This window comes from Vulpes lagopus, chromosome 11, assembly GCF_018345385.1.
Source record: "Vulpes lagopus strain Blue_001 chromosome 11, ASM1834538v1, whole genome shotgun sequence".
NCBI classification, from domain to species: Eukaryota; Metazoa; Chordata; class Mammalia; order Carnivora; family Canidae; genus Vulpes; species Vulpes lagopus.
In genome coordinates this window covers 27,466,514-27,610,100 of record NC_054834.1, presented here as the reverse complement: position 1 = coordinate 27,610,100, position 143,587 = coordinate 27,466,514, and the positions used below count along the sequence as shown (strand labels likewise).

General features: G+C 44.8%; 3 protein-coding genes across 13 annotated transcripts; all 3 read left to right on the top strand.

Annotated features, from left to right (window-relative positions):
- Positions 1 to 23,669: 23,669 nt before the first annotated feature.
- Positions 23,670 to 56,592, top strand: SLAMF1 (signaling lymphocytic activation molecule family member 1). The gene is made up of 7 exons (XM_041722609.1): positions 23,670 to 23,999; positions 31,494 to 31,832; positions 33,843 to 34,127; positions 41,853 to 41,951; positions 46,394 to 46,467; positions 53,713 to 53,817; positions 55,189 to 56,592. Exons 1-7 carry the CDS (start codon positions 23,924 to 23,926, stop codon positions 55,237 to 55,239), a joined length of 1,029 nt encoding a protein of 342 aa, XP_041578543.1. The 5' UTR covers positions 23,670 to 23,923; the 3' UTR covers positions 55,240 to 56,592.
- A 1,968-nt stretch (positions 56,593 to 58,560) lies between these two features.
- Positions 58,561 to 97,696, top strand: CD84 (CD84 molecule). 3 transcript variants are annotated; one of them, XM_041723648.1, is made up of 8 exons: positions 58,561 to 59,193; positions 83,839 to 84,186; positions 89,218 to 89,469; positions 90,030 to 90,149; positions 90,808 to 90,840; positions 92,187 to 92,284; positions 93,325 to 93,384; positions 95,052 to 97,696. In XM_041723648.1, exons 1-8 carry the CDS (start codon positions 59,151 to 59,153, stop codon positions 95,115 to 95,117), a joined length of 1,020 nt encoding a protein of 339 aa, XP_041579582.1. In that variant the 5' UTR covers positions 58,561 to 59,150; the 3' UTR covers positions 95,118 to 97,696. The 3 variants fall into 3 exon arrangements, 2 of the variants coding, with proteins under 2 accessions (XP_041579582.1, XP_041579581.1); XR_005982856.1 differs by lacking the exon at positions 58,561 to 59,193 and adding an exon at positions 73,186 to 73,303 and having other exon boundaries at positions 93,325 to 93,976; XM_041723647.1 differs by lacking the exon at positions 58,561 to 59,193 and adding an exon at positions 73,186 to 73,303.
- Positions 97,697 to 111,371: 13,675 nt separating this feature from the next.
- On the top strand, positions 111,372 to 140,472 carry SLAMF6 (SLAM family member 6). Of its 9 annotated transcripts, XR_005990599.1 has the most exons (9): positions 111,372 to 111,469; positions 129,442 to 129,765; positions 133,876 to 134,136; positions 134,584 to 134,709; positions 134,954 to 134,992; positions 136,079 to 136,158; positions 137,673 to 137,747; positions 138,101 to 138,825; positions 139,077 to 140,472. XR_005990599.1 is itself a non-coding variant. In XM_041773434.1 (8 exons), exons 1-8 carry the CDS (start codon positions 111,421 to 111,423, stop codon positions 138,146 to 138,148), a joined length of 984 nt encoding a protein of 327 aa, XP_041629368.1. In that variant the 5' UTR covers positions 111,372 to 111,420; the 3' UTR covers positions 138,149 to 140,472. The 9 variants fall into 9 exon arrangements, 8 of the variants coding, with proteins under 8 accessions (XP_041629368.1, XP_041629369.1, XP_041629366.1 ...); XM_041773434.1 differs by having other exon boundaries at positions 134,584 to 134,691; positions 138,101 to 140,472; XM_041773435.1 differs by having other exon boundaries at positions 136,121 to 136,158; positions 138,101 to 140,472.
- The last annotated feature ends 3,115 nt before the right edge of the window (positions 140,473 to 143,587 follow it).

Genomic DNA, 143,587 nt, shown 5'->3' with positions numbered 1-143,587 from the left:
TGGCAAAAGAGGAAAATTTCTTGAGGGGACATGCTCGCGCGCGCGCGCGCGCGCGCGCGCGCGCGCGCGCGCGCGCACACACACACACACACACACAAATGGACTCAAAGAGCATTTTTAGGGGAAAGCAGTAAGAGGAAAGAAATGCCACTTTATATCACAAATAAGCACAGGCCTTGGCTGCTAAGGAACAGGGACACATCTCCAGGCATCATGTTTCCATTGGATCTAGTTACTTGAAGACCAGAGGCAAATACCACCTTGGAGAGCTCAGGCCACTGGCACCAACTGTTCCCTGCCTCCTCCCCTCAGGGCAATGCCAAATGCATAAATTGTCGGGCTTAGTGCAGATGAAAATATGGGCCCCTTGTTCAAAAAGCAAGAAAATAGTGCCATTAAATGTACTAAAATATAAAGCTTTTTTCCTTTATTCCCTCAGCTTTTCTGTACTTGGTATGATTTTTAAAATCACGATGTAATGTTCTAAGTAAAGAAAATTTATTTATTTATTTATTTATTTATTTATTTATTTTTTATGATAGTCACAGAGAGAGAGAGAGAGGCAGAGACACAGGCAGAGGGAGAAGCAGGCTCCATGCACCGGGAGCCCGATGTGGGATTCGATCCCGGGTCTCCAGGATCGCGCCCTGGGCCAAAGGCAGGCGCCGAACCGCTGCGCCACCCAGGGATCCCAGTAAAGAAAATTTAAAATTTAAATTATTATGAATTTTATTGTTTATGTAGTGCAATGTTAGCTTTGAATGAAATACAAGAATATTTCATTTCTATGTGAAGTAGTTGAAACTACTCAATTCATATTTTGTAGCTTGTACATGCATATGCATTTGGTTTTGCCAGAACAGTATAAATCAGGCAAAAAACTAACTTACCTATTTTTGTTTTACTTCTTGAAGCACACACTTTTTCCCAACACTCCGTGGAAGCCAGTGGCTTTCCTTTGAAGTCATTTTGAGTCTCTGTGAACTCCTACAGATTCTGTAGTCTTGGGGCACCATGAATGCTGCCTGCAGATGTGGCAGCCAGAACAGGATGGGCGTACATATTGCATGCATCTCCTCTGCTCATGTGCATGCTCCTTGTCCCAAAGGACATCACTTAAAAAACACAAGTTGAAAGATGAAATTATTAAGAATTTCAAGAAGGTGACAGCAGAGCACCGAAGCAAGTGAAGGGTCCTCTGAACATGGGGTCCTGTTTGACTGATGGGGTCATATGCCGTGCAGCTGGGTTTGACTCAGGGATACTTTACACCAAGACAATACCTTCTCTGGGAGTTACAGTATAAGGACCAAGCCCTATTCTCATGGATTCCCCAGTCCCTCATATGTTTGTATAAACACTTAGTGGGGTGATTATCAGTGAACTCAGTATTAAAAAAGAAAGAGATAGAAAAAAAAAAAAAGAAAGAGATAGAGCCCCTGAGTGGCTCAGTTGGTTAAGCATCTGCCTTCAGCTCAAGTCATGATCCCAGGGTCCTGGGATCGAGGCCCACGTGGGGCTCCCTGCTCAGCAGGGAGTCTGCTTGTGCCCCCTCTCTCACTCTCTCTCTCTCAAATAAATAAATAAAATCTTAAAAAAAAGACAATAAGCTCCCAAATGGAGTCACTTGTGCTAAGTCCATGTTGCCAAACCAAGAATTAATACCTAACTTAATTACAGTTTTAATTTCTTCTAGGTTGAACCAATCAATCTGGAATTATTGATGAGGTAATCTGTCTGACAAGTCCCGGTTGTCCCCTAAAGGAAGGTGACCTTGCCTGACACTAGTAACTCTGTCCTGCTCCCTTCTGCCTATGAAAGTAACTCTGTCCTGCTCCTACAAAATGTATGGATCCTCAGGGCTCCTTTCTTTTGAAAAAAAAAAAAAGATTTTATTTATTCATTCATGAGAGACACAGAGAGAGAGAGGCAGAGACAGGCAGAGGGAGAAGCAGGCTCCCTGTAGGGAGTCTGATGTGGGACTCGATCTTGGGACTCCAGGATCACACCCTGGGCTGAAGGTGGTGCTAAACCGCTGAGCCACCTGGGGTTGCCCTCAGAGCTCCTTTCTATCTGCAAATGGGATGCTGCCTATTAATGAATAAAGCCAGCAAGATCTTCAAAATGTACTCAGTTGAATTTTTTTTTAAGATTTTATTTATTTATTTAGAGCCTGCACAAGCGGGAAAGGGGCAGAGGGAGAGAGAGAGAGAGAGAAAGAATCTCCAGCAAACTCCTTGCTGAGCTGGAGGGGCCCCCTGGAGGGGCTAAATCCCCTGACCCAGAGATCATGACTGGAGCCAAAATCAAGAAGAGTTGGACGCCCAACTGACTGAGCCACCCAGGTGCCTCGGATTTTGTTTTCTTTATCACAAGCCATTTGTCATTGTGCAAAGAAGATATTCCAGCATTTGCCCAAAGTTCTTACTGGGAATAGCCTCAAGTGAAGGAAGTTGGGGATGGAATCTTTGCTGTCCTCCCTCAGCGCCCCACCCACCCCCCCGCCCTTGTTTGAAACGCAGGATCTCAGTCCTCACCCCAGACCTACTGACTCGGTCTGTATTTTAACAAGATGCCCAGGTTTGCTGCAGTTAAAGTGAAAGTTTTTGCAGCATTGACTTCGTCCCAGCTTCATGGTTTACTTAAAGTGGCTGCAGTGAGGCCAGCAGAGGGCGGTGCTGCGGAGCTGACGGGGTGGGGTGGGGTGGGGTGGGGTGGGGTGGGGGGTGAGGACTGATATCCTGGGTTTCAAACAAGATTATAGGAGATTCTAATGCCACAGACCATCTTTTGAGGAGTAAGGCACAAGATGGCCCTGGGCTCCCTTGTTCTGCCTTTAGCTCTTGGGCTCTAGGCTTGTCCAAGAGACTTGGTTTTCTCTGACTCCCTGCCTTTACTCGGCTCCTGGACACCACACTCCTTCCCTTCTCAAGTTAAAATGTCTAGTGGTTGCTCCCGGTGCACCACTATGCCACCAGGGACCAGCTTGTCCCAAAAGGCAGCACAGGGTGACACTCAGAAGGTTTGCAAGGCCAAGAGCTCCTGAGAATTGAGAGTGCAGCTTTCCCATTTGGCTGTGCACAAATAAATAGCTTGGACCAGGGCCTGGTGGGGGCACCTGGACCACTAAATTAGACCGGAACCCTTGGACCAAGGAGCTCATTCATTCATCACCCAGATTTCCTGACCACTGGGCTTTGCTGGGTACTGGGAGTTAACACTGACTGCGTATGTGCTAAGCAATTTGCCTGAATGTGCTCCTTTAAGGAATGGGGATGCATATTGGGAGAAGAAATCTTTCCAAATTCTTCATTAGGGATTTGGATTTAAGATTTTATTTCTATGTGAGAGAGCGTGAAAGTGAGCACACCAGGGGGGTGAGGGGCAGAGGGAGAGGGAGAAGCAGACTCTCTGCTGAGCAGGGAACCAGACCCAGGGCTTGGGGCTCAGTCCCAGGACCATGAGATCATGACCTGAGCCAAAAGCTCTACTGAGCCAACCAGGTGCCCCAGGCTTCCTTGACCCTTTCAATTCTACACAATTCTTGCTGAGAACAAAGCAATCTTGGAAAGGTCTTCTCCTCCATCCTTGCTGCTTATCCAGGAGTCAAGGGGCTAAGCTCCTCCAGTGCGGGCGGGCTATGTTCAAGTGGTTCAAGTGCACTTGTTAAAGTGGTGGCCCCTCCTCCCAGAGAGGCGGCTGTGTCCCTCCCCAGGGCTGTTGTGTCCCCACCCCTCAGAAGGCTGCGTGGTGGGAGAGGGGACAGATGCAGCCCGGAGCCACGTGCACCATCTGCAAAGTGGAACCACAGGCCCTCACTCTCCTCCACCAGCTGTACTGCGTCTCCCTCTCCGCTCCAGCTGCGCCAGCTGTGGCCCAATCTCTTTCCTTGTGCAATCTCCTCCCCTGACCCAGCCTCTAGTCTCCCCTCCTCTCCTCTACCATCTTCTCTTTTTCCAAAATTTTGTCACCTCATTTTCGGTTCCCATCATCTTCCCATCTCTTATTCTTTCACTCCTCTGGGCCGTCGCATCCTGTGGGGCGTTTCTTTCCTTACTTCTGCTCTTCACCCAGCCATTCCGGCCTCTGACCTCCCATCTGCCCCCGAGGGTCTGCACAGCCCCTGATAGGTGACGCCTTGGTCGGTTTCTTTCCTCCTTTTGTGAAATAGGAAGTGTGATCCCCTCAGCAAAGGAGGCCCTGGTCCTTCCAGCGCCGTGGCCTCCGGGCCTGGGGGTCTAGGCGGAGCTCCGTTGGTAGCAGACAGCACAGCAGACACACTGGCTCATTCTCTCAACAGATATTTTAATAGGAGTCCAACGGGACTTTTCTGAATGCCTCAAATTTTAGAGGCCTTTAGGACAAAAAGACTTCACTTTCCAGAGAGAGCTACAAATATGTCTGGAATATTACCGCCTCCGGGTGACAACTGATTTTGCCACCCAGGCAATCACCCAGCACGTCTCATTGCCACTCCACCTAAATAGAAGGCTGGAAAAGGAACCATCAAGATCAAAATTGTTGCAGTTGGGAGACACTTGTGGCTTTTCTACCCCCACCCCCATGAATGAGGCGCCCTTCCCATAATGGCCACTGACCAGGACCTCCACAAGCACCACTTGAGCCACCCAAGGTATGCAAAAGAAGTGGATGCTAATGTGTCACTTCCTGGTCAGGCAACGGATCTGTTGATCTTCCCGAGGGTAGAAGCACGACATTGAGCAGCCTGTGGTTTCCCCAGACGATGCTGTAGACAGTCACCAGGCTTCACAAGGTAGGCAGATCCTCGTGGCAAGAGGTTGCTGCATCATCAGTGGGAGCTGAGGGGGAGGAGAGAAGGCCAGAAGAGGCCAAGTCAGAGAACCTCTCCCACATCAGCAGTCTTCAGTGGAGGGCTCCCCACCCCCATAAACCTTGCCTGGGCCCCTAAAGCACTTGCACTGTGCTTCACCAAAAAGTCAACGTTCAGGTGTCTGTTAGAGAGGCACCGCAGTGGGTGGGTATCAGCCAGAGAAACAGAGATGATCAACAGCAACCAGGTGAGGAAGAAACAGTTTGGCTCTCTCCTCCCAACCCTGAGCCACTTGAGAAGCTGGAACTAAATGAGGTAAAACTGGAGTGTGGGGACTTTAGACCATACCTTCCCCCCAATTACAGAGTTTCTGGACCATGAGATAAGCCGGTGCTGGAGTGACAGGAAGAGGTTAAAAGGGAGTTTTACATCGAACTGTACTATTAAATTACTAGAAGTGATAAAAATGAAACTGAGGGATTTCCCAAAACATCCTTAAGTGACAGAAGGCAGATTTGACATAGGCCCGATGTGAGGGAGGGAAAGATCATTCTTTGAGGTTAGCTCCCAACGGAGTTCAGAATATCAAAAAAAAGTGATTATATGTATTCATGAAACAGCGGCTACCAATCAAACACCATCCTACGTTTAGCACTCAGACACAGACACTATTCTTGCCTTCGTGCTGATGATGTTCTAGTCCGGGAGACAGCCCTAAGGAAAATTAGTAATTTAATTTTGGTTATGACAGCGCTACAGGTATCAGACATGACAACTTCTAGACAGAAGAGCTGGTGAGAACTGAGATGAAAATGCAAAGCAGGATGGCCTCTAGTTTTGAGGGTCAGAGAGAAATTCCCTTTGGAATCAGAGACTGCAAAAATGAGCAGGAGTTTGGTTGGTCAGGGGAGTGGGTATGGAGGAGGAGACACGAGATGGGAGAAGGGAGCACGAGGTAGGGGTGCTCTGGAGGAAGAAAACACCTGGATGCTGGAGAGATTTGAATAAAAAATCATCTAAGAAACACTACTGTCATATTTCTAGATGGCAAATAGCCATCGTGGGTGGTGGGCCTTGAAAAATAAACCTGTTCTCGGGACACCTGGGTGGCTCAGTGGTTAAGCATCTGCCTTTCACTCAGGTCATGATCCCAGAATCCCAGGATCGAGTCCCACGTGGGGTTCCCTGCATGGAGCCTGCTTCCCCCCCTGCCTCTCTCTCCCCATGTGTCTCTCATGAATAAATAAATAAGATCTTAAAAAAAAATAAACCCATTCTCGAAGAATTGGATGTTCCTTTGAATAATAATTCTGGGGCTTTAACTTCACGAGTCAGGGTCATATCAAAGAAACATTTCATTTTCCTGATAGGACTGAGTCTGTTTATTTTCTAAGAAGACTAGTGAGAAAATTAGCTGCATAATTTCACTGGTGTGGAGGCTTGAAATGGAGAGGATCTATTCTCTTCCTCATCCTTTAGACTACAATTTACCTTTCCCCACTCCAAAACCAACTCTGATTGAGCAAAAAGGGGGATTTCAATCGCATCAGGCCAAAGCCAGAACATTTGTACTCACAAAAGACAACGAAGGGTTGCAAAGGCAGAAACTGCGCCTCCTCTATCAGCTGGTTGTATGCCAGATACTCAAACAAAAGAGGTGGGGGAGTTTTCCTGAAGGGTTTGGGGGTAAGTAGGAGAACCAAGGGAAAGCTAAACTCTGATGTCGAGGTAGCAAGATTGAATGGGCAAGTTTTTAGGGTTCCCCATCAAGATGAATCAGTCCTAATTATTTTCCAGACTTGTGACACTGCTTTGCGGGCAAATTCCTGTAAGTAGCCACTGTTTCTTAAAAAGTTCCCTGGGCTTTTGAGATCCATTGGGCAATTCAATACAGAACTTTATTTTCATCCATGGTACGGTGGGGTGTTATTTTTCTGAGAAAAACAGGAAATATAGGAGTCACTCTGGAAAAGGCCAGTAATCCCTTTCCGTTTCTTGTGAGGGAACTTGGGGAGGTAAGTTTGGAGGAGAATCAGCTCCGCCCTCTTGTGACTCTCCAAGTAGTCAACAAAGATTGTTATTGGTAGCATCAGGCAGATCCATGAACCTACAGAGATGCCCTAATTCTCTCCTCCAGCCTCTCCTGCTTCGCGCCAGCACCAAAGATATAAAACTGAATTCAGGAAAGCCTAACTCAGGAAAAGGAGGAAAACTTTGCCATTCCCGAGATACAGGCTGAGATCAGTGGGTCTGGGAAGGCTGGAGAAAGCAAGGCAGGAGATGAGACTGCTGGGGTACAGGGCCCATTTCCTTTTTTTTTTTTTTTAGGGCCCATTTCCTATAGGGTCTTGGGAATTTTGTCCTAAGAACATTGGCCAATGATGGGCTTTCAGCAGGGAGGGTGCATGTTCCAGATTTGTGTTTTGAAGATGGCTTTCACTGATGCAGGGAATCTTTCAAGAATGTTACAGATTCTATTGATTCTTTAACCAATTCTAAGTGATTCTTTTTTTTTTTTTTTCTAAGTGATTCTATATGAACTTTCTGCAGGATGAGGAGGTAAATTAGCAAATTTGAAATATCTCATTGAAAAACTCCAGATATCACTTTGGTTTTATGTGCTTATGTATTTATTTGTTTGTTTGTTTGTTTATTTATTTATTTATTTATTTTAGAGAGAGCACGCATGGGGTGGGGAGGGGCAGAGGAAGAGGGAGGGGGGAATCTGAAGCAGGCTCCATGCTGAGTGTGGACCCTCTTACATGATCAAACCATTCTCTGGGTGGCAGAGACTCCCAATTGCTCATTAAACAAACATTTATCTTCTCTTTTTTCTCAAATCAACAAACCTGATATCTAGTTGGACATGTTGCCATTCATCTAAAGATCCCATTTCTCAATTCTTTTACATGTAGATACATTTTAGCCATTGCTACATAAGCAAAAATTTTGTGGGATTTCTGGGAATGGATAGGTAGATATTTTCCATTTCTTCTTTCATCTTACTATCCGGGACAAAAATGCACGGACAGAGTTTCAATAGCCATTTTGAACCATGAGGATAAAGCCATGATAGAACCACCTGGAGATCTCCCAGATATCCTAGAAATATCCAAAAAATCATTATGCCAAACTAAACTGCCGACCTCTTTTTTTTTAGTTGAGAGAATAATAAACATGTACCTTGTTTAAAGCACTCTTTTTTTCAGTTCTCTTAAACTCATCTCATCTTAATCCTAACTGATTTTTGTGTGTAGCTTCGAATAGATTTATCTAGTCCCCAATAGGAAACAACTAAAAGTTATAGCTAACTCTTGCACATAGAAGTCATGCCATAGATACAGTCTTCTCTGAGTTCAGTCAACTAAATAATGGCTATTTTTCCTTTAGTTCTCTTTATTATAGGCCGCTCTTACTTGTGAATAGAAATTCTAAATAAAATATTACCAAATTGAATTCATCAACATAATAAGATATGCTGTAGGACTTATCCCAGGAAAGCTAAGATGGTTTAACTTCCAAAAACCTATTTATGTAATTAGGCACCTTGACTAAGTGAAGGGAGGAAAGCATAAATCACTTCAAAAAAATGAAGAAAAATGTAAAATATTTCTGACAATTAAAAAAATCAACATAGTAGCTGAAAATTATCTTAATCTGATAGATTTTTCAGACATGCACACTTACACACACATGCACACAAAGTACACGTTAGCAAAAATGGCAGAGTAAGGGCCTCCAAAAACTCTCTCATCTATAAAAGCAATGAGAAAATGGGAGGAAAAATCAGAATCAACTTCTTCATAATTCTAGAAATGAACCAAAGGCAAGTGAGGGGGTGTTTATTCAAGAAGAATGGCTGAATCCCAGTAAGAGTAGTGAGTTTCGTGGTATTTTTAACTTGCCCTAAACGCATCCTCCTCTGTCTAGCTTCTCTCTTGCCTTTAAAACCAACAGTCCACAATCATGGTGAAAGCCAACAATCTGGCAGCCACGGGCAGGACAGAAAAATATTGGAACTCCTTTGAAAAACTTCACTCTCAAGAGGATTCTCATTATTTGATCTATTGGTGGTTCCTTCCCACTTGCAAGGCTGTCTTTATTGGACCTGACTGGGAAATCACAGTGTGAAAGCCTTTATCCTGGGGGTATTTGTCAAAAACAATTAAAGCCAATTGATTAACTTTGCAGCTCTCTGGGGTGTTAGGTAACAGTTCTCTTATTCTTACTTTCCTGTTGAATCCAAAAGAAGAGAAGAAAACTTCCATGAATGACAGATAGGTAGGGGTCATAGATTGGTGGTAGTTCAGCAGGGCTCTGCTTCACAAATGTCTTCATTTCATTTCCCAGGCAACGAGAGCAGCTACTTTCTCTGTTGGGCTGCTCACCGGCAGAGAGTATGAATACAGAGTAGAAGGGTTTTTTTTTTTAAACACAAGTTTGTGATTATTTCCATCCTTAAAATCTTCAATGATATGTGCTTTAGAGGGCCCAAAGGTGACTACTAATCCCTACATGACTTGGCTTCTGTGGATTTCTTCTGTCTAATTTCTAGCCTGGCCCCTCCCTTGCATCAATGCCGCAACCTTCCTGAACTACTTGTAGTTCCCCAAATTCACCCAGCCTTTGCTCAAGCTTTTGTATTTCCTGGAATCTCTCCTTCCCTCGCCTTGCTTGCTCAAACACCCCTACTCATTTTTTCAAGATTCAAACCAATTGTTACTTCTCCAAAGCCTCAAAACCACTTCTTAAGGATGAGACTCTCTCCCTTCCTTATACATTACTTGTTTATATTCCCTGTAAGATGGAGATGACAATTACAAAGAATTTTCTTCAGTCTTGGAAGACCAAGAGAGAGAGAAGTGGCATGCCCAAGGCCATGTAACAATTTACCAGCAGAGTTGAAGCTGGAAGCCAAGGATGCTTTCTCTTTCCTTTGGGATTTGCTGATGCCCCTGGGAGCTCTTTGGAACTTGATCTATTTTTCTCTCCTATGTTCATAAAGATCTCCTGGATTCTTTCAAACCCCAGACCACTGAATTTTGCAAGGCTTGCTAAGATGGCAGCATTGGAAGACTTGTTGGTACTTCAAGAAAGCCCTGGAATGAGTTCCACTTCTAGGCTTATACCTAACATCTAGAACCCACAATAGAAGCCTCAGGAAGGCTGTACGGTGTAAGCGAAAGAGGATAAACTCTGGAGTCAGACATCTTAGGTTTGAATTCCAACCCCCACCAATTCACAGTTTTAGAACCCCAGGAAAAGTAAACTTTCTAGTCTCACTCTCTTCATGTGAAAAATTGGATGTTCTTTTCATCATGATTAAACAAGTTAACCTTAGTAGATCGTTCGGCACAAGGTCTGGCTTACAGTAAGTACTCAGTAAGTATTATTTGCCTTCTTTGCCTCATACCGCTCTTTCCTCTTTCCCAGGTTCAAGACTTTAATTTGGCTGAATCAAGACAAGATCTCTTGGCCTAAGTTTTTCTAAGTATAAAATAAGAAGGAATTGATTATGTTATCTCTGTAGTCAAAATTATACCTTCTTTTTATTTATTTATTTATTTTTTAACTTTTATTTATCTTCCATTCAGGTCTGTGGACCCAGCATAAAGCCTGCACATGGGTGTGACTTGCACAACAGAGGTTTTGCTCACAGAGGAAGTAGAGGGGATTTGGGAGGTACCTGGGGAAATGCAAATTTGTGGCTAAGTAGGACTTCCCTGGGTCTGATGATTTCCAAGATGCTGCTGAGATATAATTCCAGTGATGACGTGGAAAGGAGAGGCCAGTCCCACCTCAAAGAATGGTTGTAATTAACATGTCTATTCCACAAACATTTTTAACACCTACTGTATGTCAGGTATTGTTAGATTGGGGGAAATATGAATATAAATAGAGTAAGATGAAACTCAATGAGGGGGTGGGTACATTGATCTAGACTTAAGAGATCTGGTTTCTGGTCATTGCTTTATAAAAAAACTGGCCATGATGCCTCTGGCAATTCCCTCAGAAGTAAGTGTTAATCTCTAAATCTTAGCTTTCTGTTGGTGAGATGAGGGACATAGAAAAGTAGCTTCTAAGGTTTCGTGTGTGTGTGTGTGTGTGTGTGTGTGTGTGTGTGTGTGTTTTCTCCCCGGATTTTTCTTTCCTCTGATACTGAGCTCTGTATATTCAAGTACTCTCTAGAAATCTCTCTGGATGAGCTATAAACACTTGAACTGAACATATCCCAAGCCAACAAATTAATTTTATACCTCTGCTCCCAATTTTGATCCAAAGTTGTCTTCACCTCCTATTTTTCATATCTCAGAGACTGGCATGCTATATGCCTGAAGACTACACCATAAATCTAAAGGCCATTGTATACAGGTTCTTCTCTATCACACCTCACATCCTGGGAATGAGTCACCAAAATCTACCAAATCCACCTATGATATGAATTTCCGATGGACCCCCTTCTCTCCTACCTCATTGCCATTTCCTTAGCGGAGACCATTATTTCTTTTAATCATCTCCTGGTCTCTAAATCTCTCCCATATTGTGCCTAAAGTCATCTTTCTGAAGCAGAAATACGGTCACTTACCTGCTTAAAATTTTGGTGGTTCCTATCAAGAGGATGACCAACTTTTCAAAAATGTGTTTAATTATTTATGTGTAAAAAGGTTTTGATCAGGTGAAATGAGGGATTGCCTCTTGTTGGAAGGCCTCAGTTCACTAAGTAGAGTATCCTTAGGAATGAATGAAAGAGGAAGGAGGGGTACCTGGGTGGCTCAATGGTTGAGCATCTGCCTTTGGCTCAGGGTGTGACCCCAGGGTCCTGGGATTGAGTCCTGCATCGGCTCCCCAGAGGGAGCCTGCTTCTCCTTCTGCCTATGCCTCTGCCTCTTTCTGTGTGTCTCTCATGAGTAAATAAATAAAAAAAATCTTAAAAAAAGTAACCATGAATGCACTGGAAACACAAAAAGTGAAAACACTAGAAAGTGTTGGCAAAAGAATAGAAGATATAAAGAACCAAAGGGAAGTTTAGAAATGAATAATGCAATAACTGAAATTTAAAACTCACTTGATGGGCTTAATAGCAAAACAGAGATGATAAAAGAATCAGTGTACATGAAGATAGAAAATAAAGGCCTGTCCCTCCCGCATCCTGATTTTCTGTAGACTTAGCTTCTAACATCCTTATGTTCGATGCCTGACAGAAGTTGTGTGAGAGGCAAGTGAAAGTTGCAGGCCCAGATGTCTTGTGTCTCCACGTTCAATACAGCGATTTTCTAGGAACATCCTCACTTGCCTTCACTCATTAGCTTCACTAGAATGGAGCTAGACACTAACTTGAACTAATGCCCGAACTATAATAGAGAGAAAATAGACTGGAAAAAAAAAAAAAGAACAAAGGCTCAGAGCTCTATGGTGCAATAACAAAAAATCTAACACTCCCAGAAGGAGAGGAGAAAAAATAAGAATGTGGAGCTAAAAAATAGTATTTAGAGAAGTATTGAAATTTCCCCAAACTTGGCAAAAGGCATTAACCTACACATTCAGAAACTGGATGAGTTCCAAACAAGAGCAATTCAAAGAAATACATACCAAGACACATTGCAATCAATCAGCTGAAGACTAACCAAAAAATCTTGAAAACAGCTAGAGAAAAACAGTGCACTACCTACAGGGGAAAACAATTTGAATTACTGCAGATTTCTCTTCAAAAACCATTGAGGACAGGAAGAGAGGTATAACATTTTTCAAGTGTTAGAGAAAAGAACTGCTAACCTAGAATTCAGCCAGGAAAGGAAGGTGAAATCAAGACATTCTCAGGTGAAGGAGAACTAACAGTATTTGTCACTGGCAGACCCATCCTAAAAGAATGATTAAAGAAGTATCCTGTAATAGAAAGAGATAATAAAAGATGGAAACTTGGAACATTAGAAATGAAGAAAGAAAATGTAAAGAGTAAAAATATGGATAAATATAATGGACTATCCTTCTCCTCTTGAGTTTTCTAAATTATATTTGACAATTGAAGCATAAACTATAACATTACCTCACATGGGTCTCAATGTATATAGAAGATATAATTAAGATAAATTATTAAGAAAGGATAGTAAAGGAATCCAGTACAGGTAAGGTTTTATATTTCACTTGAACTGGTTAAATGTCAACACCAGTAGACCATAATTCATGTATACATAATATAATGCATAAAGCAACCATTCAAAAATCTGTTCAAAGAGGGGCACCTGGGTAGCTCAATTGATTAAGCGTCCAACTCTTGATTTCAGCTCAGGTCATGATCCCAGGGTTGTGGGATCGAGCCCGATGTTGGGCTCCATACTGAGAGTGGAGCCTGCTTGGGATTCTCTCTCCCTCTCTCTTTGCTCTACTCCTGCCCACTCTCCCTTTCTTTCTCAAACAAACAAACAAAAAACAACAACACATCTGTTCAAACAGATAGACTCCAGATACACTATAGATAAATCAAAATGGAATCATAAAAAATATTCAAGCAACCCACAGAGTGGCCAGAAAAATAAAACAGAAGAACAACACAACAATAACAAAGAAGAAGAAACAAAGAAATAATGAAAGGGCAGACTTAAGCCCAAATATATGAGTAATTACATTATGTAAATGAATGGAACAGAATAGATAACTCCAGAATATGCCCAGGCAAGTATAGCCAAATAATTTTGGGGGAAATTGCAAAATCAGTTAAATACAGGAAGGATAATCTTTTCAACAAATGGTGTTGGAGCAACTGGAAATCTGCAGGCAAAAAAATGAACCTCAACCTAAACTTCACACATCATAGAAAAATTAACTCAAAATGGATCAGAGATTTATGTATTTATTTATTTATTTATTTATTTGGATCAGAGATTTAAACATAGAATATAAAACCATTAGGGGCACCTGGGTGGCTCAGTGGTGCCTTTGGGTCCAGTCATGATCCCAGGTTCCTGGGATCGAGTCCCACATTGGGCTCCCTGTAAGGAGCCTGCTTCTCCCTCTGCCTATGTCTCTGCCTCTCTCTTTGTCTCTCATGAATAAAGAAAAATCTTTAAAAAAAAAAAAAGCAGAAAGAAGAAAAAGTGTTCATCATTACCTTTTAGGAAAATGCAAATTAAAACCACAATAAGATATTACTACACATCTATTAAACCTGCTAAAATAAAATATAGTAATGGAGTACCTGGGTGGCTCAGTGCTTGAACATCTCCCTTTGGCTCAGGTTGTGATCCCAGGGTCCTGGGATCGAATCTCCTATCAGGGCTCCCCACAGGGAGCCTGCTTCTCCCTCTGCCTGTGTCTCTGCCTCTCTGTCTCTCATGAATAAATAAGTAAAATATTAAAAAAAAAAAAAAGAAAAGAAAGAGGAAGACAATGAGGAAGAGAAGGGAACTAGCACACATCAAGCATCCATACTATATCAAATACCATATTTTATACACACTATGCTGTTTTACCACTTGGAAAATATGTGAGACATTTAAGTCAAGATCCCCCCAGGGCAGACTCTGAGATGGAGGTACGTGAGCAGCAAGTGCACTGAGGAATAGTGTGAAGTCAACACCTGTGGGAAGTGAAGGACAAAGGACAGAGCAGAGGGAGAAGTTAAACTCTGGAAGCAGTTAGAACAAAGGCCTCAGCTGACTATCCGAGGAGCCTGGGAGCTGGGATGCCCTTAAGGGCTGCTCCAAACTGAGGCAAGGAGACTAGATCTTTATTCCCTTTCAGTGACCAGCTGAGCAGTTGTTGGATGTGGGTGGTTCTCGGGGAAGCAACTGGCTGAAGGCGGCTCCCAAGGCGAGATTGGACAGCAAGCTGTCAGGCACTGACGCTTCTAGCAACTGGGGAATGGTTGCTTTGGTCCGCAGGCCCGAGCAGTACATCATAGCACCCATTTCATGAGGAAACTTGCAGTGTGCTATTTTATAGATGAAGAAGCTGAGTTTCCCCAACAGTGTGATTTATCCTGGGCCCTGCTAATAGTGAATGAAATCCCTGTAGTTAAATTCGTATTTTTCTGACTCCATGCTCCTTTGACTACAAATACTTCTGCAATTAGAAAAACATCCATTGGCGTCAGGTCAAACCTGAACCCTCAGGGACTTTGGGTGGCCCCACAAGCTATCACACTCATTAATCATTAGAGAAAAAATTATACCTAATCCATAGTGGGGCCAAGTAGGTCTTAGAGGTTTTTGAGAACAGATAGTATTAAGTTTGGAGATCTGTGGGGCCTCCAGGTGAAAGCCAGGACAAGCAAAGCAGGACCATGCTTACGGCAGGCCCAGCGTAAGTCTTTGTAGAAGACTGGTAGCTGTACAAGCCAGCAAGGCGGCAATCACAGACCTGGGGGCCAGTGGCCAGAAGTGGCTGGCGAGCTAGAGAGCTCTGAGGGCTGATGGGAGTGGGACTGAGGGAGCCTTAGGGGCAAACGGAGGCAGTTCCTAAGAAGAGGACAGGAAATACAAAGAAGTCAAGGGTCATGGGTACTTACTGATAAAGACATTAGGATATGGTGTGCAGAACCCAGGATATGGTGTGCAGAACCCAGAAAGAATGATGAAGGCTTGGCCAGACAGCATGTCTTCCAGGCCTGGGTAGCAGGAAGTGGTGGAGCTTATGTTCAAGTGCTGTCCCTGTTACTTGTTTACCGTGTGACCTAAAAGTTATCAGCTCTGTAAGACTTTGTTTCCTCATCTGTGGATTGGGGGTGGTAGTAGGAAGGTCTAGACCCGGTGCAGAGCCCGTGGGAAGCGGAGCTGTTTCTGCTGTGGGATTCTTTTATATGTTTCCGTGCCCGTGCCGGTGCCCTAGCATGCCTGTGTGAGCACATTTAGAACCCAGGTGGGTCCTTGTACCTTGAGCAGTCCAGTAAGCGACATAGGAAGCACCACGATTGCCCCTCTTTCTCAGCCTTCCAGCTCAGCGGGGAATGGTGGACACTGCGACGCGGGGACACATCTCCAGAAGGCCCCGTGGAAGGTGCCAGCTGGGGAGAAAGCTGAGGAGGACAGCAGGGTCTCAGGGTGGCTTCTGAGCAAGCAGGGTTTACTAGCTCAGCCACTTGGGGTCCAGGTAAGACCAGAGTGTAGCGGTTTAGTAGCCTTTACCTCGGTTCTAGCCTGAGAACAGGGAGCTGGGAGGCATCTTCCCCAAAGGCCGCACGGCCCAGAGAGGAGCCTGCCCTTCCCTGACGCGGGCCCACCCAGAGAAACCCCCCAGGATGGAGCCGCCGCTCGTTGTGCTAACCCTGTTATCTTGCTTAATGAAGCAAACAGTTAAAATAAGGAAGGAATCTTCTGTGTCTGAGTATGGGCTATACCTTGACCCCACGGAATATCTTCTGCAGCTTAGCATTTTAAACAATCTCGTGATCTTCTTTTGGTTTTATTGGTTTTATGGCAAGATAACTAATAATTAATACAACATTCTTTAAGAAATCCCGTTCATAAAGCTAAGCAGCAGCATAAAATAATACATCTTTATACATGACATTAAATAAAAAAAGAACACAAAAGTGTGTGCAGAGCCATCATTTTAGTCACAAATGTGCTCATGGAAGGAGTAGCCCTACTGAGGCAAGAAGAAACTTCCGTGCTGTCTTGACTGCATTTGTCATTTAGAATTAGCCCAACTATCAAGTGTTAGTGATGATGACACCCACAGGCATTTTTTTTCACTTGAAATGTCATAATAATACAGTAAAAGAATAAATTGAGGTGACCAGACTCATCTTATGGAGCGGAGACTCTACAAGTATTTTTACAGTCAGTTAAATTAATTAAAGAATAACTAATTACTATGCTGTGTGATCTTGATCTCAATTTCAAATCCCTCCACAGGTGGATTTTGCGAAACTGAATCAAGTGAGCCTAAGGGCTCATTTCACATTTTCATTCTGTTTCACATTTTCTGTTCTGATTTATATCTAATTGTATGGCTCTTCCTATGTTTTATACGCTGATGGTTTTCTTTATGAAATGTGATTTTCTACCCTGAGATGTTCGATTACCTTATAACAGAGCTTTTAAATACTTGTTGCAGGAAATTCGCCTCGCTGTCTTAAATTGCTGAAAGTTCTTAATGGCCCATAACATGCTTCATCTCTAATTTATGCTGCAGAGTTCCTGTTGCCTGTCATGGGGAAACCCAGGAACGACATTCATTGCCAGAGCGCCAACAGCGTTCTAGGCCAGATCCCTGACGGTCGTCCCTGATCTTGACCACAAGGTAGTACTTTCTGAGCATCAACCGCTGCATGTGGTTCATCATCTAATCACTCATGCCCACGTTCAGGAAACAGTGAAACCAAGAGATAGCAAGTGCAACATGGTTGCCACATGCCAGGCTCTGCGCCGAGCACCTTACGTGAATTGACGTCGTTTAGTCCCCTACAACCCCGTGAGATGTTTCCTTATCTCTGCGTTACTGATGAGGAAAGAAGGGTTCAGAGAGATGATGCAACTTGCCCGAAGCCACATGATTTATAACTAACAGACTGGGGACTTAAACCCAAGCCCCTCTGGGCCACAGAGCCAGAGCTCTGAGCCAGTCTACTCTAGTGCCAGAGACTCTAGTGCCTCCTAAACAAAGAGCTGGAGATCTGCAAACCTGAGAGCAGTTGTGACAACGTTAGAAGACTATGGAAGATTTTATGGTTCTTCTTCTTCTTCTTCTTCTTCTTCTTCTTCTTCTTCTTCTTCTTCTCTCTTCTTTCTTCTCCTTCTTCTCCTCCTCCTCCTCCTTCTTCTTCTTCCTCTTAAGATTTATTTATTTGTTTTAGATAAGTAGAGAGAGAGAGAGAGAGAGAGAGAGGAGGGGGCAGAGAGAGAGAGAGAGAGAGAGAGAGAATCTCCAGCAGACTCTTCATTGAGGACAGAGCCCAACCTGAGGCTGCATCCCAGGACCCTGAGATCGTGACCTGAGCTGAAATCAAGAGTCAGACTCTTAGCTGACTGAGCCACCCAGGTGTACCTCTTTCTTCACTTAAAATGTTCTTCAATACTGTATGACATTTGACATTTGAAAAAGAGGAGAACAGAACCCTAATATTTTAAAATCCCGTGTCCTACATATCCTGCTCTTAACTAGAAATGTTATTTGATAAAGTCATTCAAGTGGTTGATAATTAAATATGCAAGTCCTTGCATGATTATATCGTTAAGGGATGTTGAGAGTCATTATATTTAAATCTGATAGAATGTTTTCCTCATGGTGAGCGTGGGGGCAGGCAAGTGCGTGGAGAAGAGGAAGCTACTGGACCTCCCTGCTGTGCTCCATGTGAAGGTATCCCCACGCTTTGTCACTCTCTCCAGTGATCCCAGCTAGAGTTCTTCACTGAAGTCCCCTAGTCCATAGCTCCATTTTTAAGCTGCTCAAGTGTCCTAGATTTTCCTTCTTTCCTGGACTCATGTCAGGTCAGTCTACATCACTGGCATGTCAGTGCAGGAATCCCACCACATACGTGGCCTGTGAGCACTTCAGTGGCCTCACGGAGCATGCAGTTCCCTCCTCCCCAGCTGTCTCTGTCTCTCAGGAAAGTGATCACTGCTTAGGGACTGGGACTATTCAGAAAGGAATAAATCCTGCTTCTTGCCAAGCTTTGCAGGAAGAGTGCTTGGTGGACTTGCCAAAGAGCCTTCTAGAACTGCTGAAGAGGAGGCCTTAGTTTGAGCTTTGTATGTAGAGAAGAACAAGGCTGACCACGGTCATCCAGGGTTTGTAGCGTACTTTGCAAATACCGTTATGTTTATCACTCTATCTAAGAAGGTAGATTGGAGCTCTGGGAGCAGCTTTTGTGCACAGAAAAAGTCTGAGGTTGGTGACTCAACAGCAGTGTCCCTGGTTCCTAAACTCGGTTCCTTCCTAGAAGGAGTGGAATGGCGTGGGCATTTCCCTCTTTCTAGCAGTTTATTCCAGTAGAAAGCAAGCCGGCAAACTACATGGCTGCCACGTAGGGTAATTTGGGGGATGCTAGGAAGCACCCTCAGCCCTACCAAGAATACTTCTCAAAGAGCTGCAGAGACCACAGGGTGAAGAGAAATTTAGAGTCAGTCCAAGGAAGGCCCAGAAGGGACAGATCCCCACATACTGGCTCTGGGGTCTGGAAAGAGGGCAGGAGCGTCAGTGTAAGGGACAAGAGTTTGGGGAGATAATGCTCAGATTACAGATGCCCATGGATATCTCTCCTCAACCTCAGGATTTTAGTGTTCTGACCCAGACCTGAGCCCTGGAGAAGACGCTGATGTGGGGAAACCTGCAGAAGACCTTGGCGTGAGCAATCTCAGCATCACAGGCCAGGTAAAGGCCAGAAGTCACTGCCAGGGGCATCTTCACAGGCCACACTGGGCCACGTCCTCAGCTCCCCTTTCTGAGCCTGGGTCACTCAGCACATCTATTTGCTCAGGAGGTGGCTACCGGTGTGAACCCCGAAGCTAAAGATGGTGGGTAACACCTGGGCCTCGGTCTGGGTCTCGGTCTGGGACAGAGCCACCTCATGGCCTGGTTTCTTCCCCCTTGCCCTGCAGCCCCTACAACCCCAACCCACTGAAGGGCTGTCTGCTCGACTGGTCTGCTCAGTCTCTGTATCAGACACCTGTCCTGTGGGTTCCTCATCTCACCCAGCACGGCTGAGCCAGGGTGTTTTTTCCAGTGATTTCCCCGGGCTGATTTTAGACTCTGCAATGAGGTCTCCTAGGAGATGTTTCAGACTTTGGGGAAATTTTGTATTTTCATTCTGTTTTTGTGGGGTTTTTGTTTTTTGTTTTTTTTTGTTGTTGTTGTTGCTGTTGTCTTGTTTTGTTATTTTACTTATTCCCATGGATGTGCTTATCGGGTTTCAAGCAGCCATGTCATCTGGTCTGTCCCTAAGTGATCCTTCCCTGTGGTGCTGGCTCATCTTATACGGACCTCTCTTGTTCGAGGCCGTGATGAGCACAGTCTTCAGCTGGGAAGCCAGGATGCTCAGGGCACCCAGCCGCAGGCACCTTCAGGCAGATCATTTTGCCACGGTAGCCATAAAGTGTCAGGAGAGAGAGTAGGGGGATGTTACAACCCCTGTTTAGGAGTAGGAGACAACCTCACTGTGCAGCCCATCTGAGACTGTTTGGGGAGGGCTCCTTTCCATAGACATACGGTCCTCCCCAATCTCAGAGTGGGTTCCATGCAGCCAAAGGGAAGGAAGTGCTGCTATGTCACAAGTGAGGGAAGTAAGGGGCAGGAAATGCTGCTCCCTCAGGATTCTCCTGTTGCCCATACCTTCACCTGTGCCGGAGAGAATGTCCCATGGATGACAGGCAATTGACCAATGATTGGTTAAGGTTCTCGCCCAGGGTAATGGAAGTGGTATGGTGAGTGGATAGAGCCCAGACCCTGGAGTTGGGTATTACAGGACTTGAATCCAATTCTTCCATTTTGGAGACTCTGAGCCATTAGACAAGTTATTTAGCAGCTCTGTACCCCAAGCTGTAAAATAGTGATAATTGTACTTGCTTTCTCCTGTTACAAAAAATTAATGAAATGACCCATGTGGAAGCCCCAGGTATCCAGGGAGTTCAATCAGCAGGATTTCCTTCATCCTTACCTTCTTGCGTATTCATGGGAATAATGAGTACACTCCAGGGAAAGAGAAAGAGGTTTTGACCTGGAGTCAGCTCTGCCTCCTTCATAACGCGTGTGTTTGGTTTTTTCTTTTTCTTTCTTTCTTTCTTTCTTTCTTTCTTTCTTTCTTTCTTTCTTTCTTTCTTCTTTCTTTCTTTCTTTTTTTTTTTTTTTTTACAAGTGTATTGTTTAATTTCCACATGTTTTGGGATTTTCTTGTTGGTTTTTTTTGTCGTTGTTGTTATGGATTTATAATTTAAGCCCTCTGTGGTCTGAGAGCAGACAACGTATGATTTCTATTCTTCTAAATTTGTTAAGGTGTGTGTTATGGCCCAGAAGGTGGGTTATCTTGGTGAACATTCCATGTGAGCTTGAGAAGAAAGTGTATTCCGCTGTTACTGGGTGAAGTAGTCTGTAGGTGTCAGTTATATCCGATTATTTGGTGGTGGTGTTGAATTCAATGGTGTTCTTACTGATTTTTTGCCTAATGGGTCTATTTCTGATGGAGGGGTTTTAAAGTCTCCAGTTATGATAGTGGATTCATCTATTTGTCCTGCTGTCCACCAGAAGCCAATCTGGTCTCACTTTTTTTGAGCCACTCTGACAATCTCTTTTAATGGGCTCATTGAGACCATTGACATTCAAAATGATTCTTGATATTGTTAGAATAATATTTGCCATATTTGTTACTGTTTTCTATTTGTTGCCCTTGTTCTTTGTTGCTATTATTGCCTTTCACTGATTTTCTGCCTTTTGTGGTTAATTGAGCGTTTTATTTTCTTTCTTATTGTGTATATTATATATTTTTAGTGGTTGCTCTAGATTTTGCAATATACATTTATAACTAATCCAAGCACATTTTCAAATAACACTATACTGCTTCGTGGGTAGTGTGAGTACCTTGTATAACAAAATAATCCTAAGTCCTCTCTCTTATCCCTTGTATCATTGTCTATTCATTTCACTTCTATGTAAGCATTCAGAAACATGTATATACATATATACATATAAGAAGCATCTATATATACATGAACTATACATAAGCATACATAATTGAATACGTTGTTGCTATTATTATTTTGAACAATGCGTTATTTGTTAAATCAATTAAGAATTTAAAAAAGGTAAGTTTTCATTTTATCTTTGCTTATTCCTTTTCTGATTCTTTTCCTTTCCTTACGTAGATCCGAGTTTCTGACCTATATTATTATTTTTTTTCACTAAAGACCTTTTTGAACATTTCTTGGAAGCCAGAACTACTGGCAACACATTCCCTCAACTTTTGTTTGTCCAAGAAAGTTTTTATATCCCTTTCACTTTTGAAAGATAATTTCCCAATTTCTCAGGATTCAGAATTCTAGGTTAGTTTCCTTTTTCCTTTCTCTCAACTCCTCACATATTTCACTCTATTCTTATTTATAGCCAGTGTTTTTTTTTAAGTTAAAGAAGTGTACAATGTCAAAGAATCATATTGCAACCTCATTTGCTCATCAGTGACAATGACTTTTCACTGAATACTGGAATACTACTTCCTCATATTTTGTATGCTATTCATATCAAGGTTACAGTCATGACTGTAACTTTGTACACTTTTAAGTTTAATCATTCCCTTTTCTTTATCACTTTGTTACATCCAGAAAATCCACAGGACATTAAGCCAAAGCTCTGATTCCATCACTTACCAATTTCCAAGGTATATATGCTCCCACCCTGGCTGATTTCAAGCTACCAACGTGGTGTCATTTAATGCAGGGTTGGAAGAGCAGTGCCACAGCCCATATGATATCTAGTATTTCATTTCCACCACAGAGATACAATAGATGGAAATGTCCTCAAGAGCATAGATAATAGTAAAATGTTGTGAACTAATTGGGAAGTAATGAATTTCGAGTTTTTATTCCCTTAGTTTTAATATAATTTAATTGTAAGTTCATATAATTTGAATTTTTAATAAAGGTAATGTTTATCAACCGTCAAGCTTGCAAGATTCCTGAAAACTTTTAACACTTGGTTCTCACAAGTTGGTACACGCTGGCTCCCGCACACTTACCAGATAGTATTGTAGGGAAGATACTTGGGTGTCACATGAGGGAGGGAGAAAAACAGTGAGGATAAAGAGCAAGTTCACACATATCACGAGCTCTTGTTATGCTAATTTTATCAGGGAGGCCCATTGGAGAATGCCTCTGATCTGTTAAAATGGCACTGAGGGGGGCACTCGACACGGGATGAGCACTGGGTGTTATGCTATATGTTGGCAAATTGAACTCCAATAAAAAATTAAATTAAAAAAATAAAATAAAATGGACTTTAAAAACAAGAGATGAGGGATGCCTGGGTGGCTCAGTGGCTGAACGTCTGCCTTCAGCTCAGGGCGGCTCAGTGGCTGAACGTCTGCCTTCAGCTCAGGGCATGATCCTGGGTCCTGGGATCGAGTCTCGAATTGGGCTCCCTGATTAGGATCTTTGAAAAATCTTTTTTTTTTTTTAATTTTTATTTATTTATGATAGTCACAGAGAGATAGAGAGAGAGGCAGAGACACAAGCAGAGGGAGAAGCAGGCTCCATGCACCGGGAGCCCGACGTGGGATTCGATCCCGGGTCTCCAGGATCGCGCCCTGGGCCAAAGGCAGGCGCCAAACCGCTGCGCCACCCAGGGATCCCCGGATCTTTGAAAAATCTTAAAAAATAAAAGTAAAAACAAGAGACTGGCCTTTCAAAGTCTCTTCCTGAACACAGGTAAGAGCATCTTTCCAGTGTTTTGTGTTCTGTTTAGTTTTTAAATTTTATTTATTTGCCATGAGAGCACAGGGAGAGAGGCAGAGACACAGGCAGAGGGAGAAGCAGGCTCCCTGCAGGGAGCCCGATGCGGGACTCAATCCTGGGACCGCGGGGTCTCGCCCTGGGCCCAAGGCAGACGCTCCATCACTGAGCCCCCCCTGGGCACCCCTCCGGTGTTTCATTTTGTCAGCTTAACTCATGGAAAAGTGCAGGTCTTTCTTCCCAGTTCTAGCCCCTTCCCCCCACAAATAGAGGCTCCCTCTTGGCGCACAGCTCAGAGCTCACGGAATCCTAGGGTGAGGGGCCCAGCTGGGAAACTGGGCTTCTGTGCCACCCGCCCCCGCTTGTTTCTGTGGCTTGGGCATCAGGGCCCAACCGCATGTGGAGGTGTCTCCCTAGTTACGGGACAGATCAGACACGGGACAGAAGAAGTCTTTAGAGCTCAGTCATCCAAGTCGGCCCAAGTAGGGGGAGTGGGGGGAGCGGGGCCCCCCGGCCTTCTAGGAGGCGCCTGCTGCTCACTCCTTTCCCGGCCTTAGCAGGCTGAACATTTGACTCGGACTTCTCGGGAACAGCCAAGTGATTTAAAGGCTGAGAGCTGATGAGCAATCCGTAAGACTCAGGCAGAAAAAGTCCCAGCAACACAGGAAGCCATCTGGTTCCTCCTGCACAGCAGGCGACAGGCGCCCTTGCGCGACCCGGGTCTCGCCCTCCGCCGGCCCCTTCCCTGTCTCCCTGGCCGATGGATTCCAGGGGCTTCCTCTCCCTGCGCTGCCTGCTGGTTCTCGCCCTGGCGTCCAAGCTGAGCTGTGGGACAGGTAGGTGCTCATCTGCTTGAGGAGGTGGGCGCTGCCGTCCGGCCAGGAGCCAGGGGTGCTCACGGGTGCAGACAAGCTGCAGGGCTGGGGTGCGCTGCCTTGCCTCGGGGCTTGGCGCTGCCTTCCTCCTGGCTCTTTCAGAGACGAGGGATCAGAGCCGGGTCCTGGGCTCCAGGGCTCAGCCCCACCAGCCCTGGTTTCCGAGGAACCCGGGCACCTCAAGTCACAGGGACCGTCATATCCCAGACCAGCCTCCAGGCAGGAGGTCCTGGCCAAGGCTCGGGTGAGCGGTGGGGTTTGCATCTGCAAAGACCCGGCTAAGGCGATGGAGCCTGGGCCGGAGCCTGGGGAGAAGGTGATTCCCCCATCCCTGCCCTTGACGGGGATGCTCTCACGCGCGGACAAAGCAGAGCCACCGTCCAACGCAAGGAAGGGCTGTATTGGGAAGAGAGCGTAGAAGTGAAAACCTTAGGCATCAGCTGAGAACAGCCGGCGGCCACTATGTGGTCAACTGGTGGCTGCTTTCCTGGAAGAGAACCTCTCAAGGCAGCAAGAGGGGGAGGGCCGGGGTTTCGGGTGTCCAGGGCTGGTTACAGTAAGTGGGAAATGCAAATTGGGAACTGTCAGTGGTCAAGGCAGCTCCAGTGGGGCACCAGACCGGCCACACAGCATTTGGGGCTGCGCTCGGCTCTCGTCCTTCTGGCTTGTGCTCCTCCAAAGATGAGCTGCAGTTCTCCGTGAGTAGTATCAGGGCTGTGGGAAAAGGTGTTCGAGACAGAAAAAGCCATCCAAGAGGTGGATGGCTTCTCCATCCACTCAAGTGGGCTCGCTGAGGAGTGTTGCAGTGCCCGGAGGCTGCGTAGACTAGGGGAGGCAGCCTGGGGTGGAAGCGGCCTTAGGGAAGGGGGGAAATCCTGAGGCTCTGGGTGTTTTGCACTTGGGGTTTTCAAGACTGCAGATCCATTAAAGACTTTTCCAGCAAAAGCCCAGAGACGCACTAGGGATGCTGGAGGGGCTGCACACGGGATCTGTCTTTTGCTAGACTCCCAGATAAAGACACCCTTTCATGACCGGCGTTTCCCTCGGAACCAGGCAGACCCATAGCTCTTGCTTTCTGAGGTCTCCTGGAAGTGATGATTGAGCTCGGGGCTCAGAAAGCCAAATGGGGGCAGCTCTGGGGGCCCAGCGGTTTAGCGCCGCCTGCAGCCCAGGGCGTGACCCTGGAGACTCTGGATCGAGTCCCGCGTGGGGCTCCCTGCATGGAGCCTGCTTCTCCCTCTGCCTGTGTCTCCGCCTCAATCTCTCTCTCTCTGTGTGTCTCTCATAAATAAATAAAATCTTAAAAAAAAAAAAAAAAAAAAAGAAAGCCGAATAGAACCTCTTGAAGCCACCCCAGAGAGAGCCAAGCCTTGCCAGGTGCACCCCACTTGTGACTTTACCATTCAGGCATAGTTCTTAGTGACTATCGGGAGTGATGGGGTTGGACAGTGGGCTGGACGTTTTAAATCTGTGTGCTTGCCTGCCCGCTGGGCAGCCTGGCTCAGGGTGTCGCCATGGCCCCGGTGGGGGCAACCGCTCCATGTAGGCTTGGGGTCCCCAATTAGTGAAAAGCAGCCCAGCCCCGTGGGTGTGTCTACCCAACCAGCAGTGGCCGGCTTCCTTGCCTTCTGTTTTCTCTGAAACATGTGCAAAATTTTTAGTGTTTTTATTTCTAAATATACACGCATTTGTGAAATTCCGATTAAACACAGAGGGAAATGCTTTGCTAGGGGGACAGGTCAACCATGACAGTTACTCAGCCAAGAAGCTCGATTCATGTCAGATCAGGATCCACTCTCCTTCCCATTTGTATCAGCTTGCCTTCCAATTAATTCCGTCAGAATTGTAAGATCAAAAGTCCACATGTCCCTCTCCCCAATAAGGCAAATTTTTCATTCCCTCAATGGTATTTATTTTTAAAAATAATCTTTATTTTGGGGGCAATTTTGGGTTCACAAGAGTGAGCAGAAGGTACCAAGATTTCCCCCTACTCCCACACTTGCATAGCATCCTCCACGAGGGGGGACGCATCTCTTAAAACTGGTGATTTGCCCCAAGGGGATTTTGTTTTCCTCCTGCTGGTCCGCCTCACCTCCTTGACACACATGAAGGACAAGTGTGTGGGTTCCAGACTTGGCCCCTTTGTTCATTGGCCCATTCTACCTCAAGACATAGGTCTAAGCATTTCTATTGCTCAAAAGCTTTAAGACAGGGTTGTAATGCCATCACCATCACATCTCCAGTGCCAGACTGGAAATCAGAACATCAGGGCTGGTTGATTTTATCCATAGATTGACTTTGGACAACCCCACTGAGCAACTCTCTATTAAAGACACGTGATGTGACAAGCATTGTGCAAGGTGTGGGGAAAGCAAAATTAACTACAGCCCCTGCCCAGCACCTGGCACAGTACCTGGTACCTGAGAGCCCCTCCACAAATGATTGTTGAATGAATAATAACAGTATGTACAGCCTGCTTGCTATGCAGCAGGCGCTGCTCTAAGTGCTGTGTGTATTATTCATTTAATTCTCACACCAACTCTACGAGCTACGTATTATTATTATTACCATGTGATAAGAGGAGGAATGAGAAGCACAGAGTAGTTTCTCTCTGTAGTCACACAGCCTGACTTCAGAGGCCTCAATAAATGAAACTGGATAAACTTATGTTTGGTGGGGGTGGAGGTATGTTAAAATTTGTATCCAGGTCCAGGTAAAAATTAGACTATGCTATCTGTAATTGGAGCATGTAAGTTTATTTTAATCGAATTGAAATAAAGTATAGGGATATCCAAAAGGGGAAATAAGTTGATAAAATTATAGAAGGAAGCAGAGGGTATATGGAAGTATTCGATCTGGAATTTGGAAAGTGGGTAGGAAGTTTCATCCCATGAGTTTTCATTTAATTTTTTTGTTAACTATTTTTTCAAAGAATATCATACATATGTCTATAAAACTCCAACAGTACAAAAGGATATACGCAATGGAGACAAATCCCCCTACCATCGTCCCTCCTGCTGGAGGCAACTGCTACCATCAGTTCCTTGTGTGTCTTCCCAAATATATACATTAGATTTTTATAGGGCCTGAGGGGAATATTCCAGATGAAGGCATCAACGCAGAGGTGAGCTGTTGCGAGTGTTCAGGGGGTTGGCAAGTGGCCTGGTGAAGCTTGAAGCCTAGGGTCCATAGCCAACCCTTTTCCATCTCCTCACCTGGCAAGTGGGGAGCAGGTTCCCCATCATTTTCCCCCACACTGTACTTCTTAGGGAAGTTATAAAGATGAAACAGAGTACATTCTGATTTTGGAGAGAGGGGATCTTAGATTCTGTGCTGTCCATTGCTCACTCATTCTATTTTTCATTCTCTTAAGCAGCAAGGGTCTACTGAGTTTCTACTATGTCCCAGGTAGGTGTTAGGACTATACGTGGGCAAAAGAGAGCCACTACTCTCAGAAGCTTATTCTTGAGTGAGGATGACAGGCATAGAATCAGAGGTAAAAGCGTGATGAGTGATATGAAGGGGACATATAAAGGCGCTAGAGGCACTGGCAGGGAGGCCCAGACAAAGCTAGGAGTCAGAGGCAGAGACCCAACGGAGAGGAGTCAGGGAAACAGGGTGGTAACAGGCGTTCAGAACGTGGAAATGCAAGTATTCTGAGTCAGAAAGACCCAAGAGCATCAAGGAATGGGAGGAAAGAGGATGGTTTATGGGACTGCAGGTTAAACAGCAAATTTTCTTCCTGGGCCTAGATATTCTGAAAGCAGTGTGAGGCCTATTGAGTCTTGTCCCCCCCCCCCCCCCCCCCCACTGCCTGAAAGCAATGCTGTGACAAGATGCCGTGAGCACAACAAAGGGGGGTGGAGGTTATTGTTATGTAGAATCCCATCTTGTGAAGGGTTGGCCAAATGCGGTCAAGTTCAGGAAAATATCCATGGGTCCATGTGAATCACTCTACTTTCTAAGTAGAATTACCCTTGAAGAAAGTGAGTTGGTGTGAATGGCTGCAAATGTTTCCTCCAGACTTTTGAGTAAACAGGGGGGACTGAATCACAGGCTCACTGGAAAACTCGCATCAGGCAGTAGGATGTTTCAGGAGTGGGGATTCCACTTGAAGGCTTCTGTGAACCACTTTAAAGTCCCCACTTGTTTTTCCATTTGCGCTTAGGTGGTGCTGGTTTCTAGTACCCCCGCCCCAGACCCAGCCACTCACACACACTCAGTTGAGATCACCATTCTTCACGTGGGTTGCAGGGCGTGAGGGTCTCTTCCTGACCGAGTTTTGATTCCACTCCCTGTGTGGCCACACCACTCAGCCTGCCCTCTCATCTGCTCCTTCTTTTTCTAGTTTCTTTCCCTTCCTATTTTCTTTCTTTGATTTCTTTGGTTTGGGGGTAGGGGAGGGCTTCTCCCTATCCCATCTTATATCTTTCCTTCCCCTCACTTTTCCTTTATCGTTTTGAGTCTCCACCAATCTCACCCTAATTTCAGCCCAGGTGGACTGCCTATTGTTTTCTCCCAATCTCTGGATGTCTAGCCTGATACTACCTGGCCACTTTAAGGGACAGTGTTGGGATTTCAGGGCATTTTGTTACCAAGAACATCTGGACCAGTTTGTCCAATTCTCTAACAACCCGTCTGAGCCACACGTCAATTGTGTCCTAATTAGATGGCTGCTTTACCTAAGCAGGCAGTTTTGTTTTACTTCTCTGGCTTCCTTATCAACTAAACCAATCTATGCTCTCTGAGTCATGGGCTCCTTCTTTTATGAGAACTAGCTTAAGGTTACGTTCAGTTACATATTGGGCAAAGCTGAATAAAAGAGGTTTTAGTCAGGTGATGTAGCTTTCAGCACTCATATTTTGAAGAGATATTTATTAAAAGCCTACCGTATACCAACTATTGTCGTAGGACTTAGAGACAAAACAATGAACAAAATGAAATTCTTCCTCTTGAAGAGTTTGCATGCCAGCCAGGGACACATAAATAAAATAAAAACATGTATCACAGACAGTGGTAAGTGTTCAATCAGAAGGGACGCTATTCTATATAGGATGGTCAGGGTAGGTTTCTCAGAAGAGATGATGTTTTTGAGCAGAAACCTAAAATAAAGTGAGGGAGTAAGCTATCCAGATATACAAGGAAAGATATATCCAGAGAACAGCAAAAGCAAAATCTCTGAGGTGGGAATGTTCTTGACGAGGTGTGTGAGCCAGTACCACCACCATAGTGCAGTGAGTGGAGAGAGGGCAGGAGAGGGGTCAGAATCTTCGAAGCCATAACAAAGCCTATGGATATTTTTTCTATGGGTGCTAGAAAGCCCTGGAAGTTTCAAACAGGAGACAGACAAAATCTGACATGGGTTTAAAACATGACTCTGTCTACTGTATGGATGCTGGGAGATTAGTTGGAAGCCAATGGCCATGCCAGGCTGTGATGATGGTGGCAGAAATGAGGGAGGTTGAAATGTTAGGATTGCAGACATATTATTCTGAAGGTAGAGCCAACAGGATTTGCTGACAGATTCCTTATGGAGGATGAGAGAAGGAAAGGAGTCAAGGATAATTCCAAATGTTTTGGTCTTAGAATCTGGGGGAGTTGTGATGCTTGTTGGTGGAAGATGTCATGGAACCAAGAGTTCATTTGCCAAGTTTGCAATGCCCCTTAGACCTCCAAATGCTGATCCACGTAGGCAGTTTGGGTGGGAGACGTATCTCTGCAAGCAGTCCAGAAGTATGGCAACCCATGCAACTGGATGAGCGTGGCTGGGAGAGAGATCTGAGCGCTGAGTCCTGGGATGCTCCAAAATTTAGAGGTCTTTAAGAACATCAGGTTCCAGTCAAGGAGACTGAGAAGGAGCAGCCAAAGAAATAGGAAGGAAATAAGGAGAGTGTGGTATTCCAGGGGTTGAATGAAGGCAGCGTTTCAAAGAGGGACTGATAAACCATGCCAAGTGCTCCTGAGAAAGCAAGACGAGGATGGAGAATGGCCTCGGCAACATGGCGTATACAGTGACCTTGATAAGAGTGGCTCCAGGGCATAGTAAGGAAGAGTGTCTGCTAAGAGTGAGTACAGGAAAACGAGTCATAAAATGTAAACAGAAAATATAAACACGCATTAAAGGACTTTGCAATAAAGGAAAAGAGAGAAATGAGGCAGCGTCTGGGGTGAAGGGGGTCAGGGAAGGGGTTTGTAAGATAAAGGAAGTCACAAGTTGGTATGTTGTATGTTGATGGAAATAACCCACAACAGTCTATACCAGTAATAAAGCTGCTGGTGCAAGGGATGGTGGCAACTGCAAGAGCGAAGGCTTGAGGTGGGTGAGTTTTCCATGATGGAAGATGTTCACCTTAACGCAAGCATAGATCATCCATCCAGGTAGATAGGTTTCTCGGAGGTAGTTTCAAATGGAAGTTCTCTCTTCTCGTTTCTTCTACTTTTTCAGTGTGATGAGAAGCAGAGTCACCAGCAGAGGTCACGGGTTTGAAAAAAGAGGTGTTAAACAGTCAGCAGTAGGATCCTCTACAGTGATACAGTGATTTGAAAAGTTTAGTTTTGGGTTTCTTTTTTTTTTTTTTTTTGGTTGTTGTTGTTGGCTCAGCTCTTTTGAAAAAGAGACATAAAATAATTTCTCATCCTCAATACTAGGAACTATCTTATGGTATTTTTTTAAAAAATGTATTTTTTTTGTTTATTAGACAGAGAGAGATCATGCACAAGCTGAGGGAGCAGCAGGCAGAGGGAGAGGGAGAAGCAGGCTCTGAGCAGGAAGCCTGATGCAGGGCTCAATCCCAGGACCCTGAGATCATGACTTGAGCTGAGGGCAGATGCTGAACCGATGGAGCCGCCCAGGTGCCCCTCTTATGGTCCTCTTGAGAGCAAGAATTCCACAGTTTGAGCACTGGGCTCCCGACCTCCCTAGCTCCACATCCCTCAGACTTTTCTCTTTCTTCATTATCTGAAATGATGCTCTATGGCCTTGGTTTCCTGGGCTCACGAGCTCAGAGTCAGCTTCAGTTGCTCTCTGCCCCTCATACTGCGTACCCGGTGGTGGTGAGAAGTCTGGCAAAGGAATGAGCAGACCTGGCTTCTAGTCTGGTTACTAGTTACATGACTTTCGGGATGTCACTTAACTTCTCCATGTCTTAACTGCTCTGTGCCTTAACTATAAATCTGAGTTGATGCAATTCTCTCCCAGATCAAAGAAACTCGGTGTCCTAATTAGTCTGTACATCTCTGTTGTAAGCAATTTTAAGATTTCCATTGGGATTTTTAAAATTTTGAGAATATGGTGGGACAGTCATGACCGTTCTTATAGGCTGCTAAGGATCTGGCAACTCCAGGGATAGCCCAAGAGGAGGAGGGAGCACCTCAATCTGTCATTCCTGATACACAGACAGGATGTGATTCTCCAAGGACTCTACAGTAAGGGGCTTCTTCTGCTTCCTCCCACAGGTGAGAGCTTGATGAATTGCCCAGAAGTCCCTGGGAAGTTGGGAAGCAGTTTGCAGCTGTCCCTGGCATCCGAAGGGATAAGCAAGAGGATGAACAAGAGCATCCACATCCTTGTCACAAGGGCGGAATCACCGGGAAACAGTATCAAGAAGAAAATAGTGTCTCTGGATCTGCCAGAAGGGGGGTCTCCACGCTACCTGGAAAATGGCTATAAATTTCATCTGGAAAACCTGACCCTGAGGATCCTGGAAAGCAGGAAGGAAAATGAAGGCTGGTACTTCATGACCCTGGAGGAGAACTTTTCAGTTCAACACTTTTGTCTGCAGCTAAAGCTCTATGGTAATAATGGGGCTTCCCCAGTCTGCACTGGGGGGCTGAGATCGTCCCTTACCTAAGGATTTAGCCAAGTCTCAGAAGCAAGGGTATTTAGGATTGGGAGTGGCTCGAAAGAGCATCTAGTCCAGGGTGTTTAAATTGTGCTTCGGGAAGAAGTTTTAGAGAGTCACAAATCTTTTGTGTCCAAATTGCTCTTCGACGGTAGCTGACTAACACTAGTTACCCTTACCCCCATTTCCCAAAAAGAAGGAGCCCAGCTGCCTATGGACTACAGGGCCTGGCGCCCCAAGAGTCTCAATTTGCAAATAAGTTTGGTTTGAAAAAAGGGCTTTCCTCTCTATTTTTAAAATGTTTGAGTACCATCGATGGAGCTCAACCTCTTTTCCATAGACCAGGATACTGAAATCCAGGGCATGGTTGGCTGTGCTTACACACATCCTCATGGGTGGTTCCCTGAGCTCGGGGCCCAGGGGAAGGAGAGCTGAAGCTCGGCCTGTCCACCACTTGCATGCCCTGTGCTCTGGCGTAGGACCTCATCTACCAGGTGGAAGAGCGCTTGTTTCTCATTGAAACAGAGTGATAAAGTCGCTTAGCTGCAGAACCTAATCTAGGACCTTGGTCCATCTGAATCCAAGGCCAGTGCTTTCTTGAGCGTCTTTGGCCAGCCCCTCTTGAACGCACCCAGAGTTTGTGTCTCTTAGGCCTAGACGCTCCTTTGAATTTCCAGGAATCCTGACAACAGCTATGTGGGTTGTCCTGCTTTCTCATAGAGAGACTTCCTTATCTCTGAGATGGGACAGACAGCTCCGCCTCCCCAGCATTTCTTTGAAATCCTCAGGTGTCTACAGGAAGATGGCAACACCTTCCCCGCCCTTCCCGTAGCCCCAGCATCCCCCCTTCTTCCACATAGTGTATGCAGGCTCCTCTCAGCCCTCTGCCGGTACCCGAGAGCTCTGACTGCTCCAATAGTGGCCCTATGGCACATCATGCATTTTCTAGAACAGTCCACTGCCTTTGTCACATCTTGTCACATAAACTCTTGAAAAATACAGTCTCTGCAACTATGATACTCTCTCAAGTCCAAGAAAGAGGCTAGATTTCAGAGTCAGACAGACTTAGGTTCTGATCTCAACTTGAGTAATAATGTATGAGACACTCCACCCCCCTGGGTTTCAGTTTCCTCATCTGTAAAATGGGAATACTTATACTTAAGGTTATAATTGTTGGGAAAGTTGTTGAGAAGATTAAAGAATATGATAAATGTAAAATTCCAAAATTGTGCCCATCCTACAGTAGTCGCTAAATAAATACAACTTACCCCCTTTCCTTAGCTATTTCATAGCATTAGAGTGAGATTCCCCCCTCACAAACACACACAAATACAGACATAGAGACACACTCTACCACTGTGTCCCACCACTATGTCATTCTTTAAGATCCAAAGATAATACTTTAGCCAATGACAATTAAACCATGTAGGATTAAGTTGGCAGAAAATGTCACAGGTAGAAAACAGAAGAGCAACTCAGATTGGGACCATTAGCAAGGGCAAGTGGATTCTTTCTTTTTTTTTAAGATTTTATTTATTTATTCATAGGAGACAGAGAGAGAGAGAGGCAGAGACACAGGCAGAGGGAGAAGCAGGCTCCCCAGAGGGAGCCTGATGCAGGACTCGATCCCAGTACCCTGGGATCACAGCCTGAGCCAAAGGCAGACACTTAACCCCTGGGCCACCCAGGTGCCTAAGCAAGCCGATTCTTAACAGTAGTGGTAGGAGGAGACTAAAAGACAAACACTTTTCCCTTCTTTTGTCCTGAAATCATACTGGAAAGGAATATATTGGAGAGAGAGGGATTTGGGGAACTAGTAGGTCCCCACCAGCAATAAAACACACTGCAGACCCACAGGGAGGGAAAAATACTATGAGGCTCCATTTTCTTTTAACAAAAACATCAAGTTAGAATACCAGGGGGTTCACTTGAGTGATGGCTTCCTTCCTCCCCCTCCTGACAGAGCAGGTCTCTACTCCAGAAATTAAGGTGTTGAACTGGACCCAGGAGAATGGGAACTGCAGCGTGATGCTGGCCTGCAAAGTGGAAAAGGGGGACAATGTGGTTTACAGCTGGAGTGAGAAACTGGGGATTGACCCACTGATCCCAGTCAACAGTTCTCACCTCTTGCACCTCAGCCTTGGCCCTCAGCATGTCAACAACGTCTACGTCTGCACCGTGAGCAACCCCGTCAGCAACCGCTCATGGTCCTTCAACCCATGGTCCAAGTGCAGGCCAGAGTCTTCGGGTGAGTGCCCTGATGGGGGCTGGTGTGATACATTGATGATATGGGCTCAGTCCCCACTGGACTAAATGCTTTGTTTCCATAGCCATGGCCTCCACCCTGGTCATAACACTTTTCATTTTCCCTATAGTTGAGAAAAGCCTCCTCGTGTGTGTTCAGTGAATGCTCTCTGCTCATAATCACCAGGTTGGCATATGCTCAGTTCACACTTGTCAATGATAAGAAATGATGGAGCCAGACTCAGAGTGCAGGCCTCCCAGTGGTGATTCTTCCTCTCCCCTCCTGTCTTGGCTCCAAGCTGTAAGGTAGCTGGGTGAGAGAGTGTAGGTGGCAGGCCCTGACTCCCCAGTCCCTACTCCACTAATGGTGGGACTGGTCTGTACCATCAATAGTACTTGTTGACTACCTATGCACAGAAAATTGGGCATGGATATGAAACACGATCTCTGCTATATGCGTAGTCTCTGCAACTATGATACTCTCTCAAGTCCAAGAAAGAGGCTAGATTTCAGAGTCAGACAGACTTAGGTTATAAAGCAACATGTTATAAAGATAGAGTCATGGAACGTTTGCTCAATAATGAGCTGCAGGATATAATGGAGGGCCATATTGTATGGAATGGACTGTAAATCTCATAGCAAGTCAGAAGGCCAGGGAAGTCAGCAATCTGACTGAGACCTAGAATGTGAGGTTTAGGAATAATAATAAATCATATAGTACTTTGTTATTGGAAGGGTACTTTCAATGATGTAATCTCTCTTGAGCCTCACAGCAACCTTACCAGACCCGTGTTAGTATCATCCTCATTGTACAGATGAGGAACTTGGAGGTCATAGCATTTAAGTACCCTCCTGAAGTTTCTTCAAATTATAAACAGTAGAATTAGTACCTGAACCTAGACCTTCTGACTGCTCATTCTCCAGGAACAAAAGCATCATTATTCTGGTAAAAAAGGAAGGGAGGGCTGATTAAGTAACTATCTGAGGTTGAAATATTGTGCTTAGTTTGACGAAACCTTTTTTGAGGTTCTACTAGGTTCCAGCATTGTGGTGGCTGTTAAATACACAAAGACAAAATAAGACATGATCCTTGCTCTCAAGGAAGGAAGGAAGGAGAATGTTCTGTAAATAACTGATCCTACATTGTGTAGTGTGATGGGCAGAACAGAAATAACAGAGAGGGAGCAATGATTAACAGTATCTGAGGGAATCAGAGAGAGCATCACAGAGGGTGTGACATAAACTGGATTTTGAAGAACAAACAAATTATCTAAGCAGATAAAAGAAAGACATTCCAGGCAGGGGGAAATGTAGAGGCATCTAGGTCTTGTCCTAGATCATCCTATAGGGGATGGGAAGAAATAAAGCACTTTGGGTAGAGGAGTAACATGATCAGTTCTGCATTTCGAGGAGAAAATTCAGTGGTATGGAGAATAGGTGGGAACAGGGAAGAGGCAGCAGAAAGAGAAACCAGCTGTGGGGAAGAGCCCGTTGCAGTGATCCATCAAGAGATGACAGGCCTGGGCCAAAGCAGCGACCGTTAGTTTAATGAAGACTTCGTACAAGGGACATTTCAGCCTTAGGACGAAGTGGTGGGGTCTGAGGGTTTATTAGGGATCTCTTCATCATGCCATTTTTCTAATGACATTTGTCCAGGATCTCAGTCATATATTCATCCTTCTTCCGATGGCCACTTCATTATTTTCCAGTAAGAAACATCTAAATGTCTCTTGCTATGAAGCATCTTTATCGCAAAGACCAAGTCTTAGGGTGCTACAGAGTACTCTGGGGAGGTCATGCAGAGCATGTTGATGGGTCAGCAGTGTGTGACTTGCTGCTGTCCTTCACGAACACCTTCTGAAATAGTTGTATCTACGCTAGAATGAATATTAGAAAATCTTAAGTAATTCAACTAAAAGGGAATGCCCCTGGAAGCTCATCTTGAAAAGAGGACCCTTTCAGTAGATTAGCAGAAAGTTGGCTCAGCAAGTCTGGGTTTGCTCAGAGGAAGAGACAAGTGACACTACCAGTGAGCCCTGGGGGCTCCCCCTTTCTAACAAGACCATTTCTTCAAACGGGAGCACCCATTGCTACAGAGTCATCTAGATGTTCCACGCACAGAGGCAGGTCCCTCTTTCACATACTCCCAGTCCAGTCAGCCTGACAATAGTGGTAGGAGGATGGAACCTGGTACGTCTCATGGGCCTTGTCAAATGGCCACAAGGGCAGGGGAAGCCGAGGTGTGTAGTGCTTAGCTGGACAGCCATGTGACTGGGCAAGATGCGTGCTGCCACGGAAGAATGGGGACAACCGTGGGCGCAACCAGTAGCCTCTGCCTCGCATTGCTGTGACCTCTGTAGAAATGTTTACTTGGACGGTCTTGGATCTTAAATTAGTGCTTGGTTTGTGAACATCCTTCCCCCACCCCCAATTCTGAGTGGAAGCCACCAAACACCGAGATATTTTTTGAAGATGGCTGGCTGCTTCAAATAGCTGTGTGCCTTGCAGACTGCCTTGCTGAGAGAACCACATGAAAGGCAGGAAAGAGATCTGGCATGCTCAGACCGTTATGGCAGAAGCATCTCAGATCTCCTGGGGGCAAGCTAAATTTGTGTCTCAGAGTCTTTTTTGTTTTCTTCTGTGTCTCCTTAAAGAATAAGTTTTGGGGACTTGAGGAGAGAGAGAAGCTTTGTGTTTCTGTGGCAGCAGACTTTTAGAGATAAGAAAAAGAAACAAAAGGCCTCTAGCATTGTCCTTGGAGGCAGGGCTACTTGCCAAGGTTTTATATTTAAACCACAGCCAATAGGGTAGAGGACCAAAGGGTGGGGACTCTTCATAAATGGTGTCGGAGTTCTCAGTCAGTCTTCTTGGCTGCTTCTCAGAGGCTCCAGGGGGGAAAGGGCCCCAACCTCCTCTTTAGGAATTTTCATATTGGATTTCCTCATGAATGAACAGTAGGGCCTATGGGCCCCAGAACAACATTGCTCTCCCTGACTGCTGGGTGCCATTCTGAGAGGCCTCACTACATGACCGAGGAAGAAGAGGGAGAGCTGGAGTTTTCTGTCACAGGAAACAGTGGTTTGAAAATGGGAACACAGGTGGTGCTGTGGGTGCAGAACACCCTCTCTTCCTGGTTCCATTTCATTTTATGAAGCATACACTAAGTAGGTCATTGCTCATTCCCTTCGAATCCTGCTTTGAGTCACTCAAAAGTGACCCTGCATTCCTCCTGAAACCTTCTTATATTCAGCACCCTGATCATTCTTAACCAAAGGATACATGACAGTCCTCCTCCCAGTTTTGTTCTATGGCTTCCGATTTAATTTATCTCCCTTCATCATGTACCTATCAGTGCCCCTAACCCTACATTGTATCAGGTAGGGCGTGATGCAAATAAAGCATAAGGAACAGGGTCTACCTTCAAGAATTTATGATCTAGGTGGGATTTCTATACCTTACTAGGTAGAAAAATATTATCATCTTAAGAAACCTCTACTAGAATTCTTCTTTGGAAAGGAACAGGATATACACTTAATTTAAATGTTAGAGAGCAGAAGGGGAGACCCTCCCCCAAGGAATCCAGCTGTGGTTTAGATGTTTCTGTATGAGAAAGAGGACAGATCTGGCTTGGATAGATATAGGGAGGGAAAAAGAGGGTCTGAGCCTATCAGATAGTGGAAAGCCACCAGGTTCACATGGAATCTGTTCCCTGCAACGTTTCAACCGCTCAGTCGCAGATTCACACCCACAGAGTTCTTGGTGTAGGTTTTTACCTTTTTGTGTGTGGAAAACTGATCAAGGCACTGCACCTTGCACCAAGGATAGCCCAGACTACAGCAAGCAGAGCCACACGAGCAAAGACTTGGAGGACCATGAGGAAGTCATTACCAGAAATTGCAGGAATCATGGGCAGTCTGATCCCAACAAGCCATTAAAGTAGCATTTTGTCCATATTTACCCAAATTGTCAAGGGCACAGAGTTCCTGACATTTAGTTTCCATATAAACATCTATATCATTAGATAATAGTACCAAATAGATGAGCACCGAGTGCAAGACCTCTTGGACCTGCTAGATAGGGAAACTGAGTCATAAGCAAACAAGACAGGGCCGGAGTGTTTCTGAACGCCAGCGAAAGGTCTTCTCTGGATGTGAGATCAAATCTATCTTCTCTCCTTCCAGTCAATCAACAGGAATTTACCAAGGATTTATTGTATACCAAGTCCCAAGATAGCCACAGAAGAGGTAAAGAAGTGGCCTCTGGCCTCTGAGAGGCTAGCAGCTATGTGGGGCAGTTGAGGCTAGTGGAAAGAGATGGCATTTATGTACCACATTTATGCCCCAGGCATCTCTCTGGACACTTTCCATAATTATTTCCTTGACTCTTGAGAAAGACTCTGTGAACTGAATATTGTTGTGCTCAATTTTCAGTCAAGGAGACCAAGGCCCCAGAAGTTATGAGCAGTCTATCTGAGGTTGCAGATCTATCAAGTAGTAAGTCCAGAATCTGAATCCACCTATCTGATTCCAAATGACCTCCCTGAAAATGGTCTTTACAGCAACAGTAATACCGCAGCTCAGGTTCTAAGATGCATGACATAAACCAAGGTGTGGCAGAGTCCCAGGGAGAAGGAAAAAGAATGGGAGCTGGAATGGTCAGGGAAACTGATACAGAAGTAGTAGGATTGGTCAAGGGTCAACACTGGGGAGGCCTGGTGGGCAGCTGAAGGTGAAGCAGGAGGAAAGGGGCGCACAACAAGAATGGGCAGGTGTGGGAGGGAGGGCACTGGGGGCACGGGCACCTCTCAGGGCTTTTCCTGTGGGAATCCCATCATCATAGGCCAAAACACAAAATGTGTCTATAGTTCCCATCCCGCCCAGCTCTGCCATCCACTTCTCTGTGACTCTGGGTACACCTCCGAATAAAATTAGCGGGTTGGATAAGACAGCGCCATAGCTCCTTTAGCAATTAAAAACCTCCCTCTATGGACCTATCACTTAAATCCTCCAAGAGATCCATATTGCTTTGTATACAAAGAGTAGGAGAAAAATTAGGGATTTTGAAATATCTCTCAGGACAAAGGCCAGCTTGACTCTCAGATCTGACCAGAGTAGCAGAAGCTGGACATTTATGTTATAGGACAAGGGTAGCAGACGGCTTTCATCCTCCTGACAACCTGGAAAAGAAGGAGACGGCTGGGACGTTGGTCTGAGCTCTGGCTCAGTCACCCTCAGTTCATGTGAGTAGGTGGGCAGCAGAGCTGTTGGCAGCAGGAGCCAGGAAATGGGACAAAGGCTCACTTTGGGGTTGAGACCAGTCCAGTTTTGTCATCTCCTACTCTGTAGTTTAGAGGCATCCCCTTGTGTGTTGGTTTTTTACTTTATTTGTATCTCCAGTGACATTTGAGAGAACTATTACCTTTTAAAATGGTTTAAATGGTTGGTGTATTTGTTCTTAAATTAACTGTTGTTTTTGAAGATCCCAATGTAGGTTAGGGAAGAAGAAAGAGGAAATAATCTCAAAATAGTCAGAGCGACTATAACAATTTGCTGGGTCAGTTCCATGAGCTGATGGAACATGGTGGTGTTTGGCTACCGTCTCTGCTTCTTATCTTCAGATTTGGGAGTTTTCTCCATGGATCCCTGGCGTTGGCAGCATAAGCCCTGAGTGAGGCTCTAAACACAGATCTTACTCTTGTGCTGTCCCAGACACACGTGCATGCACACACACATGCCCCAGCTGTGAGGAGGATTCTCAGGGGCTGCGAGCTGCTCAGAGGAGGACGGCATGGAGGACAGCTCCAGAGCAGTGGTGTCTCCATGCTGGAAATCTTAGACTTGATATAAATTCAGGAGTCTTATTAAAACTCTCTGCTGGCCCCTTGGCTTTTTGATCGGGTCATATGGCATGACACTCTGCAGACGTTGGTCTCTGGCAGGGTTAAAGCATGTTTATTTGGGGTAGGAAGTCTATAATCAAGATGTTCACAGGCTGGTTCACTGAGATTCCCTGGGATGACTTGATGTGTAAAGAGGCCGAAAAAGAAAAAGGAAGAAGCTTTTCAAATCCTAGAGGCAAGCTCTGGTTAGCTATGAGGGCTGAAGGTCCACTTGGAATTTGGTGGGATGCCTTTGATCAATTCACTGACTTTAGTCTATAGTTTTGTTCAGCTATGTGAACATCTGAATTGTGTCTGCAAGGACTCTGTTCCTCTGAAGCCCACCTATTCCTTTCAGCTTCTCCCAAAAAAATCCACCCCAGGTTCATCAACAAGCAGACTAATTCCACAATCATCCTAATAAACTATCTTAACACATTAATGTTAACACCTGCTGTTATACTACAGCTGACCCTTGAACACATGGGTTTGATCTGGGCAGGTCCATTTATATGTAGGTTTTTTTCTTTTTTCTTTTTACAAACACAGTACAGTAATGGAAATGTATTTTCTCTTTCTGTGGCTTTCTTAACATTTTCTTTTCTCTAGCTTACTTTATTGTCAGAATACTGTACGTAAAACATATAACATGCAAATATGTGTTAACTGTTTAAAGGTTTCAGCTAACAGTAGGTTATTAGAAGCTAAGTTCTGGGAGAATCAAAAATTATACATGGATTTTCAACTGTGTTGGGGGGGTCAGTACTTCCAACTCCCACGTTGTTCAAGGGTCAACTGTATTTAAAGCCTTAATGTTATTATTTTACTTAGAATCCTGGTGCTTCAGGTTGATCCCACTGTTCATTACCCTGGGGTAACTCACCCCAAGCCCATAAGCCTCTCTGACTCTCTAAGAAGTCCGTCTTTAGAAATCAGCCACTTTTCTACCCCAAGACCAAGCTCTAGTATTTGAAGGTCTCCATGCCTGCTTCCTTATGCACAAAAATGGGATTAATGAGAATAACTACCTTGTAGGATTAATTCCATTCACACATACAATGCACTAAAAATGGCCCATCCGCGATCCTCCTTAATTGTCTGTTAGTATCTTAGTAAGCCAAACGTCTTGTTTGCTGGGTCATTAGGTCTCACTGACTGTTTTCCAAGGTACTACTCCCAGCTTAGAAGGATTTGGCGAAATGGGTAAAGGAGAGAAAGAAAGAAAAAAAAAAGGTGGCTCCGTGACTTTGCTACTTCTCTAGCACTCGTATTAAGCATTGGAATCCCTGAGAGGAAAACGTACATGCTTTTCTTTCAGTTCAGGTCCAGTGGGTTCCATATAGTTATTTGCATGGAGGACAATAATAGCACTATTATGTTTATTTTTAAAAAACAAAAGTCGGACATTCTTCCTCCCAGTGTCACATGAGACTGGTGTGGGAGTGTGGGGACAGCAGGTGGAACCAGAACATTCTTTGTACCAAAATGGATACAGGACTCATCGGCGATTTAAAACTAGGGAAACGGGCAAGAGACATTGACTTGGAACAAATAAAGATGAGTCTGATTTTAGATATGTGATCATTGAGGTACAAATTAAGCATTTGGATAGAAAAATCTTTATGGAACTTGGGAAATTTCCATAGGAAATGAGGAAAGTCAAGTATGGTGAGAGAAATTAGGATAAGAGAACAGGTAGGAAATCTTCAGTTGTCTGAAGCTACTGTCTGAAACCATCAGAATGGATGTGTCCCCTGAGAGAGAACACGAGACTTGGTCTCCCCACTTCCGTGAAGGATGTTTTTAAACTCACAGTACTGTTGAGATCGCCCTTTGACTTTTTTTTTTCAGTGCCAAGACAATGGAGACTGTATGCTGGGCTCTTCTTAGGGGGTATCGTTGGTGTCATCTTGATTTTCGAAGTGGTATTACTGCTGTTGAGAAGAAGAGGTAGGTGTCTGACAATAAAGAGATTCATATCAGACTCTGTGGTAAGTAGGGAACCTCTCCGCACAAGCAAAGACTTGCTTGCACAGCTTTGGCTTTCTGCATGAAGCACTTTTGCAATAACACTAAGTACACATACCCTGGGACCTTCCTCAATTCAGTCTGATTCAATATGTCTTGATCCCTACTAGGCCATGGGGGTGGAAAGAGGGCTGAGCCATAGGTGTTGAACGTGGGAGACACTACACAGATCATTCACGCTCGATATAACTAGCCCTATGGGAGGGGTGGGTGGGGGATGCTGCAGGGGGCCAGACAAGAGGCTTGACTATGCTCCTAGGTACCCAATCCAGGGGACTCTTGGATCTCATTCAAGAAAAGTTACAATTACAGACGAATGAAAGGGCGTTATAATAAGATATTGTCATCCAAGGGTTGAAACCTTTCTACAATTTCTTTTTATTCTTGCGATATCCCTCTGAGAACAGTGAGTGAGTTGTTTCTTCGTGACTTAGCAGCGGGGTAATGGAGGCATAGAGAAGCCATGTGACTCGTGCAAGGTCACCCAGCCAGCTAATGAGAGAACCAGAACTGTAATTATGTCTCCCAACAACCAGGCCACGTGCCACTGGGAAGGCCCGCATGTCGTTGGGAAGACCCACAGGGAATGCTCTTTACTAAGATTTTTGTACAAATTCTGACTTATCTTAGGAAACTGTGCAATTTGTGAGGTTGCTTAAGGCCAAACTAAACAGTGTGGAAGATCACCCAGGGTACCTGGTAAGGCCCAGTTACCCCTTTGCAGTTTAAGTGCCTAGAGGATGTGTCTCCTGACCACCCCTCCAAGGGGTCTCCTGATTCCATATCACAGGGCAGGGCGCCTGGCCACACTTTTGTCACCTACCCACATCAAAGTCAGAAGGTCCTGCCCCCAGACCAGGACAGGTCCCTGGGCTGGCCTTCCCACGGTGGGGACAGGATTTGATCCTCACACACCAAGGTGATAACTGATCTTATTCTCAAGTAGATCAGCATTCTCACGTGTAACCTTCTTGAAAAAGCCCTTACCACAGCACTCTGTGCTGGCTTTGCTGGTATCAGAAAGTCTAGATCACAGCACAGCCACCTACTTTTATCTCATTTCCTCCAACTGAGTGTTAGCTGGGGAGGGTGGGGGTAGGGTGATTCAGACAGAAACTGTGATGAGAGCCTAAGGGGATGGGGTAAAGCACCCACATTTGGCTTAGATAATAGGGAAAGAGTGAGATACCAGGGTTAAGAAAATGGAGATTAATGCAGCCATGCTAACCTAGCCAGAGGGGGTGCCAGGATCCTAACTCACATGCTTTCCTCAACTACATTCTGCTCATTGCGTGGTTGTGCTCTGAAGGGAATAATGCCCCTCATCTCCCTCCGAAGGGAACAAGTCCCTGTCACCCTCCCCAGCCGATATCCATCCTCGTCTCCAGCCACCCTGTATTACTTGTAAGCCAGGAACTTGAAAGCCTTGCCTCAAATCTGTGGGAAAACCTATATTAATTGTTACACCCTCTGCAAGACTTTGCTTAAGAGATTCTTTTGGCACCTTGTGATGCTGTCACCTCCAAGAAGCTGCCTGGCTCTGAAGGTTTTCAAATGGTTTCTCTGGCAATTTCATATTCAGAATACACTGGTTAAAAATATGGGATTTGGCCTCAGACACCCTTACATTCAAATGCAGACTTTGCCACTGACAAGCTCTGTGACTAAGTGAGCTCTCCTCTGTAAAACCGGATGATATTATGTACTGCACGGTATTGTTGTGGGGATCCGTGAGTCATACACAGCGACTACCAAGTCCAGTGGCGTCCATGGATAGACGATGGATCACAGACCAATGCATGATGGATGGATGGATGGATAGATGGATGGATGGATACATATGTACACACATAGACAAATCTTTAAAAAAAATTTTTTTTTATTTACTCATGAGAGACAGAGAGAGGCAGAGACACAGGCAGAGGGAGGAGGCTCCATGCAGGGAGCCCGATGTGGGACTCAATCCTGAGACCCCAGGATTACTCCCTGGGCTGAAGGCAGGCGCTAAACCACTGAGCCACCCAGGGATTCTCATAGACAAATCTTTTAATGGAGTGAATTAAAACCTCAGTGTTTAAGTCCTATGGCCAACAGGGGAAGGCACTAGAAGCATCTGGGAATAGTCCTCAGAGCAGATTTAAGTACATGAAGTCCTGATAACAAAGGACAACTTTGTGCTTCAGGAAACAGTTGGAAAGGACGTTACACAGTCCACAGCTTCATTTTACAGCTACGGTAAAAGAGGCCCATTTGGATGACAGGTTTTGTCCAAGGCCGCTGAGGGCCAGGATACAGACCCCCTACTGTGAAGGCCACGACATTTCTCACTCAGCCCTAGGTCCTCACGACTTTGAGCCGATTTGAGCTAACTCCTGAAACCTGCTCTGGCACCGGGAAGGAAAATACATGACTGGACAACCTTGATCCAGTGGCTTGGACAACCTTGATCCAGTGGCTTCCTAGGCAGCAACATTCAGCCTCACTCCTCCTGTCTGAGCATTTACGACTGTCCAGCCTGAGCTGACCTGAAAGTCGCAGTCCCTGAGGACTGCTCTGTTCTCCACTCATTTCCTTACAGCCTGAGGACAGTGCAGGGCGGGCATGACTAACTTTGCAAACACCCTTGGATTTGAACTGAGAGGCTATATTTTGCAGACCTAAGCTGCACCCTCCCTATTTCCCCCGTCACCCTGACCTCTATCCTCTGTTCTACACGTGCACATATACGCACACACGCACACATGCGCACTTTGTAGCCAGTGTCAATCCTGGCCAAAAAAAAAAAAAAGAAAAAAAGTAAATCCTGGGCCCACCAGGCCCTCCATGCCCCCCGCCCCCAGGAACATCATACATGGACATTCTTTAATTCTTTGAGTTTCCCCAATGGCTGCCCATCATCCCCCCACCCCCCCGAAGGATCATACCCTCATGTAGAAGATCCTAGCATCTTCACCACACATATACATACTTGGTCTTTCTCTTCCAAATAAAAACATATTTCTCCTAGGTGCTTTTCCCTCAGAAACATGCTCCTAGTTTTTTTTTTTTTTAAAGAGGATAAATTTATTGGTGTTAAAATAAGTCCACCCTGAAGACTTATGTGTGGTTTCCTCTGGGCCAAGCATCCACTGCCCCTACCTGGACTTTGCAGTAGTCCCCAAACTAGCTCTATGTTTGTCAGGCACTCTCACTCCATCCTTCTCACTGTTGCGTGATGCATGTAAAGAAGATCAGGAAACATTAGAAAGAGTGAGATAGGTCTACTGCACCAGCATGGAATATGTGCTCAACACACATAAGTGAAAAGATGAAGTTACGCAGAAAGGTGTACAGAATGGCCCTATTGCATTAAAAAAAAAATCTGTATAGCAAATGTCCCGAACTGCACTGTCTAATGTGATAGTCACTCATCATGTGTGGCTGCTTCAGCTTACATTAGTTGGAATTAAATACAATTTAAAATTCAGTTCCTCAGTTGCATTAGCCATAGTTCAAGTAAGTGCTCAAGAGCCACCCGTGGCTTTTGGCTAACACATCAGACTGCAGAGATAACTGCACAGAGCTTGTCTGGATGGATATTCATCAAACTTAAAAGTGATTGCTTCTGGGAATGAAATTGCGTTGGTTAAGGGGGGAGGAGGGACACACTTTTTTTTTCTACCTTATATAATTTTAATTTTTGTAACGACAATGGATTAGTTCTATAATTTAAAAAGAAAAAGATTAAAAACTGGTTACACGTTAAAAAGTTCTGCAACATGTTAAATTCCAGAGACCCTGGGCTCTGAGCAAAGTTTCCGGATGGTGGGTGTCAGAATGACACTGTTACTTTATTTTCCAATCAGTCCCGGGGGGCCTTCCATCTTACATCTCTTCCCCTATGCACACGTAAAGTGCCCCAGAAACAGAGTGAAGCACCGTGCAACAAGCGGGAGAGTACAAAAGGGTAATGAGCCCTGTCCTCGGAGAACTGACAATCCTATTAGGAGACCAGATATGCACATTAAACAATAGAGATTAAAATAATTGAACGGCATTCCAGTTACATGTAACACATCCTGGGCCTAAATCAGGCTGCCAGGCATTGTTCTAAACACTTTACAAATAGTATCTCATATGATCATCACAATGGCCCTGTGAGGCAGATACGTCAGTCCCATTTCACAGATGGAGAAATAGAGAGATCAAGTAACCAACCTAAGGCCATGTGACACATGTGCGGGGTGGGGGTTGGGACTTGGTGTTTGTTCCTTTGGGACCCCTGGGGAAGATGGCTATGCGGTGGGGGGTAAAGACCCGACAAATCCTAGCAGAGTTTGTGCGTGGGCGGGAGAGAGATAACCACTGTGATTTCTTTTCCCCAGGTAAAACAAATCATTACAAGCCAACAAAAGAAGAAAAAAGCCTTACCATCTATGCCCAAGTCCAGAAATCAGGTGTAAGTTCTATACTTTCTTTGTCTAGGGTGGACCTGTCATGTTTCCTGAGGGATTCCTGGCCAGTCCACCTTGTGTGTCTGACACTCATGGTTCTGCATGGGTTCTGGAGCAGAGGAAATTAGGGAGGCGGAAGTCAAGAACAACTTCAGTGACAGATGGGACTATTTATTATTTGAAATAATGGAAAACATGGGACGCCTGGGAGGCTCAGCGGTTGAGCATATGCCTTTGGCTCAGGTCATGATCCCCGGGTCCTGGGATCGAGTCCCACATCGGGCTCCCTGCATGGAGCCTGCTTCTCCCTCTGCCTGTGTCTTTGCCTTCTTTCTGTGTCTCTCATGAATAGATAAATGAAATCGTTTAAAAAGTCTTTAAAAAAAAGAAATAATGGAAAACAATGGATGATCTTCTGGTCATCTGTGTCTTCATAAGGGAAAAATGAGGAAGTGAGAAACACAAGACACATGACTCCTCCAGCCCTGGCATTCCAGGTGTCTATGGTTCCATTACCAAACTCTCCCCTCTCTAGGGACAAGGGCACAGGCTTGCAGACAGAGCGAGGGTTCAGAAAGGCTGTTGTATGGCGTGTTGAGCTGATCCAAGCGTAGGAGTGTGCAAAATGCCATGGAGACAGGGAAGGGGGATCTTGAGGATTTTGGTTGGAGAGATGGGAGGTGATATGGAGGCTGGAGATGAAAGAAAGTGAAACTTGATGGAGGGAGGGTGGTTGGACTGAGCCAGAAGAGAGGAATGAAGAACTAGTCATGACGAAGTCGAGGAGCAGATATGTTAGGAGTAAGAGGGAGGCTAAAGGAATACGGTTAGGTAGGAAGATAGTTTAGTTCTGCGGACGTGAAGGCAGTTCTAGGTGATGCACAGGCCAGAATCTGGCCGGTCAGAGGAAGCAAACTCTAGAGTAAAGGATATGAGGGTAAAGGTAGCTTTGATTAGCACCTTGGAAAATCGTATCAGATGGCAATAAAGGCATTTCTGGTCACCAGAGATGAACTCTAGGACAAAGCTCTTCTTTCTGCTGCCGCCTACTGGCCTGGGCCTTTAATACACAGACCATCACCACGGCTGAGGACCACCCTTCATTTATTTAAATATAGGAGAGTCCCAAGACTAACGTCCACCCCTGCATTTACACATTTAGTAACCAGTTTCAACTTTAGCAGAGTGCCTTCCCTATCTGGTGCTGCTAGCATCCCTCTTTTTACTGTAAAGTATGACATATATACCAGAAGGGCACAGAGTATAAATGTCAGCTCAGTGAGTTACCCCATGGTGTTCTCTAGTAAAGCAAATCTTCCCGCCTTGTTTTTCTCTAACGGGTTTCCCTATTCTTGTCCCTTTGTACTTTTGTATACATTTCAGAATCAGTTTCTCAAGTACCAGAAAAGGGGAAAAGTCCTATTAGGATTGCATTGAATCTACAGACCTGTTTGAGGAGAAATTACATCTTTCAGTATGGAATGCTCTAATACAGCATAACCACCACCCAGATCAAGGAACAGAATATTGCCAGCAACCCCCACAAGCCCGCCTTGTGCCCACCCCTTCATCTCTATTCTCTCTCTCCTCACCAAAGATATCACCACCCTAACATCTAAAAATATACTTTAGCTCTCTCTTTCTTTATCTTTATAAAACTGGAATTCTACAGTATTTTCCCCCTTGGGTCTGTTTTTTCCCTCAATATTACTTTCATGAGATTCATATGTCTTTGTGCTTGATATAAAGAATTCGCTTTCATTGCTTTATAGAATATCAGTGTATGAATGTACTAGAGTTTTTAAAAATATTTTATTTATTTATTCAGGAGAGATATATAGAGAGAGGCAGAGGCATAGGCAGAGAGAGAAGCAGGCCCCATGCCGAGAGCCTGATGCAGGACTCAATCCCAGGACCCCGGGATCAAGCCCTGGGCTGAAGGCAGACGCTCAACTGCTGAGCCACCCAGGCGTCCCTGAATATACTGGAGTTTATCTGGTTGACTATTGAGGGACATTTGGGTTATTTCCAGTTTGAGACTCTTATAAAAATTCCAACTGTGAACATTCACATGTGTGTCTCTTGGTAGATACATGCACACATTTTTTTGGGTATGTACCTAGAAGTAGAATTGCTGAATCATACGGTATGCATATCCTCAAATTGGCTAGATGAAGCAAACTGCTTTTCGAAGTAAGCGCACCAATTGACTTTTAGGCCAGCTACACATTCTAATCCACACTAGGTGTTATCAGCCTTTTTAATTTTAGTTATTCTATTGGATGTTTCTTTTTATAGTTTTATTTTGTATTCCCCTAATTATTAAGGAGGTTGGACAATGCTAATATTTATTGGTGATAGTAATACCCTTTCTTAAAGTGCCTGTTCAATCTCTTGCCCATTTTCCTTTGAATTTCAGGATTTTAAAAATGATTAGTACAAGTTCTTTAAATATTTTGAGCTTTTTTTTACAGTTACATTTTATTTTATTGTTTAATTAAAACTTTTAAAAATTATTATTTGGCAGTTACATTTTAGCAAACACGCTCACCCATTCTGTGGTTTGCCTTCGCAATTTCTCGGTGACACCTTCTGCTAAAGAAAGGTCCTTAACTGCAGTGTAGAGCAATTCAACAATCTCTTCCTTTATAGATAATGCTTTTTGTGTCCTGTTTGAGAAATCTTTCTCTACTCCCGGGCAATGATGATATTCTATCATTTTCTAAAAGCTGTGTGGTTCATCTTTCACATTTATATCTGTTACGTATCTGAAAATGATTTTTGGAGCATGGTGTGAGACGGAACAGGTCTCGTTTTTCTCCAGAGTGGGTTCTATCGACCACATACTGGAAAGATGGCCCTTGTTCCTGGCAGTTCCACCTTCACAAGCCAAGGGTCCATGTGCATCAGGACCCATTTTTTGGTTCTCTATTCTGCTCCCTTTGCCTGTTTGTTTATGCTTGTGCCAGCACCATACAGTCTTTACGAATTCATTATAGATTACAGATTCATAATAAATTTGATATCTGGTGAAATGTCTTCTCACTTGTTCTCATTCTTCAAGAGGTCTTGGCCATTTTAGTCATTTGCATTTTCATATATATTTTAGATTCAGTTTGTCAAGTTCTACCTAAAAATCCTGCTGGGATTTTAATCAGAACTGCACAGACCACTTTGAGAAGACCATACGTACTAATAGTATTGGGTCTTTCTATTCACAAAATAATACATCCTTTCCTTCATGTGGGTCTTCTTTGGTTTTTCTAAATGATGTTTTACAGTTTTTTGCATAAAAGGACTTGCCCGTCATAATTTATGACTTGGCATTTGAGCATTTGAGGTTTTGGAATACTATCATCAACATTATCTTTTAAAATTTTTTTTTGGTTTCTAATATACTATTGATACATAGAAATATAATTACTTTTTGTATTTTAACCTTATATTTGCAACATTGCTAAACTCAGGTATAAATTTTAGTCATTTGTCTATATATGACTTGGAATTTCTCTGCCCATAATTGTATTATCTGTAAAAAATTGCAGTACATTTCTTCATTTTCAAATCACATCACTTCTCTTCCCTGTTTTACTGGCTGAGACACCCTTCCCAGTGTTGAATGGAAGTGTTGGAAGAGGCATCCTTGGATGGTTCCAAACTCAAAAGGGAAACTGTCAACATCTGACCATTAAATATGATTTTTGTTGAAGGTTTTTGGAGCTACCTTTTCATCTGATTGAGAACATTCTCTTCTATTCCTGATTTGCTACGGAATTGACATTGAATTTTTTCAACATTTTTATCTGCATCTATTGATATGATCTTACAGATTTTTTATATTATTTTTAAAATTATTATTTATCTGCTGAACCACACTGATCTGCAAAAACTACATTGCATTTGCATTCCTGGAATAGAAGCAATGAAGTCTGGTCCTTTTTAAATATTGCCTGGTTTTATTTTATTAATATTTTATTGAGAGGACGCTGTTCTGTTTAGGTTTTCGAGTGGAATTAGCCTACAATTTTCCTTTCTTGTAATGCTTGGGTGAGGTTTTGATACCAAGATTATGCTAACCTCACAAAATCAGTAGGAGTGCAAATTTGTTTCCTGGGGCCACCATAACAAATGTCTGCCGACCTGGAGATTTAAAACTTCAAAGCTATTCTCTAGCTTGGACTTCTGGAAGCCAGAAGTCCAAGATGAAGGTACAGGCAGGGCCATGATCCCTTTGAAAATATTGCTTTACCTCTTCCAGCTTCTGGTGGCTCTGGACACTCTTTGGCATTAATTGGCTTGTAGCTACAGAAGTCCAATTTCTGCCTCCACCTCCATGTACATTTCTTCTCTCTGCGTCTCTGGGCCTCCTTTCCCATCTCTTAAAAGGACACTCATCACTGGATTTAATCCAGCTTGACCCGAGTTTGAAATCCTTACCTTAATGACATCTGCAAAGACCCTCTTCCAAAGAAGGTCACGTTTAGAGATTCTGGATGGATCTATCTTTTGGGGATCACAGTTCAATCCACTACAGGGTATATTTCCTTTGGGCAGGATTAATGTTATTTCTCCCTTAAATATTTGGTAGGATTCATGGGTGAAGCTACCTGAGTCAGGGGTTCCTCTGAGGGAGGAGTCTTTTAAATTATATATTTATTATTCCATTCTCCTCCCTTTTCATAATTAAGCAAACTTTACCCCCTTTTTTTAGTTGCTAACCTAGAAATTATAAAATGCCTCCTTGACTCACCAAAGTCTAATATTTATTCTCTTCCTACACAATACTTCATTTTCCCTTTGACTTCACCTTCTGATTTACGTGTCTTTTTTGGCCTTTATTGTAATTTCATGTATGTTTAAACATAGGAGACATGGTTATTTTTGTTTTACACATCAATACGCATTTACACTTACATTTTTATAATTTTCTTTGTTCATATTTGCAATGCTATATGAGATCATATAAAGGCTAATAATGTGGACAATGATTAAATGTTAACATTTCCTTTGTTCTTATTTGTAACAGTCATATGATAGTGTTATAAAGATTAGAGTAACAGGGAAAATTATGCAACACACACTGGCTATCTGCGAGGGAATCCTTGTAGGTCTTATCAGGAGTGCTCCCTTGTATAACTCTGGGGAACACCACTCCCAAAGAATATGTGAGAATAATACCCCTGAAGTTTCTTGTAAATCATGTTCCCTGGACTCATGCCCTAACTGAAGACACCAAGATACAAAAATGCACCAAGTTATTACAACTATATTTAGAAGAATTCTCTAAATCCAGGTTAAAGCCCTGATGGGAAATCTAACAACACGCTAACCATGTTGTGCTGAAGTGGTAAGACTATAGGTGGTTTCCTTTATACTCTTCTTCTCCTTTCCAAAACTTAACTAAACATTAAAAGCACGAGTTACTGACTTCTCTCCTGTACTTCTAAGTCAGGGCCTATCAAAGTCCTCTCAGATGGGAAGACAGGCAGGGGTGGATAAAGGTCTCTTAATTAAATTATTTCACAATCTCTTCATCTATCTCATTACTGCAAGTAATCCTTCCTTAAAGTCATTTTTTCTCCAACATATAGTATCTATAAGTTGTATGGGATCTTGAAAGTCATTTCTTTGAATCACCCAATTACTGCTTGAGTCATCTTCCCACTATTACTTCCGTAGTGTTGGCTGGCTCCTTTTTACTAAAATATAGTCTGTGAACAAGCAACATTAGCATCACCTGGGATCTTATTAGAAATGCAGAACCTCAGGTCCTACCCCAGATTTTCTGAAACAGAACTGGCCTTCTAACAAGATGCCCAGGTAATGCGTATGCACATTCAAGTATGAGAAGCCTAGATCTAACCCAGCCACTTCTGGAAATGAGGAATTCCTTGCCTCCTAAAGCAATCCACTCCAAATTTGAGCATCTCTTAGTGTTAGTAAGATGTTCACTATATTGAACCAAAATGTTTTCCTCAAATTCCAATCTTGGTTTAAACCTGAAGGACTCTACAGAACAAGTCTAATTCCTTTTCTACATGACAATCCATCAAGTATATAAAGAGAAAGATCATGTCCCACCTGGAGTCTTCTTTCCTCCACTAAGCTTTTTCAACTCCTTACCTTCTCCATCAGAGGACAGGATTCAGAGTTTCCTCACATGAAAACATGTTTCAAGTCTTGCTCTACATCCAGGAGAAATGGAGAGTAGCAATATCCTACCCCAGTACCCCCAAAGTGTGTTGAAAGGATGACTTCCCTGGCATAAGTCTTGTTACCTCCATTTCACAGGGATGTGGTTTCAATTCACCCCTACACTGACTTTGTCCTAGTCTTGTAGATTGTAGGCCATTTAAAGTAACATCAGCTGAATTAAAAAAAATGCCCAGGGCTATATTTATGGGGAATGCAAAGAAATATAGGAAAAATTAGTCTGTTTGAAAAAAAAACATGTAAATATATCAGAGGGTTTTAAATATCATACAGTTAAGTGCAATCACTTATGAATTAGACTAATCTGGGGAATTTAAGTAGAGGAGAGGTCATTATAAGTTGGGGTAAGCAAAGAAAAATAGCATGATGGGAAGAGCATGCACTTTAAGCCAAGAGACCTCCGTGGGACTCCTGGCTTTGATACTTCTTGGGTGTACATAGGAATATTAAGTCCTTCTGAGCTTCTCCATCTGTGAAATGTAACAATGGGATTTAGTGTGCAGTCGATGTGAGACAAATGTGGCACCTGTGGAAGCATTGTAAACTGGTACACCTAGATACATATGCTTATTAGTAAGTTCAGCACTCCGGCAGGGAAGAGAAGTTGCAGGAAACCATGTCCAAGAAGGAAATAGCAGGAACAGCTGTGTAGGGTGGGATGAACTCAGTGTGTTGGAGGTGACAGGACTGAGACAAATAGTATGAAGATCCAGTTCCCTTCAGCTGCCCTGGTGACAGCCACACCAGTCCTGATGCACCACGAGGAAGACTCAAAACATCTGGAAATGCTCACGGTGAAGTGGGCAGCCTCACAAGGCTGTGAACTCCGTGATGCCACTTGGGGAGTCCAAGCAGAGTTGTGAAAATTGCACTCGGGGGAATTTGCAGGAGCATTTCCACCTGGGAAGGAGGCTGGACCAGCTGACTCTGAAGGGCTTTCTAGCTCAAAGCCTCTGGATCTTGTGGTTCTCCGTGGGGGGAATCGGATGGAAACAACTCTGCTCGGCTGATTTCCGCTTTCTTTGCTTTCCTTGTAGTCTACTCAGAAGAAACCTGATCCCTTGCCAGCTGAGGACCCCTGCACCACTATTTATGTTGCTGCCACAGAACCTGTCCCAGAACCTGCCCCAGAACCTGTCCAGGTGAGGCATCTCTCTGAGCCTCCTCCCTGAAGGGAGGGTAGAGGTGGAAGAGGGGAACCGTGAGACATGACTAGAGCCAAAATAAAGCAGTCCTGAAGTGGGGGAGGCAGGCCTTAGCAAGTGGGTCACCAGGATCCTCCACGGCCTTGGCTGTGGGACTTCTGGGAGACCCTTCCTGGCTGCTCACATGGAGACACAGCTCTTTCTCTCTCACTAGTGTTTCTCGGAGAGCTGTCCAAAAACCACATCAGAATCAGCTGGCATATTTGCTAAAAATAAAGATTCCTGGAGCTTTCTACTAGGATTCTGTTCAATCAGAACATCCATGGTGAGCAACCAGGCATCTATACATTAAAAAACAACCTCCCCAAGGGATCCTAGACCAAATGTATATTTGGGATTTGCATCTTGAGTCCAAGGTGTATAACAGAATCACAGGGAAGCTTTGTGAGAAGGCTCATGCCTGTGCTCCATCCAGCCCGATTTCATCAGAATGTCTAGGCAGGGAGTGTGCCTGGCATAAGCGGGGAAGGGACTATGGTGTGCAGCCCAGATCGAGCCTCGCCAGCTACCCCCACTGCAAGATCAGCATGGATTAAGTTTACTTGACAGGAATTATTCCTTTTCCTAAATGGGCAGAAATAAATTCTGGGCTGAAATCTTAGATCCAGTGGGGTTCTATTACATGAGATAATTGAGGATCAAAAGGTCTCAGAAATGCCTGCATTTATCCCTCTGCCGCAAAGTTCCTACCAGACAGACAGACCCCTGGAGGACGCCCTGTCTGCACCTGGAGCTCTAGTCTCAGAACAGTGTCCCAGCCAATGGGGGAATTAAACACATGAATCTGGCTTTAAAAAGCTTTAAGCAATAATGCAGATTTTTAGGGATGTTTTCTTCATCAAAAATAGTCTATATTTCACATTTTACAGCCAAACTTCCTGAATTCCTCCATTCCTGTCTTTCTCTGCCTCTTGAATCCCTCTACCTCGAAGATGTCTTTGCCCACAGCCCCATCGTACCCCCACCCCACCCCCGCAATCCATCCTTCTTTCTTTGGGTCTCACCATCCCTTTCTAAAGCTCATACGTTAGCATTCTCTTGGCTTCCCCACTCCATGCTCAGCACCAAAGCAAATGGCAAGGGGAGGCCGGGAGCCAGGAGACACAGCTCCCGGTCTCCCCGATGGTGGGGCGTGCGTGAGCTGGGGCCTTGGAGTCCGGGGGGGGCGGTGCTGGCAGTGTGGGGACCTGAGTGCGGGCCCTGCCCAGGCCACCAGGCCTCCTGGAGACTCCTCTTCCTAAGCAGTGCGGTGTCCATTTGTAGCCTGTGCTGCTGCCTCTCCTTAGACATCCTGTCTCTTGCCCCCAGGAACCACATTCTATCACAGTCTACGCCAGCGTGACGTTCCCAGAGAGCTGACACCACAGGCTCAGTGAAGGGACTTTCTGAAGAAATATGGAGGGGGCACCGTGGACCCCGAACTTAGCTCCAGGTCCCAAGCCCCCCGTGACACTCTGCACATCTGTACTCCTCTCGGATCAACTCCCTGGTGACGCTCCCTGCACAGCCACCTGTGGGACGGACAAAAACTGGGGACTTCGAGCCACGCAGCCTGCTCCTGGGGCCCAGCCTGGGGACAGGACCATTGGTGTAGCTTTCCAGCTCTGTGGTGTAGCTGGAAACGAGTGATGTGAGTCCCGGGAGCCCAGGCCTCCAGGTGGTGCTCCTTGCTGGGCCTGGACCTTGAGAGCCGAAGGACAAAGCTGGGACACCTAGTGCCTCGCTCCCACGCTGGCCGCCAGCCCCAGGATCTGGGACCTCTTACCTCGTGCCTCCTGTGAGCTGCCTCGGCCCTGTGAGCTGACCCCGCACCACGCGGACCTGATCCGCACAGACCAATCAAGGCTGTGCGCCTCACTTTCTCTCTCTGGACCGACGCTGAAGGGTGATGAACTCCTTACTCTATGTAGAACACTCTGAGATTACTCTATGAAAGAAGCTAATAGAGTCAGTATATTTGCAAAACCCAGAAGCTGAAAGGTCAATAAACTGACAAGACTGTGAGGTCTCTGAGCTTTGAATCGTGGAAAGAAAATCACCTAGGATGCTTAAAAAACTTACAGAATAGTTAAGTTTAATATTATATAACATACATGTACTTATATGTATAATATTTAAGTATTTAAGGATACTTAAAACTGCAGTGCAGATGGCATTAGGTTTAAAGGAAGGTGACAAGTGTTTGATGATGCTGTTACAGAGGAACTCGGATAATCAGAACTTGTCCCAGGCCGATTGTTCACTTCTCAAAACGGTCTTTGTTTTTTATTTATTTTGTTTTAAGATTTTATGTATTTATTCCTGAGAGACACACAGAGAGAGGCAGAGACACAGGCGGAGGGAGAAGCAGGCTCCCTGCAGGGATCCCGATTCGGGACTCGATCCCGGGACCCCGGGGTCATGACCTGAGCCGAAGGCGATGCTCCACCGCCGAGCCCCCCTAGCATGCCTCAAAATGATCTTTAAATCCCTACTTCTCTGGTTCTTCTGTTGAACAGCACCGGGGAGTCTCAGCTGAGACCGTGTCACCGTGTTCTGAGCCTGTTTACACCAAGGCCTCACGTCCTCTGGGTCTTTACCTGGCACCAGGCACTCCCCTTCTCGCACTAAATTTATCCTCAAGTAAAAAATGAACCTACTGTAACCCAACCGCTCCAAATAATTGAATGCTTAATAACTTAAATTGCAGACTGCAGACAGAATGACTTTTTTTTTTTTTAATAAGTAAAGCCCTATATTCTTATTTTCTGCTCTCAAGCCCACTCGCTTCTGTTTAAGCACTTTGATTGGTTGAATAGGGTCCGGTGCGACTTTAGTGGCTGCGGCTTCAGAAGCCACCGGCAGGCTCCCAGTCTTGCGACCAGGGCACCCATCTCGCGCCCCAGGATGTGGGCGCCAGTGGCCCTCCTGGGCCCCCCGGGCCTCCCCGCCTCCGCGGGCCTGGGGGCCTCGAGGCTGCTGCTGCACCGCCGGCACCCGAGTGACCTCTCCAGCGTCCCCTCTGCCTGCCTTTGTGGTTTCCAATTCAGAGTCTGGGGCTGAGGGGCCGGGTGCGGGTCAAGTGACCCTGTTCTGCTCCGGAGGGGGCTGGGAGCTGGGAGCTGACCCGTCCCACTCGCACGGTGGGGGCTGCGCCCCGCGGCCTAGGACCTGGGGAACTCCGCAAACACAAGCAGGTGGGATTCGAGGCTCAATTCTGAGCAGATTAAAGTTTTAAAAGAGGTTGACCCTGCCACCCCCGTAGGACCGCAGGCTCATTAGCAGTCTGTTCTCAAAATCTGAGGCAGCTGCCACGAAGGATTTGTGAGCCTGCGGTTAGGAGCACTCGTCCCCTACGTCCCCGAGGCCACCCGGATTGTTCCAGTAGGTTGGTTCCGGCCCCTGGGGTTCTCCTGCGGCCCAGTTCTCCCCAGCGAAGCGATGGAGACAACAAGGGAAAGAAGATGCCCCCGCTGAGCGCTCCCTGGCCTAGGCTCCAGACCCCACTGAGGAGGGTGGCTGCAACTGGAGGACTCTCGGGCGACCCTCGAGTAACACCTGACGTCGTGTTCGCCCGGCAGGCTGGGGGCCCTGGGCTCCTTCCCTTCCCCGAGGGCGCGGCCCGTGGTCTGCAGCTTTCCCCTCCTCGGGCCTAGAAAGGGAAATCTAGACTTTAGAGCCCCGTTTCCCCGTGTTTCTTTTCTAATATTTTCTTCTGACTGAGATGTGTGAATTCAGGAGAACCCAAGAGGAACAGGCTATTCTTGGATTTAAGGGGCTGGTGCTCAGGGAGCGCAGCGCAGTGTCGTCCCAGGCTTCTTTAGGACGCTTGGCGCTGGCCGGGCAGACAGGCGGGCTGAGGAACCGCTCATCGCAGTAATTTACGTCTCTTCCTGAATTTTTGCTTCTACCTCCTGGAAATGAATAAACTTTGGAGAATCCATCAAGGAATCTGGCCTTTGGCTTGTGTTACCTGGAGGGTTCCTAACATAGCAGCCGGCAGGACACGTTGGACAGCCTCGGGGCTCCGCAGCCGTCGAACACTGAGGTGGCCGACTGGGCTGGGTGAGCTGTGACGCGGTCCCTTTCCTAGGGTGTGGGCCAGGTTCGCTCTGCGGCCTCCAGTCACCAAAGTGGGGAGCCAGCCTCCCCCAGGGAAGAAAGCAGCGCCGGCCTGCACCTGCCAATATTCCCAAGGTGACATAAATATTAGAGTTGCCTGGGGAGCCCTGAAAACCATACTGATGCAAGGCCCCTGGGGGCTCAGTGGTCGAGCGGCTGCCTTCAGCTCAGGGCGTGACCCCGGGGTCCCGGGATAGAGTCCGGCATCGGGCTCCCTGCATGGAGCCTACTTCTCCCTCTGCCTGTGCCTCTGTCTCTCTTTGTGTCTCTCATGAATAAATAAATAAAATATTTTTTTAAAAATTAAAAAGTTCTGATGTCCAAAGCCTACCTCTGACCCAAACAAAATCTGGGTTGACATGTTCAGAACCACCAACCTACAGCCTGTGTAACCAGAAAGGCTTTGGGGACGCGTTCCAAGCAGCAGCCACAAGAGGGAGATGTAGCCATACGGTCCACCCCACACCAGCATCACCAGCACCTCTCCTTGGTCCAACGGAGGACTTAGTCACAGGCTGACTGAAGCTGCGGCGGTTGACAAGGTTGACAACCCCGACGGGCTGGCGGAGAGTTGGCCCCTTCCCTGGAGACAAGGAAGCCCGTTGAGGGTTGATGGCCAGTTCTAGTCCAGGTTCCCTGCAGGAAGGAAGACTCCTGATCTTACTCTACACTTCATTCACTCAACGAAGTCATGAACTTCCTGCTAAGTGTCAGAGCTCTTCCTCCAGTGGGAGGTACGACTAGCACAGGCGGTTGCAGCACGACCCCACGTAGACAGCGTGTGACCCAGGGGCCCAGGTGGAAAGCGGGTGATGCCATCAGTGATTCCGGTGGGCCTGGGCTGGGCAAGCCCGCACGGGCAGTCACCTCAACGGGGCAGAAGGGGGTGCGCGGTGAGCACAGAGGACATGCACCAAACTCAGACTTCAGGGGTGGGGAGGGTAAGCTTATTTTAGCTACGGAAGTTGAAGTAATAATGGGAATGAAGTAGAACGTTTCCAGCCCAAGACAAGACACTGCAGCTTAGGATTAGAAAGAGAGAAAGACAAGAACCCAGAGAGGGCCTACCCCACTGCCATCCTGGGCCCTCTGCCCGATCCCAGGGGCTCGGTCGGTAACCTCGAAATCATTCCGGACACCTGCCAGCTCAACTGGAGATCCATGGAAGAATGGCTACAACTCTGCACACAGAAAACCACCACTTTCTGCAAGGTAGGAGGCGTGTGAAGTGAACCCCAGAAAGGCCATGGGGGGGAGCCCCGGCTGCGGCCCAGGGCTTGGGGAGCCCCGGAGAGCCACGTCCCAGCTTTCAGAAGCGCTCATTGAGGGACCTCCCCGCCTGAAAGGGGCTCAGGTGGCCAAGCGGGGGCAGAGTCCTGGGGGGACAGGTGGTGTCAGGGTCCTCGGGGTCACAGGAGACGGGTGCCCGAGTGCGGCAGGGTTCCTGGCCTCGGAGCGGGGAGGCTGGCGCCGTGAGCGGGCCCAGGCCTGGGCTCTCGATCGGGGTCTCCATGAACCACCGACGGGCACAGTCGGCGTCGCTGTGGGCCCAGCAAGCCGCAGGACCTCAGCCCCCATCCTGTCCCGGGAGCAACCCGGGGGCGGGTACCGCAGGAGTCTGCAGGGCTTGGGGACCTAAGGCACGGTGGCGAGCCTGAGATAGAAATGCTGGGTCACAGGCTGGGGGTACCAGGGAGACGGGAAAGATGGACTGCTTTCCCCTGAGGGCATTGAGGAGGGGGATCCGAGCTTCGGGACGAAAGCCACATGGAGCAGTGGGAGCAGACAGGTTAGCCTGGCCCCCTGGGGGGGCAGCGATGCCGGCTGGGCAAAGACACCTGAGAATCCAGGCAGCTGGGCCCTCCCCGGCTTAGCAGGGCCATGCAGCCAAGACCACATTGGCCTATCACGGAAACTGCAAAACTCCAGTGCTAGGGGGATACAGCATGTGGAATTCGTGGAGTTTTTCACCACAATTCTTTAATCTTTCATTTTTAATTTTTGTCTCTTTCTTATTTCAACCAATTTATTTGATCAACTTTTTAAAAAATCTTTGTAAATTTTCATTTTTACAATTACATTTACCTTTTCATCGTATTTAATTTTATCTTGTATATGTATAAGTTTTTCTGTCTTGGTAACTCTGGGAGGCAGTTTCTTCTAAGGGACCAAAACATACACAGGATCTAATGTATGGCTCTATTCTCTTCACCCGTCTGATCATATTTGCTTCTTTGTTTGTTTGTTTCTTCTCTTTTTTTTTTTGTTTTTGTTTTTGTCTTGTTAAAATCTTTTTAAATTTTTGTCTTTACAATTACATTCTATCTTTCCAATGTATTTAATTTTATTCTCATAAATATATGTTTTTCTTTCCTTACAATTTTGAGATGTAGTTTCTTCTGACAAACTGATCCAACTACACTCAGGATATAATGTATTGCTCTGTTCTGGTTACCTGTCTGTTTATGTTCCTTCTCTCTGTCTCTTTGTTTTGTCTTTTAATTTTCATTTTTACAGTTACATTCTATCCTTTCACTGTATGTAATTTTTGTTTGTACATATAATTTTTTCTTTTGTTACAATTTTGGGATCTAGTTTTCAAACAAATGGACCAAAATACACATAGGATCTAGTGTATTGTCTATTTTGTTCACCTGTCTGATTATAGTCTCTCTCTCTCTCTCTCTTTCAGTTTCAGGTTTCTTCTGATTTGTTTAGTGTATATTTCTCTTTGGTTGTTATTGCCATTTTAGCATTTTGTTCTCTCGTTCATCTATTCTTCTCTGTGTAGAATGACAAGATGGAAAAACTCATCTCAAAAAAGAGAACAAGAGGCAGTACTGACTGCCAGGGACCTAATCAGTATGGACATAAGTAAGATGTTGGAACTAGAGCTCAGAATAAGAATTATAAAGCTACTAGTTGACCATGAAAAAAAGTATAGAAGACACTAGACAATCTCTTTCTGGAGAAATAAAAGAACTAAAATCTAATTAAGTTGAAATAAAAAAGGCTATCAATGAGATGCAATAAAAGATGGAAGCTTTAGCTGCTAGCACAAATGAGAAGAGAGAATTAGTGATCTAGGAGACAAGATGATGGAGAATAAAGAAGCTGAGGAAAAGGGATAAATAACTACTGGATCACCAGGGGAGAAGTAGAGAGATAGGTGATACCATAAAGCAAAATAATATCGGAATAATTGGGATCCCAGAAGAAGAGGAAAGAAAGAGGGGCAGAAGGCATATTGAAGCAAATTACAGCAGAGAACTTCCATAATCTGGGTAAGGAAACAGGCATCCATGTCCAGGAGGTAGAGAACCCCCTCAAAATCAACAAAAATAGGTCAACCTTCCAACATACAATAGTGAAAGTTACACATCTCAGAGACAAAGAAAAACCTGAAAACAGCCCAGGATAAGAGGTCTGTGACCTACAGGGTAGAAACATTAGAGTGGCAGTAAACTGCCATGATATATTCTTGGTGCTAAGTGAGAAAAACATGCAACCAAGAATATTCCATCCAGCTAGGATCTTGTTCAAAACAGAAGGAGACAGGACACTGGCAAGCTGGCGGAGGAGTAGGGTCCTCAACTCATCTGGTCCCACCAACTTACCTAGATAACTTTCAAAACATCCTGAACACCTACGAATTCGACCTGAGATGTAAAGAGAGAACAGCTGGGACGCTACAGAGAGAAAAGTTTTCGCTTCTAACAAGGTGGGAAGGTGAAAAAAATTAAAAAGAAATAACGCGGGAGAGAGGAACCAAGACTAGCAGGGTAAAGCAGGGCGGTGAAAGCCCAGCCCTGGACAAAAGGGAACTTTAAAAATCTGTGTCCGAAATTTCCCAGACGGAAAAGTGTTTAGCAGGGAAATTGGGCAGAATCACAGGAGAAGCAGGGAAGCCTCAGGATTCCCGGAGTCACAGGGCCCAGGGGGTGGCTCAGTCCTCGAGCATCTGCCTTCCGCTCCAGGCGTGACCCTGGGGTCATGATCCCTGGGTCCCGAGATCGAGTCCAGCATCAGGCTCCCTGCATGGAGCCTGCTTCTCCCTCTGCCTGTGTCTGCCTCTCTGTGTGTGTCTCTAATGAATAAATAAATAAAATCTTAAAAAAAAAAAAAGATTCTTGGAGTCACTATAAGAGGAGGGGTGCCTGGGAGCAAGCTCACCACAACCACTGTCCAATCTTGGTAAAGTCTGGAGCACTGCAGCCCTCCAGGCATTTCGGAGAAGCCGGTGGCTTAGGCCTAGAGCCTGGCAATAGCCGGAAGGCGGGTGCGGGGGGGGCTGTCCTCTTCCCTTTGGGGAGGTGTCCCCGGGAGCATGGGGCCAGAGGCGCAGGGCCCCAGGTCTAGGGCACCAAAGTGGACAGAGCCGGCGATCCTGAGTTCCCCTGGGAAAGGCAGAAACAGGAAGGCACAGGACAGCAAGAACTCTCCTGCGGGGCGGGGGTGGCCAGCTGTGCGGATCAGCACCCTGCGCCCCCCTGGGTGTCTAGGCCAGTGCTGCCAGGAGACTGCGGTTGGTTACTCGTGGGGAGCTCGACTCCAGGGCTGGAGGCCTGGCTGCTGCCAAGTTTTTCTCTTCATTTCACCTTGCACCTGGGATAGGTAGGGCCTCTGGGGAACAAAGGCCTCACAGGGTGAACAGCCCACACTGAACCCAGCACCTGGCAGGGGGGTGGGGGTGGGAGAATCTCTGCCCAGGCACACACACCTGACAGTCCACACAGCAGGCCCCTCCCCCAGAAGAACTGCTGAAAGAACAAGGGAAAAGCAAGTTTACTGAACAAGCAGCACCGGAAAGCTCCAGGAAGGACTGAGGGAAAGTAGTACATAGAACTAGAAGGTCTCTTCCCCCGCTCCACCCCCCTTATGACTCATTTTGATATCAGACTACAGATTTCCAATATTTTTTCTTTTTCACACCTCAACTACAATATTTTACCAACTCTTCATTTTTAAGTTTTTTTCATTTTTATTTATTTATTCATAGACAGAGACAGAGAGAGAGGCAGAGGGAGAAGCAGGCTCCACGCAGGGAGCCTGATGTGGGACTCGATCCTGGGTCCCCACGATCACACCCCGGGCTGCAGGTGGTGCCAAACTGTTGCGCCACCAGGGCTGCCCAAGTTTCTTCCTTTTTGACCTTCGTATTTCTACAATTACATGTCTTAAGATTTTTCACTTCTGGATTCCCTTCAATGTATTCAATTTAATTTTGGTAGATGTATGAGATAAGGGTATTTGTTTTTTATTTTTTCTTTCTCGTTTGTTTTACAATAGTGGAAGTTAGTACCTTCTAACACATGACAGAAATACATGCAGAACCAAGTGGAACACCATGGTGGTTCATTCTGTGAGATTATATTCTCTCTTCCTTCCCATTCTGCCCCCTTCTTTTATCTAGTTTATGTTTTTGTGGTCAATTTTGGTCTTTTATATAAGTATTGCTGGTTTATATAAATTTGGGACTGAGCATCTTCTAACATACAGAACAAAATACACACAGAACCAAGAGGATCACCTTCCAGGTCCCCTCAGGGAGACTACATTCTCTCTCCACTACCACTTCCTCACCACCACCATCACCCCTCTCCTTCTTTTCTTTTCTCTCTTTCTTTTTCTTCTTCTTCTTCTTCTTTGTTTTTGGTTTTTTATCTTTACTACTTTTAAAATTTGTTTTTCACATTAGTGATCCCTTTGTTTTATTTTGTTCTGTTCTTCTTTTGCTTTTATTTTCTGGTCTCTGACCTCTTTGGAATCATCTAGGTGCACTCTACTTAGGTCATGGTTGATATTTTTGACTCAGCTCACTCATATAGCCACTCTGCACTGGATAAAATGACTAGAAGGAAGAATTCACCACAAAAGAAAGAACTGGAAGCAATATTCTCTGCTACAGAGTTACAGAATGTGGATTTAAATATGATATCAGAAATTCAATTCAGAAGCACAATTATAAAGTTATTGGTGGCTCTGGAAAAAAAAGCATAAAGGACTCCATAGACTTTGTTACTGCAGAATTGAAATCTAATCAAACTGAAATTAAAAATAGGTTAACTGAGATGCAATTCAAATTGGACTGAACCACTGGGACTTCATCAAGATAAAAACCTTTGCACACCAAAGGAAACAGTCACAAAACCAACAGGCAACCTACAGAATGGGAGAAGATATTTCTAAATGACACATCAGATAAAGGGCTAGTATCCAAAATCTATAAAGGACTTATAAAACTCGAAACCCAAAGAGCAAATAATCCAAATGAGAAATGGTCAGAAGACATGAACAGACATTTCTCCAAAGAAGACATACAAATGGCCAACAGACACATGAAAAAATGCTCAAAATCACTCAGCATCAGGGAAGTACAAATCAAAACCACGAGATACCACCTCACACCAGTCAGAATGGCTAAAATTAACAAATCAGGAAATGACAGATGTTGATGAGGATGCAGAGAAAGGGGAGCCCTCTTACACTGTTGGTAGGAATGCAAAAGCTGGTGCAGCCACTCTGGGAAACAGTTTGGAGACTCCTCAAAAAGTAAAAATAGAGCTGCCCTACAACTCAGCAGTTGTATTACTGGGTATTTACCCCCTAGACATAAATGTAATGATCCAAAGAGGCACCTGCACCCCAGTGTTTATGCAGCAATGACCACAACAGCCAAACTGTGGAAAGAGCCCAGATGTCCACTGACAGATGAATGGATAAAGAGGTTGTGGTGTATTTACAATGAACTACTACTTAGCCATCGAAAAAAATGAAATCTTCCCAATTGCAATGATGTGGATGGGACTAGAGGGTAATATGCTAATCAAAATAAGTCAATCAGGGATCCCTGGGTGGCACCACGGTTTGGCGCCTGCCTTTGGCCCAGGGCGCGATCCTGGAGACCCGGGATCGAATCCCACGTCGGGCTCCCGGTGCATGGAGCCTGCTTCTCCTTCTGCCTGTGTCTCTGCCTCTCTCTCTCTCTGTGTGACTATCATAAATAAATAAAAATTAAAAAAAAAATTAAAAAAAAAAACAAAATAAGTCAATCAGAGAAAAACAATTATCATATGATCTCACTCATATGTGGGATTTAAGAAACAAAACAGTATCATAGGGGAAGAGAGGAAAAAATAAAACAAGATGAAATCTGAGAGAGAGACAAACCATAAGAGACTCTTAATCATAGGAAAGAAACTGAGGGTTGCTGGAGGGGATGGGGGTGGGAGGATGGGGTAACTAGGTGATGGACATTAAAGAGGACACATGATGGATTGAGCACTGGGTGTTATATAAGACTGATGCATCACTGACCTCTACTTCTGAAACCAATAATACATTATATGTGAATTAATTGAATTTAAATACAAATTTTAAAAAATTTTGTCAAATACCTATTTTTAAATGATGCAAGTGTAAAACATTTTGCTACATAAATATCAGGTGGCAAAATATACAATGATATATTTCTAAAAAGTTCTGAGCTCTGTTTTGAATAGTCCTCTGGTTGGAATTTATGCTGTTAATCTGTTGTTATTTTTTTTTTTGTTTATTTATGTCATAGGGTATTTAAAAAGTAATTCTCATGCTCCAACAAACTTTAAGATAAATTTAGGAAAGGTAATAAATGTTTATTAAGAGATTCCACAAAGCTTGACAAGGAAAATTAAGGGGAAAACACCAAACATATATACTACTCGTCAAAACAAGTTTTGAATACAATTTATTGGTTGTTAAGGAAAAACAAATCTTTCAAATCAAAACAAAATCAGTAAAATTTGTTATTTTTTTTGTCTACTTAAAAAGCAAAGTGGGGAAACAAGCAAGCCAAAAAATTGTCTCAATGTGTGTACACAAAAAATGTCAAAATTAAATTTCAGGTCTGCACCTCTAAAAAAAATAATAAATAAAAGACAACATGAAGAAAACAATCCTACATTGTGTCTGTGTGCTGAGATGACATCACATGCCATGCAGGGCATGCATGTTGTGTATAATGTAATGTCATATGCACTGTTTTGTTATCTGCTTTTTTCACTCAAAAATACCATGTAGAGTTTTTCCTATCATGAAATACTCATTACAAATAAATTTTAAATGGCTAAAAATTAAAAATAACATAAATAAAAAGAAATACAAAGTAAGCTTCCAGGTTGTTCAAACAATAGCATAACAATATATCTTGAATTCCAAAAGAAAAAAAAGGAACCAAGATATCAGATTTACTTTTACTGTAGTCACACTTTGGACCTGCGAATAGGAAGGGGAGGAGGCATAATTTATGCAAGTATCTATGCAAATATTTATGCAAATATTCAACTGTAGATGTAATTAGTTGTTATGCAAAATTTATACTCTCTGCTGACAGTACATTAGAGCTCTTCCTTTCCCCATTCCTCAGTAGCACTTGATATTAGCTGATTTTCTTGGCCAATCAAGTATGTGATATAGCACAGTTGTTTCAATTTTCATTAAAATTGTGTCTAATTTTTTGAAAATATTTTTATGAAACTATTTTTCCAGTTCACCATTATAATAAAAATCAATCCATCCTCCAACATATTAATATTTCAAAAAAAATCAAATAGTATTAATTAACTAAGTGCATTTTTAAATCTCAAACATCCTTTGGTTTGAATGATAAATTATGGTATTATTCTAGAGAGAGGGCAACAAGGAATTGACCAATAGAGTTCACAATGTGGAGATCATTCCACATTCCTTACTGAGAGAAATAAATGCTAATATTTCACTTTGTTAGGAGGTAGGAATATCAATACTAATTAATTGTTATTACTGATAGAAAAATATAGATTTGTATGTTTCTTAAATGTAATGTGTAATCATTAATAGAACTGATTGGTTTCCACATGTAGGCAAGTCTATTAAGCTTTATGACATATTGGTGAGAGAGGAACTAGGCACTAGAAAGTGACTTCTGACTGACCTGTTTGTGGATATAAGGCTCCACTAAGAAGAAATTAGAAGGAAACACTACAGTGAGCTGGTCCAGGGACCCCATCATGAAAATGTATGGCCAGGTCAATTCGAATAAAATGAAACATGGCCATTCTTCTGACAAATTCCAATTGTATTTCAAGCAAATTTTGTTTCATGAATGTAAATGCTATGTTGTTAGGTGCCTGAAAGTTTTATGATTACTACATCTTTAAAGCAGATTGCATGTCCCTTTTATCATTATAGATGCTCTCACTCAAACCACACACCACAATGTACTTATTGCACAGAGCTCATGTAAAAAGGAAATTTAGGAATTATGTTGGAGGCTTGATGACATCAGGTGTATTGACTACTTGATAAAAGTTCAAGGACTTGGGGGGACGCCTGGGTGGCTCAGTGGTTGAACATCTGCCTTTGGCTCAGGGTGTGATCCCGGGGTTCTGGGATCGAGTCCCACAATCGGGTTCCCCAGAGGGAGCCTGCTTTTCCTTCTGCCTATGTCTCTGTCTCTCTCTCTGTGTCTCTCATGAATAAATAAATAAAATCTTAAAAAAAAAAAAAGAAAAGTTAAAAAAAATAGTTCAGGGACTTTGGAATCACTAGATGATACATCATCCACGATTTTCTAAGAAAAAGCGCCACCAATTCTATAAAATGTCTAACAGTAATATTAAGAGTATGACATTTGGGGATATTTAGTCAATCAGCATACTTGCAACAAAAATTGAACACAATGCAAATTAAGTTTTAGGTTCCCAAAGTGCTTGCTACTCAAGAAAATAGGTGTAGGAGACTCCGAAATATGCTTAAATAGTTTAATGTGTGTGTATACATATATATATTTACATATATATATACACCACAAAACAATTACTGTACTCAGCACATCCATCACTGTTAAAAGTTATTTTGTGCCTTTTGTGGTCCTACCCATCTGTCCCACCCATCCCCCAAACAAGTCACCAATGATGGGCTTTCTGTCCCTATAGATAAGTTTGTATTTTCTAAAATATTTTTGTAACTAGAACTTAGAGTATACTTTGAATCTGGCTTCTTTCACTTAGCATGATTACACTGTGATTCACCCATGTTGGCATGTTGGCATATGCTCACCTATATTAATAGGCCACTGTTTTTTACTAGTGAGTAGTATTCTCTTGTATTAATATAACACAATTTGTCCATTTGGGTTGTTTCCAGTTTTGGGATATTACAGATAAAGTTGCAACGAACATTCATGTACAAGTCTTTGTACAGACATATCCTGTCATTTCTTTTTAGTAAATGCCTCGAAATAGAAGAACTGAATTATGTGGTAGGTGAAGTTAAACTTGTTAAGAAATTGCCATTGTTTTCTAAAGTGCTTGTAATCTTATCTTAGTCCATTCAGGCTGCTGGGTCAAAATACTGTAAACCAAGTGGCTTACAAACAACAGAAGTTTATTTCTCATTGTTCTGGAGGTTAGAAAGTGCAAGGTCATGGTGCCCACAGATTCGGTGTCAGGAGGACCCTGTTCCTGGTTTGTAGATGGCTGTCTTTGCGCTGTCCTCACATGGTGGAAGGAGGAGGATACTCTCTGCAGCCTTTTTTTTTTTTTTTATAAGGGCACTAATCCCACTCATGAAGGCTCCATTCTCAAGATCAAATCACTTTCTAAAACCCCCACAACCTGATACCATACCATTGAGGGTTAGGTTACAACATACAAATTTTAGGAGGACATACATGTTCAGTTTACAGCAACCATTTTAGGTACATATATACCAGCAGTGTGTAAGAGTTCCAGTTCTTTCACATCCTTGCCAACACTTGGGACCATGAGTCAGGTTTCTCCAGAGAAACAGAACCAACTGGATATATACATGGATAGCTAGAATGAACTTTATTATATAGAACTGGCTCATGGGACATCGGAAGGCTGAAAAGTCCTACAGACTGCTGTCTGCAAGCTGGAGAACCCAGAAGGCTGGTGATGTGACTTCCAGTCTGAGTCCGAAGGCCTGAGAATCCAGAGCACTGACGGTGTGATCCCCAGGTGAGGGGCAGTGAGGCACAGAGAGCCAATTTAACCTTCCTCTGCTCTACTCAGTGCACCAGTTCAAATGCTAACCTCTTCTAGAAACACTCTCTACCACACACTCAGAAGTAATATTTTATCAGCTGCCTGAGTATCCTATGGCCCAATCAAGTTGATGCATAAAATTCATCAGCCCAGTGAGTCTTCTTAATTTTACCCATTTTAAAGGATGTGTAGAAATACTTCACTGTGGTTCTAATTTGATTTCCCTAATGACTACAGATGTTGACCTACCATCTGTAGGTCTTCCTTAGGAAAACATCTATTCAGATCTTCCGCCAATTTTTAAATTGGATTTATTCTTTATTTTGCTATGGAGTTGTAGGAGTTCTTTGCATATTTTGGATAGAAGCATCTTATCAGATGTACAATTTGCAAATATTTTTTCCTATTTGGGGGGGTTGCTTTTGCATTTTGGTTTCCTTTGCTGCACAGAAGTTTTTTAGTTTAATGTAGGCTCATTTGTTTTTGCTTTGATTGCTTTTGATTTTGGTGCCAGATTAAAAAAATCATCACCAAGACTTGTGTCAGGAAGCTTCCTGCCCATGTTTTCTTCTGGGGTCTTGTGGTTTCAGGTCTTATATTCAAGTCTTTAATCTATTTTGAGGTAATGTTTGTCTATGATGTAAGATCATGATCTGTTTCACTTTTTGCATGTAAATATCCGGTTTCCTCAGCACCATTATTGAGGAGGCTGTCCTTTTCACATTATTGATTCTTGGCTCCTTTGTTATAAATTATGTGACCAAATATGTGTAGGTTTATTTCTGATTTTGTTTATTTGACCTCTCTCTCTTTCTTTTCTTTTTCTATTGGTGAGAGTCTTTTCAAATCCATTCATCTTTTCAAAGAACCAACTCTTAGTTTTATTGATCTTCTTCTCTATTTTCTATTCATCCCTCTAGCATTTATTTCTGCTCTAACCTTTATTATTTCCTTCCTTCCACTAACTTTAGGCATCACTTGTTCTCTTTTTCTAGTTCCCTTAGGTGGAAAGTTATTTATTTGCTTTTTTAAGATAGGCATTTATTGCTATGAACTTCCCTCTTCGAACTGCTTTTGCTGCTTCCCACAAACTTTGATGTTATGTTTTCATTTTATCTCAAGGTATTTAAAAGATTTTTATTTCTTCTTTGACCCATTAATTATTTAGCACATGTTGTTTAATTTCCACATATTTGAGAATTTTCCAGTTTTCTTTGCATAATTTCTAGTTTTGTATCCTTGTGGTCAGAAAAGATGCTTGATATGAATTCATTTCTCTTTATTAAGACTTGCATTGTCTAACATATGATCTATTCTGGAAAATGTTCCATGTGTACTGGGAAGAATGTATATTCTATTGTTTTGGGTTGGAATGTTCTATGTATATATTTGTTCAGTCCATTTGGTCTAATGGGTCATTTTTTTAAAAGATTTTATTTATTCATGGGAGACACAGAGAGAAAGAGAGAGGCAGAGACACAGGCAGAAGGAGAAGCAGGCTCCATGCAGGGAGCCTGACATGGGACTCGATCCCGGGTCTCCAGGATCAGGCCCTGGGCTGAAGGCAGCACTAAACTACTGAGCCACCCAGGCTGCCCTAATGGGTCATTTAAGGCTGATGTCCCCTTATCATTTTTGTCTAGATGATCTATGCATTGATGTAAATGGGATATTAGAGTCCCCTACTATTATTGCCTTGCTGTCAGTTTCTCCCTTTAGGTCTATTCATATTTGTTTTATATGCTCCTATGTTGGGTGCATTAATATTTACAAATGTTACATCCTCTTGTCAGATTGACCCCTTTATCATTATGTGATTGGATGTATATAACTTTAGCTGTTATATACACACACAGATTGTGTGTATAAGGACACACAGATTGAAGGTGAAGGGACAGAAAAAGATATTCCATACAAGTGGAAACCAAAAGAAAGCTGAAGTAGCTATAGTTATATCAGACAAAGTAGAATTTGAAACAGAGGATAGTATATGTTCAAGTATAATATTTTTCATTCTGCTTCGCTTTGTTTATTTTCTTGGGACTGTAACCCCTTTCCTCCTCATGGCCATGTGAGAAGCTGATCATTAATATTTCCCTTAGAATCAAATTGAGCTGGAAAGGGGCCATAGCTTTAGATTGAATTCATCTGCAATTAACTTAACCCTTCACCACGAGTGCCTTTTAGATCTTGCTAATATTTGAGGTGGGACAGGGTTGGGCTGTAGTTTCAGTATTTTTTATCTACTTTTATATTAAAACTCTAGAATCTAGCTATTACAAAATATGTGGCATCTTACAATGTATCTCTGACTTCCAGGCCCTCCTCAGTACCACTTTCTCAGCAAAATTCTGGAGAGGATGGGAATTGTTGGGCAAAATAATTTGGTTTTGCATTGGAGGCTTCCAAATTCTATCCTGTCTTGCCAGCGCACACTGTCACCTAAGTTTCATCTAAATTTGTCCTTCTTCTCAAAGTCTCTGTTATTTCAGGCTCTCTCTTCTTGTCTGGACCCCAGACCAGCCTCCTGCCCCAAGTTTTGAGCTATTTGGGCTCTGTGCTCAACTACAAAGAGCACATTTTCCACTGGAATTCAGTCCATCAAAGGTTTTTTGCACACACCATTCATCGTGTGTCCCATAGAAAAGTATGATTTTTATTTTGTCTTTGTTGTTGTCATTATGGAATGGGAGGACTTTTGTATCTTTCTGCATCATATCAAGAGAAGTCCCCAAAGTTAGGATCTTCTTGATAAAAATATACTAGTATTGTTTGGTAATCTAAGGCTGAAAGATAAGAGATACGACACTGGTCCAGGCTCAACAGGAGATACATTCTTGAATAAGACACTAATGTAGAATTTCTAAAGACATAGACATGTGACCAAGCAAGATTTGTAAATGGCAAGGGAGGACTGAACATTTCTACAGAGAAAGAGAAAGGGAGAAAGACAATACAAAGTTCATCCAAAGGCAACTTCAACTCTTTCTTCTTTCTTCCTCCTCTGTACAATGAATAGATGATAGATTTGCACCCATAGCAATTACATACTTCAGGAAGACATCTTGCAAAAATATGAAAGGAATATGGTTCAATCTTGTGAAATGAATAAATTGAGAAATTGCATTTTTATTTTCAATGTTCCTTTGGTCCCAAACAGCTGCTTAGTTCACCATATCCTACCTTTTTTGTAGATAAAGGTATTCAACTACTCAATTTCTATAAGGAGAATGATGAGTAGGAATGAATATGAGCAGTTTAATGAATGACTCTGGAGGCCCAGGAGTTGGCCAAAGACACCTTTCAGTGAGAAAGCCTTTACATAGTCTTACTGCCAATTTAGTTCTCAGGGGCCATGTCCTCAGCTTCCCCCAAGTACTCCCCAAAACAGCTGCGTTCAAATTTAAACTGCCTAGCTCATGGACCCAAATATTTATTCCCATCACCTCTCCCTGATACTCCACACGCATACAAGGCCCCTAATACTCTTCTAACAGGGACTGGGAGGCCTCTACTAGAGAACAGTCCTGTATTACATGTAGTTTAATCATAATATAATTATATTCATTATGTTATACAGTAAACACATATACATAAAATATAATTTATATAATCAATATAATTATATAATACAATTACGTATAGTAGAATTACATGCAATATAATTCTATAACTGTAATTACATAATATGAGTTGCTACCATTTATTAGGCTCAACACATTCTTCCAATTCCCTCTCTCCCTATGACCTTTCACCTAGTAATGCTAACTTGCTCCTCAAGTCCACCTCAGGAGGACTGCCAGTTCCTTTGAAAACCCTTCCCCACACTCTCCTTGCCCAAGTTAGAGATCTCAGCTGCTCTCCCAGTTCCCTGTATTTTCTCTATCATAAGACTTATCATACTATATGGGAACTGCCTATGTAGTTGTTGATCTCCCCAACAAGAACATGAGCTCCATGAAAGGAGAGGGATCAGTCGCTTTTTTGCTCTTTATGTTGCCAGTTTCCAGAAGAGTGCCTGACACCCAGTAAGCATTCCATAAATATTAGCTGAATAAGTAATTAATTAATGCCAGGCATCTTGTATTATATAATAGGAAAAAATTATCACCGTAAGCAGAAGCCAATGTTCCCCCAGTCGGCTAGCTCATACTTCCTTTCTTATATACTGTGCAAGGAAACTTACTCGCGACTAGCTTTTTGTTGGAGGAACGCCTTCTTGTTCACCAAGATTACAGCCTAGAGGAACATGGCTCAGCGCGGCCTGTGGATCTTGCTCCTTTGCCTGCAAACCTGTGAGTTCTGACCCTTGTTGATGCCCTCCTGGTTTTCTATTAAGTTTTAGAAATTGCCCTTAAGGAAGACATTGAAATGCCCCCTCCATCCATCTACTTTAACAGGTACCCCCTGGGTCTGAAAAAGTATCTAATTGACTGGGGAGAGACTTAGGATCCAAACCTGGTTTTTTGGCTTTAGAATCTATGTTTCTGAATTTTATCTGTGCCCAGTCTTCAAAGGTTTGAAAACAAACCCTTCTGCTCAGGAGAGGCAGCACTTGGTAGGCGTACTCAGAAAGCCCAACAAAAGAATATATTATCTAAAACCCTGAATAACTTAAAAGCGTTTCTTTTTGGCTTTAGATTCTGGTGTATAATTTTTGACAGAGATATGTCCTTCCAAATTATATTTCATTACTCTATCAGGTTAGAGTAATTATATATCTATAATTACCATTGTAAGAACTTCATCTCCATAAGCCCCCTTTATTTTCAAAGCACATTCAGAGTTATTACTCTGCTTCTATCCTCCAAAAACTCTCCAAAATAAATGAGGAAGAGATTGTTATTTCCATTTGACGAAAAAAAGTTAGGCCTCAAAAAAGAAATGGAGAACTTGAAACTTTGTTTCTTACTTACAGCTTAGAGATAAATTATAAGGACACTTGAATATTGGTGGTTGTTATTATAAAGAAAACTATGTTACATAAACACAGCTCTGGGAGTGTTTTGTCTTTGCAGTCTCTCATTAAATCCAGTTACCTTCTGCATATAAACTGACTATGATTGGCATTTATTTTTTTGAGATTTTATTCATTTGTGCGAGAGAGAGAGAGAGAGAGAGAGAGAGAGAGAGAGAGAGAGAGAAAGGCGGTGGGGAGGGGAGAAGCAGGCTCCCCACTGAGCAAGGAGCCCCAACCGGGGGCTCAGTCCCAGGACCGCAGGATCATGACTGAGCCAAAGGCAGATGCTTAACCAACTGAGCCCTTATGCTTGACGTTTCTAAATCTACTTATAGCCTCTCCTACCCCCTCTGAAAAAAACACACTAGCAAATTCCTGGTATATGTTAGAACACAGAGAATCTAGTGGGTTGGGATTTCCTAAAAAAGTAGAATCACTACACCTTGGTCTCTCTGGCTCCCTTGGTCATTTAAACTGTGGCTCCTTTAATTTGAACTTCATGGAGATTGCATGACTAGGCAGGGCAACTTTTGGGATCCTGTACTAACCACCCTGACATGGCAGACAGAAAATGCAAGTAGATAGGGAAGAAAGTTGGATAGAAGCTAAGTGGAAATCTAAGGATGTCCCCAGTCTTCCAGAGAAGAGCGTTCTGCAAATTTGCAAAGCATTCTGCAATGTTTGTGCTTATATTCTTACATGATTCACTCTAAAACCATTGAGGTAAGCAAAAATAGATATCATTAATCCCATTACACACAGAAAAAAGTATAAACTAAGATTCAAGTTAAATGATTCACCTGAAGTTTCACAAGCTGATATTTGTAAGGCTGGAAAGGGACATTGGTTCCCCTAATCCCAAGGCTAGAGCTCTTTCTGCTCCACTCTTCCTGGCCTCCTCTCATTAAGTTTTCAATTTCTTGATGCTCTTTAAAGTGCTAGCACACGCAGATTTAATGTGATCCCTGTTAAAATACCAACAGCATTTTTCACAGAACTAGTACAAACAATCTTAAGATTTGCATGGAACCACAAAAGACCCCAAATAGACATAGCAATCTTGAAAAAGAAAAATAAAACTGGAAGTATCACAATCCCAGATTTCAAGATATATCACAAAGCTGTAGTAATCAAAACAGTATGATACTGGCACAAAAATAGACACATAGATCAGTGGCACAGGATACAGAGCCCACAAATAAACACATGATTATATGGTTAATTAATCTTCAACAAAGGAGGCAAGAATATGCAATGGAAAAGGGACAATTTCCTCAACAAATGGTGTTGGGAAAACTGGACAGCTACATGCAAAAGAATGAAACTGGACCACTTTCTTACACCATACACAAAAATAAACTCAAAATAGATTAAAGACCTAAATGTAATACATGAAACCATAAAAATCTGGGCCCCTGAGTGGCTCAGTGATTGAGTGTCTACCTTTGGCTCAGGTCAGGATCCCGGGGTCCTGGGATCGAGTCCCACATCAGGCTCCACGCAGGGAGCCTGCTTCTCCCTCTGCCTATGTCTCTGCCTCTTCTGTGTTTCTCATGAATAAATAAAAAAAATATTTTTTAAAAAACAACAAAAATCCTAGAAGAGAGCACAGGCAATAATTTGTCTATAACATTGGCCCTAGCAACATTTTTTAGATCTGTCTCCCTAGGCAACAAAAATAAACTATTGGGACTACATCACAACAAAAGGCTTCAGCAGAGTGAAGGAAACAGTCCATAAAACTAAAAGACTACCTACTAAATGGGAGAAGATACTTGCAAGTGACATATCCAATAGAATTCCTCTGAAATCACTGAAATGAGAGAAGTCTGAATATGCAAACTCATGACTCTTCCACATTGGAAAAGTTTTCTCAAAGAGCTAAGGCTCACAGTCACATGCTCCAAATTCCACTTTCTCATCGTAACTTGTGACCATGATTCTGACTGCCTCTGCAAGGAACTAGCCACTCACCCTCTAGGGTGGAAGACAGAAGAGTCCACCACTTTTGTTCCATGCCCGTTGTCTGCTCTATATTCTTTCTTATACTCTTTAATTCTTCCTTTTCTCTACACTTTTTTGCTACAGTTTCTTCAATCTTCACCTGGTTCCTCTTACCCATCCCCCACCAATAATAGGAATAATTAACCATTTATGGAACAATCACTGCATGTCAGGCATTACTCTAAGTAGTCACACTTATTATTTACCTTAATCCTTACAATATTGTTTGGGATGAGCACTATCAATACCCCAGTTTTAGAGAAGGAAACACAGAAAACTAGAGGCCATTTAGCCAAAAAGTGGAGGAAAAGGGATTTGAACTCCAATGTCCTTAGGCTTAACCACTGAACAAGGCTGCCTTTGCCTCTGATGCCTTTGATGCTGACATGGAATAAAATACTGACTTTGCTATTGATCATGATCACATTTTGGGATTTTTCAGTGGAAAGTGGTGATTTATTCCCATAAAGACAGGAATATTCAGGCAGAGAATGGGGCTGGTGGACAGGTCTTCACCAATAATAGAAGTTTAAGCAGGCCACCAAAGCAGACTGTATCCAGACATGGTTCAAGTACCAGCCATTTCAATATGATGTGAGGTGACTTGGATTATCTTCTTCAAAATAAACAAAGTTCCAATATCAATAAGGTTTTGAAATCCTGTTGAATGTATAGCACAGTAGAAGCATTCCAGAAGTCAATATTTAGAAGTCCAAGAGGTGAGTGAACCCAACTGGTTATCTGTCTATGGATAAGTAGGTCCTGACCTTCACCCTGGAGATTAGACACAGGATTTCATGGCTGGAAGAGTCCTGGTGAGATCCAATTTGTAGGCTATTCAAGTGTTTCCTGAGTCAAATCTTTCTTGTCTTGAACCTTAGAGAGGAATGAACCTGAGTTTGGGTTTACTAGGTTCACCTGTGTGGAAGCTGGAAAAGAAAGAGGTATGAGCAACTGGTTGGGGCTGGTGTTGGTGGTGCTATGTACCCATGTTTTCTTCATTACACTCAACTTTTTATTATATACCAATAGAGGGAAGTAGTGATAGAACAATGATTGGCCAGGATCCCATCTTGGTTTTGAGAATTTGTGTGTGTGTTTGTTTTTGTTTGTTTGTTTTGAAGAAATGGGTTCAAGTCAACCCAGATCACAAAAGAGATGATAGAAAGCTGGGGCACCTGGGTGGCTGAGTCAGTTAAATGGCCAACTCTTGATTTTGGCTCAGATCCCAATCTCGGGGTCCTAGGATGGATCCCTGCATTGAGCTCTGCACTCAATGGGGAGTCTGTTCAGATTCTCTCTCCCCCTGCCCCTCCCCAACAAAGTAAATAAATAAATCTTTAGGGAAAAAAAAGAAAGTAAAAAAAAAAATCCAATAGGCAATAGTATACTGTCGTGTGGGGGTGATAGGTTCCTTTTCTTAAAACCCCATAACCAAAGGACTTACCACCCTCATGGAGATTGACACAAAGCTGGCTGCTCAAACCTTTGCTTCCTTTCTGCCCTCTACTGCCCTTAACTCAATGTAACGTGCTACAACCCACTCTCTCCTGAGGGGGCAAGGTACAGCCACCCCCAGCTTCCCTTCTGGGCTTGCCGTATTCAGGGAGGTTCTCCCCCTATTATTGATTTAGGAGACAGTGGGTAGGAGGAGAGGAGGCTATGGTTAACTAATGCCCCAAATGCATAAGAAATGGTTGCTTGAAGGATCCTAAAGAAGCCGGGGGGGGCAAAGGTGTTCAGGTGGCTGTTGTCAACAACACTCTTCTTCATCTCTGCTCTCAGTAGGAGCTCTCTGCTCCAGACCCAGTGTTTTGACTCTATTTTTTCCCTTCACAGTTGACTGGGGTATTATTTTCATCTCTGTAACCACGGGGCTTTGTTTTTATATAGTACACATGTAGGGGTGCCTAGTAGATGCCAAGCATCATTCTAAGGAATTTACAAATATTAACTCATCTAACTCTCATGACACTTCCATGAGCTTAGTGAGCCATTCACTATGAGCTTCATTTTTAAACTGATAAAACAGCCCAGAGAATTTAACTTTCCTAAGACCTCAAGCTCATGCAGTCTGGCTCTTCTTCACTAAGTGAACGTCCAAGCTCACACCCCAGGAGCCCAGCCTTTTCTTGCCTTTCTTCTCCTCTAGTATGTCCTTCTCACCCCTCCCTTCTGTGGTCTGGTATATGGAAATAAGGAAATCACAGTCACTGGGAGATAGATGTTGTGCATGTGGGTCACCTCTTCTTCACTGGCCTCCCAAGGCTGCTCCTCAACACTTCATCCCACTAATCAATGTCTTGTTGACTCTTTAGGATGTTCCTTAGAGTATCATTTCCTCAAATTTGTACATTCATCAAAATAATAATGGCAACTACCATTTATATGTGCCAGGAGTTCTGCTAAATGCACATCTTCATAACTGCATTTAGTAAATATTCACACTTTAGAGGTGAACAACCTGAGGATCAAAGAATTTCAATAGTTTTCTCAAAATAGCACAGCTAGGTTCAAATATACCTGGATTCAACACCTGTGTTCCTAATCTTTACACTTCCTGCCTAGCCCCAACCTCCCCTCTTCACTCTTAGCAGATAGCCTCACCTTCTATACTACTGGAGAATTGCAGGCCATCAAGCATGACTATCTTCTATTTTATCCTCTCTACTCCAAAATGTCCACTATGTATTAAGCACCTCTAGGTGCCCTCAAACAATTCTATGGGGTGGGTATTATTACATCCCATCTTGTAGTAAAGTAAGATAAGGGCTTCAGTAAATGTCAAGGATTGAACTTGAACACAGGCCACCTGGCTCAAACCAGTGTTCCCTCGCCTCACCAAGCAGCCTTTCTTCTCTCTTCCTCCCCAACAGCACCTCAAGATACCCTGTCCTTTCACTCATCATCTCCTTTCCCCCTTCCACCTCAGACAAGGCATGACCCTCTTCTGATTCCAAACCTATGCCTTCCACTGACTGCCCTCATCTTTTGTTCCATGACAAGCATTAGTGGTTTGTGTCTCTGCACCATCCTGGGTCTGGGGATTTGAAGGTATAGTCCCCTGGACTCAAGTAATTCACAGTGTCCAGAAACAGACATTTGGGTTCATGACTACTATACAACATAGCAAGTACTATGAAGGAAAAACACAGAGCTCTGGAGAGCCCATGAGTGAGAGCACCTAACCTAGCAGGGCTAGTCAGGGAAATTTCCATGTGTCTTCTTCCCTACCACCTACCCCCATGAATCTCTTCTCTCTCACTCTCTCTCTCTCTCTCTTTCAGGTAAAATTGGTATATGACATTATATAAGTTTCAGGTGCACAACACTATAATTTGACATCTGTATATACTACAAAGTGATCACCGCCAAGAGTCTAGTTACTGTCCATCACCTATGGTTGACCTTTACCCATTTTGCCCAATCTCCAACCCCATCTGATAACCATCAATATGTTCTCTGTATCTATGAGTTTATTTTTGTAGCATTTGTTTATTTTGTTTTTTTTATTCTGCATAAGAGTGAAATTATATGGTATTTGCCTTTCTCTGACTTATTTCATTTAGCGTAATACCCTCGAGGTTCATCTGTTGCAAATGGCAAGATTTCATTCTTCTTTATAGCTGAGTAGTATTCCATTGTGTATGATATATTATATATATTCCTATTTATATTCCATTGTGTGTGTGTGTGTGTGTGTGTGTGTGTTTGTACATCAGATCCTCCTTATCCATTCATCCATTGATGGATAATAAGATTATTTCCCTATCTCAGTTATTGTAAATAATACTGCAATGAACATAGGGGTGCATATATCTTTTTGAATTAGTGTTTTCATATTCTTCAGCTAAGTACCCACAGGTGGAATAGCTGGATCATATGTTAGCTCTATTCCTAATTTTTTCAGGATTTTCCATACTGTTTTCCATAGTCACTGCACCAATTTGCACTCCCACCATCAATGTACGAGGGTTCCCTTTTCTCCACTTCCTCTCCAACATGATATTTCTTGTCTTTTTGATAATAGCCTTTCTAACAGGTGCAAGATGATATCTTGTTGTGGTTTTGATTTCCTTTTCCCTGATGATTAATGATGTTGAACATCTTTTCACGTACTTGTGGCCATCTATTTATCTTCTCTGGAAAAGTGTCTATTCAGATTCTCTGACCATTTTTTAGTCAGGTCATTTATTTTTTTCACTGTTGAGTTGCATGAGCTCTTTATATATACTGGATATTAACTCCTTATCAGGTATATGATTTGTAACTATCTTATCCCATTCAGGACATTTTTGTGCCACAAGTTCTTTCTGAAGTTGGGTTTCCCTTAGATCCTCTCCAATGCTAATATAATGTTTGAGTCCTTACAGCACCTAGAAAAATAAATATTGTGGTAGCTTGAGATGGAGATTCTTTTTTAAAACTTAAAGTCTTAAGCATAAATTCCATTAAGTGAGTGGTACCTAAAATAATCTCTCTGGGCTTTACTTGAATTAGCCCTTAATAATGGCCCTTTGTACATTCTTCAGTATGGTCCTGGTTCCCCCAGGCCATCATAGGGGTGGCCTAGGAAGCCCTAAATGGTATGTAGTGATTATGAGGATGATAATGAAGAGGATGAGAATTATCCTCATTATCAACCTCAGAAACAACTAACATTTATTTTGCCTTAATGGTTACAAGACATTCCACTTATATGATTTGCAATGGGATAGAACAAATTTTATGGTTTCCATTCTATGGATGAAGCAATTGAGACTCAGAAAGCTTTTGTGACTTTGTGTAGCTTGCCCAGCTTATAAGCGGAAGTGTTAGTACTTACACCTTCAGCCTTCTGGTCTTTCAACTATATGTAGTGGTAGCACTGCCACCTGTCTCAGACCACAGTCAGAGTGTCTAAAGGTGACTGCATCTTGTGCATGTGTGAGCGCTAGGCTTTTTCTCAGCAAGCCCAGGATTGACACTGACAACACAAGCAGCAAGAGTAGCAGCAAGACTTCCTCCAGTTTGACCTACCTGCCATTACTACTGTCTCATTACCCTTCAATATACCATCAGTTTCTCAATGACTTGCTATGGGGGCTAAGTCAAAAACAATATTACGTTCTTTGTGGCAAGACAACTGCCATAAACCCCAGAGAGTTCTGTTTTCACAAGCCACCCACACACTTCCTGGGGCTTGAGGAGAAAACCTACATCCTCTTCTCACATTTGAGTTGAATAAACAGAGCCGAATGGCAGTTAGATGTAAGGGTCTGACTTTTAAAAAGCCCTGCAAGACTATCCGGCATCAGAGGCATCTGTCTAATTTGCAGGAGCCAGTACAAAATGAAAATATAGGGAGTCCTTATTCAAATAATATTAAGAATTTCAAGGTGACACAGCAGCATTAAAAACAAATTCGGAGTCCTTTTGGGCTCAAGGCTCTATGCACCCGTACTGGTTGCTTGCCCATGTCTGAGAGGGATTCAGGCTGGCACACACCAAGTACCCCTCTGTCAGACCCTATCAGCCCAATGGAACAGTTACCTGGAGAGAATTAATGTTCAAGAAGCTGGATTTTGATAAACTATGACTCTTGCCACTGAAGGAAGCCTTAGTCTCTCCTGTTCACACAATGGTTTGTTTTTGTTTGTTTGTTTGTTTGTTTGTTTGTTTGTTTTTGTTTTGTTTTTTTTTGTTTGTTTGTTTGTTTGTTTGTTTGTTTTTTGCTCTTACCATTTGGCACTCTTCAGATTGTAATATTTTTGACTTGCATACACATCTGTCTTATTCCCTGGACTGTGAACTCCTTTGTACAGCAACCACATCCTATTCTTCCCTGAGTCCCTAACACAGCATCTGGCACATAGTTAGCACTTAATAAATGTTTGTAGATGAGGGCCCTTAGTCTCCTCCTCCCCCGTGACCCTGTTACATCTCCTTCTGTACTTCACCCACCTCAGCTAAGTCATCACACCTCACCTGGGATGGTCCTCCTAAAGCAAAATCTTGGTTGGCCTGAAAGGAAGGTGATTTGTATTAGTAGTCCGTGGGCTCATTCTGGGATTACGGGGCTGGAAGGCAAGGGTGACCATTTTATGATCATATTGCCTTCTATTTTACAAACTAGGTTTAAATCAGTTTACCTTCATAAAGTGAAAGAAGAGGAGAGAAAAAAAAATAAGCCTGTCATCTACCCCCACATTGGGTTTTAAAAGCGTTCATCCTTCAGCTTTTACTAGAAAGTGTTTCTGGATTCCCCAAAAGAGATCAAGTCCCCTTGCTATTCTCTCTCAAAACACCATAATACCTAAACAGTTGACCTTGAACAATGCAGGGGTTGAGGATGCTGGCCACTCAGGCAGTTGAAAATCCATGTGTATAGCTTTTGGCTCCCACAAAACTTTACTAATAGCCTGCTGTTGACCAGAAGCCTTACTGATAGCAGTCGATTAACACAAATTTTATATATATTTTTTGTGTTATGTACCTTATTCTTACAATACAGTACACTAGAGAAAAGAAAATGTTTCTAAGAAAATCATAAAGAAGAGATACATTGACAGCATTGTACTGTATTTATGGGAAAAAAATTCAAATATAAGTGGACCCACGCAGTTCAAATCTGTGTTGTTCAAGAGTCAACTATATATTTTGTAGGTGAGCATCTGTGCTTATCCAATTAACATTGATCTCTTCCTTTAACTGTTAAGTTCCAGAGAGCAGGGACTTTAAATATCAATTTTGATATATATCAGTTGATAAATATCAATATATCAACTTTATATCAATACAACATACAATCTCAATATACTGTATCCCCCAGCTCCTTCCATCGCACTTAAAAGAGTAGACGCTCAGCAAACATTTCTATTATAAATTTAATTACTAGGGCAGCCCCAGTGGCTCAGCGGTTTAGTGCCTGCTTTCCACCCAGGGTGTGATCCTGGAGACCCAGGATCGAGTCCCCCGTCGGGCTCCCTGCATGGAACCTGCTTCTCCCTCTGCCTGTGTCCTTGCCTCTGTCTCTCTCTCTCTCTCTCTGTGTGTGTGTCTGTCATGAATAAATAAATAAAATCTTAAAAAAATAAATAAATACATTTAATTACTAATTACCTGCCATAGTATTTGGGACAAAGCTGACCTTGAATAAACCCATGCATTCATTTATAAAATGTATGAATGAATAAATGAATATTGCTTACTTCAGAAGTTGTTCTAAGAGTTTCCAGGCAACACATAAGTGAATTCCATTTATTAATCCATTCCCCAAATATTTACTAAGCACCCACTACGTGTCATGTAGTCATCTAGAGGCTGGAGATAGAGTAGTGAACAAAAAAGACCTCCAAATTACCAACTTGAGAAATATTTTTTTTTTTTGAGAAATATTTTTTTCCAGAACCTCTAATGCACTCTGCCTGTATCTCCCAGGAATAAAGGTATAAATGTAGCTTTCTTTTTGCAAAGACCACAGCAGCCAGGCTCTTGTCCCAGCTCTTCCATCCCTTGACAATATGATCTTGGGGAAAAAAAACACATTTAATTCTCCAACCTCCTGGAGGTTTATGGTCTTCTTCCCTCTAATCCCTTACCTTTCAGTCTATAAGTCTAAATAAAATGTTTTTAATGAAACAGTTCCCTTGAAATTCACTGGAAACTTCGTTTTTGAATGATAATCCTTTAGAAATTTAGCCATCATAACATATTATGTGTAGAGTAGAATACCCAAAAAATCCAAAACCAAAACCAAAAAACCCCTCCAGAACCTGGATAAGCTGCATCTTGAGGCAGCAATTCAGGGAAGCTCAAGCTTGGGGAGACAGGAAACTCTAAAAGGTGCAACCATGAAAGGATATGGTTTTCTATTTATGTCCCCAGCTCTGGAAGCAGCCAGAGGTGACACAGACATCCTCATGGTCATTGGGACTCTGGGGGAGTCCGTTACTTTCCCCTTAAATATCCAAGAATCACAGCAAGTCATCAACATTGTTTGGAACTCTGAAACATCCGTTGCTTTTGTAACACCGGGAGACTCAGAAACAGCACCCAAAGTGACTGTGACCCACCAAAATTACAACGACCGAATAAATGTCTCACATCAGAACTACAACCTGGAGATCAGCAATCTGAGGATGGAAGACTCAGGCATCTACAAAGCCGACATAAATACAAAGATCCTTGAAGGGATGGTCACCACCACCAGGCGCTACAACCTTCAAGTCTTCCGTAAGTTGTGGGAGGATAAAGGGCTTGTTTTGTTTTGCAAATTTGCTCTCTATAGAACACCTTGATTTCTTTATTGGCTTCCCTAAATCTTTCCGTACTTATAAACACTTCTATAAATACATCAATACCCACAAGGAGGAGGTGATTTTGCTTGTTTTTAGCCATGTAATCTTCAATCAGCAGGTTCTCCCGTGGGCCTGGTTTTTCTTTTCAATAAAATGTGAATAATCATATTATTCGCTTCCCATAGCGGGGATCAAGTGAGATAGCGTATGGAGAGTCTTTCTCTAGAAAAACCCTTATTTTAAAATAAGTGTGGATGCACAGAGAGGTGTGAAGAGCCATGCCGGGAGGTGCTGCGTCCACTTCACCCAGCCTCCGCCGGTGGTAACATCTTACGTAACTGTAGTACGATATCAAAACCTGGAAGTTGACATTGGCGTACCTGGAGCTTATTCAGGGGTCATCAGCTGTCTGGGTGCTCATTTATGTGCGTAGAAGTGTAGTGTGTACAGTTTATTAACATGTGCGCCCTAGTGTAACCACTACTGCAATCAAAATCCTGAACTGAACCATTGCAGCAAGATGCCCTCAGCCATTCCTCGCCACCCATGCCCTCCTCGACTCCTAGAAGACGTCAATCTCTCCTTCATACCCAGCAGTACGTTATTTCACAAAGGCCGCATACATGCACTCATGCAATATGCGTGCTTTTGAGATCGGCTTTTTTCACGCAGCATAATTTATTTGAGAGTCATCCCAATTATTGCAAGTATCAGTAGTTCGTATCTTTTTATTGCTGGGTAGTATTCCACGGTATTCCACATGTACTGGTCTGTTTAACCACTCACCGATCAAGGGATATTTTAGTTGTTTCCAGTTCGGGGCTATTATAAATAAAGCTGCTATGCACATTCACGTACAAGTTTCAGCATAAAATAAGTTTTTGTTCCTCCAAGATAAATACCCAAGAATGAAAACATGGTAAATCTATTTTTCTTTCTTTTTTTTAATTTATGATAGTCACAGAGAGAGAGAGAGAGAGAGAGAGAGAGAGAGAGAGAGAGAGAGGCAGAGACACAGGCAGAGACACAGGCAGAGGGAGAAGCAGGTTCCATGCACCGGGAGCCCGACGTGGGATTCGATCCCGGGTCTCCAGGATCGGGCCCTGAGCCAAAGGCAGGCCCTAAACCACTGCGCCACCCAGGGGTCCTTCTTTTTGTTCTTTAAAAAATGTTTTTATTGAGGGGCGCCTGAGTGGCTTAGTCAGTTAAGCATCTGCCTTCGGCTCAGGTCTTGCATGATCCTGGGGTCCTGGGATGGAGCCCTGCATTGGGCTCCCTGCTCAGCGGGAAGTCTGCTTCTCCCTCTCCTGTGCCCTTTCCTCCGCTCATGCTCTCTCTTGTTTGCTTGCTCATTCTCTCTCTCAAGTAAATAAATAAAATCTTTAAAAAATATATTATTGTGATAAAATATACATAACACAACATTTATTTATTTATTTTTACATAACACAACATTTAACAATTTAACCATTTTTAAAAAGATGTATTACTAATTTGAGAGAGACAGAGAGTGTATGTGAGTGGGCGAGGGGCAGAAGAGGAGGGAGAGGGAGAAGCAGAGTCCCCGCTGAGCGCAGAGCCCCAAGCCGGGCTCAGTCCCAAGACCTTGAGATCATGACCTGAGTGGAAATCAAGAGTCAGATGCTTAACTGACTCAGCCCCCCAGGCGCCCTTGCTCTCATCTCTTTATATGTTCAGTTGTACTCACTCAATTTCTGGGAGGTGTTATTCCGTCTGCAGTTAGAGCAGACCACGGGGAAGTCTCAGAGAAGGCCGGATTTCCCACATGACAAAATCTGTACCTTTTGGGTAGTTAGTGGAGAAGATAGTGAGAAGGGAGGGGATCCCCGGGTGGCTCAGTGGTTGGGCGTCTGCCTTCAGCCCGGGGTGTGGTCCTGGGGACTTGGGATCGAGTCCCACGTCGGGCTCCCTGCATGGAGCTTGCTTCTCGCTCTGCCTGTGCCTCTCCCTCTCTCTGTGTCTCTCATGAATAAATAAATAAAATCTTTTAAAAAAAAGACAGAGAGAGAGAGAGAGAGAAGAGAACTGACATTTGTTGAACTCCATGTTTCTGTCATTCTAGCACCTAATTTAAGAAAATAGAAAGATCACACATGCTTAGGCAATACATGCACCGAGTAAAAGACATCGCAACTCCCCCTTCTCAGGGGCAGTCCTTGTTGCTGGCTTCTTTTGTCTTTCCCGTAGATAATTAATGCGGCCAGATAGATGATCGATGATAGATGGATAGATAGGTGATAGACGGACGGATGGATGGATGGGTGTTAGAGTGTTCTGTAAACACAATACCTCATTTAGTCTTCACAACGAACAACCCCAGCAGGAGACAATTATCCTTGTGTCATTACTGTTGGAGCCAAACCTCAGCGAAGCTGTTTGCATCCCGTTCTGGGAGCAGTGGAGGCTGGTTGGACTCAGGTATCCAGTGGCTTCCCCACTCAGCCCTGCCCCGCCCTTCTCTGCTCAGCAGCCTGATGCAGGTAACATCCCTGCTCCTGCTGAGAAAATGAGATGGGATCCTATTCTTAATAGGAATTAATAGGAAATATCCACCACTTCAATGCCCAGCAAAAAAAAGAATTTCTCTAAAAAATCAGTAAATATCAAGCTGAGACTTGAACATTCTAGTAAATCAAGTTTCTAAAGAAATTGTGCATGCACACACCTGCACACACCTGCATGCATGCACACACGCACACACACGTTGGCTCATTTTTTGCTGTGGAGCTCCTCAAGGTGACGCCAAACTTCTTTGAAATTTTTTTTTTCACAAGTCCTCATTAATTCTGGTCTGGAATAGTTCCCTCTATGAGACTTGTAGGACCAGGGTTTCTGGTGAGGCTGGAATGGAAAACATCTACAGCTTCTTCCTTACCGTATGCCACCTCCTCAGAGGCACAGACAACTTTAAAAATACCCCATGAACTAGAAAGCCACATGCTGGTTCCTTCTGCACCCTTCCCACATGGCTTTGGTAGGAGGAACAAAGCCCAGCACAGCAGCCTGGTCAAGGCTGAACTAAATTTACCAAGTCTGAATGGGCCCTTTTTTCTTATCTGCTGGTGGAGAAAAGATCTTCCCCTTCCTTCTGCCTGCCTCAGATAGCTCTCCCTCCATCCTAAATATAATTGTTCTTCCATAACCCTTTTTAGCCTACAACTTGGACAGTTTACCTTTTGATTACTTTAGTAAAAATATTTTTTGATGAACTTTTTTTAAAAAAAAAAAAATTATTTATTTGAGAGAGAGAGCATGGGCAGGGGGAGGGGCAGAGGCAGAGGGAGAAGCAGACTCCCCGATGAGCAGGGAGCCCGACGTGGGGCTCCATCCCAGGACCCCAGGATCATGACCTGAGCTGAAGGCAGATGCTTCATGGACTGAGCCACCCAGGGGCCCTTAAAATGAACTTTTAAAGAGATTCTAACTTTTCACCATGGGCACTTCAGAATAAAATGAAACAAAACAACTTAATGAAAACACATGAGAAAACAGAGCCAAAAAAAAATTTTTTTAAAGACTGTTTCATGCGGCGGTGTGCTGATAAACATTCAACTGGTTCTTGCTGTTGTGTGTGACACAAAGGATGTGCGGCACACAATTTTATCAGTGGTGATAAAATATACCACGGTGTTATTGTGCATCCCACAGAGCGAGTTGGACTCACAGAATGCTTCCATTGAGCTTTGCTGAATGTGTATACACCTCCCAACGGCAACTACCACCGACGAAGAAGCCAACGTGATGGTTGACGGGTTCATTAAGAGAGTGAATAGGGACGATGTAACTCAACAAACTGATATTTCAGAGCTTCACTTGCACATCCATGTGAGAGGCTCTTTGCTGAATTGGATAATGGTTTTCAAATACGGGAGGGGTCTTTTTTGGTGCTATTCACAACGTTATGGCTACAGACAGGAGGCACTTTTAACTTTAATCTACTTTAGTAATCTTCAGTCTAGAATGACAATCCACAGAGCAGTCGACCCAGCCCAAGTCTGAGCATTTGCCGATTTCTTGGGGGGGTGGGGGGTGGGGAGGACAACAGAGGGAGAGGGAGAGGATCCTCACAGGCTCCACGCCCAGGGCGGAGCCCCGCTCAGGACTCGATCTCATGACCCTGAGATCATGACCTGAGCCCAAATCAAGAGGCTGATGCTTAACCGACTCAGCAACCCAGGCGCCCCGTCGCTTGCCCGTTCCCGTGGTGTGCATACTCCCACTGTGTTTTAAAACTTCCCTTAAGAATTGGGAGGGGGATCCCTGGGTGGCACAGCAGTTTAGTGCCTGCCTTTGGCCCAGGGCACAATCCTGGAGTCCTGGGATTGAGTCCCACATCGGGCTCCCAGAGCATGGAGCCTGCTTCTCCCTCTGCCTGTGTCTCTGCCTCTCTCTCTCTCTGTCCCTGTGACTATCATAAATAAATAAATAAAATATTAAAAAAAAAAAAAGAATTGGGAGGACTGGGGATCCCTGGGTGGCTCAGCAGTTTGGCGCCTGCCTTTGGCCCAGGGCGCGATCCTGAGGTCCCGGGATCGAGTCCTGCGTTGGGCTCCCAGCATGGAGCCTGCTTCTCCCTCCTCCTGTGTCTCTGCCTCTCTCTCTCTCTCTCTCTCTCTCTATCATAAATAAATAAGTAAATCTTTAGAAAAAAAAGAATTGGGAGGACTTAGTCTATCATTACAAAAGACAGATGTAATAGATGAAAATAACTTGTAGAGCGTAGATAATAGTAAATTGGCCAGAGAGAGAGAGAGAGATGAGTTTTGAGTATGTATTAGCTTTTTTAAGGTATGATTTATTTTATTCTAAGTTTTTACAATTTCATTTCTCATGATGGCTGTGTTTAACAACGCTCTTGAAAAAAAATTTCCGGAAGTCTAACAGCTGGCTCTCCTGGCACACACCAGCTCCACTTAACCCTGGCACCCGTGTCGTCCCCTCCTAGGTCGGCTTGGGAAGCCAAAAATTACTCAGAGTTCAATGACGTCTATCAACAGCACCTGTAATGTCACACTGACGTGCTCCGTGGAGAAAGAAGAAGAGAACGTAACATACAGCTGGAGTCCCCTGGGGGAGGAGGGTAACGCAATACAGATCTTCCAGACGCCCGACAGCCAGAAGCTGACCTACACGTGTACAGCCTGGAACCCCGTGAGCAACAGCTCTGACTCCATCTCTGGCCTGCAGCTCTGCGCAGGTAACCAGCTCTGTCCGGCTGCCCTGCGCTCTGAGACCCGCTCATAGGAGCGGCCCGGCCTTGTTTCCCAGGGGAGTGTCCCCCCCTCGTGCCAGGCCTGGTCCTCCCACGAGGGCCTGGAAGACGGGCCAGAGCCTTCTGAGATAGGCCGTGCATTTGGGGTGTTCGGAGGCAGCCCCCGCATGACCCTCTGATTCTATTTCTAACGCCAACTTTTAACAACAGAAAGTACAGTTTCTTTCTCTTTTTTTTTAAGATTTTATTTATTTATTCATGATAGACATAGAATGAGAGAGAGAGAGAAGCAGAGACACAGGCGGAAGGAGAAGCAGGCTCCCTGCAGGGAGCCGACGTGGGACTCGATCCCGGAACCCCGGGGTCACGCCCTGGGCCAAAGGCAGGCGCCAAACCGCTGAGCCACCCAGGGATCCCAGAAAGTACAGTTTCCCTGGGAGCTTTGGCACTGCCCAGGCGGACAGCCCATGGTGACAGCCTCTGAGTGTGGCCCAGCCCACGGCCTGTTTCCTGAGAGCCGAGTCTCCTGTATCTTCTCTTTCCAGACACCGCGACAGGCCCCCGATCTCGCCACACAGGGCTGCTGAGTGGGCTGGTCATGCTCTCTCTGTTTATCTTTGTTGTGCCTTCATTCCTTTTGTTCCTGATGTGCAGAAGAGGACAAGGTAGGATTTTTCCGGAAGGTAAAATGTGGACATGCACCTTCCTTCTTCCTGGGGTGGCAGTCATTTATCCCAGGGGGTGTACGGAGGTCCTTGGTTGCAGGGAATCCACCTGCGCAGTCCCCGCTCCATCACCTCCCCGTCTCCAGGGGGATGAGCTCTAGCACTGCGGACGGGACGCTGAGCGCACTTCGGAATCTGTTACTGGTGTCATCGGTATCTGGTGGGCCCGGAGCTTGGGTTTGGGTTTAGTACTGCCATTGAGAAGCTGTGCTTCCCTGGTGTGTGTCTTTACCTTGCTGGCTCGGTGCTATCGCATGGGAAATGAGCTTTGAACTAGAGGGTCTCCAGGGTCACTTGCAATTCCATTGTATTTTGACTATGACCGTTGGAGAGTCACTGAGGGACATGTGCTCACTTTGCATTCCTTGGTCATCACTAGATCCCTCGGATCCCTCTGGATCCTTCTGTAATTGTGGTGTTGGCAATTCAGGAAATCTAATCTGAGGCCTCCAGGGGATCATTGTGCCCTCCTGTTCCTCCTAACCCCCAAGATCTCCCCAAATCTTCCTTTCCCACCAATCATAATTCAAGCCTGGGTGTAGAGAGGATCTACGTCTGCTTCCATGCTCCTGACTCTCCTTTGGGTCTGATTCCTCAGGTTCCTACTTGAAGAAATTCAGTAAGAACTCCGGTAAGTTCTCAGCCCCCAGTTTCCCCAGATAACAAGGGGGAGACATGGGTTCACGGCAGGTTGGTTAAGACTCAGCTAGTGCATTGCAGGCAGTCTGGGCTGGAGGTTTACCAGCTGTGGGTTCGATGTCCCCATAAGTGCCAGGTTTGTCAGTGGTAAAACAGGCCTACTAACAGGTGCGGTGACCAACGTTACTAAGTGGGCTAAATGGAATTACCCACATAAAGTGCTGGGCCTGCAGCCTGGTACATAGTAAGTGCTCACTAAATGTCAGCACTGAACTTACAACTGACGGCCCGGACGTGGCACGAAAGGAGGCACCCCGAGGAGGAGAGTTTGTGTCACGGGCCATCACACAGCTGCACGATGGGGAGAAGTCATGCGACCCGACACAGGCCGTAGGTGATGTTCAGGGCTCCTCAGACATCTGCCTTCAATCCCTTCCGGTCTCTTTGGAAGGAAGAAGTGCCACCTTTTCCATCTACCGATGAGGTGACAGGAGCACCTGGTCTGGCTCGCGTGTTGACTCAGGGCCTGGGACAGACCTGAATCTGAAATGTCAGACCCCGGTGGCATTGCTCAACTCAGCCCATCCTGCGTGGATATGTTGGTGCCCTGGACTGTGGAGACCCTAGGTTCTGGCCATGTGAAGTCTCTTTTCAACTTCACCCCAAAACGCTCCACTTCAGGAGCAAGGAGAACACGCCGGGAGGAGTGCCTTTACGAGCCCAAGAGTTCTTAAGAGTAGGGGCTGGGCCCCGGGGCCCTTGCAGATCCGCGGCCTCACGCAGAGCCGGGCCCGCAGAGGGAGCTCAGTGAACTGACCGCGTGGGCCAGTCAGGCCGACAGTGAGTCTTTGTAGAGCGTCTTCGCGCGCCGCAGCTGGAGGTGGTGACAGTGGGGCATGCACTAGAGTCTGAGCCAGCCTTTAACTAGAGAGAAGCAGCCGAGCTGAGAAAGCAAGACCGTCACACGAGAAGACAGCTGGCCATGCGAGGCAGGGGGCACTGCAGGCCGAGACACCACACGAGACCCTGGGAGGAGCAGCTGCCCCTGGCTGCCCCCTGCTGGCATGGGCGGCCTTGGGAGAGCCTCATCAGCCTAACGTTGCTTCCAGGGTAGACAGGGTCCCCACGGAGCCCTGGGTGAGCCGCACCCCCCACCAACGTGCAGTCCCTAGAAGAGGGAGAGGCAGTCCAAGGACCCCCAGCATCATCTCACAACAATGATAGACTTGGAGGGCTTCGTGTCTTTATCCTAAAGAGACAACGTTAGAGTAGGCCAGGCCATCTCTAAAGTCCATCCGCCTCTCACACACTCTGCTTCTACGTTTATTCATGACGCAGATGCCATCTCAAGGAAGACCATCTACACGTACGTCATGGTTACAAGAGATGCCCCGCCAGCAGACGGCAGAATCTATGACGAGATCCCCCACTCCAAGGTGAGCTGATACCACTGGTGGGGCCTCACCTCCCCCCAACCCTGGGAAAGGGAGTCGGGGGCAGAGGGCAGCAGGCCAAGGATCTAGAGGGTCCAACCAAGCATCATCATGTCAGGGAAATGATGCTGTGAGGACAGGACTGTGGCCATTGTCACCCCATGGGAGCCTCCAGGGGCAGAGGTGTCGGCTTCCACACGGGCCCTGGCTCTGAGTGAGGCGACAGGCCTGACGAGGAGTGGAGCCCCTGGTGTGCGGTGTGGGCTGCTAGGTGGCCACCAACACGGGACAGGTGGCTCAGCGGCCTCCAAGGACACAGAACTGAGAGAGGTGCCCCCTTTTAATAGAGATCTCATTTATTTATTTGAGAGAGAGAGAGTGAGCACATGCAAGGTGGAGGGGCAGAGCCAGAGGCCTCCCTGGGCAGGGAGCCCGATGAGGAACTCGATCCCGGGACCCCAGGATCATGACCTGAGCTGAAGGCGGAGGCTTAACCGCCTGAGCCTCCCCAGGCGCCTCACGAGGGATCCCCTTGAGCTCAGCGTCCTGCTCTGGCTGCGGCAAGCTCCCTCCTCCCACCTGCCCCGCCCCTGCCTGCCCCTCCCTCACCACCCCCCCCCCACCAGGCTTCTAGAGGCACCACCTTCCCTGTGCCTCCACTGGGCTGTGCCCTGAAGTCTCCAGGACCGGCAGGGAGCCCACTGCCTGGTCCGTTGAGCACTGTGCTCGCATGATGGGGGCAGGGCCCACGCAGCCTGGAGACAACCAAAGTCTTCAGGGATCACGGCTCGGTCTGAACCATGCAAACCCCAACTCTTGGCTCCTGAGGGTTTCACCCAAGGGCTGCCCTGTCCTCCTGCCCGTCACCCAACCGTGACCCTCTCCGAAGCCAAACAGAACCAGAGCTGAGGCGGGAGGGGGGGGGGGGGGGGAGGGAGGGGGGAGGCTATGTGGTGGGAGTGGGCAGGGGGGCAGTGGGCAGGGCAGAAGCCGGGAGGGAGCCGAGCCCCTCACTGACTGGGGTGGGGATGGGTGTTTTACAGGAGCTCCCTGCAGGGGAGGAGCCAGTGAGTAGGATTTACTCCACACTGCAGAATGACAAGGTAAATCCTTTTTGATTTGTGTGTTCCTGTTGCCCTGAGCATGGCAGCCAGTCCACGGTTCCGCGTGCACCCGGCCGGCTGGTGCCTGTGGTCCCCTTCTCTGGACATCTCAGGACTCACCGCTGAGGGCCTTGGCCCACAGGTGTTTTGCATTTGCAGCTCCCGGGGCCGTGGCCGTCCCCAACTTGGCCTGTTTGGGGTGCCCAGCCTGCCTCTAATGCGGGAGCCCCTGGGCCTCTGACCTGCCGCGTGGAAACCTCAGGCTCCAGAGCACCCAAGGCCCTGCTGGCTCACGGGACAAAGTTAGACAACAGGTGCCCCCCTCTGGTCAGACGCAGGCCACACCACAGGTGCCCAGACTGGCGAGTAGGACACAGGCTGAATTTCAGTTCCTGTTTCTTCCACCAGCTGACTTGTGCAGTGTGCAACCCACACAACCATTCACAGCGGAGCAGTGACACTTGCAATGCCCTGTGCCTCAGTGTCCTGCTCCGGGGTAGGCAAAGAAGGAAGGTTAAACCGAGTAGGATCTGGTGAGGGGTGTCCTGGTCTATGAGGGTCCTCCTCAAACTGAGCAAAATCTTCATGAAAGGTAAATAGGAGCCGGGGAGTCTAGTGGGGAAGCAGCGAGAACAAATGACGGCGGGAGGAAATATCAGGCAATTGGCTGCCAACAGATGGGGAAAGAGAGGAGCTGATTCTGCGGCGTCTGTGCGCTGCAGGAGCAGGAGGGTCTGAGAGCTCCACGCCCAGGGCCGTCACGTGTGAGGGCAAGCCGGGGTCCTGGCGCTGAGGAGATGGAAGGGGGTAGGGAGAGGGGAGGAGAAGGGGGTGCGGGGGGCAGAGGGCCGCGAGCATGTGCAGGAGCTGAAGGACAGGGGTTGCATACCAGGGGTGACTGCGGCAAGGCCTGGGTCGGGAGGTCCCGGCATCTGGGTCCTGGCGTCTCCAAGTGAGTCCTCCAAACGAGGTTGGTGGCGATGATTAACTGGTCACCATGTGATTCAAAAAAAATTTATTTTTTCCTGTTGGGTCCACTTTATTTGGGAGTGGGGTGGAGGGAGGTCTGCGGGGCCCTCAGCAGGGCCAGCGGCTGCTGGAGCTCCCGGGCAATGGCTGGGGTCCCACCCGCGCTCGCGTTCCCCGGAAAGGGAGCCCAGGGTGCCCGGGCCACAGGACTGAGCCTGGGCGCGTTCTCACCGTCAATGTGGGAGGACTGGTGAGTCCTGGGGCCCCGGGTGGTGGCCCTGCCAGCCCCAGGCCCCAGGTCTAGCCCCAGGACCGAGACGCCTCCGGGCGGGGGCAGGCTTGTCGGCGGCACCCCAGTCGCTGGTGGAGGCGACTGGCCAGTTGGGAGGTGCAACTATTGGGGTTCAGAACGCGGGAGGCCTGAGCCTGGATGTTTTCCAAGCCCGTGATCCAAATCCCCGCAAACAGCCCCAGTCCTTCCTGCTGTATCTGGCTGGGTACACAGCTGATTACCCGGGGCTCGCAAGTGGGGGACTGGAGTCGGGACAAGGGCTCAGCGGGGCCCTGCAGCCCGCCTTTCGCCAGCGCCAGGGAGGCCTGAGGCTTCTCTGGCCGCCCTGGTACCCCGAACCCCCGGCGCGGCCTCCCCGCCAGCAGGCGCGGCCTACCTCACAGCTCCAACGTCCTCTCCCGCACAGGTGGGGAAAGCCAGCGCTCGGGACGCCAAACCTCCTGGGATTTCAACCTACGAAAATGTGATCTAGGCCCCTGGCTCCTCCCCACGGAACCGGAGGAACCTCCAAACTAGCGGGTGCCCCGGACCCCGACTTCCCTGCGCATATCTCACCTGGAGATTCAGGCCATCACACCCCAGTATGCGGCTTTTTGTGACTGGAGAAGACGACCCTGCCCAGCAGCCCCCGATGTAGAAAGGATCGGTGCCTTGCACGTCTGGAGTGGGCCGTGGCTTTACCCCCAGGGCCACTCTGCGAGGAGCCCTGGTGTGCAGCTGCCACAGTCCACGCAGCGCCACGGACCAGTTAGACGAAAGCGCCCTTCCCCCGAGCAGGTGCAGCCCTGCCCACACACGTGCTTGGCGAGTAGAGTGTGGGCTGCGTTTCAGCCTCTACGTCCCTCTGCCCAGGAACCTTTGTGCATGGGACAGTTGGCCGGACCAGCCCAACCCTACAGGACGGCGTCTCCTGGGAAGCCACTGGAAGCGCGGCTCTCAGCTGTGCAGACGCGGCCTCCAAGTGGAGTACAGGGAGATGCTCCTCCTGTAGAGACTAGACTGCTCTGAAGTAGAGCCTCATAAGACTTTCTTTATGGCCATTTTTTTCAACTTGACTGGGCCACCCATGGGGTGCCCAGATATTTGGTTAAACATTATTCTGGGGGGAATCTGTGAGGATGAGATTACCGTTTGGATTGGCAGACTGATACAGCAGACGGAGCCCCCACTCCAGTGTGGACACACCTCACCGAATCCGGCAAGAGCCTGAGTAGAAGAAGAAGACGGCGTACGGGAGGATCCATTCTCTCTGCCTGACCACCCTAGAGCTGGAACATCAGGTCTCCTGCCTTAGGACTTGGACTAGAACTTACGCCATCAGCTCTTCTGCTGCAGACCTTGGGACTTCTCGGTCTTCGTGAGCACACAGGCCACATCCTTGTTGGAGATGTTCCCTGTTGGTTCCATTTCTCTGCAGAACCAGACTAATACCTATTCCAAGCAGCCTGAGCAAGGAGAAGAGACAATACCCAGCACCCCATTCACCAAAAGGAATTGACCATCTAGATTTCTGACACTTCGGGGGAACTGAGCACAACTCAACCATCAAAACAAGAGACCTTGAAAGAAGCAAGTCATTCTTCAGAGGGAACTTGGCAGATACATGATGGTGTAGATGATGAAACTGGGTTGACCCTTGTTCCTAAGACTCAGTCCAGAGAGTCCTGGACTTCGCACTTTGGTTAGATGCCCTTGCCCCCCCCCCCCCACCAGCGCTGAGGAGGAATCATGCAGGCCTGAACAGAACATTCAGGTGATCCTATGAAGAATTGTTTCCCTCATGTGTGGGCACCCATAGCCAGCTAAATCCTAAATCCCCATCAGCAATCCCAGCCTGGGCAGTAGAAATAAGCTGCATGTAGGCAGAAGGAAGATGTTAGTCCCAGCGAATAGGTCCACAGAACCTGACCTATTAGCCCTGACCACCCTTAGCAGTGTTGGGGGCTGCAAGACCCCCAAAGTGTCAGATGAGCAAAATAGCTGCCCTATGCAAGACAAGCACAGACTCTATACTTAAATGCCGAACTACTTGCTGTGGGGAGTGCCAGGAGCTAGCAGTCAGGGAAGGCTCCGTGAGGGAGGTGAGGCTGCAGCTGGGCTCCAGAAGAAGGATAGGATTTGGCCAAGAATGAAGAAGACAGATCACATCCAACTGAGGCAAGCACAAGAAGCAGAGGCGTGGATCTGTGGGATGTTTTTGGGGCACCTCCCCGGATGCACTGAGTGCGTTCACAGTCCCTTGCCTGTGCCCACAGAGCGCCTCTGCTTCCGTGTGCGCCCCCACCCCTGACCCTTCCCACACACTGCAATGCTCAGATCAAATGTCACCTCCTCTGTGAAGCTTTCCCTGGTGTCACTGGCCAAACTAATTAGGCCTTCTTGCACTTCTTTTGGCCCCTTGCTCCTTAATCACTGCGTCTCATTTCTCTCTGCTTCATAGCATAGACCATTATTCGTTTCCTTCCACTCTGTATGCACCGAAGGGCAAGACCCGTGACTACATGACCATAAAGAGTCATCATGAGAGATGAGAGTTTTATTCACCTGTGTATCCACCATCAACCAACCTCGTGCCTTGTACCCTGCTTGTGAGCCATGAATGCGATCGAATAGAACTGGAAATGAGCAGCCCGCTCAAATAGAAGGTACACGTCACAAGGATGGATAGAGGCCAACGAGCAGAGTGGAATCCAATTACAACGTGGTTAAATGTCGGAATGCAGATGTCAGTGTAAGGACACTGTGGACGGAAAAGCCTTCCAGAGTTAGGCCAACAGACATCACCTGAAACGATGAACTAGGTGTGAGTGAAAGGCAGTCACCCTTGGGAGGGATGTGAAGGAAGAAATAAAGACCTGTCACAGGGCTGGAGAAGTTCCAATGTGATGCTGACCAGGCTGGGTTTCCCCTAAAATAAAAGCATGCTCGGGGCCCCTGGGGGGCTCAGTGGTTGAGCCTCTGCCTTCGGCCCAGGGCATGATCCTGGGGTCCCGGGATCGAGTCCCGCAGCAGGTTCCCGCAGGCTTCTCCCTCTGCCTATGTTTCTGCCTCTCTCTCTCTGTGTCTTGTAAAAAAGTAAATAAAATATTTTAAAAAACAATAAATAAAAGCATGCTTCACCTTTATGTGAATTGAGGGACCTCTCCTGAACACGGTTCTTCTGTCACCGGCCCCTACTTCTCCCTGATGCTCTCCCCAGTCAATGGGGGAGAAAGAATAGAGCAGAGCAAGACGTCCTCGGGTCTCCCAGGAGAAGAAACCTGGGAGGGACCCAGTGCCCAGGAATTCTTTGCATGGCCTTTGGGACTCAGGGCCACCGAGCTCCTGTCTCTCGCTCTTTCTTTCCTCGGACTCTTCTGATTTATGAAGTTGTAAGCCACTCGCCCCATCCCCTAAGGGCTTGGTCTCAGATTCTCCTTCTGCAAAATGGGTGTGATCTCATTTCCCCCTTCACACCTTGCCAGCTGGACTGGATTGTGACCAGGAGGTCAACAGGGCTGTTCTTTCAGTGGGTCAGAATCTTGTCTCACCCACACCGGCCAGTTTTTACAAAGATGCTTGACATAGCATCTCCGGGGTGGGGCCCTCTAGCGGCAGGGCTCAGTCGCCCAGGCCGGAGCGGAACACAGGGCAGTGCGGGCCTCTCAGAACAAGAAGGTGAAGCTGATTTAAAATGTGATGGGTTTTTGTTTTGTTTTGTTTTGTTTTGTTTTGTTTTGTTTAAAAAAAAAGCTTTAGAGTGCTCTAAACTGCACAGCCCACAGGAGAAGAGCTCGGCTGGGCCACTTTGGAAACCGGGTGCAGAAAGAAAGGGGCCTGACTGCCCTTGTGTTTCTCTTTTCTTCTTCTTTTTTTAAGAGATATTACTTATTTGAGAGACAGAGACAGAGAGACAGAGAGCACAAGCAGGGTGGAGGTAGCAGGAGAGGCAGAAGCAGAGTCCCCCCTGAGCAGGGTGACCGGGGAGACCCACACAGGGCTCCATCCCAGGACCCCAGGGTCAGGACCTGGGCTGAAGGCTGATGCTTAACTGGCGAGCCCCCCAGGCGCCCTGGTGAGTGCTGTTTCTTAAGTTCAGCCTGGAGAAGAGAACCGGCCAGGCCAGATTTCCTTCCAGATCCATGACTTTTTTTCTGCTTGATTTTTCCCTGAATTTTCCTGGACTTGAGTAATTTTCTCAAGAATCACTGGCGACAGCCTCTACTGGCTGTAAAACGAAGTTTGAAGAAGGAGACAGAAGGCGGGAGGGTGCTGAGTGGTCCCAGATGCAGGCTCCGATGCAGGGGTGCCTGGGTCTGAATCCTGCCTTCTTAGTTCTCTGACCCCAGGCAAGGCAGGTTCTCCTCTCTGGGCCACAGTTTCCCCTCCTGTAACAGGGGGACCATAATAACGCCTAGTATGTAGGGCTGATGTAGCGACTAAATGGGGCAGCGTAAGAATATGCCTGCAACTCTTCTTGCAAGCTTGACCCCTTCACCAGATGCTAGCCCTGTACAGGTTCTTGGAGCACACCTGTCTCCAATCCTGTGCTAAGTTAGGGTGTGCGCGGGGGGTGGAGGTGACTGGGTGACGGGCACTGAGGGGGGCACTTGATGGGATGAGCACTGGATTTCATGCTATATGTTGGCAAATTGAACTCCAATTAAAAAAAATAGCCAAAAAAAAATATCTTGTCACCAAGGGCCGCACACTGGCACTTGACCATGCTGCCTTCCTGTCCCCAGCTCTGGACTCCCAACACGTGGCACTTTGCTTGATACTTCCTAGGCGGACCACAGATATCAGTTGAAGGAATACGTACATATAATAATATTTTAAAGACACCATGAGCAGCTCCAAGTAAATGTATTCGTATATTAATTCCATGGTTGTCTGGATAAGCGCTCAACTCTCCTATCGGAAACATCCATTAAAGAACCTTGAGTAGAACTCACTGTCTGCATTTCGGGCCAGAGCTGGTTTCACAGTAAACAAGGGACCCAGGTCACAAACATTTCTGATGAGTTGTTACAAGATGGGAGAAATACAGTGCAAATTTCCACTATTCAGAAGAATAACAGAAACAGAAGAAGAGGTAGGAATTTATGAGTCTTCAACACCTTAATAGCTTAAAAACGGCTTTAAGTTTTAATGACCCACCACACTCATAACAGCTAACATTTACCAGTGCTTACTTCGTGCCATTCCCCACGCGAAGGCTTTACATGTACCAACTCATTTAAAGCCCCCAAGAAACATTAAAATTCATCGACTCCCTGAAGTAGATGCGGTCCTCCTCCACTTTACAAATTAAGAAACTGAGTCACAGAAAGGCTAAGCAACTAGTCTGAGTTAATATGGAAACCAGGATCCGACTGCTGGCCTCCCGAGTCCAGGGACTGCGTGCTGAGCCACTGTTCTCACTGCTTCCCCAGCCTGCCGCTTCCCAAAGCATAAAATGTTTCTTCTGGACTCCAGACCCTCTACATCTAAGCAGCCATTAGGTCTTGTCAAATCCAATGCAACCACGTCCTCTCAATCTGCCCACTCTCCCTCCGGGTGCCCACTCTCCCCCGTCATTCCTTTATCACACGTTACCTGGGCTGTTGTCCTATAAAGAGCAATCTTTCTAAAATGCTGATATTAACACTTAATTTTTCTACTGAAAAATGTTTCCCGTGAGACCAGACTCCTGAGCAATTTGACCCATCAGACCATCTAGGCCTTTCTCCTGCTTCCTCCCTCGGAAGGTCACACAGGAGTACCTGGATCCAAGAACCCATCAGATCCTCTCCTGCCCCCTGCCTTTGCCCATTCTGGCTCCTCTGCCTGGAATGCCTTGTCTCCCTTCCATCTCTAGCTGTTTTATACTCAAGGACCAGACCAAGGATCCCTCTTTGGGCAGATTTCTGAAATCTCCCGCTCAAAGCTAAGTATACAGCTCCCTGGTAAATTTCCACTAATAAAGTAGTCATGGTCTATAAATTTTACCTCGTAAGTGCCTAAGAAATGAGATTACAGGCTCCATTTCAGCAGGTTAAACCCAGATTATTCAATGATGGACCTCTTCTTTGTTGCGTCCTACTTTGTTTTTCAAGAAAAGAAACCAAGCAAGCAGCAAAGACAGCAGGGACTCTCCAACGTGCCAAAGGGCCTGTGCAGTCTGGAGCCTCAGGGGGACCACGGGGTTGAGAGCAGGAAAACAGAACTTGGGGACGAGGAGGTCGGCCAAGAGCGAGGTGACCAGGTCCCTGAGAGAGGACAGAAGGCGAGCGGCCGGAGGACCAACACAGCAGAAGCGAGAGAGCGGAGTGCAGCGCACGTGGCTGCAGGAAGGCCAGGCGGCTCTGCCTCCATCGTCCTAAAGCTGGGGATCTGGGCACTTAGGTCACACGTCCCTCTAGGACGAGAGGTCTACTTCACTCATCCTTTCATTCCCTGCACCCATGACAGCAGCCGGTACCTAGGAGAGCTTCGTAAATATATGAATAAATATTTGTCCAACTCAACTCCGATTGGGACCCAGAACTGGGAGAAGCCCTTTCAGAGTCTGGGTCTAGGGAACGGAGGACAGTGGTTGCCTGGGTCGTCACGGTGCCACCTGGAGAAAACACTGGCTTTTCGGTGAGAAGAATGGCCTGTGATTGCCTCACAGCTGCTTGGTGCAGGACCTCAGGGTGTTTTGTAAAACCCTGAAGGAGAATGGACTTGCCGGGATATGGCGTGTGAAATATCAAACGGAAGTTTCTAGATTTGAAAACAACTCCCCGCTTATCAGAGAAGCCTCAGATCCTCTGCTCTGAGCAGCTCTTTGCAGATGTGCTTGGGCTCCCAGCGTCCCCGGCTACATCTCTGCATCCTCTTCTTATTGGGCCGAAATTAAGCTTCTACCCTGACAAATTGCAGGGTCCCTTGGTAGAAACTCTGTAAGCAGATACAGGAACTACTTGAGAAGATTAAAAAAAAATAAATGGTGGTGTTTTTCCAGTGTCTTGAGGTTCTGGCACATTTCATTTAATTTAGTCTACCCATCAGCCCTAGGACTCCTTCTCTCCCTCTACCTCCTTCCCCTCACCAGCTCCTGTCAATGCTCCCTAGTTAGTGCTCACTCACTCATCTTCCCTTTTTCACTCCTCAAACCCTTCCATCACTTTTGTATTCAATTCTTATGTTCAGTTTGCTGGGTTTGAATATTTAACATGGTTTCAGTTTTCTTATTGGTCATTGACTGAAACACCTTCTATTTTTATTCTATTTGCTATTCATTTTCCCTAACCAGTTGGGGTTGTTGAACTTTATAAAATATACTTTTTTGTATATGTCAAGATGATTATGGTTTTTCCTCTCCTCTTTGATGTGTTTAAACAATAAATTGTAATAGAAAGTTTCTTAAAGATAAATCATGCTTGCATTCTGGGGATAAACCCCTACTTGATTGCATTTTTTTTTCCTTTTCATGCATTGCTTGGTCCACTTACTAAAATTTAAAGTAAGATTTTTTTTCCTTCTTAATTTTTAAATTAATATTTCTTTAAAATTTTATTTATTTATTCATGAGAGACAGGGAGAGCTAGAGAGAGAGAGGCAGAGACTCAGGCAGAGGGAGAAGCAGGCTCCACGCAGGGAGCCCAACGTGGGACTCAATCCCAGGTCTCCAGGATCACGCCCTGGGCTGATGGCAGGTGCTAAACCGCTGAGCCACCCAGGGATCCCTTAAATTAATATTTTAACATTTATATTTATAAGTGAGATTATCAAGGATTGACAATTTTTTTCTGTACAAGTCAAGATAGTGAATATTTTACACTGGGCAATTGTACAGTCCTCATTGCTATTCAACTTGGCTGTTGTAGAATGAAAGCAGCGATAGTCAATACATGAACAGATGATTGTTATGTGTGTTCCAATAAATATTTATGAACACTGAATTTTGAACTTCATATAGTTTTCACATGTTACCAATATTATTCTTCTGAGGTTTTCTTCAACCTTTGAAAATTGTAAAGACTATTCTTGGCCCATGAATCATAGAAAAACACTCTGAAGGCTGGATTTGTCCATAAGCTGTTGTTTGCTGATCCCCGCTCTATATTTTTCTTGGAGAATAATCCTCATCTAGCTTGGAATCAGTGTTATATTAATAGTGCTCAATGAACTTTGAAGTTTCCGTGCTTTGGAATAAAATTGCCTAAGACTTATCCTCTCGCTGAAGGTGATAGAACTAGTTCATAAGACCACCTAGCTTTGGCACATTTTTCGGAATTAGATTACTGAATATCATTTCCAAATTTTCTCTGATTAAAGAAGTTCTTCTGCTTATAAACTTTGAATTTATAAGCCACTATCAATATAAAGCTGTACACCAGCAATCCATTGGTTTCTCCTGCTACCAGTATCATATTTGTGTTTGGAAAGACCACTCCTGCTATGGCATAGAGAAGAATTGGACTTGGATGAGTGTGGGTGTGGGAGGGAAAGGGCTGTTGTCCAGGAAGAGGTGGTGGGGGCCAAGACTGTGGCAGTTATTGGTGGATGAAAGAACAGAAGTCAGAGAGACTGCAAAAACATTTAGGAGGTGTGCTAGGGGTTTTCAAGACTACACTTCCATGTTCAATGATTCACTAGGAGGATTAACAGGATTAGTCCTACTCATGCCTATGATTTATTACAGGGAATAGATACAAAGCAAGATCAACAAAGGGAATGAATGGTACCTGGAGTGGTGTCCAGAAGAAACCAGCTGTGATCTTCCAAAAGTCATCCCAGTGGAGTCACACAGGACATTCTTAATTCTTCTAGCAACATGTTGTGCCAACACGTGTGAAATGTTGTCTACCTGGAAGCTTGGCTGAGCCCAGAACTCCAGGGTTTCTATCAACTGTCAGAAATAGAGGCACTATCTAGTGTGCCTAGCATATACCAAATTTTCAGAACCCCAGAAGGAAAGCAGCTGTTTGGCACAAACCAAATTGTTTGTGCAAACAGTTTAAGCTCAGGTTACAATTTATTGTTTATGGAGGGGGGAAACCATAATCATCTCGACAGATAAAATATATATATTTTTATAAAGTTCAACAACTGATTAGGGAAAATAAATAGCAAATAGAATAAAAATAGATGTTTTAGTCAATGCCCAATCAGAAAACTGAAACCATGTTAAATATTCAAACCCAGCAAACTGAACATAAGAATTGAATACAAAAGTGATGGAAGGGTTTGAAGAGTGAAAAGGGACAATAAGATTACTGACCAAGTCCAGGAAGGTGTAACCATTCTTGGGGGAATTTGCCTTTGGAACCAGTGTTGCCCATTGCAGGTGCCAGGAGTCCATACTCCAACCAAAACTATAAGAATCTGGGAACCTAAGGTGCCCCACCATGTGGCTGCCAACACTGCAGCCAGAGCCCACAAATACTACACTGCCAATACTTCCAGAATGCTGTTGGAACTGTATTGCTAGACCAGAAATCCTGGAGTTACATTCATTGCCCACTATTGCTGCCACTGCTGGTGACATTATCAGAAACCAAGATGAAAAAAACATTTCTCCCTTCCTCCCACCTTCCAGTGTTTCACCAGTACCACCCACTGATAAAAGTACAGAATAATATCCCTTATGAATGTTAATGCAAAGATCCTCAACAAATACCAGCAAACTGGGGCACCTGGGTGGCTCAGTGGTTGAGCATCTGCCTTCAGCTCAGGTAGTGATCCCAGAGTCCTGAGATTGAGTCCCACATTAGGCTTCCCATAGAGAGCCTGCTTCTCCCTCTGCCTATGTCTCTGCTTCTCTCTTTCTCTCATGAATAAATAAATGAAATCTTTTTTTAAAAAGAAATACCAGCAAACCAAATTCAGCAGCACGTTAAAATGATTATATATCATGACCAAGCCAGATTTATTCCTGGAAGGCAAGGATGGTTCAACATAAAAAAACAAACAAACAAACCATGAATGCAATAGAACAGATTAATAAAATGAAGGGGTGGGGGGGGACACATGGTCATCTCAATTTATGCAGAAAAGCAGTTGACAAAATTCAACACCCTTTTCATGATTAAAACAGTCAACAAATTAGGAATACAGGAAATTACTTCCACATAATAAAAGCCATCTATTAGTTTGCCAAGGCTGCCATAACAAAGTACCACAGGCTGGGGGGTTTAAACAACAGAATGTATTTTCTCACAATCCTGGAGGCTAGAAGTCTGCAATTAAGATGTCAGCAAGGTCAGTTTATTGTGAGACCTCTCTCTCTGGCTCGTAGATGGTTTTCTTCTTCTTGTGTCTCCACATGGTCTTCTCTCTGTGTGTGTCTGTGTTCTAATTTCCTCTTATAAAGACATTGACCTTCTTGAATTAGGGCTCACTCATATGACCTTATTTTAACTTAATTACCTCTGTAAACACCTTATCTCCAAATATGGCCACATTCTGAGGTACTGGGGGGTTAGCACTTCAACATATGGATTTTGGTAGAACACATTTCAACCTATATCATTCTGCCTTCTGCATACCCCCAAATCCATGTCCTTTTAACAAGTAAAATGTGTTCACTCCATCTCCACAGCCCTAAAGTCTTAACCTATTCCAATATCAACTCTCAGTCCAAAATCTCATCTAAATATTGTCTAAATCAGATATGAGGGAATCTCAAGGTATGATTTATTCTGAGGGAAGGTTTAACTCCAGTTGTGAATCTGTAAAACCAGAAAAGTTTTATACTCCCTCAATATAATGGTGAGACAAAGGATAGACACATTCACTCCAAAATGATAAATTAAAAAAAAGAAAAGAGTCACATTTGTTTGTTCTCTTTTTTTAGATTCCATAAATAAGTGAAATCATATGGAATTTGTCTTTCTCTTGCTTATTTAATTTAGCATAATGCCCTCAAGGACCAACCATGCTGTTGCTGTGATTTCCTTTATATGTGGAATATAAAACAAACAACAAAATCAAATTATGACAATAACAACACCCAAAACCCGAAGTTCATGGATACAGATAAAAAATTAAGTGGTTACCAAAGGGGAGTGGGCATGAGAAGAGAATGAAATGCGTGAAAAGTTTCAAAAGATAAAAACTTGCAGTTATAAAATAAATAAGTCAGGGCAGTCCTGGTGGCTCAGTGGTTTAGCTCTGCCTTTAGCCCAGAGCATGATCCTGGAGACCCAGGATCAAGTCCCACATCGGGCTCCTTGCATGGAGCCTGTTTCTCCCTCTGCCTGTGTCTCTGCCCGCCCCCCTCTCTCTGTCTCTCATGCATAAATAAATAAAATCTTTAAAATAAATAGATAAGTCATGGGGATGTAATGTATGTTATGGAAATTATAGTTAATAGTACTATATTGCATATTTGAAAGTTGCTAAGAATAAATCTTAAAAATTCTCAACACAAGAAAAAAACCTGTAACTATGTATGGTGCCCAATGATAACTAGACTTATTATGGCGATTATTTCTCATTGTTTACAAATATGGAACCATTATGTTGTACACTTGAAGCTAATATAATTATATGTCAATTATACCTCAATAAAGAAAAAAAAAGGAAAGGGGTCACAGGTCCCAAGCAACTCTAAAACCTAGCAGGGCAGATTGTATTCAATTTTAAGACATGGGAGTAATCCTCTTTGGCTTCATGTTCCATCCTTTGGATCCACCTGGGTGGTCCTGACTTCTGGGACCAAAGGTTCATCTCCTCCACTGTTGCAGGGGCCCCACCCCTCTGTAACTGAAAGGGCGGGGTTCAGCCCTGCCCCCTGAACTGTGTCCTAGGGACCATAGTGGCCATATCAGCCCTGCTGTTTTTCTATTTTCTGGAAGGATAACACATGTTGCAGCTGGATAACTTTATTGGTCTGTCCAATAGAATTCCAGAAATTCCATTGCCTTCCTTCCTCTAGTCCTGTCTTTGTCTCCTTCAGTCCAAGTTGACAGTATTTCTGCTGGTATAAAATTCCCCAAAGGCTTATTGGTCTCCGATGCAATTCACAGAGGCCCATAGCATCAGACAAGAGGGTCCTCCCCAAATCGTTCCTGGTAACCTCATCTCTATCCCTGGATTCCACTTAAATGACTGTTTGTATCCACACACCTATAATTCAGCCCCATAATAGGCCATACATGAAAAACTCACAGCTAATATCATACTCATTGGTGAAAGACTAAAAGGTTTCCACCTAAGATAAGGAAAGACAAGGATGCTGGTTTTTCCCATTTCTATTCAACATAGCATTTGAAGTTCTAGCCAGAGCAATTAGGCAGGAAAAAGAAACAAAAGGCATCCAAACTGAAGTAAAATTATCTCTGTTCATAGATGACATGATCTTATATATCAAGCCCCACATTGGACTCCATGCTCAGCGAGGAGTTTGCTGGAAATTCTTTCTCCCTCTCTCTCTGCCCCTCTTCCCACTCACTCCCTCTCTCTCTCTCTCCCCCCTTATCTCTCAAATAAATAAATAAATACATTTATTGCAGAATTATTTACAATAGCTAAGATACAAGATACAGAACTGAATGTCTATTTATCCATTATATAATTTATCCATTATATATGTCATATATATTTATGTAAATGAGATGGTACTCAGCCATAAAAACGAATGAAATCTTGCCATTTGCAACAACATGTATGGACCAAGAGAGTATTAGGCTCAGTGAAATAAGTCAGACAGAGAGGGATAAATACCATATGATTTCACTTACACATGGAATCTAAAAACAAAACAAATAAAAATAGGCTTATAAATACAGAAAACAAACTGGTGGTTGCCAGAAGGAAGGGGATAGGGGTGTGAGTGAAATAGGTGAATGAGATGGAGACATGCAACTTCTAGTTATAAAATAAATAAATGATGGGGATGAAAAGTACAGCATAAGGAATAGAGTCAACAGGGGCACCTGGGTGGCTCAGTCAATTGAGCATCTGACTCTTGATTTTGGCTCAGGTCATGATCTCCGGGTTGTGGGATCAAGCCCTACATTGGACCCTGCACCCAACAGGAAGTCTGCTTCTCTACTTCTCCCTCTTCCTCTGCTCCTCCTCCACTTGCACATGATCCTTCTCTCTAAAATAAATAAATCTTTATTAAAAAAAAAAAGAAACATAGTCAATATATTGTGATAACCTTGTATGATGACAGGCAGTAACTGCACTTATAGTGAGCATTTCATAATGCCTATAAATGTCGAATCACTATGCTGTACACCTGAAATTAATAATACTAGTTTTATTTTTGAAGATTTATTTATTTATCTGAGGGGGGGAGGGGCAGAAGGAAAGAATCTCAAGCAGACTCCACGCGGAATGTGGAGCTGGATGCAACTTTGACCTCACAACCCTGAGATCATGACCTGATCCGAAATCAAGAGTCAGGCACTTAACTGACTGAGCCACCCAGGCGCCCTTAATGATAGTAGTTTTGTAATCGACTATAGTCAATGTAGTCAGCAATGCTTCAATTTAAAAAAAATAAAAGAAAGAAAAAAGAAAAAAAGAGAACATCTTGTAGTCCTTACATAGGAATACATTACATTATATTTACTCATTAACTTAATAAATATTTACTAAGTGTCTGTTACGTTCCTAGGTACTGCATTAGGCTGTGGTAGGAGCCTAAGAAGGTTAAGAATGATTAAGAATGGTAATCAACCCGTTTCATGTCCTCAATTGAATCATAAGAAAATAAAGGAGATGGGCCAAGGAAAAATTCTGAACCATTTGAGAAATGCTGTGATTTGAATAATAAGAAGAGCAAATCACCTCCCCTGGTTTTCAGGCGGTTTGGGAAGGGTTTTCAAGGGGATGATATCTTGTATATGAAACTGAGTTACAGACTACGAGAGACTTGAGGATGCAACCAAACAAGCCCTCGTTTTAAGGCGATTGTGGCTTTGAACCGAAGATAAAAGATGGGTAAATGAGGTATTGGATAAAAAGTAAAAATATCAGCTGATATTCAAAGGACAAGGGGAAGCATTTCAGAAAAAAAGAGATTTTTTTTCATTCAAAAATTCCAGAGCTGGCAAATGGCCAACAGTGTCACTTACGAAATTCTAGGCAAGTGGAGAACAAGAAGGCATGGCTCACATACACGGGGAGCTCAAGAGGACATCTTTCGGGTATTTACACCCAGAGATAAATGATATCATTCAAGGCTCTCTCTCTCTCTCTCTCTCTCTCTCTCTCTCCTCTGTGATTCTCATGATCTCCGCCCGTCTGTGAGTGGCAACCTAATTCTTTTCTCCTACAAGCACCCCTAAGCCAGCATCTTTAAACCTTAGCAATGCGGATACAAAATCATATCTCTTAACACTCATATCAAATATAATAAACGACTCTAAAAATGTTTTGCTGTTAAAAAAAATGCTAACCGTCACCTGAGGTTTCAGCGAGCAGTAATCTTTTTGCTGGTGGAAGATCTTGCCTCCGTATTGGGGGTTGTTGACGGATCAGGATGGTAGTTACTGAAGGGGGTGGAGGTGCAAGTTCTTAAAATAAGACCACAGTAAAGTTTGCCACGTTGAGTGATACTTCAGGAATGGTTTCTCTTTAATAGCATTTTACTCACTGTAGAACTTCTTTCAAAGTTCTTAATCCCTGCCACTGTTTTATCATCTTTGTTTACACCATATTCTAAACACTTTATTGTCATTTTGACAATCTTCACAGCATCCTCACCAGGAGTAGAATCCGTCTCAAAAAAAGAAAAAAAAAAGCATTTCCTCTGCTCATGCATAAGAAGCAACCCCTCATTCATTAACATTTCATCAAGAGATTGTAGCAATTCGGTCCCATTTTCAAGCTCCACTTCTGATTCTGGTTCTCTCGCTATTTCCACCAAATCTGCAGTCACTTCTTGAAGCCCCCAGAGACATCCATGAGGGCTGGCATCAGCTTCTTTCAATTCCTGTTAATGTTGATATTTTGACCTCTTCTCACCAACCGTGGATGTTCTGAATGACATCAAGTGTGATGAACCCTTTCCAGAAGATTTTCAATTGACTTTGCCCAGATCCGTCAGCAGAGTCATAATCAATGGCAGCCACAGCCTCACAAAAACGGATTTGTCAAATAATAAGACTAGAAAGTCAAAGTGATTCCTTGCTCCATGAGCCACAGAGAGGGTGTTGTGTCAACAGGCATGACAGCAACACTGATCTCATTGTCCATCTCCATCAGAGCCCTTGGGTGGCCACGCGCATGGTCAAGGAGCAGCAATATTTTGAAAACAATCTTTTTTCTGAGGAGCAGATCTCGACAGCAGACTTAAGACCTTCCGTAAACCATGTTGCAGACAGACGTGCTGTCATCCAGGCTTTGTTGTGTTATTTCTAGAGCCAAGGCTCTAGTAGATTTGGCATCATTCTCAAAGGCTCTGGGATTTTCAGAATGGTCAACGAGCACCGGCCTCAGCTCACAGTCACCAGCCGCGTTAGGCCCTAGCAAGAGAGGCAGCCTGTCCTCTGAAGCTTGGAAGCCAGGCACTGACCTCTCCTCTCTCGCCAGGAAAGCCCTAGATACCTCCTCTTCCACTATAAGACTGCTGTGTTCACACTGCAAACCATGGGTTAGCTTGGCCACCTTCGGTGATTCCCTCAGCTAGATCTTTGGAGGACATGCTGCTTCATCTTGCACTTCCAGACTGTGCTCCCGCAGCTCCCCTCTCTCAGCCTTCACTGAATCCAGAGAGCTCAGGCCTTGCTCTGGACTAGAAACTTCGGCTTAAGGGGATGTTGTGGCTGCTTCAGTGTTCTGACCAGACCTTTCAGGCTTGCTCCACATCTGTATCAGGCCATTTAGCTTTCTTCTCCTCCTTGTGTTCACTGGAGAAGCACTTTTAATTTCTTTTAGGAATGTTTCCTTTGCCTTCACAACTTGGCTAACTATTTGGTGCCAGAGGCCTAGGCCTTCCCCCGTCTCCGCATTGGACGTGTGTCCTCCCTGGGCTTCATCGCCGCTAGGTTTCGATTTAAAGCAATGGATGTGTGATTCTTCCCTTCACCTGAACCCTTACAGGCCATTGCCGGGTTATTCACTGGCCTAATGTCAATACTGAGGGAGAGAGCGGCCGTCGGTGGAGCAATCAGCACACACGCGGTACCTACCGATTAAGTTCACCACCTTATATGGGTGTGGCTCATGGAGCCCCCCAAACAATTGTAATAGTAGCATCAAAGATCATGGATCAAAGATCACCATATAAATATGATAGTGAAAAAGTTTGGAATATTGCAAGAATTGCCAAAATGGCACGCAGCAAGGAAATGCTGGAAAAACAGCACTGATAGACTTGCGTGACCCAGGGTTGCCTCAACTCTTTAATTTGGAAAAAAAACACTGTGTCTGCAACGCTGCACAAAGAAGAGTACAGCAAAACGAGGTACTCCTATAATGTTGGGGTGGCCCCACACTGTGAATGCAAGTAATGCCATTGAATTGAGCAGTAAAAACTGTAACTTTTAGGGCCCCCCGGGTGGCTCGGTGGTTGAGCATCCGTCTTCGGCCCAGGGTGTAACCCCGGGGTCCTGGGATCGGGTCCCACGTCGGGCTCCCTGCATGGAGCCTGCTTTTCCCTCTGCCTGTGTCTCTGCCTCTCTCTCTCTGTGTCTCTCACGAATGAATAAATAAAAATCTTTTTACAAAATCAAGCCCGCAGTGTGCAGGAAGAGGCGTGTGCCACTTCTGATAGGATGAGGAAGTTTTCGTAAGAGCACTTCCAGTCTGTGGCAGGCGGCGCAGGCAGCCGGGCCAGTGGAGCCACCACAGCAGCCTGGGTGGCTGACAGCATGCTCTGGGTGCTCCCGCCGCTCCCGCTGCTCCTCCTCCTCTGGCCAGGTAACTGCCACCGCCGCCGCCTCGCAGCCACCGAGGGCCTCCTGGGCTTTGCGCAGCTTGCTCCATCTGAGTCACTTGGGCATACCGTCTGTCTGTCTGTCTGTGGTCTGTCTCTGCCGAGGGATGGAGGGATCAGGTGGGCCTGAGAAAGTGCCACCTCCTGTCGGTTAGCACACGACGCGCCCAAGCTCCCTCAGGGATCACGGCTCCACTTGTGTCCGCGTCCACGGGCGGCTCTGCAGGCGCAGGGAGGGAAGCTTTTCCTGAGAGCAGACTACCTGGGCCTGGGCCTGGGGTCAGCGTGCTGTGATGCAGGAGAGTGGCCCCTCCTGCCACTTGGCTCCCGTCTTGCTCTGTAACCTCAGGCAGGTGGCTTATTCTTCTTGAACCTCACGAACCTCGGTGAAAATACTGAACATCCACGGTTCGGTGGAACCGAAACTTCTGGGCACAGTTCAAACACCAGAAATAGATCTATTAGTTTTTGTTTACTCTGAAAAAAGATATCTCCCTTCCTCCGATGTAAATCAGGGTCTAGCCAGTCCAGCAGGACTCTCTGTGACCCAGAGAGAGGGGTCCTGGTTCCCCGCTGTCGGTCACATGGAAAGCACGAAGGATCCTGTCGTGTTTGGGGAACCACAGGTGGTTACTGGAGCCAGAGTATAGGATTCAGGGACAGATGGCCCAGGAGACAAGACAGGAAAGCTAGGCCAGAACTAGCTCAGGGTAGCGGATAAAAATAGCTGTCTTGTTTGAGGGTGTGTTCTGTTCCGGGCCCTGGGCCAGGTGCTGCGCACTCATTACATACATGAGCCTCAGCACAGGCCTCTGTGTTTGCACTGTATTGACCCTATTTTAAATGAGGCGCCAAGAGGATTTCAGTAACTTGTCCAAATTGCATTAGCCAGCAGGTGGCAAGCTCTTGCAACAGTTCTGAGAAACAGTGACCGCTGACCAAGCACAGCAGTAGCAGAAGACAAAAGACAGAAGTGAGAGAGTCACCATGGATGTAGAATGAACTAGATTGACCGGCAACAGCAGTGAGGGGAAAGCATTAGTTTTTTAGTTTCTGGGACACTAGATCAGAGCAGGTGAAAAACCCTGTCCTTGCGGAGTTCACATTGTAGCAGGGAAACAAGATGAATAAGCGAAATGGCCTGTTGCACAAGGATAGGTGACAGGTGAGCGGAGCAGGGAAAGAGGGGGTGGAAAGGGCAGGGAACTTTCGGACAGAGTGGCCGAAGGTGACAAAGTTGGGTGACAAAGGGGATCGGAGGAGGCAGCAGCCATGGAGAAGGTGAGTTCAGTTTGGGATCTACTAATTTTAAGACATCAGTGTGCTACCCAGATTCCCGGAGAGCTCCTGGAGATTGAGGACTGCAGGCCGCAGGCTTGGAAGTCCTGGCGCCAACTAATGAACAAAGCCTAGGAGAAAGTGCAAGGAGGACAGAGCCAGGGGCTATAGCGTAACCGCAGAAGGGGGGGGGGGGCGGGATTTGTTCTATACTCAAGAGCCGCTCCCTGGCTTGGGGGTGAAGCCCCACATCTTTGCTTCCCTTTTACCTCCCGGCAAAATTCATTGTACCACCATGAAATGAAATATTCAGAATGTCTTCAGGTTACAAATCCCCTGCTCCTCCCCATTTCCATTGCTAGCTGTCACAGAGATCCTGTGAAATAGACACTGTCATTCCCACTTGGGGAAAAAAGGAAAGAAGCCATGTGACAGTTCAGTAACTTACTTCGTGTCACACAACTATGGGTTGGGGTGGCACCGCAGGCCGCCGCGCAGAAAAGGAGACGTTTGTGAATGCACTTGCAGTGTTCTGAGCGCAGGATGGGGGCAATGAGTGCCGAGGTTGGAAATCAGGGAGCCTGGCTCCGGGGTCTGTGCTCATAATCACCCGCTATGCTACTCATTATTACATAAATGTGTATATATAACTACACACACATACATATGTATATGTATAAATGTATGTATATATGTGTGTGTATATAATATATATACATAAATATATATATTTATATATATAAAACTGTATAAATGTATGTATATATGTGTGTGTGTATGTAATATATATACATAAATATATATATATACTTATATATATAAAACTACAAAATGTGTGGCAAGGAAGAAAATCGGCAGGGTACCCTGAAACAAAAAAGAAAAAGCAAGGGGATCTGCTTTGAGTGGGGTCAGGCGAGTGCAAAGGTCCTCTGCTGGGAAGAGTTTGAGGAAGGGAAAGAGATCTGCTGTGGCAAGGATATGGCACAAATCAAATCAGTTTTGAAAAACAGTATGAAGGAAGATGACTCGTGCCATCCTACCATCTTCCCAGTTGGTCAGACACCATAACTTGCTGTTTTTTTTTTTAAAATTAACTGAAAAGATGAACCATGTTGAGAAATAATCCCAAGAGGTATAACTGAAATCAGGTATCATCATGCCCTGGAGAAAATGAATTGCATTTGTTTCTCCATTGTATCCTCTCTAGATGGGAACTTATCAAACAATAACATGCATTCAAATTACTAGGGAATCTTATGATACTGATTCTGAATGCAGACAAACATTCTGCATTTATTTTTTCAAGGTTTTATTTATTTATTCATGAGGGACATGGAGAGAGAGGCAGAGACACAGGCAGAGGGGGAAGCAGGCTCCCTGCGGGGAGCCCGACGTGGGACTTGATCCCGGGACCTGGGGATCATGCCCTGAGCCAAAGGCAGATGCTCAACCACTGAGCCACCCAAGTGCCCCACATTCTGCGTTTATAATAAGCTCCCTGGTAACCCCAGTGTTGCTCTGTGAACCACACCTTGAGTAGCAAGGTTCTAGATTTCATGGAATTTTAGTCATATTGGGGTTGAAGGGAGGGAGAAATAAGAACTAATTCTTTGAGTACATTGGCCAGAAGCAGATGGGGGTATCCTGATGTTGAGGAGAGAAGTGGTTGCAAGTGCAGGCAGAGCCCATACGGGGGAGCTAGCTATGTGATTCCGAGGTCCTGAGTCAAAAACTGGTTTCTGCGGAGACATAGAGACATCGTATCCAGTGGCTCCCTTCCCCGGAGCAGTGTCAGCTGCCTCTCTTACCAACCATCCACACCTCCCAAGGTTTGCAGTTGCTCCTTATTGTTCACTGCGGCAGGGAGTTGTTTTGCATTTTGACATTATCCTCAAGGACAACCGTGCCTTTCCACCTCTCAGAGTCTGAGGTCTGTCCCCATGTGTCCTCCAGCCTCCTACCCCCAAGGTGGGAATGGAGACACCTCAGCTGGGTCTCTCCATCTACAGGCAGACTTTCTTTCTTTCATAAAGGTGAAATTCACAAAACTTAAAATAATAACTTAAGTATATAATTCAGCGGCACTTAGCACATTCACAATGTTGTGCAACCACCGCTTTTATCGTTGCAAAACAGTTTATCACCCCGAAAGGAGACTATGTCTGTGAAGCAGGAATTTCCAATTTTGCCCTTCCCCTGACAACCCGCTGCCCCCTGGCAAGTACTAACTGGATTTTGTTCTGTGGGTTGACCTATTCTGGACATTTCATGTCAGTGAAATGGTACAACATGTGACCTTTGTGTCCGACTTCCTTCACTTAGTATAATGTTTTCAAGGTTCATTCATATTGTGTCACGTATCAGCACTTCACTTCTTCTTACTGTTCCATAATATTCCATTGTATATATGTACCACGTTTTATTTATCCACTCATCTATATAGATGAACACTTGGGTTATTTGCACTCTCTGGTCTCGTAAACGGTGCTGCGATGAAGATTTGTGTGCAAGTATTTGAGTACCTGTTTTCAATTCCAATCCAATTCTGGACCACATGATAATTCTATGATGAATCTTTTGGGGAGTTACTAAATAGTTTTCTACAGAGGCTGGTCCAGCTTACATTCTGACCAGCAAGGTAAGAGGGTTCTAATTTTTCCAGCACTTACCTTATTAATTACCGGTATTTCCTTTCCGATGATGATGATGGTTATCATTATCCTGGAGTTGGTATTTAAAATGTTTCTTTTTCTGTGCCAGCAATTCACTATTTCACTTCTAAAAGATAGAATTCATAATTAGGCAGAAGCTTCTAGGAGTTTCCTGGGTCTAGGAGGTCTCAATGGTGACAAAATCCCTTCTCTAGTTTTGTTCTGCTTCTCATTCTTGAGGGGCATGGGGCAATGCATCATCTGTGGCTACTTCCTGCTGGATGTGGGCATCGTCGTGGGAATCATCGAAGATGCAAACCCTGTTTCTAGCTAGTCCTCGATATGAGGGCCACCGGGCTTAGCCCTGAGCTGTTCATACCCTGTGTGACTACTACCTGTAATTGTATGGCCTCTTGGTCACAAACTGTATCAAACAGTGAAGTACGCAGCTCCAAAAAGTAATGAGTAGCAGGATTATTAGTGACCCCAGGAAAGAAAGATTTGTAGTACTGGGTAGTGCTGTTTGATAGTCGCCCAGACTTAATCGGGAGATCCTCCTCTTTGGTTGAAGGTATGTAGTCAAGCCACCAGATCAAAGATTTTTTTTTTTTTTAATATCGACTTCTACTTCAACTGAGGCATTATTACTCCAGGTACAACAGGAAGTATTAGTTACTCCACAGATCCCCTTCCTCCTGCTAACAGGTAGTCCAAACTGGTCTATTATCTCATACTACGTTAACTAAGGAGCCAAGGACAATTTAAAAATTCTTGAGGGCATTGCCTGTATTTCCAGCCAATGTTTCTATTGTGGCAGATTCCTTAGGGTGGCTTCATGATATACAAAACCTCCCCAAGGGGCAGTTAATCTGATGGCCAACCCAGTGTTGGCCAGAATCAGTCCCAGGACCCTTTTCCCAATGGGAAGATTGAGAATGATTATGTAATGTAATCCCCATGGGACTCATGAAGCTTACAGTATAGTGCCCAGGGAGCTGGGCATCACCAACACATGCATGAGCAACAGTGAGAAGTGGGGAGATAAAAATTCTAGCTGGAAATGAGTCTCTTGGGAGCCTGTGATGGGATGATCCACAAATAGAAGCATATCCTGGGGATGCGCAGGCCCAGTGAGCCTGCACTGAGTTAAACCGGTTAAACAATTCAGGGCCCCAGTTTGGAGATGCCATTGCCTGCAGGAGACAAAGGTCCACTCCACAAGACTGTGTAATTGATTGGACCTGTGGTTGCGTTTCCAGGGGCCTGATGACATAAATAGGTACGTCTCCAGCACCCCTTAGATTTGGTCAGTCTTGTCCGTGCCTTACATTGATTTTCCCACATCCTTGTAGTGTTGTCACATCCCTTCACTGGGCACCAATGAGCTTCACTTGGAAAGCAATCCTCAGTGAGAGTAACAGTAAGAGGGGCTATAGAAGACGGGTCTCAGCTCTCTGCGCCTGTTTCAGGGGAACATCCACAGCAGGGCTCTGGCGCTGATGTACAATTGAGATATTGCACCCCCTCTCCTGGAATCAACAAGAGGGCAAGGGGGCATCTGGATGGCTCAGTTGATTAAACATCTACCTTTGGCTCAGGTCATGATCCTGGAGTCCTGGGATTAAGCCCCACATCGAGCACCGGCTCAGTGGGGAGTCTGCTTCTTCCTCTCCATCTCCCTCTCCTCCTGCTCCTGCTCTCCCTTGCTCTCACTCTCTCTCTCAAAGAAACAAATAAAATCTTAAAAAAAAAAAAAAAAACAAGAGGGGTAAGATTTACATATAGAATTTCTTTATGGGAATGACCCAGCCATACAGCTATGGAAGGAGAATTTTTATCTCATTTTATTAAGTAATTTACTTATTTGAGAGAGAGAGAGAGACTAAAGAAAGAGAGAGAGCATGAATGGGACGGGTAGTGGGAGAGGAAGAGAGAATCTCACGCTGAGCACGGAACCTGACTCAGGGCTCCAACTCACAATCCTGAGATCACAACCTGAGCCAAAACTAAGAGTCGATCACTGAACCCACTGAGCCACCCAGGTGCCCCTGGAAAGAGAATTTTTAAAGGCATTCGAGTTGCCCATTAAAAAACTTACATCAGGGTCACTCTAGATTGGATGGTGTATGAGCCATCCAGTTTCAGTGTGTGAGCGTTGGAGACACACCCAACAGCCTTTTAGTTCAGTTCCCTCTGCGATGATTTTACTTAGAATCCCTAGGGAGTTCAGCTCCCAAGGGTGCTCTGCTGTGTGTGTAGCTCAAGATATTCCTAGAACTACTATGACAATAACGATATCCGGCACGTGCTCAGATTAAGGTCTCAAGGGCTGAAACACTCCTTAGCCTCTGGAACCTGGTGAACAGGGCAAAGAGGCCTCAAAAACTCTACATTTCATCATGCATTAGCAATGATCTGTGGCATTTATTACTGGACAGTCACAGAGAAAATGGTTTAACCTCTTCAAGGCAGCAAACAGCAAGACAGGAAACCAGAACAGCAGGGACTGTTTGGGACTGTCCCTGAGTGGACAGAAATCACTTTTCTACTCCGGAGTCAGGCATCCAAGACACTATCCCTTCTAGTTTTAAAGAAGAATACATGACCAACAGTAGGAGGTGGGGCCCTGTCCATATTGGGTATGGCTGATCCTGAGGTGACTCGCTTTTCCAAGTTTGGAGGTACACCCAAAGCCCAGGCTTATTGGGTGAAGCCTGATTTCAGTAGGTAGGGGGAGGCCAAAGAGCCAAGTGTACTTGCTGAATGCCTGCACCACTTGTTGGAGATGAAGCGTATGCTTAATGGACAGAGAAACCTCCAGGTCTGGGTGAGGAGGAGTGAGAGCCTTTAGGAACGAGCCTCCCATATGTCATTTTGAACTGGATAGGTTTTGGTTTAGCCGTTGGGCCAGCTTTTACCCTGATGGGAACTATTGGTAATAATTTTAGACAGTTTTGCTATGTTTCTGGGCACAGCGTCACCAGGGTCTTTTCGGGAGGGTTCTTTTAGCTTGTCCTGTCTTTCTAGAGAACTGAGGTCTCCAGGCACAGAGTGTAGCCTCCATTTGATGTCCAAAGCTCTGGCTACCCCAGAAATGACCTTTGGTTGAAAGCCGACCCATTATCACTTTGTAGTGACCTCAGTAATCCAAATCAGGGAAATCTCTCTTTATTTTTTTTAAATTTTTTTTCTTTGAGAGAGAGAGAGATGGGGGTGGGGGTGGAAACAGAGGGGGAGAGAGAGAGAATCCCAAGTAGGCTCCACGCTCAGTGCAGAGCCCAACGTGCAGACCCTGAATCATGACCTGAGCCAAAACCAAGAGTCAGACAGCCAACCGACTGAGCCACCCAGGCATCCAGGAGACGTCTCTTCTGATAAGGCCTTTGATGACTTCATTTGCCTTTTCTGTCCTATAGGGAGAGGCCTCCAGCCATCCAGTGAATGTATCTATGATTACCAAGAGGCATTTGAAACCCCCAGGTGCCACTGGCATGACAGTAAATTCCATTTGCCCATCTTCCGCAGGCGGTGTCCCCTCCAATCTGAGTGGCCGCGGCTGAGGGCGGTACCAGGGGCCTGGTTTGTACCTTCTTTGTCTGATAGTAGACACACTGGTTTGCTATTCTTCTAATAATCTCTTTCATCCCTGGAATGTCTATGATCTCTGTTAACCATGGGCATAAAGCTTCTTTGCCATAACGAGTTGAATTATGTGTGCTCCTAGGAACCCCCCAAACAGTTGGCTCGGGTGCCCCGACTTTCCCACTGCTCTTTGTCATCCAGCCTCTAATTAGCAGGGACCCCCGTGAGCCCATTTTTGCTGCCTCCTCTGTTTGATCATGGGAGCAGGTAGGGGTGGACTGATAGAAAGGCAAGGGAGGGATTAGTGGCCGCTGAGAAATCTCCGCCAATCTAGAAGGCCTTTCCGTGCCGGAGGGAGCTACTTCCCTGCATTACCTCTGAATTTCCTTTCTAGTGGCCCCCGGTGAACGCACCACTGCCACGTCCCGGGGCTTGCACCCTGCTCCCAGCAGCCTGGGGACTTCTCTGCCTATATTTGATTTCCTTACTTCCAGCATTCAGCAGCGTCTTTCTTTGCAAAGGGCTCCGGGGGCATGGGTTACAGAGGACGTGTCTTCAGGATCAGTGTGAGCAGGCAGCACTTTACCTTGACCCGATTTAAAGCTCAGTTACGTCTGCCTTTGGGGCGGAAGGGCCAGCCTCTTAGCCCCCGCGAGAGGGATTAGGGACACCGTCCCGCAGCCTGCCCTTCTTGCCCATTCTCCATGAAAGCGCTGCCAGCCACCAACCAGCCTTCCTCTGCGTTGGACAGGGGTCGGCTTTGGGATGTCCGGGACTGGAGCACCCTGCACCAATTACTTCTGAGCACCTGTGGGCAGCAGGTGGGTCAAGATCAGGAAGTAGGGTGGCTGGGTTTAAAGTGTGACATGGCTTCAGCAGTCACGGGCCGGGTGGGGGGTGCGGGGAGTGCTCCAGCAGCATGGCCTGGTGTTGCAGTGTTCTGGGTTGGGACAGCCACAGAGGTCCTCAGTTTCTGATAAAGCAGAGACCAGGTGTGGGGTTCAGACTGTTGCAGGCTGACCCATAGTTTTTCTCTGCCTCTTTTATCGAAAGGCATGAGGCTGCCACAGTTCTCAGGCTGGGAGTCCAACCGCTGGCCACCGTGACAGCTGTTCAGAGAAATAAACTGCCGCTCTCTTGAAGGGCCCAGCATTTGGGTTAACGCCCTCGCCACCACTCCTTGTCTCTCATGTACACATAAACCAAGTGGCCTTTCAAGGCCTGGTAATGCTACAGCCGGGGCTTCTATAAATAAGGTTTTAAGTCTACTGAAAGCTTGCTCGTATGCTTTATCCCACCCAGACAGGGAGGTCTCAGGTCCCCGAAGCTTATCATAAAGGGGTTTCATGGGACACCCGGGTGGCTCAGTGGTTGAGTGTCTGCCTTTGGCTCAGGGCGTGATCCCAGGATCTGGGATCAAGTCCCTCGTCAGGCTCCCTGCATGGAGCCTGCATCTCCCTCTGCCTGTGTCTCTGCTCTCTCTCTGTCTTTCATGAATGAATAAATAAATAAAATCATTTAAAAAAAATAAAAATAAAGAGGTTTCACAATTAGCCCAAAGTTAGGAACACAGATGCAGCAAACCCCAGCCATTCCCAAAAACCCACGAGATTGCTTACGGATCCTTGGTGGGGCTGTGGGGCTGGCTGACAGACTGTTTTTTCTTTCTTGGGGAAGGCCTTGTTGCCCCCTTAGAAACAATGAACCCCAAGCATTTTACAGTTTCCTGAGAAATTTGAGTCTTTTGATACTTTATATATCCCTTGCTGACTAGGAAAATTTAACATGAATCTAGTATTTTTGTCAGAGTATCCTGAGTGAGGCTGGCTATTGGAACACCATCATACCTGGCATGACAGTACTCTTTTCCTGAGTTAATTCTTTTAAAGCTTGTTCTAGGATTTCTCCAGAGATAGTGAGGAATTTTTAAAAAATACTTGAGGTAAACCAGTCCAGCAGTATTGCTGTCTTGGGGAGGTGGGGCAAGGTCTTCCCACGCAAAGGGAAATAACTCTTGGGATTCAGAATCTAGTGTGCAGCAGAAAAAGGCCTTCTTTAAATATAATGCAGTGTAATACTTACTATTACTTGGCAAATTGGTTAATAGGATGTATGGATCGGGTGCTACAGGATAGCCTCATTAACAGCTTGGAGGCCTTGAACAAATCTCTTCCTTGCCCCCTGACTTTTAAAGGGTCACAACTGGTGTACTGCATGGGGATCTGCACAGCCCGATCAACCCTTGCTCTAAGAATCTATGTGTTACCCAGAAGATCCCTTTTATAGTTTCTGGTTTTTAAAGCTGTTGCTTTACCCCAAATCTCTCTGCTTTAATTCCTCCATCACACATGTGGCGTTATGGGCATATCCCACTCATCCTTGTGCCAAGACCTCTGGGTTAACCTGGCTGAAAATACTTTGTGGAATCTCTCTTCCTTCAGATACTGGCAGACCTTGTAGTTGAGTCATGAGTTTAGGTCCCCAGTACCTGGACACGTGGATCTCTATCCTGTCCTGCTCCCACCTGATTAAGTCTCCCAATCTGGATAAAATGTCTCATTCTCCTAAAAGATGAACAAGACATTCTGGTGCAAAAAGAAAAGAGTACTTTAGTCCTTTCGATCCTATGGTCAGCATCTCCAGAAATCTTTTAGTTTCTCCTCCTCCTGACACTCCTTTTATGTTACATTTTATGTTAAAAAAGGCTACCCTTTTGGGTGTTCGGCAGGGAGAAAGTGGCTCCAGTATTGAGCAAAAATTCAACCCACTCCCCTCCACTGCTAAGGTCACCCAGGGCTCCTCATGGGAAATGAGGATCTGATTACCCGAAGCTGGCCAGGGAACCCTATCACCCGATCACATCCCATCTTCGCTCAGGGGCAGCTGGGATGATTCGGTTTTGCCCATCCTCCTTTTGGGGGCGGTGTGAGCAATCCTGTTTCCATTGCCCTTCCTGTTTACAGTATGCACACTGACTGTAACCCAACTTGTCAGCGGCCTCTTGGTCCCACGGGTGGGGGGGGCGGGGGGGCGGGGACACACCCACAATATCTTCCTTCCTGACCCTGGGTTACCTTGAGTGGCCTGGAGAACCACTCCCAGAAGGCAGTCTCCTTTCCGCTTTCTTGTCCTCTCTCCCGCCAACTCCCCCCAGCCTCCCACCCCCCATTGAACACCCCCAAGATCTTCTGCTAGCTGAGTGGAGTCAGTGTCAGGACCTATGGCCAATTTTTGACGTTTTCTATGGATTTCTGGACCACTTTGAGATATGAACTCAGTATTAAGGACAACTTTGGCTGCCTTGGGCCATGAGGTCCCTATCTGTATGCCTTCTCAGACCATTCTGCAGCCCGAGAAGGTTGCTGGCTTTTCATTTGACCCTGTGAATCTCCCACAAGTTGGACAAGTTTATAGGCCCTATAAACCCTCTTCTTGGTCTATAGAGTTAGGATCCCACTGAGGGCCAGTTCCTGGCACTGCCTCTTCACTCTGTCTTCACTCACGACCCAGGCTGATAGTCCCTTTCAGACCCTTCTCTGACTTTTGCCATCACCACAGACTTTCTTCTGCCTTCAGAAGGGTGGTTAGGAAAGCTTGGGTGTCCACCCAGACTGGACTGTGATAGACAACATGCAGGAAATTTATGAATTCAACCAGACCAGCCCATAGTCCCCTGGGGTGCCTTCCAGGGGTCTGATGTTGAAAAGAGGACATGCACATCGATGAGATGTCTGTCGCCATTAGGTACCTGTCTTAATGGGAGTATTTCAGCCTCAGGCTTGAAGTAGGTACCTAATCTAGTAGTACCTTAATCCTGGTAATGGAGAAGACATCAGGGACTGCTTGGGGGGTGTTAATGAGAAACTGGGGGTTAGCCCCGATGGGGTTGGAGGAATTGTGGTCTGGGTGTCACTAAGGATCTGGGTACCTGGGAAATAAGGCAGAAGTATATTACGACTTAATAGCTGACTTGGAAATGTAAAAGTGATTTGAGGTGAGTGCTTGCTAGCTTTATGTTCTCTGACTTAAAAGAATAGTTCTTCATCAGATGGAGGTTTTCTTTTTTTTAAGATTTTGTTTATTTATTTGAGAGAGAAAGACAGAGATAACGACCCTTTACTGTACAAATGCCTTTTCTTTTGGTATAGCCCCAGTAATTTAAATGTACTTTTGTTTGCCTTGTCAAAGGGTTAGGAAAATATTTCTATGGCTGATGTCAAAGAGATTACCGCTTCTATTTTCTTCTAGGAATTTTATGGTTTCAGGTCTCACATTTAGGTCTTTAATCCATTTTGAGTTTATTTTTGTGTGTGGTGTAAGAAAGTGGCCCAGTTTCATTGTTTGGCATGTAGTTGTCCAGTTTTCCCAAAATCATTTGTTGAAGAGACTGTCTTTTCCCTCATCGTATATTCTTGCCTCCTTTGTGGAAAATTAATTGACCATATAACTGTGGTTTTCTTTCTGGGCTCTCTAGTCTGTTCCATTGATCTATGTGTCTATTTTGTGCCAGTGCCATGCTGTTTCGATTACTACAGCTTTGTTGTATATCTTTAAGTCTGAAATTGTGATTCCTCCAGCTTTGTTCCTCTTTTTCAAGCTTGCTTTGGCTATTTGGGGTTTTTTTGTGGTTCCGTACAAATTCTAGGGTTTCTTGTTCTAATCTTTGAAAAACGCTGTTGATAGCATCTCTCTTTTGATAGAGACTGCATTAAATGTGTAGATAAGCAGGCTCCTTTTACTGGGGTCTGGAATGAATATTAGAGAGGGATGTCCTCATCATCGCATGGAACGGGCAGACATATGGTTGCAGATGCACACTCAGAAACATGCCTATATGTACATTGTATGTTATGCTAATGAGCCTTATGCTCACCCAGGGCAGGGATCTTAACATTATGATGAATCTGAGGCAACTCTTAGGCACTTTATGAGTCATCTGCCCAGGCATGTCCTGGGGGGATGGTAGGAAGAGTCCTACTCAAAATATTTCTTTTCTGGTTCCAGTAATCTTTAGTTAGTTTCTAAAAGATAAAACTGATAGCTAGCAGTAGCTTTGAGGAATCTCTTGAGTTGAGGGGTTCTCACTGGTGACCAAATCGTATCCCCTAGGCCCTGAAGCAGCTCTCCTGGTCTTCTTTGTCCTAAGCAAAGTGCCTCAAGCCTTTTTCTTTTTTCTTTCTTTAAACCTTCAGGAGCCTCCACTTTCTCCTTCCCCTGCTTTGTCTCTTCTTCTGTTGCAGACTCCTTTCTCCTCCCTCTGTACCAAAGCAGACTCCCCACAGATGTAAGCAAAGAGATATTTGAGCCCATCCTGGAAGTATAAATAGGAGCTCACCAGGTGGAAAAGGCAAGAAAGGGCATTTCAGGCAAAGGAAACAACAGAGCAGTGAAAGAGCAGGGCATTCTTGGAAGAATCACAAATAAAGGTGCTAAGGGTACTTCTTGTTTTTATTCAAAACCTTGCTACCATGTTGTCTCCTTTGTGAAATGTTCCCTGACAAGCCCCGACAATTCCGGCCCCTGATGCCCACTCCTTTGTGTCCCATAGAGCACACAACTACACTGATTCAACATTTATGAGCTAGAAATTGTGCTAAGTGTTAGGGATACAGAAATAATAAGCATAATCCCTATCGTCAATATTCTGGAATTGAGAGGAAGCAATCTCATAATTAAAACAAAAAGAAAGAAGGATTTGGTGTTGAGTGCACCAGGAACAAGACAAGGCAGAGGTCAACCCCATCTGAGCTCAAGGGCTAGCTCACTGCACCGAAACTACAACCTTACCTGTCAGGCTCTTCTTCCACATGGTGAGCCCAGAGGACCCATTCCCTATTCATATTCCCCATCCTTAGCCTTGAAGTTGGTTCATTAAAGGGACCTAATACATATGATCTGAATGCCATGGTATCTAAGACTTCACTCACTGAACTAGCCTAGAACTAAGCAAATGGTAGAAAGGATGACTTGTTAAATGAATAATTGCAATCTATAAAAAAACAAAGGAGACTTCAAAGAATGTGCTAGGCAGGGAGGCAATAGTTCCTGGGGAGTCCTTGGGCCCCAGGGTATGTGCAGAACCCTTACAAAAGAGAAACATTCCTTAATATCCTGGACAGAGAACCTCCAAGAGAAAGAATGGAGTGTCCTCATCAAATACTCATTGGATAAAAAGTATGTGCCTATACAAACACTGTTCAAGAGTGATCACACAATAAAAAAGACACAAAAATCTTTGCTCTCATGGAGCTTGCATTCTAGTGGAAGGAAGAGAGAATATTTAAAAAAAAAAAAGAAAATACAAATATAAAGTATATTAGATGATTAGTATTACAGAGAAAAATAAACTCAAAGGCAGCTGAATGTACAAGGATGGGAATGCAGGCTGGGGCAGCCACTCTGGAAACCAGTATGGAGGCTCCTCAAAAAGTTAAAAATAGAGCTACTCTATGACCCGGCAATTACACTACTAGGTATTTATCCAAAGGACACAAACATAGTGATTCAAAGGGGCACCTGCACGCCAATGTTTATAGCAGGAGTGTCCACAGTACCCAAACTATGGAAAGAGCCCCAATATCCACCAACAGATGAATCGATAACAAAGATGTGGTACATATATACAATGGAATACTACACACCCATCAAAAAGAATGAAATCTTGCCATTTGCAACAATGTGGATGGAACGAGAGGGTATTCTGCTAAGGGAAATAAGTCAGTCAGGAAAAGGCAAATACCATAGATTTCATTCATATGTGGAATTTAAGAAACAAAACATGAACATAGGGGAAGGAAGGAAAAATAAAATAAGATAAAAATAGAGAGGGAGACAAATCATAAAAGACTTTTACCTCTCAGTAACAAACTGAGGGTCTCTGGAGGGCAGGTGGGTGGAGGATGGGGTAATTGAGTGATGGGCATTAAGGAGGACACTTGATGGAATGAGCACTGGGCGTTATATGGAACTGATGAATCACTAAGTTCTACCCCTGAAACAATAATATGGTAACTAAACTGAATTTAAATTTTTTAAAAAGGCAGTTGAATGTATAAGAGTGAGGGCTGGGGATGAGGAAAGAGTGGCCCTCTTTGAGAGGGAATATGTGCATTAAATACCTTTTGGAGTTTTTTTTTTTTTTAAGTGAGCTACCGCACACCTGGGAGAAGTGCTTCCAGACAGAGGGCACTGCCAGTGTACAAGCCCTAGTCTATTCAAAAAATAGCCAGGCCGGCATAGTTTGAGCAAAATGAACCAGTCTGGGGACAGTGATAGGAAATTAGGTCACAGAGATCAAAATAAGCAAATCATTTTGATCCTTATAGGCCACTGTAACTGTTTTGGTTTGATTTGAGTTTTGTTTTTGTTCTAACATTTTTATCTGAAATATAACACACAGCGACTTTCTCCATAGTTTGGCTACTGTGGACACTGCTGCTATAAACATTGGCGTGCAGGTGCCCCTTTGAATCACTATGTTTGTATCCTTTGGATAAATACCCAGTAGTGTAATTGCTGGGTCATAGGGTCACTCTATTTTTGACTTTTTGAGGAGCCTTCACACTGTTTTCCAGAGTGGCTGCACCAGCTTGCATTCCCACCAGCGGTATTGGATTCCCCTTTCTCCACATCCTCGCCAACATCTGTTGTTTCCTAATTTGTTAATTTTAGCCACTCTGACAGATGTGAAGTGGTATCTCTTTGTGGTTTTGACTTGTACTTCCCTGACACCACGTGATTTTGAGCATTTCTTCATGTCTGTTGGCCATATGTAGGTCTTCTTTTGAGAAATGTCTGTTCATGTCTTCTGCCCATTTCTTGACTGGGTTATTTGGTTTTTGGGTGTTGAGTTTCATAAGTTCTTTATAGATTTTGGTTACTAGCCCTTTATCTGATAAGACACTTGCAAATATCTTCTCCCATTCTGTAGGTTGCCTTTTAGTTTTGTTGACTGTTTCCTTTGCTGTGCAAAAGCTTTTTATCTTGATGAAGTCCCAATAGTTCATTTTTGCTTTTATTTCCCTTGCCTTTGAAGATGTGTCTACCAAGAAGTTGCTGTGGCCACGGTTGAAGAGGTTGCTATCTATGTTCTCTTCTAGGATTTTGATGAATTCCTGTCTCACATTTAGGTCTTTCATCCATTTTGAGTTTCTTTTTGTATATGGTGTAAGAAAATGGTTCAGTTTCATTCTTCTGCAAGATGTCCACCAACAGATGAGTGGATGAAAAAGATGTGGTGTATATACAGTGTAATATTACCCAGCCAACAAAAACAATGAAATCTTGCCATTTGCAACAACGTGGATGAAACTAGACGGTATTATGCTAAGTGAAATAAGTCAATCAGAGAAAGACAATTATCATATGATTTCATTCATGTGTGAAATTTGAGAAACAAAACAGATGATCATAGGGGAGGGGAAGGAAAAATAAAATAGGACAAAATCAGAGAGGGAGACAAACCCATGAGACTCTTAACTCTAGGGAACAAACTGAGGGTTGCTGGAGGGGAGGGGAGTCGGGGGGTGGGATAACTGGGTGATGAGCATTAAGGAGGACACTTGATGTAATGAGCCCTGGGTGTTATACTGATGAATCACTAAACTCTACCTCTGAAACTATAATACACTGTATGTTAATTAATTGCATTTAAATTTTTAAAAAGAAAAGAAATATAACACACAATAAGAAAACTGTACAAATCCTAAGTGTGAACTCAATCAATTATCATAAAATGAATAAATCTTGTATCCAGGCACAGGTCAAGGAATAGAACATTAGCAGCACCCCAGAATTCCCTGTTTATGCTTCTTCCTACCTACCCTCTCCCTCCTCCTCAAAGGTAACCACTGTTCTGACTTCTAGCAGCAGATTTGTTTTGCCTGTTTTAAAACTTTTAATAAATGGAACCAGTAATAAAAAATAAAAGCAAATTAAATCTTTGCTCAAGATTTTGCTTGTGATATTCATCCATGTGGTTCCTGGAGGGTACAAGGGTTAAGATGACAAATAAGGTCACATTAAACTCCTGATGGGAAAGACGGGGTACAGAGGATAACTGCTGCCTGTGTCCCTGTGCCTAGCATCCACATGACAATCCAGGAAGGAGAAAGGAAACATGAGCTCACCCAGGAGCTGAGCATCAGGCTCTCAAAAGATATTTCCTCCCAGCTCAGATCTTCTCCTAAGAAGTAAGAGATACGAAGAGGGTTGGGGCCATGATTGCATTTATTTCTTCACTGATTCACTCAAACCTTTCCAGGTCCTACTTCATGTTAGGCACAATACTGAGATACAAAGAAAATTAAGGCATGGTCAGTTAGACAAACGAGCAAACAGGACTATAAAATAGTGTGGTAAGTGCTAAGTTTCTGCCAAAGATGTTAAGGAAACATCGTCTTTAAGAATCGTTATGACTATTTCACCTCTTTTTGCTCAAACATTAATAGCTCCGATATAGACTCATGAGATTATGGCCATTATCTGTTTCTTTGAAATTATGTTTATTACTTTTTTAAGTTGGTTTATATATTTTAGATATATATAGAGAGAGAGACCGTGTGTGAGCAGGGGGAGGGGCAAAGGGAGAGAATCCTCAAGCAGACTGCCTGCTGAGCACAGAGCTGAGATAATGATCTGAGCCAAAATCCACAGTCAGACACTCATCCAAATGAACCTCCCAAGTGCCCCTTATAGTTACTGTTTTTATATCGATCAGTTTTATCCCCTCAGTTGGGCTAAAGTCATTTTGAGAATAGGAAAGATGTCTTCTGGTATCACAAAAAGAGCACAAGGGAGCTGAAGTCAAAATAGTTGGGTTTGAATCCTGACTCTTGTTCTTTATCTGTACAAGGCTGGGAGAATGAATTAAACTCTCTATGCCTCAGTTCCTTTATCTATAAATGGAGATAGTAGTATCCACCCTAACTGCCTCCCAGAATTATATCAGCATCAAAATAAATAATGAATAAGAAGAGCTGTAAATTCTTATTATCAGTCCAGTCCTCTAAACCCCACAATCTTACTTCTTTGGACATAGTAGGTAATCAGTAAGTATTAAGCTTTCATTAAACTTCATCAGCAAAGACTTGTGGTTTTGGAGCCAGTGCCAGGGAGTGGATGCAGTTTCCTGTCCCTGTCATACCCAGAGAACTCAGATGCTGGAATCAGATATTGTGGCCATGACCTAGGAGTGACTGGCCACTGTGAGAGGGTGGACTGAGCCAGAACCATCTGAACCACCTGCCTATTATCCAAGAACGCCACACATTTTTTGGGGGGTGATTGTCCACTTCAAAACTTCTCCTAACCCCTGTCTCTCTTCCTCATATCTCTGGGCTTTAGTATCAGAAGGTTCTAACAGGCAGGCAATTAGGGGAAAGGGTGCGGGTGGCAGGGAATGGGGAGAAGGGGTGGTGACAGCAGCTTCCGCTCTGTGCTTACAGGGAACACAGCTTCACAAGACAGCTCAAACCCACAAACGATGAATGGGATTCTGGGGGAGTCGGTAACTCTTTCCCCAAAGCTTCCTGTAGGGGAAGATATTCAGTCCATCACCTGGATTCACAGAGGAAGATCTCTCATCATCATACTGCCAAAAGTTGAACAGGTCTTAGTGACTGATCCAAAATGGAAACATCGACTGCAATCCTTGGAGAACTACTCCTTACGACTCAGCAACCTGACAATGGAAGACGCTGGACTTTACTGTGCCCAGATAACCATATCAACAGCTTCAGAGCTTTCCTGTTATACTCTGAAGATCTTCAGTGAGTCAAAGTGTGGGGTTTAATTGTGTATGGACTGAAAGGTATCATGTATGTCAGATCCTATGTGAGAGCAAGTATACACTGTAGCCTAGTGGTGAAGAGGCTGGGATTTGCACTCAGACTGAGGTCTGGCAGTAAGGCACATCAATGGCGTTGCTCAGCCAGATAGTGACAGAGTGGAGAAGAGGACCTACATCTTGTGACTCCTGGCCCCAAATCACATCACTCTCACACACCAAAATAGTCCCTCTCGGGGCACCTGGGTGGCTCGCTCAGTTGAGTGTCTACCTTAGGCCTGGGTCTTGATTCTGGGGTCCTAGGATGGAGCCCCACGTGGGGGGGTCCCTGCTCAGTGGGGAGCCTGCTTCTCCCCCTCCCTCTGCCTGCTGCTCCCCCTATTTGTGTTCTCTCTCTTTCTCTCTCTTTCTGTCAAATAAATAAATAAAATCTTTAAAAAATAAAAACAGATAATAAAATAGTCCCTCTCGACTATATGTGTAATGGAAGTAACAGCCGTGACTAACTATGACTCTATTACCTTGAGCATTACGTGTATCTGTAGTATAATCTTCACAGCAGCTCCATGAGGCAGGTAATACCCTTATCCCTGAGGCTTCCAGTCAGTCCCAGCAACCTGCCTACAGTCATGGAGACAGTAAGCGGGAGAGCACCTGGCATGATACCTCCCTTTACACAAAAGCCAGTCTGGCCCCATGGAGTGATCAGTGTTGAGAACGGTGGTCTACCTAGAAAGTGCTCTATGAGGATGAGCTGATAATAAGAAAGATCTTTTCGGGATCCCTGGGTGGCGCAGTGGTTTGGCGCTTGCCTTTGGCCCAGGGCGCGATCCTGGAGACCCGGGATCGAATCCCACATCAGGCTCCTGGTGCATGGAGCCTGCTTCTCCCTCTGCCTATGTCTCTGCCTCTCTCTCTCTCTTTCTCTCTCTGTGACTATCATAAATAAATTAAAAAATTTAAAAAAAAAAAATTTAAAAAAAAAAAAAAAAAAAGAAAGATCTTTTCTATCAAGGTTATTTAATTTCTGACAATATGGCTCATGATGTCCATGAGACAGCTTATGATTCAGTATTAGGGAAAAAATCCTTCTAGCAATCAGTGATGTTCAGAGATACCATGAATGACTTTAAAATAATCACTTAGTAGAAATGTTGTCCAGAAGATTCAAGCACTCAACTGCCAACTTTAAATGCCACCAAGATTCTGTAATTCTTATCCACTCCAGAACCCATGACATCTAAAATTCACCCAGAGTCCTTTGGGTTAAGACATGGAATCTAAAAAAGCACTTTAGTTAAAATAAAATGTCACCACAAATAGGTTACATGTGAACCTTTAGAATCCCCTGGATATTTAGCAGATGTACCATGTTAGATTGGTCATAGTTATGTCCCTGAATGAATAAGACACAGAACAGGTAAATATAATGGGAAAGAGAGATTGTCTAGAAAGGTCTGCCATGGGGATTCCAACCAAAGGGGCAAAAATCACCCTGGGGCAGTGCATCAGTTTCCTGAGGTTGCCAAAAGAAAACACCACAAATTTGGTGGCTTAACAAAACAGAAATTTTATTCTCTCACAATTCCAGAGGCCAAAAGTCCAAAATCAAGGTGTGGGCGGTGCCACAGTCCCTTGGAAGGCTCTATAAGGCAATCTGTCGTGTCCTCCCACTTCTGGGTGCTGTTGTCATTCCTTGGTGTTTGCTTGCCTGTGGCTGCATCACACCAGTCTCCACCTCCTCCTTTCCCTGTGTTGTCCTCTTTTCTCTGCTTTCCTCTTACAAAGACCCTTTCCACTGGATTTAGGGCCCACCAGATAATCCAGAATCATCTCCTCATCTCACTTAAGTACATCTACAAAGACCCTTTTCCAAATAAGATTCTGGGAATTGGGACACGGAGATATCTTTTGGCAGAGGGGTAGGGGGTGTCATGATTCAACCCACTACAGGCAGAGTCACTCTGGGTGACCAGGATCATCAAGGCAGAGGTAGGACCCCAGAGAGAAGAGAAACACCCAGTAGAAAGTCTGAGAATAGACCCCATGTCAGGCTCCATCATACTTGTTGAGATAATGTTCCTCTGCCACTATTCAGAAGACCAAGCACGACTTCTTCTGCAATCACCATACTCCCCAGGTTCAACGCCAACCTCTTCTCAGGCCTTATAGCATCAGGAGTGCCAGGGAACAGGGGTGAGTTTGACATGGAGTCGTCACTGAGTAGATAGCATCTGAGCCAAGACCTGTTGGAGGTGAGGGAGTGAGCCATGCATATTTGAATGACAAGCCATCCAGCATAGGCTCAAAGAACACCAAGGAAGTCAAACACCAAGGAGCAGGGTGAGGGAGAGAGTAACAAGAAACAAGGTCAGTAAAGAAATAGAGGCACATCAGGTAAGACTCTGAGAGCCGTCTCAGGGACTTTGGCTTCTACTCTGTGAGGCTGAGAATCATCGGAGGGTTTTGTAGAGTGGGAGTATGATTTGACTTACTTGCTTAAAGGATCACTCTGGCTGCTCCGTTCAGGGGACAGCGGTAGAAGCTAATGTACTAACCAGGCCGCTGTGGCAATCCAAGCACGCCATGCTGCTGCTTTGCACCAGGGTGGTAGCAGCAGACATAAGGAGAAGGGGTTGGACCTGGATGTATTTTAGAAGGAAAGCCACCAAGATATCCTGAAGTGGTACGAGATGAAGAGGTGACTAAGGGATGGCTCCGGGGCTCTTGGCCTGAGTGACTGGAAAGGTGATTATCAACTAGGATGCAGAAAGCTACAGACTGAGTAGGTTTTGGAGAGAAAAACAGGAATCCTTTTGAACATGTTGAGTTTGAGACACACGTTATGTCCAAGTGGAAAAGTCACATAAGCAGTTTTATATTTCTTATGTGGAAAAAGGTAACAAGATAGATTTTTGAGGTCACCCATGGACACAGGTTGCAGGAAATGTGGTCTTCATGCCAAATGGTTGCCATTTGCTGTTCTAGGCACTGCTCATTTAATCCTCATAATTCCCTAAGAAGTTGAGATTATTGCTCAGTTTTCCAGATCAGGAAACCCAGGCTTGGAGAGATTAAAAACATATCCGTGGTCATGTAACCAGTAAGTGACAAAGCCATGAGTCTCACCGAGATCTTCCTAACTCCAAATTCAACACTTGCCATTACACGAAATCTGTCAAAATATGTCCCACTTCCTACTCCATTAACTAAGCTTAGAACATTCCTCAGTATCTTCCCACCAGATGGTTGGAGACATTCAGTTCTTTATTGGGCCACCGTTACCCTCAGGCCAAGTCCAGATCAGTGACCTTTCCGTACCGCCTGACACGACCCCATCAATTCACGGCCGCTAACATCCTACTAGCCAATGCTTTCTGGTCTCTGCTCTCAGAAATTCCTACAGCAGATGCTTCCTCACATGCATGAATATATTGTACTTCTTTGCTCCCTAGAGTTACTTGCTTGCTCATTCACTTTCACTTCTTGCCCTAGTTTTTAGGTTCTCAACGTTGCCCTTTCTGTCGTGCCGACATTCCACATCAGTCTCTTTTCATCATCAGAGCCAGCGTCAGATACAGTGAGGACCAGGATTCCCGCAGATTTGTGAGAAATACAGTTCCTAAAGGACATGGAGCTTTTATCTTCCACCCCAGCTAGGGAGTTCTGATGGTGGAGAAAACAGGGCTCTCCAGTCTGGTCTACCGGTTTCTGCCCTGGCTAGGGTTGAGTTGGCCCTCGGCTGAATCCTCAAATGTCTTTACACAAGGCCAGTGTCCAGGGCTAGAAAGGACCCCAGGAATAAACTGGGGCCCAGAAAGGAAATTGAGCAGCCCAGAATCATCTAACTAGTTGGTGGCTACCCTGGTGTGTCCCTTCCCACTTCTCCCTCTGGCTACTTCGTCTCACGCTGATGTCCCTCCTCATTTGGTCACCCCAGACCCTGGTGCCATCGATGAGTCGATTTACAGACCATAACATACGGTGGAGCGCTGGGTGGAACATAGAAACATTTTGTGTCGGGAAGGGTATTTTTCACAGAGGCCTGAACCAAGCCATCTGGACTTAGTTTGGGTCTTTTCTCTGCACACAGGACGACTGAGTGTCTTAAATATTACTGTGCACCCTGGGCTGTCCAAGACCGGGACCTGTGAGGTCCACCTGGCCTGCTCTGTGGAGAACTCACACGACGCTCTATTAAAGTGGCACGGTGCAGGGAACACATCTATATATGAAGCCAACCTCACCATCTCCTGGGACCCCAGGAATCGCAGTGAACAAAAGTACACCTGTGTGGCTGAGAATATTGTCAGCAGCACATCCTCCTCTGTCTCCATCCAGAGTCTCTGCGAAGGTAACAGTCTGTCTCAGGCCCCTCTGGGAGCCTTGAGCAGCTGTGGGGTGTGGCGTGTCCTTCCTGCCCAAGGTGATTCCCCACAACAGTGGCCCAGTGGGAAGTGGCCCGAGCACTGCGGGGAGAGGACAGAGACTCCTGCAGCTCTGTACCTCTCACTACCTCCAGAGGCCTCTCCTCCCTTCCTCCCCCTCCCCCTCCCTCCAACCCACTCAGAGCCCAGGAGCAAAGTCCTTGGGAAGTCAGAACTGCCGGCTCCGCACCCCCCCCCCCCCCCGTGGCTCTACCAGGCTCCCACCTGCCTGCCACATGGACTCCCACTCCCAGAAGGGCTGCCCAGAGCCAGAGCCCAGCCAACGCCCATAGGGGGCCTAGAAGAGGCTCAGTGGAGGTTCTGAAGGAAATATTCTCTTTGTCTCAAGTGCAACTTCTTTTTTCTTTTTTCAGGCTTTTTGAATCAGAAAAATCAACATCTTGATACCATATGGATTATAGTTGTGGCTATTTTGATGTTTACAGTCATCCTTGTGGGGTTATTTGTTTGGAGGAAAAAAGGTTGTTTGTGTAGGACAGGTAAAGGGAGGGAGGATTGTCTGTGGAGACAACCCCTGGGATGTGGCCACACACCTGCTAATTTCCCAAGGGAGGTGGGTCCTACCAGAAAATGTGCAACCAAGCCTCAAGGCCTGGCTGCCCTTCTCCTTCAGGCGCCCCCTCCACCACATCCTCTAGAGAGACACCTGTGGGCGGGGGATAGGGTGTGGGAGCCTGTCTCACTACACTCATAAATGTCAATTTCCCGGATTTTATTTTTCAGGCATCTTTCATTTCTCTACTCAGCAAACCCAGAGTGCTGGTGAGCTTGCAGACTCTTACTTCCCAACCATAAAACAGATGGGGAGAACCTAATTTGGGAGGAAAGGGGCTGGTCAGAGGGCTGGATAATGACAGTGGAGAGAGTCAGAATGTCATTACTCAGATGGGCCAGATGGTGCCAGAGGAGATGACCTGTAACTATGTGCGTCTGTCCCCTCTGGGACCTAAAGAGTCCCTTACAAGCATGCAAACCAGTCACTCACCCAGTTTCTTGGAGTCGGATTAGGGTCATTCCCCACCCTGCTGATGAGAAACCAGGTGCCAACGGAAGGTTCCTGGCCTGTCCGTTATCAACCAACAAGTCCAGGGCAGGGATAGAGTTAGAGCATCAAAGCTCCAAAGACAAACTGCCTGACTCCGTCACTCTTTCAGCCAGGACGTGAATGTTGAGTAGACCCAGTCCAAAAAGAAAGAAACAGGAACATAGGCTCTGGACTCAGATTGGCCATGAGTCTCATCATGGGTGAGAGATATATGACATCACGTGGAGAGGACGAACATGAGGTTCAGAGTCAGAAGGAGGCATCTGAGCTCCTGTTGCATCACTTCGTGTTTGATTTTCCACCAAATTAATTGAACTTTCTGAACCTCCAGGTTTTCATCTGTAACATAAATAGAATAGACTAGAATAATCTAGAGTATAATCATCCATGGTATAATTGTCTATAGTATAATCATTTATAATATAATCTGAGAGGTTTAATAACATTATATGCTTGACATGAGCTGGCTCCATTCAGTTTGCCAACGAGGTTCCCTAGTCCTTGTGTAAGCAGTGTTATTTGGTCCCTCTGGGAGGGACCTGGCCCACATGTGAATCCAGGGGGAGACTGAAGCTTTAGGATACCTCAAGGCCATATTCCCCCAAGCGATGAGATCAGAAATAGAGCACATGGCTGAGAAGGTTCTGGTTCAACCCAGAACTTCAAAGACTGTCAAAAATGAATGAACTCTAAGAAAGGGCATTGTCTTGAATAACTTTGCCTCTTTGCAGCCAAAAAGTGCCCTCGTGTAGGCAAAGGTCCCAGGAGAGCAGGACACTGACTGTGCCTTCCTATGTTAACAGCAGCGACCATGAGGAACTTAGATTATGTCTCCTTCTCTCCAGGGAACACCGTGTATGCTTGTGTCACTCATCCAAACAGGGTGAGTCCTTTGAGCTGTATACTCCATCATTGGTATGATTTTTATGGTCTTTGCTCGCACACTTGTCACCACAATGACGATGTACGTGGGACCTAGCTAGCCTCCAGGGCTCTGGTCCCATGGTGCATTTGCTCATACGCTGCTTTACATGGTCCTCTAACTGCGTGTTGCATCAGTGAGTCTTGTCCCGTTTCAGCTTAATTACAAGCTGCCTGGAGTGAAAAGTATATGGTCCTCTCTCTTTCCTGAGGTACACTGCTCAGTAAATACTTGCTGAATGGATCAGAATTCAATTACGTCTGAGAGTTTCCAGAACAGACAATTCTGAAGCAGGGGTTTTCTCGCCCTGGATGTAGTGGAAATAGGGGAACTCAGAAATGGTCTCTCAAGAGGGGAAGTGGGGCAAGGATTTGCAACAGTAGAAGACAGTAAAGGCATGAAGAGCCTCCAACCCTTTCCTCCCATCTGCAACACAACAGATGGCCTTGGTCAGCCACCAGGAACTCCTCTGCCACACCTCAGCAAGTTTCCACCACTCCCAAAGTAAAGCACCTGCAGGTGGACATTTCTAAATAACACCATACATCTTCTGAAACGCAAGCCAAGATAACTCAGCATTCGCCAACTGATGGGTGCAGTGATCCAGCTAGAAATCTGAGATTCCCCAAGAACATGTCCCCCCACACAGCCCCTCAGTTATTTACAGGATAGGCTCCCTGAAGAGGGGGGACAAGAAGGGCATTCTCACTGGTTCAGATGTTTCTATTGCCTTTCCAATTCCCTCTTGAAGACAAGATGAATCAGCAAACCAATGAATTAATTTCCAGTGAATTTGCTAACTTCTTTAGCAAAAATTGTACTTTGGAGAGTTCCAGGCGTTCTGATAATACCCTAAATATTCTTTAATTGGTTTTAAATGTCAAAACTTAGGGGCACAGGGGACTTTTCCTGTTATCGTTGTGTTTTGTTTTCCAAGCAGAGCTGTTCTTAGGTCCGGGTGTTCCTCCTACTTATCAGTTGTCCGGGCTTGAGGAGAACCCAGTGACATGATGACCAGGCAGTTTGAGTCATAGGGACAAACTAGAGCAAGCAATACTCCAGTCAGAGCTAGTAAGATCTAAGACAAAAGACGCAATGCTTCTGCACCACTTCTGGTATGGAAGTCAGCTCTTAGGACTGAGGAAGGTAGAGCTGGATGCAGGAAAGCATGCTTCCTTTTCTTCACACCAGCTGCCAACAAGGTCGCCTTTCTGTCCCTTTCTGGCTCTTGAGCCACTGGTTTTCTAGGGTGTGGTGCTTCTGTGTGGGCCTCAGGAAGTGTCACTAAACCTTCTCAGGTTTGAGAGCTAGAGGTGTTTGGTCTCCAGCTCCTCTTGCTGCACAGTCTCTAGCCTTTTCTTCCTGAAGAACTTTCACATCATCCCCCTGTGTTGCCTTGTCTTCCCTGGGAACATATCTATGCGTGGATACCTGTTTGTCGGTGTGAACCAAATGCGTATGATTATTTTTTACAGCAAACGAATACCCCAACACCTGGACAAAGTGGTGGTCTCTCCACCATTTACTCCACAGTTCATCAGTCCAAAGAGGTAAGCCCACTACTGTCCCCTCTCCTCACATCTTACCTCTCTCCCCGGACTTGTAATTTTACAAATAAAGTCAAAGTAAAAGGGCCATTCTGTAGATACACAAATACCAGCAGGATATGGGAAGTCTCAGGACATCACCAAAATATACCCAATAAGTTTGTATTTTAGGATCACCTCCCATAACTGAGTTTTCAACATACCTGAACTTAGATTTTTTTAATTCAATTTTTAATTTAACTTTGCCTTAGCTCTCAAGCCAGTTAGTGCTCCCCAGACCTCCTCTATAGCCATGAGAGGTACCCTGAGGCTCCAGTCCCCTCTAACCTGCTTCATTTTCCTCTTCTTTCCATTAGAGTAAAACTATTCATTCTGGGAAAGCTCCCCTTGACAACATCATCTAAATTGCTGAGAGGTCTCGAAAGGAACTCAGGAATGACACAGCTTCTCCTGATCCCAGGGGAGAGAACACAGCTTGGTTTCTGCCTGTCAACAAAATTCGAATATTTAGGATTATCGCTTCCAATTCTTCTGACCAGAACCTGCTCAAGTACGTCAAACATCTAAGGAATAACATCATTTCCAGCGTGTGATCCAAATTACATTTTCTAATCTGCTCCAGGGCAAAACATGCTTCTGTGAACAAGTCTGGACATTGACTTTCTCCTTGGCAACTGATGGAAATGTGCTTGACAGAGAGTTATAATTTAGAGGACAACCACTCCTCTCCTTTTACGAAGCAGCAGGATTGTGATTCACTAGGAGAGAGTACAGCGCCTTGGTTACCTAGGTTGTCTCTGGAATTGGATGGGCCTGTTCCCAAATCTTCACGTGTCATTTACTAGACATACCTCCTGGGACATGTTCTGGAACCTCCTGAGCTCTTGTCTCCTAACCTGGAAAATGGGAATCCGCCTGGTACTCAAACCAGGAACCACAGTTAGCCCTCACATCAGCTGTTCTATCAGCACACCCTTTGGACTCTACCTCCAAATGTATATCTTAGACCAAACCACTTCTCTCCAAACCTTTAACCTCCATCCCATATCAACCCACCATCATCTCCAACCCAAATACTACAGTAAGCTCAAAACAGATTTCCCGGTTTTTGCTCTTACTTCCCTTTGGTCCACTCTCTACGAGACAGCCAGAGTAATGTTTTTAATATAAATCAGATCCTTCACTTGTCTGCTTAAAACTGACCCTGCAAGACTTGCCAGGCATTTAGAAAGAAACTGAGTCTCCATGGCTCTGGGTGGCCCATCTGCAGCCTCAGCCATCAGCTCTCCCCACATCCCCCTCCCTGATCTGGCTTCTTTGATTCTCTTTCAGCCCCTCCAGCAGAGGAGACAGTTTACTCACATCTGCCTCAAGACCCTTCTTTGCCCTCCTGGCTCCTTCTTACTCTACAGGTCTCAGTGCATATACGTCAACCTCCAAGAAAGACCTCAGACCACTGTCACTGAAGTGGATGCCCGTTTCTCTACTACATCTTCCATGTCATCTATCTTATGCCATTAAATATTTATTTTTATTTAATGTCTGTTTCTCCTGCTCTACTGTATGTGCTCTGGGAGCAAGGACCATGATGATTTTATCCTTGTAGCCTGAGCACCTAGCACAGTATCCAGCACATAGAAAATGTTCAACGAATACTTTTTTAATAAATAAAGCAATACATGCTGCAGTTTTGTGGGAATTAAAGACAACGCACTTACAGACTCTAATACATCTTTTCTCAATGTGTCTTTTTCTGATCACAAAAATACATGCTCATTATAAATAATTCAAACATTCCACAAACAAAAATCCCCTACAATCCCCAAGATAACTGCCACAAATGCTTCCCTATTAAAAGAACAACTTCTTTACCAGAATGAATTTTTTTTTTTTTTTTGCTTACGAATATCTCTTAAGGTGTACTTAGCTGACTCAGTTTGGTGGAACCTATGACCCTTGATCTAGGGTTGTGGGCTAGAGCCCCACGTTGGGTGTGGAGGTCACTTAAAATACTTTTTAATCTTAAATAAGTTTCCAATATCAGAACATATAGTTGTGCTACATTTTTTTTGCTTTTGATTAATTTTTATGTTTTATCTACAAATAGTTGAAAGTCAAATAGTGCTTTAAAATGCATACAACTAACTACAGTCTCTTATTTTACATTCATCTCTTCCATACTTCCCCTTCTACACACACACACACACACACACACACACACACACACACACACAATCTATTGACTTCTTATCTGTTTAGATTCATTCTTTCCTTGCTCTATCCTCCTAATATGAAGACAGCTCATTTTTGGCTGAATACCTATGCAAATGCTTTCATCATTATGACCATGGAAAATACTGTTGATTGCTGAGCCAAGAGCTAACTATGATTACATTTCCCCCCTTGTGCACTTTTAGTTTTTCATGGAGTTAATTGCCTCGTTTTCCTTTTTGCTTTGTTTTCTCTGAACATCTATATTCCCATGCTCTCCATTAGCTCTGTAAAAACGATTCTCAATATAATTTTCCACCTAGTTAATTGTGTTAAATAATTTATCAGCTTTATGTCTTCTAGAGGCATCCCTACTGGGGCATCTGACTTCCTATTCCACCCTGAGCTAGTTATTTTTTTTAAGATTTTATTTATTTGTTTGTTTGTTTATTTGTTTGTTTATCAGAGAGAGAGAGATTGAGAGCACACAAGCAGGGAGAGTGGCAGGCAGAGGGAGGGGGAGAAGAATGCTCCCTGATGAGCAGGGACTCCCCAATGTGGGACTTGGTCCCAAGATCCTGGGAACATGACCTGAACCGAAGGCAGACACTTAACCAACTGAGCCACCCAGGCGCCCCTGAGCTGGTTATTTTTTATGCCTGATGCAAAGTCATTATCTTGGGGCTCCTTTTGCTATCGCCTTTGACAATCCTTTTACCTGTCTCCTCTGTGAGATACCCCAAATTTATATCCCATGATTTCCTTTATATGTTTCTGAATTATTTTTAAAGATTTATTTATTCAAAAAATAAATAAATAAAAATTTTTAAAAAGATTTATTTATTCATGAGAGACACAGAGACATGGGCAGAGGGAGAAGCAGGCTTCCTGTAGGGAGCCTGACACAGAACTTGATCCCAGGACCCCGGGATCATGACCTGAGCCAAAGGCAGACCCTCAACCACCAAGCCACCCAGGCATTTCTTTCTGAATTATTTAAATAGCTGCAGTAATAGTGTGTTGTTTTTTTATTTTAAACCAACAAAATTCTTCTTAAATTTTAAATCCATTTTTAAAGTTAAACACAAAATTTTAAGCAGGCCAGGACTGTTGAGGAGAGAGACCCTATGTGCTGGAAACTATGTGTTGGAGACCAGCTCTTAAGACCTCAAGATTCAGGGGGAGGGGATGGGGGAGCTTGAATAGGAAATAGCCAAAATAGTGGCTACAAGCAATAAATGAGTCAAACGAAATTCATCCAAGTCAAATTACTCTTACACACTGGCTATCAATTACATTATCAGTCAGTGGAATATGACAAGACCGAGAAAATTTGATCAAGAAGAAGGAAGGACTTCTAGGAACAGAGCTGTGGAGGCATTAGAGGAAAGAGAAGAGAGTTATTGCCATGCCATGCAAGCTTAGAGGAAATCTCTTTGGGTAGGTAAAAGAGTGCCTTCCACACCAAGCGGACCAACCAAAAAAAGGAAGACTTCCTTCAGAGGGAAAGAACAATAATCTGTGAAATCGGGGAAGGTAGAGAAATGTTTTCAATATCGAGGATGCCAAAAACCAGCCAGAAAATTAGAGATCATGTCATGGAAGGGATGCTAATCCATCTAGAACAGGAAGTCTACAAGCATCCACCCTGAAGCTGGACAGCACTGGGGAGGGTCAGTACTAAAATGAGAACTAGACATGCTCATGAATATCTAAGAAGTGGGAAAAAAGCTTATAAGAAAAACTAAGCTGACATGTCACTATAGACCAGGTAATAAAATACAGACTTCTTGATCTTTATATTTCCTTAAACTTTTAAACATCCCCCATATTTATTATCAGTGCCACACTCTCTTCTCTTGGCTTCTGTGATACCACATTCCCCCCACATTTTCCTCCTTCTTTACCAGCTGCTTCTGTTTCCTTCCGAATCTCTTTCTCCTCTGCAGGACCAGTAAAGAATGGAGCTGATGTTCAAATCTGGGCCCCTTTCACTTCTTTACCACATGTTCTTGCATGACGTCAACCATCCCTGTGCTCTTAATACTGTTTATATGCTAATGATTCCCAAATCTATATCTTTAGCCTTGGCCTCCTGGCTTACAGAACTAACTGCCTATTTGGCATCTCCACTTAAATGTCTACCGCACATTTAGGATGTCAAAAAAAGAAAAAGAAGAAACAATTTTGGATTTCCTTCTTCAAGGCTCTTCTACTACTCTTTCTTGTATCAGTAAATGGTACCATTGTTATGGGACACTCTATCAGCTCCCCTCTACAGGTGTGAAGACCACCCAACGCTCACCATATAATTAATCATTTTTTCCTTTCTGGTGGGGAACAAAAGGAATTAGCCAACTGTAAGTAATCTATTGTTATGAAGGTAAATACATTAAGACCTGGATGCCCCATTCCCAAGAGACAGAAAATGCATTTTGCAGCCAGGGAAGAAAACATGCAGTGCCTACAAAATTCCTACAAAACGAAAACAAAAACCTTTCTTTGTCCAGAAAGTAAGCTTGTTCTTCAACGTTTTCATTGCAGAATGGAGGAAACTGCACCACCATTAAGCTGCTTTGGTTGAGGGAAGAAGATGGTGATTAGTTGTCCTAGAAAGATCATGAAAGAGAAGTCCTCTCCCCTTTTAAGCAACCCCCAGTGACACCCACTGGCAGTCCCAAATCTTTGGCATGAACTACAAGACCCCTAGTTATATCTCTGCTCCTTCCATAGCATCTCAGCCTGGCTTTCATTTTGCTCCTAGAATAATGCAAACTCTGCTTCTGTGCCTCTGCATATTCAATTCCCTCTGCGATATATTCTATACACACACACACACACACACACACACACACACACACATGCACGCACGCACGCACGCAAGCTAGCCTCTTAGTCATCGTTTGGGACTCAGCTTCTACGTAATTTCTCCGGAGAAGACTTCTCTGACACCCTCGCTTTCGCTATTCCTGCGACACAGTCTCATAGCTCCTTCTGTTTCTCCAACCACTTATACAAATTGTAATTTAATAAGCATTTATGTAATTTTGTGTTTGATATATCTAATCCATGTCATTGTATTCTAGGTTCCAAGAGATTAGAGGCTGTGTCCCCAGAACCTCACATGGTACCTCATCTATCAAAGGAGACGTTCAATAAATACTTGTTGAATAAGCGAGCAAACAATAGATCGGAAGTAATTTGGTAGATGAGAGTGGAGGAGGGAATTTATAGACTAGAGGAAGGACCAGGATACAGAACGAATGACTTTAGGATTGTTAGCATATGATCAATGTAGGGAATGCTGGGAACACCAGAGGGGGCTCCTGGTGTACAGAGGGACGGCTCTTCAGTGGAGTCACACCAGGATGGCACACCCCAAACTATCTCATCACAATGGCCTCTGAAATCTGAAATTTGAAATGATCTCTCTTCCTCTTCCTTACATTCCCCCTATACTCACTGGTGTTTCCTCCCTCCTTCATTCATTTTAAGTCACCCAAACCCTTAGTCTCTATCTGAATAGCTTCCATTCTCTGTCCCAGATCGATAAAGTCATTGTTAACACTCTTGTGCTCTCTTCCTTAGCTTTCCCTATTGCTGAGCCAGCCTCCAATCCGAAGGATTACCTG

What these genes read in the sequence shown, in the direction of transcription:
- SLAMF6 (XM_041773432.1), top strand. Translation starts at nt 111,421, where the DNA reads ATGCTCTGGGTGCTCCCGCCGCTCCCGCTGCTCCTCCTCCTCTGGCCA. An exon ending in TTATACTCTGAAGATCTTCA is followed by an intron (nt 129,766 to 133,875) that starts GTGAGTCAAAGT and finishes CTCTGCACACAG; the next exon opens with GACGACTGAGTGTCTTAAAT. An exon ending in TCAGCAAACCCAGAGTGCTG is followed by an intron (nt 134,993 to 136,078) that starts GTGAGCTTGCAG and finishes CTATGTTAACAG; the next exon opens with CAGCGACCATGAGGAACTTA.
- CD84 (XM_041723647.1), top strand. Translation starts at nt 73,258, where the DNA reads ATGGCTCAGCGCGGCCTGTGGATCTTGCTCCTTTGCCTGCAAACCT. An exon ending in TGGCCTGCAGCTCTGCGCAG is followed by an intron (nt 89,470 to 90,029) that starts GTAACCAGCTCT and finishes TTCTCTTTCCAG; the next exon opens with ACACCGCGACAGGCCCCCGA. An exon ending in GAAATTCAGTAAGAACTCCG is followed by an intron (nt 90,841 to 92,186) that starts GTAAGTTCTCAG and finishes TTCATGACGCAG; the next exon opens with ATGCCATCTCAAGGAAGACC.
- SLAMF1 (XM_041722609.1), top strand. Translation starts at nt 23,924, where the DNA reads ATGGATTCCAGGGGCTTCCTCTCCCTGCGCTGCCTGCTGGTTCTCGCC. An exon ending in GTGCAGGCCAGAGTCTTCGG is followed by an intron (nt 34,128 to 41,852) that starts GTGAGTGCCCTG and finishes TTTTTTTTTCAG; the next exon opens with TGCCAAGACAATGGAGACTG. An exon ending in CTGCCCCAGAACCTGTCCAG is followed by an intron (nt 53,818 to 55,188) that starts GTGAGGCATCTC and finishes TCTTGCCCCCAG; the next exon opens with GAACCACATTCTATCACAGT.